The sequence below is a fragment of the Patella vulgata genome, chromosome 4 (assembly GCF_932274485.2).
Source record: "Patella vulgata chromosome 4, xgPatVulg1.2, whole genome shotgun sequence".
NCBI lineage: Eukaryota > Metazoa > Mollusca > Gastropoda > Patellidae > Patella > Patella vulgata.
The window spans coordinates 12,509,523-12,653,701 of NC_065882.2; the positions used below are offsets into that span (position 1 = coordinate 12,509,523).

At 38.6% G+C, this 144,179-nt stretch overlaps 2 protein-coding genes across 2 annotated transcripts; one reads left to right on the forward strand and one right to left on the reverse strand.

Annotated features, from left to right (window-relative positions):
* Nucleotides 1-971: 971 nt before the first annotated feature.
* Nucleotides 972-105,311, forward strand: LOC126819517 (allatostatin-A receptor). Its single transcript, XM_050547644.2, has 6 exons — nucleotides 972-1,341; nucleotides 48,852-48,973; nucleotides 96,155-96,278; nucleotides 98,006-98,208; nucleotides 101,907-102,036; nucleotides 103,697-105,311. Exons 1-6 carry the CDS (start codon nucleotides 1,006-1,008, stop codon nucleotides 104,084-104,086), a joined length of 1,305 nt encoding a protein of 434 aa, XP_050403601.1. The 5' UTR covers nucleotides 972-1,005; the 3' UTR covers nucleotides 104,087-105,311.
* Nucleotides 105,312-106,991: 1,680 nt separating this feature from the next.
* LOC126817796 (DC-STAMP domain-containing protein 2-like) lies at nucleotides 106,992-111,754 on the reverse strand. The gene is made up of 2 exons (XM_050544942.1): nucleotides 110,813-111,754; nucleotides 106,992-107,003 (listed from the first exon to the last, which is right to left on the reverse strand). The coding sequence occupies exons 1-2, from the start codon at nucleotides 111,752-111,754 to the stop codon at nucleotides 106,992-106,994; spliced, it is 954 nt and encodes a 317-aa protein (XP_050400899.1).
* Nucleotides 111,755-144,179: the final 32,425 nt, after the last annotated feature.

The window sequence follows — 144,179 nt, forward strand, 5'->3', positions numbered from 1 at the left end:
AATCAGAAGTGGTAACGAGTTCCCTAATGCCAGGATCCGACTGTCGTGCGATGCGTTACTATAGGATTGTTCCTATTGGGTCCACGATCTGGTAAGTGCAGATCATGTTGGTGTACGTTTCGATACGATCAATACGATTGTTACGACTGACCTCAATATATGATAAGGCCTTCTATGATCACCAGAATTACTCCACGATTAAAACCACGATTTCTATCGTACCACGAACTGTAATAGCGGGAACCCAGCATTACGGAGCGATGTTTGACCACCCCTGTTAACTAGGGTATTTTCGCTCTTCAAATAAAAAAAACGTATCGAGTGCTCTAATGGGGCAAAAATTTGGACCTGAATTTCGAAATTTTAAGATATTAGATCTATGATAACACAGTTTTGTTGAAATTAAATATTTTAACCATATAGTATTTCTTTCTAGTTCTTTTCTAAACCTGTCATCACCCTGGGATATCCCTAGGAACTTTAGGGTCTTTTCGCTCTTCAAATAAAAAAAACCGTATCGAGTGCTCTAATGGGGCAAAAATTTGGACCTGAATTTCGAAATTTTAAGATATTAGATCTATGATAACACAGTTTTGTTGAAATTAAAATATTTTAACCATATAGTATTTCTTTCTAGTTCTTTTCTAAACCTGTCATCACCCTGGGATATCCCTAGGAACTTTCTCGGCCTCATGGTTAGCTAGGATCAATAACGTCAGAGATTGTTGTATAATCCTTCTACTCCGTCGGTGCATCATCGCTTCTCCACCAACTGTAAATCACATTTACGACGGCAAATAATAGACTAGAGAGGGAGTGTTAAACAAACCAAACGGCATGTTTTATAAACCTGTATCATTTGTCAGATCTCGTACAAGCCATATCACGACAAAGTGGGCGGGTTTCCATTCCCTCTATCTTTCACTTTCGCGTCAGTGTATGATTGAGATCGAGAGAGAGAATAGAGAAGAACAATTATTGCTAGGAGCTTTCAATTGATCTGTCATGTCGCCGGGAACAGGTTGTCTCGACAATTGTGCTCAAAGTCAAAACTTTTCTGATTTTAACTTTAACAATTCTAGCAGTAGCAGTAGTAGTACTAGTAACGTAACCGATGATTATTACTACGACTACTCCGACTCCGTGTCGAGTATCGCCCTACAAGAAATTATACCTGGTGCCATAGTTTACGGACTAACTTTAATCATAGGAATTATAGGTAATACACTGGTGATTTTCTCTATAGCCAGATATCGACGTATGAAAAATATCACTAACACGTTTTTATTGAGTTTGGCTTCAGCTGATCTCCTGCTTGTTCTTATCTGTGTGCCGGTTAAGGTGAGTTCGAACTCTTTTATAGTTTAAACCAGGGCTTTGTTCACTTTATTCATCCGTTCCTTTTTGTTCTAGTCCAATACATTGGCTGTTTTGATATGTGCTCTCTGTTCGTCAATGGTTACAAATTGCAATTTCGCCTGTGGTCTAAAACTACTATATGGAAGGTCTTTATTTATTTCTTTTATATTCACTGTCCTTGTTACATCAAATGGGGCTTAACGTCCGACTGTTCTGCTCCGGCTGGGCCAATGAAGACGGGCAGACGCCATAAAGTGTGCTATGAGGGAAATTTTGGCCGGACAGCGGCACTATGGCCTACGCTTATATCGAATTCCAACTGCCAAGGGGTCTTTTACGTGCACGCCAATGTGTACACGGGGTCCTAGTTTTTCATTCAATCCGAACGACCTAGACAGCTGTTCTTGCCAGGCTCTCCGTTCTACATCACTGACAAGGGGAAACAACGTCGGAAAAACTCGAGGAATCATAATAATAAAGCTATAAGAGAGAGAGAAAGAGAGAGAGGGGGGGGGGTTGACGTCCACTCGACACAAACTAGGTCATTTTGGGACTAACACATGGTTCAATTCTATTTCTATAATTCGCTTGCGCGTAGGAGTCTTTAGCAGTGAGAGGAAACCGGAGGACCCGGAGAAAACCCACGAGGCTGGACAGGCGACCCTACTCCTTGTCACGTACAAGCCGGGGATTCGAAACCACACCAGTTGACTCAATGACAGGCCTTGTGATTCAGCACGCACATGCTAACCATTCGGCCATCCAACCCCCCAATAAAGCGACACACACTTATGGAAGAACAATTACTAATTTGATCGACGTGTCTATGTGAATTATTTCTATGTTATCAAACAGGTACATGTACAGTAACAATAACGATTGTTTGATATAATTATATATAATAGACAACATTATGATAACGCAACTGTGTAGGACATTTATATATAATAGTACCGAGGCATGAACAACAAGAATGTCAAAGGTGGGACGAGTAATCACAACCGTCACTAAAAACAAATATTGGTGTTAAAAATGAAGGATATTAAATATTAAACACCATTTGATTCTACGCCTTTCAAATACAAAATGAAATGAAATGGGGTTTGACGCCCTACTGTTCGGGGTAATGACGAAGGGCGTATGCCATGCAGTGTGCTATGAGGGAAATTTTTCCCGGACAGCGGCGCTACGGGCTACTCTTATATCGAATTCAAATGCCAAGGGGTCTTTTGCCCGGACCGCGACGCTACGTTCTACGATATATCGAATTCGAACTGTCAAGGGTTCGTTTACGTGTACGTCATTGTGTACACGGGAACTCGGATTTTCGCCCCATCCGAGCGACTAAACAGCTTTCAAATACTTCATTGACAAACAAATTATCTCTTATATATAAAACCTGGCTTAACGATCGAATATACCGGGGGTGAAATTGATACCAAAATGAAAAGGTAAACATTTGTTTTCTAGCTATACGATTTTATAGAAAGTTTAGTATGTTGGATTGGGAGTGAGCATAGATACAATATTTTATTTTTAGATTTTTATAGAGAGGGTGAAATTGCGATTTGTAATCCATGGTGCAGGGATTCCACATGTAACGTTGATTTGTATTTGATTTTCTGCAGTGACTTGTAGAGAGAGAGAGAGAGAGAGAGAGAGAGAGAGGGGGGGGGGGCACGGGTATCCGTTAAAAGCATTAAAAGAGTTAAATTAAAATTATTATATTTAAATTTTAAAATTACCACTATTTACTTCGCCCCACAGGTTGGTGTGAATGTGTACCAGTCTTTTAATAAACGAGACCAGGGTCGAGAAAATATAACTATTGAAGTAGTTCGATATTGTCTTTCAGAAGATCTCAATTGGGACACCGGACTTAATTAATGTTGCGGATTTATTGTTTAATTTGATTAAAGACACATTATGTAAGATTTAGATAAAGAGCTAGCCATTCTTGCTATTATAGTTCGAAAAAAGATAATGTAAAATGAATAATTTGAAAATTTCATTCAAATTTCTCTATTGCGAGCGAAGATATTAGCCTTTGAAGTTTTGACAAGACGTGTGCAATAATTTCAACCACCGTACTGGTTGTTCGAAGCTAAGTCTCGCTCCTCCATTTTTTAGCTTAAATCAAAATATGGCTGAACTGTTCTAATCTATTTAATATCGGAGAAATCCGATGCCATCGAGAGTTGATTATGACCTGGATAAGTTATTTAATGTCTAATTAATAATTTAGAAAACATTTCAGGCCTAAAGAAAGACCTGCAATAGGCAGATTTAGCTCTTGCATAATATATGTTTAAATAGTTTATATCATCTGGTTTTACATATTTAAGATGCTTTCCTTTCTAACATTGATGTGTACTAGGCCCTATACCCGAGTCTTGGGCCATTTTGATTATTATATAATTTTTATATAAGAGAATACGTAACATCAAATAAACACTGCTTGGATTAATTATTCGGAATAAATAATGATTTGAGATAGGTTTTATATATATATATATATATCATTGGCAATTACCAAACAACTGATCATTAACCCAAGACAATCGGTTAGTATTACTCATTAACACGATTATCACTGATTATCAGCGAGTCGATTAATTTATAGTATTCCGACAGGTGATCGACACTCAATGTAATGGTTAAATACCCCCGCCAGACCGGGGTGGCGTCCTTATTTCGCTGCCACGGCGACGGAAAATTGTTTAGATCGCCATAAGCGTGGTGGAAACGACAGCTATCGTGATGTGGTCACCATGGTCGCCAATGATCGCCGAAATGAAATGAAATGAAATGAAATGGGGTTTAACGTCCTACTGTTGTGCTCCTATCCTGGGCTAATGAAGACGGGCATACGCCATACAGTGTGCTATGAGGGAAATTTTGCCCGGACAGCGGCACTACGGCCTACTCTTATATCGAATTCCAACTGCCAAGGGATCTTTTACGTGCACGCCAATGTGTACACGGGACCTCGGTTTTTCGTCCCATCCGAACGACTAGACAGCTTTCCTTGTCAGCCCCTCCGTCCTGCATCACTGACAAGGGAGAACCACGCCGGAAAATCTGGATGAACTTTCTCGGCCAATGCAGGGATCGAACACCCGACCTCCAATGATCGCCGAGTCACGGCGTTTGTTTTAAGCATGTTCAAAACAAACGCCAAGGTTTTGCGATTTGAATTGGAAAGCTATGAGAATACGACTTGTTTCAAGTTTTGTAATTTTTTGGGACATTTTCGCGCGTTGTGTTCACGTTTGCCGGCGACCTTGTGCATTTTCTGGTCGCCGTACGGTCGCAGCAGCGCAGTAAGGACGCCACCCCGGTTTGATGGGGCATAATCTAGGAGGTAGTGATTAGGAATTTAAAAAAGAATCGACAGTACCGCAAAACGTTATCGCCAAAATCGAATTTTAATCGCCAATTTCATATTTAAATCGCAATCTGCGACTTTGAAGACCGACAGCGTGCTCCCTGCTTAGGGGCATACAATTACGGAGTTGTCCCTGGGCATACTACTGGTTAACGGCATTGATGTGATACCCCCGTAAGACCGGAGTGGCGTCCTTACTGCGCTGCTACGGCGACGGAAAATGGTCTCAGAGCGCGTCAAGATCGTCATTAGCGTGGTAAAAGCGTGATGGAAACGCCAGATATCGTGCTGTGGTCTTCGTGGTCGCCAATGATCGCCGAGTCAAGGCGCTTGTTTTGAGCTGCGATCTGACCTGGAAAGCTGTGAGAAGGCGACGTTTTTCAAGTTTGTAATTTTTGGGGACATTTTCTCGCGTTGTGTTCACGTTTGCCGGCGACCTTGTGCATTTTCTGGTCGCCGTCCGGTCGCAGCAGCGCAGTAAGGACGCCATCCAGGTCTGACGGGGGCTTGACCGTGTAGATTTCATTATCGTACTAAATGAAAGCCGCGGATCGTCATTTACAGTTTTCGGAAAATGTTGTTTAATTTTTTTCAGGGCTTTATCCACGATAAATTGTACTCAAATTGATTAGTCAAAGTCTATCATAACCCACCGTACGTGTCGTAGGTTTTGGTAGCTAGCAGACCAGCCGCAAGAGAAACCGGGTGAAAATTTTATATGCGCGGGGCTTAACAAAGATACATTACGTAAGATTTAGATAAAGAGCTTGCCATTCTTGCTATAATAGTTCGAAAATAGATAATGAAAAATGAATAATTTGAAAATTTCATTCAAATTCCTGTATTGCGAGCGAAGATGTTTGACAAGACTTGTGAAATAATTTCAACCATGGTACTGGTTGTTCGAAGCGAAGTCTCCCTCCTCCATTTTTAGATTAAATCAAAATATGGCCGAACTGTTCTAATCTATTTAATATTGGAGAAATCTGATGCCATCAAGACTTGATTATGGTCTGGATAAATTAATTAATGTCTAATTAATAATTTAGATAACATTTCAGGCCTAAAGAAAGACCTGCAATAGGCAGATTTAGCTTTTGCATATAATGTATGTTTATAAGAACGAAATCAAATATCAAAGGTAGATAATCTTCCGGCTTAGATTAAATCAAAAACTTACCGGTGGCTCTGATTAGCTTTGACCATGTCGCGTTTATATCGCCCTCAGAAGAATCAGAATCTTGTGAGTCCACGATCTAGTACGTGCTGATACGTTCGGATGAAACCTCGTGGGTTTTCTCCGGGCCCCCCGGTTTCCTCCCACTGCTAAAGACCCAGGAAATGACCTAGTGGACGTTAAACCCCATTTCTCTTTCTCTCTCACGTTCGGATACGATTCGATACGATCAACACGATTGCTACGAATGACCTCCATATATGATAAGACCTGATAGGATCGCCACGATTACTCCACGATTAAAACCACGATTTCAATCGTAGTGTGCGAATCGTAATAGTAGGAACCTAAAAGGAACTAAACCATGTTTGAACTGGTATTCCTTTTCGATATCCAACTTTCATAATATTGTGAAATGACAACCAGGGATTATAGATAGCGAAATACAAGTGCAGATTCATAAATAATGAAATAAAGGATTTGTTTTTGTCTCATTATTAAGGCGAATATGACACTATTCATTACGCTAATAAGACGGTTGAACGACATTGCCTCGAAGATGAAATATCAGTATAAACTGTTTAAATGTTGGTCTGCAAGGGAAAGCGTTTCCGAGGACAAACTGCAAGAACAGGAACAATAATATCTAGGTACTACGAAACACTTTTAGCAGTTTATCTGAAGTGGGATGATAACTCTATTTTACACTGGTTTAGCCCTTTCTTTCCAGTTGAAAAGTAGTCATAATCGATTATAACCGTAGCCGAGAAGCAAACCATTACAGGGGCAATTGGACAGATTTCAAAACCCTGGATTGTGGATGGTAACTGGATTAGCCCTTTCATTTCAGATGAAAAGTAGTCCTAATGGATTCTAACCATAGTCGTGAAGCAACCCATTGCGGCCTTTGGGAGGGCAGGTCTTTTAAACCCTGTGTTGTGGACTGTGGATGGTAACTCGATTAGCCCTTTCTTTCCAGTTGAAAAGTAGTCCTAATGGATTCTAACCATAGTCGGGAAGCAACCCATTGGGGTCTATGGGGCTATTGGATAGCGACAAGATCTTTTAAAACCCAGGGTTGTGGATTGTGGATGGTAACTGGATTAGCCTTTCCGGTTGAAAAGTAGTTCTAATGGATTCTAACTATAGCCAAGAAGCAGCCTATTAGGGTCCGTGGGGCTATTTGATAGTGGCAAGATCTTTTAAAACCCCGGACTGTGGATTGTGGATGGTAACTGGATAGTGGCAAGTTTTTTAAAACCCTGGGTTCTGAGTCTGGGCCCTGTTTCTCGAAATTTTAACTAAAGATAAAATCCAATTTAAGTAGATACTTCAATTTTGATTGGCTAAGCACTAAAATCAATCTAATATTATCCAATCAAATTACTAAAATTTGGATTTTATCTTAGTTAAAATTTCGTGAAACAGGTCCCCGGTGATATTAGATAACTGGAATCGCGACTAGAATACTCAAATCGCCCTGGAAAAGAGCTCTGGGTAATTGTGAAGCTATGTTCGTTGGGGAGGGGCGGGGGGGGGGGGGTTATAATATTTTGGATGGTATTAAAAAATCCAGACCCGTTCTTTAGATAGTTACATGCATGTGTAAAATCCATTTCAGGTTGAAATACGAAAAATTGAGAGAGAGAGAGAGAGAGAGAGAGAGAGAAGTAGGGTTTAACGTCCACTGGGTCATTTCGGGACTAACATATGGTTTCAATTTTATTTCAATAATTTGATTGCGCGTAGGGGTCTTTAGCAGTGGGGGGAAACCGGAGGACCCGGAGAAAACCCACGAGGTTGGACAGGCGACCCTACTCCTTGTCACGTACAAACGGGGATTCGAAACAACGCCAGTTGACTCAATGACAGGCCTTATGATACAGCGCGCGCGTGCTAACCACTCGGCCATCCAAGAAAAATTGAACATGAATCGCGTAAATAAAATATGATCCGCGAGGACAAACTTCACTTAGAGATAATGGAAACTAGTTTTTATTGTTTTGTTTTATTTTAAATTTATGTCAAATCTCTGTAGGGTACTTTATATAAATCAAATATAATTTATGGACTCTTTGGGTCATTTTCGATTTACTTTCCGGATGTGCATCACTGCTGTTGCGTCAAATGTTTCTATTATTTCTCAGCAAGAGCGTCAAGATGTCGTTTACATCAATGAACATAAATAGAAAATTTTAATGGTTATTATTCCGATCCTTCATATCACAGACAAGAACCGACGACCGCCCAATGTGTTGCAAAAAGTGACCGACAATAAATATAGAGATAGTTCAAACGAAATGAAATGATTTTTTACGCCCTACTTTTCTGTACCTACTAGCCTAATGAAGACGGGCATATGCCACGCAGTGTGCTATGAGGGAACTTTTTCCCAGACCGCGACGCTACATTCTACGCTATATATGGAATTCCAACTGTCAAGGGTTCTTTTACGTGAACGCTAACGTGAACACGGAACGTTGGCTTATCGTTCCATCCGAACGACTAGTCCCCTCTGTCCTGCACCACCGACAGGGGGGAACCACACCAGAAAATCCCGAAGAATTTTCCCGGCCAACACCCGTAGTGAATTCGAGACTTCCAGGCTAGCGAGTCGGCGTTACTCACCACGCCACCGCGACCCCCTACCAGGTTCAAAATGCGATCTGTAGTAAAAGGTATAAAATCAATTCCTTGTTTAATAGAAGCGAGAGAAACCTTGTCGAAGCGTCGCCAGAAATAAAACTTCTAAAATAACTTTTAGTCCACATAAGTGTGCCATGTGTTAAGAGTAAAAGAGGAAATTTTTATCTAAAAGGGATCTTTTCGCATTGGAATCCTATGGAAGACCAAACAGCTCTTTATTCAGTGTTCCTAGTCCTGAATTTTTAATTCATAGTCCTTAATTCTTATTTCTTCATTTGTTGTCGTATTTCGACATTTGTATACTAAAATTAACATTTTTATCTTCAAATCAATAGTTGTTTTACAAATCAGACATTGGCCACATCAGATTTGCAAAATTTATTTCAACTGTATTTCAAAATAAAGATAAAATTTATTTTAGAAAATCAAAAATTAACCTACATTTACAATTCATCAGAGAAATACAACAAAAAACAAATCTGGAACAACAAATTTCTAAATACAAATCTCCAAGACATGATTTTTGAGAAATGTTTTACAAGATTTGTATTTCGAGATTTGCACTTAGAAATTTGTTGCTCGAGATTTGTTTTTCGTTGTATGTCTATGATGAAATGTAAATGTAGATCATTTTTTTGATTTACTAAAATGAATTTTATCTTTATAGTAAAATAAAGTTAAATTAAACATAAATACATTTTACAAATCGGATATGACTAATGTCTGATTTGTAAAACAAATATGGTTTTCAAGATACAAATGCCAATTTTAGTGTACAAATGTCGAAATACGACAACAAATATAGAAATAAGAATTAAGGACTATGAATTGAGAACTAAGAATTATGAACACTGAATAAGGAGCTGTTTGGTTTTCCATGGAATTTTATGCATTTAACCTGAAAATGGCCATTCATCTTTCAACTTTAAATCATCCGAATTCTACTTTAATCGATAGGATTTCTACTTTCTAACACCATCTTTCGACATTCTACTCATGATTTTCCTGCACATATGTTCTCCAGTGGAATGTCTTCCAGCGATTGGCATATTATGAAAATAGGACCAGACCAATAGTCGTCTGTGGTTTGAGAAGAGAAAGCCAAGATTAGCAGATTCTGGATTTATTTCCGTATTATGCCAATCGGTAAGTCTGAAGTCAAACGTCAAAATTTGATGCGTAGAAAGAAGAAATTATGTCAATGAAAGTAGAATACGGTTACACTTTTAGATTCTTTGAATCGGATCTGTATCTCAACACTGGTTTAACTTATTCTTTGAATGGCATTTAGTAATTGGAACATAATCAAAAACACACTTTTATGGATAACAATTACTATGGTTTATTTCACTGCGACGTTTCAACAAGGTTTCACAAGTCGTTATCAAGCATATATACAAATAGATAAAAAAAATGAGAAAGATATGAATATAAATACAAACATCAGTCCGAACTATCCAATGGAATGCAAGGTGAGTGAGCATGATTAGCTATAACAAGCTATTGATGTAACAAAGGTGCATAATCGTATATATTAGAGTTGGCTTATTGTACAATTAAAAGATGAAACAGGGCATTAACCAAGATTAACAAATATTGAAACCATACACAGTGTACCATAACTGAAGCCAGTATATACTAAGATTACTAAATAAACACACATAAAGATCAAACTGGGGGTTTATAGAATTATATCAAACCATAATGTTTACATTGATTATAACAGTTAGGAAATATGGAATTTTACGGTTATGTTTTAAAGTTAAGTAATAAGTTGCATATATGTATTTACCAGGTGAATATATATCAAAGGGTTGAATAAAATATAAACAAATAATGATAAATTAAGCAGAAGGCCCCATGATGAAACCTTTTTATAATTATAAATATGAGAGGTATAACATAACATAAAATACTGTGAATAGCTAAATAAATTATAGAAATTAATTGAAACATACAAATTTTACATATTGTTAACAGAGGATTATAAAATGTGAGGGTTGTGGGTATGGAATATACAATAAATTCGGTATTGGAAAATGCCAGTAGCTAAATATGGTTTTGCATGGGGAATTACTTAGGGGGACTGTGTTACAATTTGATAATGCGGTCATATGCTCTGGGGATATAGACGCCTGGGTCTCGATTCAGTTTCGGTTCATGTCTTCTGATATTGATCGCCTCATGTATTCTTCTGATTCTTTTGCTGTGGTGGTTCACAGCCAACGTTTTAACTTTGGTCCAATCGACACGGTGTCGTGGGTTGTCATTCAGATGTTCAGCAACTGCAGATTGGTTGGTGGGGGCTTTTGACATGTGTTCTTTCAGTCGGATATCTAATGGTCTTTTAGATTCTCCAATGTAACTTTGCTGGCAACTGCAGTTGATTTTGTAGACACAGCCTTTTGGTGAGAAGGGTTTGGTGGGGTTCAACTTTCCATTCGCTTTTGCTATGTCTTTGGTTGTTGTGCCCTTCAAGAAAGTGGTTTCAATATCTGCTTCCCTTTTCAATAATCTTCTGATTTGGTGAGAGATGTTGCCGTGGAAAGGTATGAAGATTCTAATTGGATGTTTATCGTTTTGGGGTTTATCAGGTTTTGGTAGGTCGGCAAGTGTGGCATTGATGAGCTTGTTGACCATTTGTTCTGGGTATCCGTTGTGCTGGGTGAATACTTTTTTCAAGTGTTGAATTTCTGCGGGAAGGGATTCAGGGTCACAAATATTCTTGGCTCTTTTGGTTAAAGTGGTGATAATGCCTGCTTTAGTGCTGATGGGGTGATTAGATTGGTAGTGGTTTAACTTCATATGATACTCTTATTGTTCTTCAAACATATCATGTACAAAACTTAAGACTCCGTAATTAGCTTGTGTTGAGGGGGTCATTGTCCTAGCTTGGATTGACACCCTTGGGTGCCAACTCCCAACTAACTTACATGGCACTTGTTCTAGCCTTAACCCATGGCACCCATGGCATTTTCTCTTTCCTATCTACTCTTGATTCCTGCTTTTAAAACTCTTTCTAGACAAAGGATCATCGAAGAGATTAGACAGATGGCTATATTGCAGATTAAACGTTCAGTTCAGATTGCTTTACAAGACAAAGGACATTACATAATCGGGCCAGCTATAAGTTTATATTATGGGAAGACTAATGAGTGCAATCTGGACAACCATGTATGTCTATAGCCGACATAAAGATATTTTTTTAATCAATTCTACTTTCATGTTTCAAGATGGCACAATAAGTATCAATAACAACTGCCATTACGTAACACTTCTGAGGATTCAATTTTTGATTTTCTACTTTTTTAAACCCGATGTTCCTCTATTGCATTTTCTATTTATCCAAATTTAAATGATTTCATCAAAGATTGACAAAATTATTGATAAATGAACTGTCAATGATTCTTTTACGGGGAACCTCTAAGTGCAAACGGGATCTAGGGTTTTTCGTCCCGCCCGAACGACTAGACTCCCCGTACTGCACAACTGACAAGATAAAACCAGGTTGGACACATCCCGAGGAAGTCCTTGGCCAAAACTAGGTTAATGGTCCACCACCATGGCTCATTCGTTTTATTACGAATGTAGATCGATTCGCTGTTTGACACCAGAGAAATGAAATAGAACCCTTTTTATGAAACTAGATTAGAAAACAACTTGAATACACAGAGACAATTCCGTTATACTCGGAGATGAAATAAATCTATATCCGTCAGTGATAAATAAATGTTATTTACAGTATCGATTTATTCTTGAAAGAAATGTAATTGAGAGAGAAAGAGAGAGAGAGAGACAGAGAGAGGGAGAGGGAGGACAGAGAGATAGGGGCACACCTGATGCTTTGTATGAAAACAGCAAGTTACTGAACCGTTTAGATACTAAAGCACAAAAAACGTTTGTTTGTTTTTTATTAAAGTCCCAGAACACTCCTCGGTATTTTCCGGCGAGGTTTCCTCTTGCGAGTGGTGCAGGACGGATGGTCTGACAAGGACAGCTGTCTAGTCGTCCGGATGTGACGAAAGCCCAAGGTCCCGTGTACACATTAGTGCACGTAAAAGGATCCCTGACAGTTGGAAATCGATATAGCATAGGCCGTAGCGCCGCTGCCCGGGCAAAATATCTCTCATAGCGCACTGTTTGCCCGTCTTCATTAGCCCAGTCGGAGCTGAACAGTAGGACGTTGAACTCCATTTCATTTCATTTAATGTCCCTGAACATTACTTGATTGGGGAATTCAGTGCAAACTACAATATTGTGAAAGTTGAATAACTAAAAGAAATATCCTTTCAACGATGTTAAATTATGTTCCCACTCGGCAAACCTCGGCAGATTCCGTTACTCTACATCTAGCGGCAAACCTCGGCAGATTCCGTTACTCTACATCTAGCCTCGGCTGTATGAAATGAAATGAAATGGGGTTTAACGTCCTACTGTTCTGCTCCTAACCTGCACGTCAATGTGTACACGGGACCTCGGTTTTTCGTCCCATCCGAACGACTAGACAGCTGTCCTTGTCAGGCCCTCCATCCTGCATCACTGACAAGTGGAAACCACGCCGGAAAATCTGGATGAACTTTCTCGGCCAATGCAGGGATCGAACACCCGACCTCCAGACTAGCGAGCCAGCGTCTTACCCACTTAGCCACGTGATCCCCAGCCTCGGCTGTATGACGGTAAGTAATATGTATCTACGCCTATACAATTGCGATGCGGCACCGGTTTACGTATTAGGAAAACTTGCCCCTTTTAAAAAGAAGTTATCAAAATTGCGTCGTTCGAAGCGTGATTAGAATTTTCAGTGCAAAGTTGTCATTGTTTGAAGTAAATCGTATAAACTTAAAAGAAAAACAGCTTCAGACTTTGAAATATTTGTATGATAAAACATTCTTCAAAGGCGTCGTCATGGGCAACGCCATTGGTAATCCGGGAACTAGAAAGTAGTTCCAATAGCGGACTTCGTCATACAGCCGAGGCTAGATGTAGGGTACTGGAATCTGCTGAGGTTTGCCGAGTGATTGTGTTCAGTCTTTACAAAGATATGATGAATTGTCAACATTCTGATTCTTCTGCTAAAGATATAAACGGGATATGGCCAAAGCTAATCAGAGCCACCTACAGTCGGGGGGGGGGGGTGGAAGGGTCTACAGGTCTAGAGTGTCCAGCTTCAACCTCCAGCTGGCCGGTCTGATCCCTGGTTTTGATGCATCAAGTGAGTATGTGGCTTGGAGATAGGGGACGCCTTCGCAACCTCGTGGGTTTACCCCGGATACTCCCGTTTTCTGCCACAGGAAACACTCCTGCGCGTGCGCTAAGATAGTAAAAATAAGACTTGTCTGCGATATCACACTCTGTAGCAGCGGACGTTAAAAACTAACAGAAGAAGAAGAAGAACCACCTACAGTCTTCTGATAGATTTCTTCTTATTTCGATAAAATCTTTGCCGAAATATTTTAACGGGGTCTTTTTTTAATCCGATTAAATCCTATCAGGAATATCATTTACCCTTAATATTTTGAATCCGATTATATCCTATCAGGAATATCATTTACCCATAATATTTTGAATCCGATTCAATCCTATCAGACAGAGAGAGAGAGAGAGAGAGAGAGAGAGAGAGAGAGAGAGAGAAATGGGGTTTAACGTCCACTCGACACAAACTAGGTCATTTCGGGACTAACATATGGTTTAATTTTTATTTTAATAATTCGCTTGCGCATAGGGGTCTTTAGCAGTGGGAAGAAACCGGAGGACCCGGCGAAAACCCACGAGGTTGGACAGGCGACCCTACTCGTTGTCACGTACAACCGGGGATTCGAAACCACGCCAGTCGACTCAATGACAGATCGTATGATACAGCGCGCGCACGTGAATCCTATCAGGAATATTTCTTAGTTAAATTTGAAATAATCAAACTGCATACAATTTTGCGTGTATTAAATCGTGGAAAATTTGATATTTTCGGAAAAATGAACATGACGCACAGATAAATTAGCTATTTGAATTTTATAAAGAAATGAAAAGTTCTGTTTGGCCAGGATCAGATGAAAGAAATCCGGGGCTTAAGGCAAACCACTATAAAGGGGATAGTCTCTTTGATCATCCAGACGAATATTCTACGAATATTGAATACCTGTGAGTTCTGGGTGACTGAGACTACGATAGAACTAGCCTATTCGATCATACAGACGAAAATTCTACGAAGATCGAAGACCTGTGAGTTCCGGGTGACTGAGACTACGATAGAACTTGTCTCGATGATCATTCAGACGAATATTCTATGAAGATCGAAGACTATGGGGTTCTGGGTGATCGAGACTACGATGGGACGCCATCAAAGCGAGACAAATCCGCCTATGAACTGACGAGTATCTAATTGTCCTAATAGATTTATTACTGAGCGACGTATAGACTGGGATTTTCATCATTTGCTTGATAAAGAAGACTAATCGAAACGTCGTCCAGTAATTGTATTTCATAGAATTATGTTCCATCATATTCCCAGTTCAATTAGTAAATGACATTGAAACATTTCACAAACAATTTATTAATCAAATTAAACCTTAAGCCATAAGCTTTGAAAAAGACAATCCCTGTGTTGTTGGTATTTCCATGTCTGGCATATAATCTCGCCTGTCACGGATTAAATAATTTACGTATACGCGTTCATTAAATCTAAATTTAACCACATTTAGGTTATCAACAAATTGGCGGCCATCTTGAATTGATGCTTATTAGACCCTTTCCAGGTGTCCGATTTTTTCAGATTTTTGTTTTTACATAAAGAATACCCCACTGGGTGATAATCGCAATTTGTTTTGGGTTATGACTTTATTCAAAACTTTATTTAAAACTTTTGTTTTTAAACGAAGAATGCCCTACTGGGTGATAATCGAAAGATAACTTTGCGACGCAATTTGGTTTGAGTTATTTATTTAAAACTTTATTTAAAACTTTTGTTTTTCATGCAGAATACCCTACTGGGTGATAATCGAGAGACAACGTTGCGGCGCATTATTTAAAACTTTATTTAAAACTTTTGTTTTTTCATGCAGAATACCCTACTGGGTGATCATCGAAAGATAACTTTTGCGGTGCAATTTGTTTTGGATTATGGCTTTATTTAAACTAATTTACTTGCCTGGAACCCAGACATTCAAAAGCTGGAGTATCACCTTAGGCGAAAGTGGGCGTTAAGCCCAATGAACGATCGAAATAGAGGCATCATCATCATTACCTCTTGAAGTATTAAAGACAGCATGTGTTAATACCTGTATTCGCTATGACATATTATTTAAGACAAATAACCCAAGGGTAGCCGTCACTTCGCCCAAGTCTGTGCACCGTCTCGGCATGTTTAGTATCCATGTTATTTTCGATGCAAAATGGAAAACTTTTTAGACTAGTTTGATGTGAAAATATATTGTTGTTACTGCGGAACACATTATATAATAAACTTGTTCTTGTTGCGAGCCACATTATATAATAAACTTGTTCTTGTTGCCAGCCACATTATATAATAAACTTGTTCTTCCTGCAGGACACATTATATAATAAACTTGTTCTTGTTGCGAGCCACATTATGTAATAAACCGGTTCTTGCCACGGTACACATTATGTAATAAACTTGGTCTAGCTGCGGGACATCTTACGAGCGATAACAGAAACACGGATGAATTTCTGCCCACTGATAATTCCGTTGAAGAGGGAAAGTTGTTATATAAGACTGTGAGAGGATATCTGACAATTCAAAAATATAATTGAATGTCACTATAGATAAGAGAATACGAGAAAAATAGAAATAACCCGTACATTCCCTTGTTTTTATTCATTCTATACTTAATAAAAACATGGTAACGCCCGGACATTTTCTATTTTTGTTCATTTTCTCATATCTAGTGACAATCAATTATTCTTATAAATTGTCAGATATCCTCTCCAAGTCTTATATAACAACTTTTCAATCTGATTAAAATACAGATCTATATTAGTTTTCGTTTTTTTATACTTTCTATGGCCTACACTACATGAAGATCTGACATGTTATAGCGATAGATCACGTCAGGGGTCAAAAGACCGACTTATGACCCTTTTGACGTCAGACATTTGATTAACCAATCAGCATTGATGTTACTAGTGGATAACCCACAGTTCCGTGAAAAACATGCCTAAAGCTCGCCGTAACAGACCGTTTCATTGGTTTATCCCTGACACCATTCAGAACACGAGTTAAATAACAACTCTTCCAGATCCAAGTGTAGTAAAGACAAGTAAAACGAAATTTTGAACTATAACAACGAAACGAAATAGGATCTGTGTTTTAACCAGATTGACAACTTTTGGTCTGTGAAGGAATTATTTGTGAGCAGAAATTCGCCCGTGTATCTGTCATCGCTCTTTACTTCAGTCAGTTATACAGAAGGAAAACTTTTGTTTTTCATTTTTTGCGTCACTCCCCCTTTCTTCAAATCTTCGTTACGCATCTGTCGTAGCAATGATCTCTGTGTTATATTTGGAACGTGTTAACCGTTCTATCACATAATAATATGTGGTAATGGCTGACACCAATATTGCCATTTAAGTGTGGTCCGGCTGCGGTCCTGCTGTACCTGCTATTATATAACAATCTTCTTCTTGATGATGTGACGGGGGGGGGGGGGGTATGCTTAGCGCATGCCCGTTGTATTATAAGGTCTGTCATGGAGTCAACTGGCGTGGTTTCAATTTCCCGGTTGTACGTGACCAGGAGTCGGGTCGCCTGTACATCGTCGTGGGTTTTCTCTGGGTCCGCCGGTTTCTTCCCACTACAGTTAGTCCTGAAATGACCTGTGTCGAGTGGACGTTAAACCCCATTTCTCTCTCGCTCTCTCTCTTGATGATGGGCACATTATATAACAAACTAATTATCCCAGGACCCCCTGTTTAAATTCCGGATATTGATTGAAAGCATGACGGGGGATTATGCCTGTATCTCAGACTGCGAAGATCTATTAGAATCAATACATCATATATATTGTCTGTGTTCTCTCTAGACACAAGAAACCATTTGTTTATATTGTAGATAATTGTACTAATCGTATTACCTGCCAAACAAAATGTCTCCAACGCACGGGAAAGAAATAAATAATCCCCCGGAACCTTTATTTCTTCTTGTTAGGATGGAATAGAAAACCGCGGTTCACCCCGGTTACTTGTTGACACGGGTGACGGTTGAATTCGAATAAAACCACTATACGGCAACATTTCCCGCATAACACAAAACAGGAAGGAAATAAATATTCTCCCGGAATCCCTATTTCTTCTTGTTCGGATGGAATGAAAACCGCGGTTCACCCCGGTTACTTGTTGACACGCGTGGCGGTGGAATTAGATTAAAACCACTATACGGCAACATTTCCCTTATAACACAAAATAGGAAGGAAATAAATATTCTCCCGGAATCCTTATTTCTTATTGTTGGGATGGAAAGATAACCACGGTTCACCCCGGGGACTTGTTGACACGCGTGGCGGTTGAATTCGAATAAAACCACTATACGTCAACATTACACTTATAACACAAAACGGGAAGGGAATAAATATTCTCCCGGAATCCCTATTTCTTCTTGTTCGGATGGAATGAAAACAGCGGTTCACCCCGGTTACTCGTTGACACGCGTGACGGTTGAATTCGAATAAAACCACTATACGGCAACATTTCCCTCATAGCTCAAAACAAGAAGAAAATAAATATTCTACCGGGTTACTTATTGTTGGGATGGAAAGATAACCACGGTTGACCCGGGTTATTTGTTCACACGCTTGTAAACTAACACCTTGACGGTTGAATTCTTCCTGTGAAAACACTGTACGCGTAACATTTTCCTCATAACACACAATATGGCGTTTGCCCGTCTCCATAATCCCTTTTTTTTTTTAAAAGCAACACTTTTATTTACGTCATTATTTACAAGTATATGTTACAACATTTATTTATATTGTGCTTTATAAACGCTTAATTACAAGGGTCCCTTCTGTACACAGATCTAAGTACATAAATCCATCAATGAGGAATCAGTATGGAGGGTGTCTTAAAAAGATATTTCCATTTATTTATGTATAGTTCCGGAGATATCTCAATCTCCAATTTAGCATGTTCTACTAAAAAGCTTTCATACTTATTAATATTCAGTATTTCGTTTCGTAGTTTAGTCCGATATATATATAGAACTTAGTTGAAATAATTACATGATTAATGATTTATATAATCTGGTTTGTTAGTTAAACCAAGATGTTTGATATGTGTTTTTATATCTATCTTTATATTGCTGCGATCTAAAATGGTATGAAAATGATTCCATATTATTTGTGAAAATGGGCAGAAAACAAAGAGATGTTCTACATTTTCTATATTAGATTCACAGAAAGTGCAGAGTGTGTTATCTACTTTTCTAGTTTTGAATAATTTATCATTTGTGAATATAATCCTATGGAGATATTTGTATTCAAAGCTTCTCAGTTTTGTACTAAGACATACAGTGTTTATTATTTTAAATGTGTTTTCTACGTCTAGATCGCTTAACTCGGTATTTAGAATGTATTCCCATTCTGCAATGGCTTTTGGCCTGCTGAACTTTGCTTTTATCCGGCTATCATAAATATCTTTTGAATCCACGTTGTGAAAATCGGTATTATATATTTTGTAAAAATTAGTATTTATATCTTCCAAAGGAGTTATATTACAATTAAAATTGGTATGTATCGCACTTTCAAATTCGTTCGGTTCCTGTACATACCTCAAAATACATTTTTCTATTCCATTTAAGATAAATTGATATTTTTCTAAATATTGAGCATCGATCTTATTTATTTTATCAAAATATTCACTAATCCCTTTTGGTGTAGAAATGTAGGGCGTTAAACCTGATTTAATTTAATTATTTCTTACTCATTGGGTCACGGCGGCTCCCCCAGTGGCCTGTAGAGTAGTTTGTTGATATATAATAAGATTAAAGCAGCATTATAGAAAATTAGATAAAGCGCTGACAGTTCACGCCGTTAAATTACTTCACTCAGAGCCGAAAAGAACGAAATTCAAAAACACTGAAATCTCGATTGTCATTGTTACCGTTGTTACGATAACAAAGTCTCGATTGTCCATTTTTACGGTTAATCACGAACAGCCTTTGAATCGCATATCGAATTTAAATCTGTTAAAAATCGTACCCATCAGATGATATCGAGAATTGATTAAGGTATTGTCCATCTTCAACTCCGTACATCTTAGCAAGCCCTTCACGTAATATCCTGCATATTTCGGCACTAATTTCAATGGGTACAAGCCCAGCTTGTGAGCCTATCAGTTTTCTCGATCGTCGCGAATACCAAGTCTCGCGCTTTCAAGCTAACCTGTCTACCTGTGATAATCGAGTTGCAAAGTTCAAGGTTCGTTCAATGTCAAGGTTTCCGTGGAGGCCGCGATGTCACAACCTCTGATTGGGCGCTACTGTTCATGTGTCTGTAGATAACGTAGCTATAAGTTCGGGAATTGTGAAGTAATCTAGCAACGTCCAGGGGCCTGTTTCACGAAATTTTAACTAAAATAAAATCCAAATTTTAGTAATTTGATTGGATAATGTTAGGTTGATTTTAGTGCTTAGCCAATCAAAATTAAAGTATCTACTAAAATTTGGATTTTATCTTTAGTTAAGATTTCGTGAAACAGGGTCCTGATGTTGTAAAACTCAGGAACATGGGTCTTGTCATGTTAAACAATGTCTAATTTATAATTTATTAAGGGCTAAAGAAAGACCTGCAGTAGGCTGCTTTACCTCTTACAGAATGTTAATGTATGTTTAATGGTGATTGGCATGTTGTGAATCAACTAGCTCTTCCTCATTTTTGCTCTCAGTGAGTAAGACGTTGGCTCGCCAGCCTGGAGGTCCCGTGTTCGATCCCGATGATGGCCTAAGACCCTTGGCAGTTGGAGTACGAGATAAGAATAGGCCGTAGCGCCGTGGTCCAGGCAAAGTTTCCCTCACAGCACACTGCATTGCGTATGTCCGTTTCCATTAGCCCAATCGGATCAGAAAAGTAGGAATTTAAACCCCATTTCATTTCATTTTGTGCTCTTTATTGCTTTCCTATAGCGAGGCATACTCTCGTCACAAGGTTCTCCTCAACCCACGCCGGGAATCCAACCCTAAACACTCTGGTTCATCATTTCTTGCCCTGAATGGCCGCCATGCTGGTAAATTTACTGTGATGTTTTGTTATGTGGTTCTAATCCGTTTTTATACACACGAAGCCTAAATAAACATTATCAATTTTATTACATATGCAAATGCAAGCGGGATAAATACTTCTCAAAATTCTCGAAGTAAATTTAACGTTAAAAGGAGCTAGATCGCTAATATTTGGGACCTAGAAATTTACACAAATGGGTCGCAACGCATACAATAATGTAATATGAATGTGTATAAATTGATTTACATTCAATCTTTTCTGTTTTTACTGCAATTTCTAATCAGTTATGTTTGGCGAAATACGCCAGAAGTCTCAATTGAATGACAATCTTTAGCGTCTGGTTATTCCAGTCTACACCGATGGTATTTATTGCGTATGCTCTCCAGATAAGAATATAGCGTCACCATTTGACATGACGTGTGGAATATTGTCTAGCCTTTTCTTTGTTTGACTCCCTTGTTCCAAATGGCGCTGAAACGGATTGTGGTACACGATTCGTGTACCAATGGTAAAATGTTTAATTTGTCTTGAATATTTGGTATCAGAAGCCCAATCTGTCCCCCTGTAAGATCACAAGACCAATGTTTATTTGTATTGACAAATAATTCGTGTTTTCAATGTCGACGATTTTTGATCATATTGAGTTAGAGACTTAGCTACTTTAATTTCCTTCTGACTGTCAGTCTTGTGTCTTAGATACACGGTGGTAGTCGCGCAGCTGGATCACTGGACTTGGACTATAATGACCCGGGTTCAAATCCCGACATAGGCGGAGAAAAACCTCTGGCCTTCACTGATCAAGTTTTATCTCAAAATGACAGAAGTATTGTGTCGACGAGACCTTAAGGACCATTAATTACCACTGCTAACCACCGTCGGCGATAAAACTTCTATAGTTAAATTTTACCTCTCAATTATCTCCATTACATTTCTTTCAATCCTGGGGATCACGTGGCTAAGAGGGTAAGACGCTGGCTCGCTAGCCTGGAGGTCGGGTGTTCGATCCCTGCATTGGCCGAGAAAGTTCATTCAGGACGGAGGGGGTGACAAGGAAAGCTGTCTAGTCGTTCGGATGGGACGAAAAACCGAGGTCCTGTGTACACATTGGCGTGCACGTAAAAGATCCCTTGGCAGTTGGAATTCGATATAAGAGTAAGCCGTAGTGCCGCTGTCCGGACAAAATTCCCCTCATAGCACACTGTATGGCGTATGCCCGTCTTCATTAGCCCAGTTCGGAGCAAAACAGTAGGACGTTAAACCCCATTTCATTTCATTTCTTTCAATCCTTCTATGTCTCAAAAATATGTACAACAATTATTACATGTTTATTAATCTTGATGAATAGGATTTTACTATTTGCGTACAGTAATTGACTTAGTGATTACCACGTATCTATAACCAATAATTATGTTAACCCTAATATATTCCTCTCCAATAATCAGCTTATAAATTGTTATCATGCAAAACTAACAACAGCTAAAAGGTTTAAAAATGTACATTTAATCCTTAATTTAGAGGGCTTCACGAAATTGTGTACATTAATTGTTTAATTATGTGACTCCTCACACTTTGATCATATGTTAACGCCCTATCAATTACCCTATTACATGTAATACACAAAAAACACATACTTGTGGAAAAACAGCTACTTATTTATTTGGGCGACGTTTCGAAGAGTATTCTCTCAACGTTATCAAGCTAATACAGTAATACAAGAATTATGAGATCAATATATACAGAAAACTGTAACAACAATTCATGAAACCATACAGGACAACAACAAGATCAAAGGGGTTTATTCTACAAAAAACTAATTTAGTGCAGAAAATCATCAAAGCCACCAACAATCCTCCTACAGATATAAGCAAACCTAAACCAGATAAACCACCAGTGAGAATAACAATACCTTTTCAAGGCAAACTATCGTACCACCTCAGAAGACTCCTAACCCCAACAGGCATCCAGGTAACATTTTCCAAAGGAAGAACTCTCAAAGATCTCCTGAAGGCCAGTGGCAAACTTCCCCCAACCAAACAACTGAACCCAAAAGAATGTGTTTATGAAATAACCTGCACGTGTGACAAAAAATACATCGGAGAAACTAGACAGCCTTTAGACAAGAGAATCAGTTAGCATAAATCTAAATCCTCTACTACCAATTCAGCTGTGGCCCAACACACACAATCCAACCCAGGACACAGAATTAAAACGTATAGAACCCTGGCGGCCAACCTACCTATAGAAAAAAACCCGCAAAATTATTGAGGCCATACACATTAAAAGAAACAGTCCAGACCTCAACCGCGACACAGGGATATTCCTGCCTAGTGCTTATGATGAACTTATTAAATATACCTAAATTATGTGTTTTCCATCACCCCCACTCATTCTACAGTACAGTGGATAAGAAACCTTTGTGAATTTTTATGAGTTTTATTATTTTTCATTTTTCTAATATTATTATCAATTTATCAGTTATATCCACTCTATTTCTTAGATTTATTACAACATATGGGTTACTCTAGTCTAATTGTACATTTAATCACACAGACATATAAAGTTAATTACCATTATCTAAACAAACCATGGTATATCATAATTGTATTGTAGGTACTATCCCATTCTGTCGGTAGTATTGTATCTATCATCATAGCTACCTAATTGCTTAACTATACTCAATGGCTACTCTTCACACTTAATTAGTTTTTTGTAGAATAAACCCCTTTGATCTTGTTGTTGTCCTGTATGGTTTCATGAATTGTTGTTACAGTTTTCTGTATATATTGATCTCATAATTCTTGTATTACTGTATTAGCTTGATAACGTTGAGAGAATACTCTTCGAAACGTCGCCCAAATAAATAAGTAGCTGTTTTTCCATAAGTATGTGTTTTTTGTGTATTGCTCTACCCAGTTACTAAATGCCTCTTAAAGATTACTATTACATGTAGTTGTTTATGTGTTAAAAGTTATGTTTCCAATCTGAACTAATCACTTTGTATTGTAACAACATAGGTCTTATGGCTTCTTTTTTTTTTATAAAACTATAAATATTACCTTTTACCGCCCTTTCTTCTCACGACAGCGAATTTATAAGTGTGCTTTAAGAAACTTTTGGTATCCGAGGACCTTTTTATTTTGTGTTTTTAGTAATTTTCAAGTGTAAATAATTTAATTAAATCAACCTGTCTATAATATTATATTCATTGTATTGGATGTTAAATCTTTAATAAACAACAACAACAACTTTTACTTTGCTAATCTATCATTTGTACTTGATAACGATAAGAGAATACTTGTCGAAACGTCGTGCTATATGTGTATAAACCAGTGATTGTATTCTATATAAATTGCGTTGTGTTTTTTGATATCACTTCTGTGGAAGCAGACGTTAAAGGGCAATATTGGTGTCAGTCATAATTACATATGTGATAGAACTGGTTAAATACATTCCAAATATAATTTTAACATAGAGATCATTGCTACGGGAGATGTGTAACAAGCACGTGAAGAAACGGGAAGTGACGCCAAACATGACAAACACGAGTTATCCTTTTATATATCTGACTGAAGTAGCGAGCGATAACAGACAAACGATCGAATTTCATTTCACTGATAATTCCGTTGAAGTTGAAAAGTTATTATATGGGACGGTGAGAGGGTATCTCACAATTCAAAAATAGAATTGGCTGTCACTAGATAAGGGAAAACGAGAAAAATGGAAAAGTTCCGTGCATTCCCCCGTTTTTATTCATTCTGTTCTTAATAAAAACATGGTAATGCACGGACTTTTTCTAATTTGTTCGTTATCGTTTATCTAATGACAGCCAATTCTTTTTTTGAATGATCAGATATCCTCTCACTGTCTCATATAATAACTTTTCGTCTTCAACTGAATTATCAGTGAAATGAAATTCGATCGCGTGTCTGTTATCGCTCGGTACTTCAGTCAGTTATATATATAGTAGGATAACTCGTGTTTGTCATGTTTGTCGTCACTTCCCGTTTCTTCACGTGCCTGTTACACATCTCTCGTAGCAATGATCTCTGTGTTAAAATTATATTTGGGATGTATTTAACCAGTTCTATCACATATTTTATAATGACTGACACCAATATTGTCCTTTAAACCACCAGTCACGACGACGACAGCTAAACTCGCAGCCCCCACATTTCTATAAACGGCATACATTTTTATCGATGTGTTAAAAGACTAAACGCTGACTCAGATATTAAATTGTAATTTTATCCATCACAGAAAAACTATTGTTTCTCAACTATTCTATTTTCACCATCATAATTTGAAACACGATTAGATCGTTCATCATTCAATACAATAATACAATATGTCTCCCGTCTATCTACGTCAGACCTGTATATTTTTATTATTTTTTTTTATTTGTGGAGAATACACTTTAATGAGAGAGAGAGAGAGAGAGAGAGAGAGAGAGGGGGGCCTTTTGGTCTATGCAATGCACGTTCAATCGATACAAACTAGGTTATGTCGGGACTAACATGGTACAAATTTATACAAAATATTCGCTTGTGTAACAAAGTACTGTTTAACTTTCATCAAATTGAACGGTCATCTAGGTGCTTAGAACTTTATGACCTCAGCTGCTTGATAATATATATAATATTGACATTTTAACTCTGTATGCACTGTTCTGTAGTCACGATTGTCTGTGTTGTAGTTAAATATGTAATTAATTCAATATGTCATTTACGGGCTGCACACGATCTGTGTGCAACACTCGGCTGTACTCCAAAGGAATATGCACTGGTCAGTAAGCATGCCATGACGAGATAAAAGAGACAATTGCATGTATGACCATGAGCTTATCTATGATCAGAAGGTATATAACTGAAGACAACTAGAAGCGATGACAGACCGAGCAGAAGAGACGCAGAGACAGGCGTATGGACTCACCCGAGTTTAGCCGCTGCCTTTGCAGAGTGGCAGAATGTTGGATTTAATATTGTTAGATGTGTTCCTGTCGTAGTTTAGATCTTATATAGCTTAAGTACCTGTATTGCTGTTGTAATTATGTAGATGTGTGATATTATGTTCTCGTTGTAAATAAATGCTGTATTTACTAAACTGATCTCTGTTTTCACAAAGACAGTCTTACACTTGTGTTTAGGGACGAAACGGGAGGACTCTGGGGAATAATCTTAAGGTGTGTTCAGAACCCACACACATGGAAAATCCCGGGAAACTTTCTCGGTGGATCCCCTGGTTAGTAAACCAGCGCCTTATTCACGGACCAAACCACCGTTGCTATCGGTAATAATTATTACAATAAAAGAATGTCCAACAGATGTGCACAAGATCTTTTTATTTTCGAGCTGTCAGGGTGAACATTAGTTTGTCGAATATTAAGACCCAGACAATAAAATTTAGTTATGTGTTGGAGAAATTGAGCAAGATGCATCCCTTCCAGGAGTTTCTCAGCGTTAAACAGTTGATACGTTGTTACCGAGGCTAACAGTGTTGTATTATATCATTGCGTTTTGGCATACTCCTAGCAGAGTTTCTATTGATTAGACCTAATACCACTCAAACACTGCTCTAACGAAAGCAAATTTCTGTTCCAAATTATGACTAGTCAATAGTCTGATTAACAACCAATACCTAACTGCGTAACAAAATCATTCGGGTTTAAACAGAGCTCCAGATATGTTTACATAACTTTACGACAAGACTCGTGCAATCTATTACGCCCAATTAATTAGTGCATAGCAGAATATTGCCAAAAAGAAAATTGCGTGAGAAACGAGGCTATCAACACAGATACAATGTAAACAATACTGCTTGGAGACGAACAATACTTTCGCCGTTTTAACACCTTAAATCCCTGTCAAAAGTTTTAGGGAAGATCCCAGATTAAACGAAGGGCTGTAATGTTGATTATACGGGAAAAACAAACACACTCAAGTATCAGAAGTCAATCCAGCAATGGCCAGAGAGGGATTTCTCAGGCCATTGCTTTAGGAATATGCGTTTTTGTGACTGTGTACATCTGTGTATATTGCCCGTTTGTTTGTCTTATGTAATTGTTTACATGTGGTGCGACCCTCCTGCACTTATTAATGTCATATTTAATTCCAAATGTTCTTATTTAATCAAATTTGATATACTCTACGGGCTGTTTTGATGATTATATTATATCAATTTATTTTGAGTATGATTCTAATGTGTATAGAATAATTCTCAATATGGAAGTCTTTTATTCTCTAATTAGCAACACACGCAGCGTAGCAGCTATACTTTAAATCACTCATTCCAATATTATTACCTCCTAGAAGGGTTATAATTACTCTTCAAAAAAAAGTAGGGAATATTCAGAAACAATACAAAACTCCGGAAATGCACTACTGCTTTTATTAGAGGTAACCAGTGTTTGTTAATAACAGACCAATTGTCTACACATGAACATAAACCGTTCATATGGGCGGCTTATTTGACGGCCCCATTTCACTCGCAAATAGATACACTGTCTGACTGTGAAAAGTGAAAATGGACGTTTTTGATTTTTGTCTTAATAATGAGTAATTGCTCCACCAATCCTCAGACATTCAGCAATTCGTCGTGGCATGGTCCTAATCAACCGTCCAATCACGATTTGGGGCAATCTGACCCACTCCTCTTGCAGTGACACGGCCAATTCTTGCAGTGTTGTCGGTTGACGTTGACGTCGACGAACACGTCTCCCGATCAAATTAAACGTAACCCACTAAAGCAAAGATACACTAAACAGTAAATCTTATGCAAGAACCGATAGAAAAGCAAACATGGATAGGATAAACCAGCAAGCGACAGTTTTCATACACACTACTACAGTACATGTACTTTGTCTTGGGTTTAAACATTCAAATCCTTGTCCAATTAAACTACATAATAAATGTTCTGTTTTAAGAAAAAAAATAATTATAATTATAAATAGCTCACCTTTATTGAAAGATGTCAATTCTTCAATTCGGACAAACAATAGTATTCTTTTTAATGATAAAACTTGGTTTTGGGAAGAAATTATACCAATTATAATAAAGAGCTTTTTATTTTATAAATCAAAATGTTGTCATGTAATACTCCCAACAGCAGGCAGGTTTATAGTTGTCAACGTTTAACATTTATATCAGGGTAATAATGCTATCAAGTCGGACATGCTGTTTAGATTAGCATACCAGCCAATTAAATGTCAGTGAACTGGACACAACACAAACATCCAAAATTTAACCTCTTTTCTGGAGCTAGTCCTAGCAGTGTATAGGTCTTATGTCTTCTTTGAATAGGACTATAAATATTACCTTTTAGTTTTCTAATTTATCATTTGTACTTGATAACGGTAAGAGAATACTTGTCGAAACGTCGTGCTATATGTGTATAAACCAGTGATTGTATTCTATATAAATTGTGTTTATTGATATCACTACTGTGGAAGCAATTAAAATCAGTGAACCAGACCAAACCCAAACATCCAAAATTTAGCACTTTTCCGAATTAGTCCTAGCACTATACCACTGCTAACCATTGTCGGCGATATCACTACTGTGGAAGCAGACGTTAAACCACCAGTCACGACGACGACAGCTAACCTCGCAGCCCCCACATTTCTATAAACGGCATACATTTTCATCGATATATTAAAAGACTAAACGCTGACTTAGATATTTAATTGTAATTTTATCCGTCACAGAAAAACTATTGTTTCCCAACTATTCTATTTTCGCCTTCATAATTTGAAACACGATTAGACCGTTCCTAATTCAATACACGAATACAATATGTCTCCCGTCTATCTACGTCAGACCTGTATATTTTTATATTTTTTGTTTGTTTTGTTTTGAGGAGAATACACTTTAATGAGAGAGAGAGAGAGAGAGAGAGAGGGGGGGCCTTTTGGTCTATGCAATGTACGTTCAATCGATACAAACTAGGTTATGTCGGGACTAACATGGTACAAATTTATACAAAATATTCGCTTGTTTAACAAAGTACTGTTTAACTTTCATCAAATTGAACGGTCATCTAGGTGCTTAGAACTTTATGACCTCAGCTGCTTGATAATATATATAATATTGACCTTTTAACTCTGTATGCACTGTTCTTAAGTCACGGTTGTCTGTGTTGTAGTTAAACATGTAATTAATTCAATATTTCATTTACGGGCTGTACATGATCTGTGTGCAACACTCGGCAGGACTTCAAAGGAATATGCACTGGTCAGTAAGCATGTCATGACGAGATAAAAGAGACAATTGCATGTATGACCATGAGCTTATCTATGATCAGAAGGTATAACTGAAGACAACTAGAAACGATGACAGACCGAGCAGAAGAGACGCAGAGACAGGCGCATGGACTCACCCGAGTTCAGCCGCTGCCTTGACAGAGTGGCAAAATGGTGGATTTAATATTGTTAGATGTGTTCCTTTCGTAGATTAGTTCTTATACAGTTTAAAGCGAGAATTTCATATTTTCTAAGAAAGTCAAAACATAATTATTTCTATGTCTTTTGCTCAATAGGTTATCAACTCACTATTATACGATCATAGGTGTCATTGTCACACTTAAAACTCATTTACACAGGAAATAACAACATAATTACCTCCCTTGTTTTCCTATTGAAAACAATGGTCAGCCATTTCCTCAACGTTGGAATTTGAAATTGAAAATTATATTTTTGCCAATTTCTCAGCTGGCAATAGTGAATTATAGGATTAATAGGATTATCCTTTAACAAGGTGTGACTGTTTATGGATACCATCTATTTTATGGCTTTATTTTAATAAATTTTAAAAATATAACTTAAAAATTTGAAATTTCCGCTTTAAGTAACATCATTACTGTTGTAATTATGTAGATGTGTGATATTATGTTCTCGTTGTAAATAAAGGCTGTATTTACTAAACTGATCTCTGTTTTCACAAAGACAGTGTTACACTTGTGTTTAGGGACAAAACAGGAGGACTCTGGAGAATACTCTTAAAGTGTGTTAAACGACACTGCTCTTTGACAGGTACAAGTGTAGGATCGAACCCACACACGTGGAAAATCTTATGAAAGGGGAGGGGGAGGGGGGGAGGAAAAAATGGGAAATTTTATCCGGACAGTAATTGAACTCACATGTGCACGCCAACGTGTACTCGGGAAGCTCGATTTTTCGCCCCTGTCCTGCAACTCTGACAATGAAAATCCATGCTGGAAAATCCCGGGAAACTTTCTCGGTGGATCCCCTGGTTAGTAAACCAGCGCCTTATTCACGGAGCAAACCACCGTTGCTCCCCGTAATAATTACGACAATAAAAATAGAAGACTGTCCAACAGATGTGCACATGATCTTTTTATTTTCGAGCTGTCAGGGTGAACATTAATTTGTCGAATATTAAGACCCAGACAATAAAATTTAGTTATGTGTTGGAGAAATTGAGCAAGATGCGTCCCTTCCAGGAGGTTCTCAATCTCAGCCTTAAACAGTTGTTACGTTGTTACTGAGGCTAACGGTGTTGTATTATATCATTGCGTTTTGGCATACTCCTCGCAGTGTTTCGTTTAATTAGACCTAATCCCACTCAAGCACTGCTGTAATGAAAGCACAGTTCTGTTCCAAATTATGACTGGCCAATAGTCTGATTAACAACCAATACCTAACTGCGTAACAAAATCATTCGGGTTTAAACAGAGCTCCAGATATGTTTACATAACTTTACGTCATGACTCACGAAATTTATTACGCCCAATTAACCAGTGCATAGCAGAATATTGCCGAAAAACTAATTGCGTGACAAACGAGGCTATCAACACGAATACAATATATACAATAATGCTTGGAGACGAACAATACTTTCGCCGTTTTTAATATCTTAAATCACTGTCCAAAGTTTTTGGGGATATCCCAGATTAAACGAAGTGCTATCATGTTGCTGTACCTAGGAGAGATTTGATTACACGGGAAGAACAGACACACTCAAGTATCAGAAGTCAATCCAGCAATGGCCAGAGAGGGATTTCTCAGGCCATTGCTTTAGGAATATGCGTTTTGGCGACTTTCAATTCATTTGATTGCATATTGTCTGTATGTTTATCTTGTGTAATTGTTTACATGTGGCACGACCCCCTGCACTTACTAATATCATATTTAATTCCAAATGTTCTTATTTAATCAAATTTGATATACTCTACGGGCTGTTTTGATGATTATATTATATCGACAATCTGATTAAAACACAGATCCAATTTCGTTTCGTTTTTATAGTTCAAAATTTCGATTTTACTTGTCTTTACTACACTTGGATCTGAAAGCTTTGTTGTTTAACTCTTGAAATGAGGGGTCAGCCAATCAAATGGTCTGTCGAATCGAGCGTTTGACCTTTTTTGCGCGGAACTGTGGGTAGACATTAGCGGCAATAGAAATCAAAACAAAGCAAAAGTAGATAAAAAAAAATTACATGCGGTCGCTAGGCTAATTGGTTAATCGAATGACTGACGTAATCGGGTCAAATGTCGCTCGCTTGGTACCTGACGTCATAGAACGTGAACTCCCACTATAACTTGTTAGATCTACATGTTGTGTAGGCTATCGAAAGTATAAAAAACGAAACGAAATATAGATCTATATTTTAATTAGATTGATTATATCGATTTATCGATTTACATTGAGTATGATTCTAATGTGTATAGAATAATTTTCAACATGGAGGTCCATTCTGAACATCTGAGACACGCTACCTGCGGAGAAGTATCTCAGACACAGTCGGTAGCCATGATATCCATATCACGTGATCGACACATCACAGGTCATGACATTGGCGTCAATGGGTCATGAGGTCAACATTGTAAACAATAGGTTTATCTTCAGCGTTGTGTCCGTTACACCCATAAAGACTATATAATTCGTACAGTCCCAACATGTTCTCTCTTCTTCCAATAATTTTTTCACAAAAATAACATCTACAACTCATAGAATTGACGTTGTCTTCAACGACAGCGTCTGCGAGGGTTGTTCACAGAGGCCGCCATATTGCACTATTTTGTGCGTCGGTCGGGTCTATTTCAGATATACACAATCAATTCTGTTGATGTTTTTAGCGTTGGGATTGACTAATAGTTAACGTGTTTCAGTTCTAAAACAAATATTTTAAACTTTAACACAAATTTAGAAAATAGCCAAATTCTGGCTGGGATTACTGAGCAAAATGGCCATTCACTGTATACGTGCGAAAAAAAAAAGCTAGCCACCAATTAATTTTCAACATTGAGGTCCTTTATTCTCTAATTAGCAATTTTAAATCACCAGAGAGAGAGAGAGGGGGGGGGGGGAGAGGAGTGGGGATTAACGTCCACCCGACATAAATCAGGTCATTTCGGTACTAACATATGGTTCAATTTTATTTCAATGATTCGCTTGCGCGTAGGGTTCTTTTAGTAATGGGAGGAAACCGGAGGACCCACGAGGTTGGACAGGTGACCCTACCCCTTGTCATGTACAATCCGGGAATCGAAACCACGCCAGTTGACTCAATGACAGACTTTATGATGCAGAGCAGACGCGCTAAGCATTCGGCCACTCGTTGGCCCGCCTAGAAGGGGATAATAATAACGAAATAAATCGGTCTATAAGGAGATAAACGACGACCCATTTTATTCTTCGGTAAATCATGGATGGAGGGTCTGACAAGGACAGCTGTCTAGTCCTTCAGATGGGACGAAAAACCAAGATCCCGTGTTCACACTGGCGTACTTGTAAAATATCCCTTTTGAAGATGGAATTCGATATAAGAGTAGGTTGTAGCGCCGTTTTCCGGGCAAAATGTCCCTCATAACACACTGTATGGCGTATGTCCGTCTTCATTAGCCTAGTCGGAGTAGACCAGTAGGACGTTAAACCCCATTTAATTTTTTTTCCAATCGTGTAGTATGCTAGTGATTGAAAGTCAGCGTCTTATATTTATTTTGGAATCACTCCGGCATTAGTTAAAGAGTTGGTCATTCTTGCTATAATAATTCAAAAATAGATGATTAAAAAAAAAATATATTGAAAATTTCATTCAAATTACTTCATTCTCAACCAAGTTATCATTTGTTTGTAATTTTGACAAGATGTGTACACACTGGTAACCAGGTTACTGGTATAATCGGGACTTAGCCTCGCTTTCCCATTTTTAAATTAAATTTTTAAATGGCGAACCGTTTTAATCTAGTTAAAATCTCGAGTATCCGATGCCATCGAGAGTCGATTATGGTCTTGTTGTGTTAAAAAATGTCTAATTAATAGTTTATATAACATTTCAGGCCTAAAGAAAGACATGTAATAGACAGATTTAGCTCTTGCATAATGTATGTTTAAAAGATTTGTCGTTTCTCAATGAATGTAATAATGGCTCATTGAGCTGGTGCCTAGTACTTTTAATATATTATTATCCAAGCGATTTCATTGGTTGAACAATAGATATATATTAATCCCTTTAGCTTCTCGGTGCCTTCAGGTCGACAGAAAAAAAGGCCGTATAAATTCATCAGGGTAATGAACCGTACGAAGGATTAGAGTCGAGCATCTGTATGACTGGAAGTAACTATGAATAAATTCACAAAGTTGACATTTTGCTTGAGTTGATCAGGGTGATGAATTATTAAGGATAAGTACTACTTTCAGTAGGAAATGAAATGAAATGGAGCTTAATCACCTACTTTTATGTGGCTGTCGGGCTAAAGAGGACAGGCATGCGCCACACAGTGTGCTATGGCGTATATTTTCCCGGACAGTGACGTCAAATTCCAACCGCCATTATTTGTTTTTTTTTACTTTTTACATACACGCCGATGTATGTACGGTACTTCGGTTTTTCGTATCAAACCCGAAGTCCACTGTTCAGGGTAAAATTTCCATCATTGTACACTACATAACGTATACCCATCTTCATTATCCAGGGTGGGGTGGGAGAATGGTCAACTGGCGTGGTGTCGATTCTCCGGTTATACGTGACAGGGTCGCCTGTCCATCCTCGTGGGTTTTCTCCGGGTCTCCCCCGGTTTCCTACCACTGCTAAAAAAAAACGTACGCGCAAGCGAATTATTGCAATCACAAGATCTGTCATTGAGTCAACTGGCGTGGTGTCGATTCTCCGGTTATACGTGACAGGGTCGCATGTCCAGCCTCGTGGGTTTTCTCCGGGTTTCCCCCAGTTTCCCACCACTGCTAAAAAAACCTACGCGCAACCGAATTATTGAAATAAAATAGAACCATATTTTTGTTCCGAAATGACCTATTCTGTGTCCCATGTACACATTGGCGTGTACGTAAAAGATCCCTTGGCAGCTGGAATTTGATATAAGAGTAGGCCATAGCGCCGCTGGCCGGGCAAAATTTCCCTCATAGCACACAATATGGCGTATGCCCGTCTTCATTAACCCAGTCTGAGCAGAACAGTAGGACAATAAACAAAGAGAGAGAAATGGTGTTTAACGTCCACTCGACACAAACTAGGTCATTTCGGGACTAACATATGGTTTAATTTTATTTACATAATTCGCTTGCGCGTAGGGCTCTTTAGCAGTAGAAGGAAACCGGAGGACCCGGAGAAAACCCACGAGGTTGGACAGGCGACCCTACTCCTTGTCACGTACAACCGGGGATTCGAAACCACGCCAGTCGACTCAATGACAGACTTTATGATACAGCGCGCGCACGCTAACCATTCAGCCATCCACCCCCCCCCCCCCCCGACAATAAACAAACTCCATTTCATTTCATTTAAGTGCGTGGGCCTTTATAGGTTTTAATCCGGCACTACATTATACACAGGAAACACTGGTTTATTTTAGGTCTAAAGACAAAACAATTATCGCCTCTTCTTAATAACATAGACAGTTGTCTCATAACGAATAAGATTACTTTTATCACGAAAAACTTAAAGTAGACAGTGTCGGATTTGGCGGGGGAATGACTCCAGCATGATGGTAATTCAGCTGGTAAATTCTTCAGGCTATGATCATATAACACGAATCTGTAACGCGTCATTAGAGAGGGGGCGGGGAGAGAGAGAGAGGGAGAGAGAGAGAGAGAGAGAGAGAGGGAGAGAGAGAGAGAGAGATGGGTTTAACGTCCACTCAACACAAACTAGGTCATTTCGGGACTAACATATGGTTTAATTTTATTTACATAATTCGCTTGCGCGTAGGGGTCTTTAGCAGTGGGAGGAAACCGAGGGACCCGGAGATAATCCAGGAGGTTGGACAGGCGACCCTACTCCTTGTCACGTACAACCGGGGAATCGAAACCACACCAGACTTTATGATACAGCGTGCACGTGCTAACCATTCAGCCATCCAACCCCCCTGTAACGGGTCATTAATAATTCCCAGCTTCTATGTGACAAGGATTAGGGTGGACTGTTCAACGTCGCGGGTTTTACAGCAGTAATCTGGTTTGCTCCCACGGCTAAAGACCCCTACGTGCAAGCGAATTATTGAAATAAAATTGTACCATAATTTCAGTCCAGAAATGACCTAGTTTTTGTCGAGTGGCGTTTTTTTCCGTACTGGGTTTAAGTCAGTCGATGTTGTTTTTTTTTATGTTTTACTCGGCTGTGTATCTAATTGGATTACTACACTAATACTGATGTGTACACATTTCTTTGTTGGTCCCGAAATGACCTAGTTGGTGTCGAGTAGACCTTAAACCCCATTTCATTTCCAAGACAGCGTAAGTTCCATATAGTTATCAAATCAAATCTTCTTGCAAACTCAAGTGTTTTAGTAGTTTTACCCCTCGTAGGCCTACCACTAGGCACCATACGTGGGTCTGATCGCCGCTCGTGTTCCTTTCTCCCCCCCCCCCCCCCACACACACACTCTTCTTGTGGACATTTCATTTGTCACCGAAATCAACCGTTAATGACCGAAAGCATCTGTTGTTAAACGCGCTCAACCGGTCGTGACCGTGACTTGCCGAAACCCACAGGAAATCACAGGTTTGTTTTAGACGAAGTGGAACTTGTTCAGCACAAAAGTGATAATTACGGTAAATACGGCGATAATTGAACATCGTCATTAATTCACCTTCAGACAAAATAGTTTGATTGATTTTTAGTGTTTTATTCCGTCATCATTCAATAATCTATTAACGTCGCGACAACAGGAACACGAATTAATTCCTCATACAATCATCGGTAAAGACGAGTTTCTACGCACACGTGGGTGATCGAATGATCTAATTCGATCCCAGGCTTGTAAATGACACGGAGTTACGTCCCCTGTCTAACCTCGTGGGTTTTATCCGGGTCTGTAAAGTCGAGTTTCTGCTCACGCGTCAAGAACACACGTTGTAGTCGTACAGAGCTTGTCCACCACTGACTAAAACATTACATTAGATCAGCTAAAATGTTTCATAGCGGTTATAGGAAATACTTTCGTTTACCACTGTTTACAAACAATGCAAGGTTACTTCTGTTGTATATTCAGGGGATGATACAGAGGTGGGTGCGGAGTTGCGCACCCCCCTTTTTATTGAATTTTTTTTTGTTTTTAACAAACTATCTCTACAATAAAAGTTTTCTCGGGATTATCACCGTTTACGATATTATCGTCATCTATTTCGATTCCCCGGTCGTTCGTGACAAAGAGTAGGACCTCCTGTCCAACCTCGTGGGTTTTCTCCGGATCTCCCGGTTTCTTCCCACTGTTAAAGAACCCTACGCGCAAGCGAATCATTGAAATAAAATTGAACCATGTGTTAGTCCCGAAATGACCTAGTTTGTGTCGAGTGGGCGTTAAACCCCATCTCTCTGTCTCTCTCTCTTTCTCTCTCTCTCTCGTGTGTGTATGACAGATGTAAAAAGGGTAGAACCACATTAGTAAATAGTATACTAATTTTTGGAAATGGCTGCCAATTACGACAGAGATCTATTGTCGAAGTAGAGTAGATAGTTCTCTGTTCAGAATGAGTTGGGTGGTGCTCAACACGTACTCGATACAACCGTCATCTATCCAAGTAACATATAAAAAAATGTCTAGTTATTTCTAAATTGTTTACGAAACGTCGAGCATTATCCAGTTCACTATCACCTCGTCTAGAAATTAATTGGATGACTTCGATTGATAAGTTCTTTCTGTCCATCTGTATAGAAATTCGGCCCCGGGCAGGAAGTTTCCTGTTTATTGGCGATGATGACTATAATCAGTTCGCGGCGAACTTCCGACCAGGTCTGGACAAAATCAACTTTTGAACTGTGAGAAGGAAATAAGTCGGTTGTGTTTGTATCACGCGTTTCGCCGATTGTTTCTTGGACACGGAGCATATACTTTAATGATCAAGCACAATTCGGGGAGAAAATCTTTTCTCGGAGGGCAGAAGATCTCTCGGGTTTTACACCAGATGAATACCGTATTCAACCGGTAATAATTCAACTGGAAACTCACATAATGAACTATATTTTTTATTGTCCGGAATATTCGATATTTGAATAATGATATTCGACATCACGGTATACCTTGCTCCTAATGAAGAATTTTTAAATTTCATTCCTTTGGCAATCGCACTCGTTCAGGATTATTTGTCGATGAATGATGTTTAGTATGTGGAGTTGACTGAATGGATGTCAGATTGCGTACTTCTAGAAATGAAGGTTAGACAGGCGACTTTACTCCTTGTCACGTACATCCGGGGAATCGAAACCACACCAGTTGACTCAATGACAGACTTATGATGCAACGCGCATGCGCTAACCATTCGGCCATCCAACTCCCAAATGAAGATGAAACGGGAAAACTTAGCCATTAACATCACGCGCCCTGTTTAACCAAAACTAAGCCAAATTACCATGGACACATATAAATTGCTAAGGTAATCAATGTTTCTGTCTCTCTAAGTCACCATTTCAAACGATCGAAGACCCATTAAAAGCCTTTTTATTTATTTCGTACGTCTTTAAATATGAAATATGACATTATACATTATTTAAGATGTTCACCCCTTTGTCTAGAAACATGAAATAGGAGACTTTTTTTTACATTCGGTTGTCTCCTGTTGCCATTCCTTGCTTGACGATATAGATATAAAGACATCATGTAAGAACTAATTGTATGAGTCCTTCTTCTGGTTTCAAATGTTATATAAAGTAGTATTTGGACAGTTATTCACATGGCAAGCCAATAACCAACTCTCTGGCTAAGACAGTGAGTGGATTATACAATGACCGCCATTTCTTCGTTAAACCTTAATGGTCCTAGTCGGACCCAAAATCACCCTCGTTGTCAAATAAATAATATTTGATATTATTGATACGGAATTATTTACATTTTGTATATGATGTGTAGAATATGCATATCTATAACATATCTTTCCATGTTGGTCACTTTTTACAGATATTAATAATGAATTAAAACCGAAGGTTTTTCTTACTCCAGAAGCATCCGATTTCCGTTTCATTTTGAGAGGCATATAGGGGAATGAAACCAAATAGGTCATTTCGGGACTAATATATAACTCAATTTGATTTTAAAAATTCATATGCGCCTAGCGGTCGTCAGCAGTGGGAGATCACCGTACAAGGAATCGAAAACGATGACAGAGTTTATGATCTATAGTGCGTGTGATTTAACATTCACCCCCACCCCCACCCTTGCACCCCCGCCCCAATGCCATAATATGAATAATATTATACACAAGAAGTTATGTTGTATTAATAAGATTCGCAGGATGAACCAAGAACGCTAGAACTCATTCATGAAAGACGTGGCTTTTATCCACCCGGAAGTAGTCGAATGAGAAAAACAGACCTGGACAATAACAAATCGTTTAAACACAATTTAACACGGTTACAATATTTATAATACGTTTACGTTTTACAAGAATTAATGCGTACTCGACGTTATGTTTTACTTCAATACGTCAACACGTTAAGTCTTCTGGACGGAAACCATCGGAAGGGTTCACCAAACCATCAAAGACCATTAAACAAATATGTCTACTCTAACTGACAAGTAGAAAACACGTGACCCCACTACTTTCTTTCAAATCATCATCGAAAATCAGGTTTTTCTCCTTTAGCTAAGAGAAATGATGACGTTCACCACCGATAACCCGGTTCTTTAAACGTACATTATGCAAGAGCTAAATCTGTCTATTGCTGGTCTTTCTTTAGGCTTGAAATGTTATCTCAATTATTTATTAGACATTAATTAACCTATTCAGAACATAATCAACTCTCGATGGCATCCCTAGCCTGCGATCTTTAGTGGATTATGAGCCGATTTACTGCATAACTTTCCTTCACGATTTAATGATTAAATGGATAATCGAGACTATGCCGTTTATCGTGCTAACTTTAGTAATGATGATCGTGGCTAGGCGGAAATTCCAATCGCTTAATTCTCGGTTCATAGTGGATCAATCTGAATGAAATTTTCAGCAAATTGCCTTTACATTATCTAGTTTTTAACTATTATAGTGAGAACTGCCAACTCGTTACCGAATCTTCCATAATGTATCGTTAACTTTGATTAATCATTCTGCTGCCGCCATTGACGAACCGATGTTTCAGAGGCCTTAATGGCTTACTGAATATATGGCGTTTGTGTAGGCTTTATATTTTTTTTAATATGACTTCCGATGTTTACCCTTTTATAATTTTAGATTTATTTGTTATAACAATGTAAAGCTGCAATCGAGTTAAAGTTAGATTATCACGCCATTATGCCTATTTTTTTTCTCTGAATTTTACGCTACTAATCTTATCAAAATTCTATGATAACCGGGTTCTGTAAGTGGTCGTAATGGGTATATGTCGCCTAATACACTTATGGGTTTTCTCCAAAGTCCTCCGATTTCTTCCCCGCTGTTAAAAACCCCTAAGGACAAGCGACAAGCGAATAATGTATATAAATCTGTTTTATCGAGCGTACGTGTATTAGATACACCAAAAGGAATCTTGAAATAATCGTGTTTTTGTGATGGTCGAAAGTATCTAGGGCAATTACATGTTTCCAGTAGCAAACATTAATTTCCAGACAGAGAAAGCGATCTCGGAACTTTTGACAGGTTGCGATTTTAATTTGTCTTATATTAGTTGTGTTTCAAAAGATTGCTCGAGATATCGAAGATGACTTTAGATAAAGCGGCGACTTCAACTTAAATCTGAAGCCTTGTCGACAAATTCTAAGCTTTTATATTTGATTTTACTGTCCGGCTAATCACAACGTGATGGATTAAATTTTAAAACTAAAAAATGAAAATCCTGAGAATTTAATAAAAAGGTGGTGAATTAATATTTTACAAAGTGGTTGATATAAAAACAAATACTTCAGTTTTTTTAACGGAACGGATAAAGAAACTTGGTAAAGTTCATTTTTAATCTTTCACCAAAATGTCTAGATTTTGGCGAATTACATTTTACAAAGTGGTTGGTGTAAAAACAAAGCCACTTCACTTTTTGTATGGAAGGAATAATCAAACTTGTTAAAAGTTAATTTTGATATTTCACGAATATGTCTAGATTTTGACACTTTAAAAAGGGATGAAGCGTTTGTTTTAATTACGGTTATTTCTTATTCTGAGACAAAAAAGGAAAACTGACAGTTTGTTTGGCTTAGAATTTAGTTTACTACTTTCCTAGGCTACCTGGTTATCATCTTCGGGGACTTCAAAGGAAGAAAGGTACATATTTACAGACTCTTATAACAGGCTTAAGAACTTAGTGAGACTATATATCACAATTTATTCTTTTCAAAGTTTGTACCAGTTTTTAGGTAAATAATTATCAAAATAGTTTATGGGATGTCTGGGTATCATCTTACCGGGGGAAACGGCCCAGATCGGACGGAGAGGGGGTGGTGGCGGGGACTGGTGTAAATGTATATAATTAAAGAATTTCAAAATATGTTAAAGGACAATATTGGTGCCAGTCATTATCACATATGTGATAGAGCTGATTAAAAACATTCCAAATATATTTTTATCTCAGAGATCATTGCTACGATAGCTGAGTAATACAGTTTTTCTGAATCGGAAGTGACGAACGCCAAAGGAAAACACGAGTCGCCTCTCTATATAACTGTCTGATGTGACGAATGATAACGGATATACGGGCGAATTTCTATCTTACTAATAATTCCTTCGGAGACCAAAAGTTGTTATATGGGACTGTAGGAGGATACCTGACAATTCAATAAAGTAATTGAATGTCATTAGATAAGGAAACACGAGAAAAATAGAAATAGTATGTACATTCCCTTGTTTATATTCATTCTATACCTTATAAAAACATGGTAATGCACGGACTTTTTCTGTTTTTCTTTCGTGTTCACTTATCTAGTGACAGTCAATTCTTTTTATGAATTGTCAGATATCCTTTCACAGTCTCACACAACAACTTTTGGTCTTCAAAGGAATTATTAGTGAGCAGAAATTCGCCCGTATAACCGTTATCATTCATCACATCAGTCAGTTATATAGAGAGGCGACTCGTGTTTTCCTTTGGCGTTCGTCACTTCCGATTCAGAAAAACTGTATTACTCAGCTATCGTAGCAATGATCTCTGACATAAAATTATATTTGGAATGTGTTTAACCAGCTCTATCACATATGTGATAATGACTGGCACCAATATTGTCCTTTAAAGGAGCCAAGTCGCTAATATTTGGGACCTAGAAATTGACCTAAATGATTGTATATAAACTGATTTACATTCGATTGTTTCCATTTTGACTCTAATTTCAAAACAGTTATGTCCAGCGAAATACGGCATAAGTCTCAACTGAATGCCAATTTCTAGCGTCTGGTTATTCCAGTCTATTGCGCATGCTCTCCAGATAAGATATGGCGTCACCGTTTGACATGAGTTGTTGAATATGTCTAGCCTCGTTCCTTCTGGTCACTTGTTACAAATGACACTGAAACGCACTATGGTACACGATTCGCGTACCAATGGTAAAATGTTTATTTTGTCTTAAATATTGGATATCAGAAGCCTACCTTTTCCCGGGAAGATTACAACATCAATGTTGATTTGAAATGACAAATAATTCGTGTTGTCAACGTGTAAGACTTTGGATGATATTGAGTTAGAGACTTAGCTACTTTAAAGGCAGCTAATCGTTATTTCGGACAATATCTATTCCTGTTATTGCTTTATTTACACTAACATTTACTCGGATTAATTATCTAAAGGGACATTATGGGAGAATCGCTAAAGTGCTGACAGGCCTCGCTATAATAGTTAAAGAATCGATGACGTAAAGAGTATTTGCTAAAACGTTCAGTCAAATTGCTTCACTCTGAACAGAAATATTAGGGAATAAATTTTTAGATAGGCCCGATCTATATTAATAACGTACGATAATAGACAAATAACCATTTTTACGTTAAATTATCCTTCACAAAATGTATTCAAATCCACCAAATATCGCGGGCTAACGATGGCACCGAGAGTTGATTATGGTCTGGATAAGTTTATTATTGTCTAATTAATAATTTAGATAACATTTCAGACCTACAGAAAGACCTACAATAGGAAGATTTAGCGCTTGCATATTGTATGTTTAACATATAAAGAACAAGGTTAAAAATACAAAACAAAAAAACAAAAAACAAAAAAAACAACATAAACCGTAGCTAGTCTCCCGGCTTGGATTCAATTGAATGAAAGGGGGGGGGGAGAGAAATGGGATTCAACGTCCACTCGACACAAACTAGGTCATTTCGGGACTAACGTATGGTTTACTTTTATTTCAATAATTCGCTTGTGCGTAGGGGTCTTTAGCAGTGGGAGGAAACCGGAGGACCCAGAGAAAACCCACGAGGTTGAACAGGCGACCTTACTCCTTGTCACGTACAACCGGGGAATCGAAACCACGCCTGTTGACTCAATGACAGACGCTAACCATTCAGCCATCACCCCCCCCCCCCTTGAATGAAAGGAAGATCATCAAAAGATTTTACCCAAACATTATAGATGGCGCTTGCTTGTTTTGGCCATTTGAATGATTTTAAAGTCCTTGTAAATACCAAATGGAATTCCATTTAGACATTCTGCTCTCACAATATTGTATTTTGCAAGGTATTAAAAGAGAGTGGACTTCATGCTTTGTCTGTTCACCAATCCCTATACTGATATAAACCTGGATAAAAATATTGTTTCAAAAAAAAAGATAAAGATTAAACAATATCAAAGACTTTGGTCGTCATTAGTGAGATTTGTTCCAACTACTTATCAAGATTAACAACAAATTTCTCATATTTCTTCAAAGAGTGTGTTCATTTTTCCATCAATTCCCCGACATAAAATACATATTGGTCGACACCAGTGGGCTGAATCCGTCAGACCGGAAACTAATGTTAAAAGTCGAAGTTTCCAGGGAATATGTGTAGTTTTACTGTTCGTGTGCTTTCAGATCAAATGAAATGAAATGAAATGGGGTTCTGCTCCTATACTGGGCTAATGAAGACGGGCATACGCCATACAATGTGCTATGAGGGAAATTTTGCCCGGGCAGCCGGCACTATCACCTACTTTTATATCGAATTCCAACTCCCAAGGGATCTTTTACGTGCATTCCAATGTGTACACGGGACCTCGGGTTTTTGTATCATCCGAAGGACTAGACAGCTGTCCTTGTCAGACCCTCCGTTCTGCACCACTGACAAGGGGAAACCACGTCGGAAAATCCAGATGAACTTTCTCGGCCAATGCAGGGATCGAACACCAGACCTCCAGGCTAGCGAGCTAGCGTCTTAACCACCTAGCCACCGTGGCTCCCTTTTCAGATGGGGGGTTGGATGGCTGAATGGTTAGCACGTGCGTGCTGTATCATAAAGTCTGTCATTGTACGCGCAAGTGATTTATGTAAATAAAATTGAACCATATGTTAGTCCCGAAATGACCTGATTTGTGTCGAGTGGACGTTAAGCTCCATTTCTTTTACTCTCTCTCCCTTTTCAGATCAAAATAACATTTTATTAGTGTGTTGTATTGGAAAGGAAATGGAATGAAATGTGCTTCAATGTCTTTCTACTGGGCTGATGAAGACGGGCAAACGCCACACAGTATGTCCGGGCAGCGGCTCTGTGATCTATTCTTATTTCGAATTCCAACTGTCAGGGTTTTTTTTTACGTGCATGTGAATGTTTACACGGGACCTGGGGTTTTCGTTCCATCCGAACGACTATTCGATGTCCCTTGTCAAAGTTGTTCGCCCTGCACTATTGACAATCTCGATGAACTTTGTCAACCGACACCGGGATCCAGGTTAGCGAGCCAGCGTCTTACTCACTTAGAAACCGTGGCTCCAGATTTCATAAAAGTCCCACTGCTCCGACTGGGCTAATGAAGACGGACATGTGCCATACAGTGTGCTATGGGGGACATTTTGCCCAACTGCCAAGGGATCTTTTACGTGTATGCCAATGTACACAAGTGACCTCGGTTTTTCGTCCCATCCGAACAACTAGACAACCGCCCTTGTAAGGCCATCCATCCTGCACCACTGACAAGGGGAAACCACGTCGGAAAATCCCGATGAACGTTCTCGGCCAATGCAGGGATCAAACACCCAGCGAGCCAGCTATCCCCGAGGGATGTTGCTCGTCGATTCGCCAGTCGGAGCGGAACAGTAGGAAGTTAAGCAAGATTTCCTTTCATTTCATTTCGTCGATTCGCGTACGACGTTCGATGCCGTTATCTGTAGCACTCTGTTTCAAACCCAATCATAAACCAAATTAATCTTCGTGTAGAAACAGAGGATCGGTCTTTAATAATTGCGCATCCCAGATTCATTATGTGATTAATCTTAGAAAATGATCTCAGTTACTGTGGCGGACCTAATCCCCTAATGACTGCACATCCGGTATAAGTAATCTGTTCTCCATAGCAACTGTGCGTTAACTAGGGAGGTATTTTCACACATGACGTACCATGGTAATCACAAATTTAATCAACTTAATAACTCACCAAAGATAGAATAATTTACTAGTTAATTTCATTATTAATATGAATAACCAATTCAATAATTCTGTGCAAAAAAACAAAAAATCACAAAACAGTTTTGTGCGAAACTAGACGCCCTCTTCCGGTTGTATCTAGTTTGATAATCCGAACTTAAAATAGAAACGATGTACAATCAAAAGCAATTTTCTTTTCCAGGTAAATGAAGCGTGCTTCATCAATTATTTCCGTTCTAAGAGAAACAGATTTAAAGAGGCGGCTAGCAAATGATGTTAAATTTTTACATACATGCATGATTTCAAACTCCTCCACCTAATCATGGTTATGTACGTGATGGACTTCTGTGGGAGAACGCTAGATCGGAGACGGTCTAGCACATATGGCGTCATATGTGGATTGTAGTTAGGGTTAGGGTAAGGGTTGGCCTGGTTCATGTTGTACAATATGGATGTGTGACGAGTAATAAATGAAATGGGGTTTAACATCCTACTGTTTTGCTTCGACTGGGCTAATGAGAGAGACAGGATGGGGGGGGGGGGTAACGTCCACTCGACACAAACTAGCTCATGTTGGGACTAACATATGGTTCAATTTAAGTTCAATAATTCGCTTGCGCGTAGGCGCCTTTAGCTGTGGGAATGAGTTTTAAAAAAAGAATGTCAAATTGTATTTTTTTGGTCTGACTGAGAAGTCACAGGAAACTCGTTTTACATAAACAAATGGTCAACGTGTCCCCACTGAGCGTAGTCATTACGACAAAAGCTGGTTCAACAATGAATATTTAAATTACAAACGACCTGTCTTCCAGCTCTCATATCAAATTTTCCACGTCTAATCATTCTTCAACGGCTTCGTCAGATCAAGATCTAAATTTTTCATTTATTTTTTTCAACTTTTCTAATTATAAACGTCTTTTGTGACGTTATTATACGGTTTACTTGAAATCAAACCAATATTAAAGATATATTGTGCAAGAGCTCAAAAATCTGCCCATTGTAGGTCGTTTTTGGCTTCATATTGAATATAATTTGTTATTTAGACATTAAGTTTACATGACAAGATTAAATTCGACTCCCTAGACCATCGGATCACCGAGATTTAAACGGATTTGAACACCCACTAAATTTAAAAATTTAACGATAAACTGGATAATCGAGACTTATTCTCGGTTGTCAAGTACCGTTGCAACGATAATCAACCAATTACGCTACGTTTTCAAACAGTCATAACTTCACTCAGAATAAAGTAATTTGACTAAAAAAAATTTCAATATATTTATTTATCATCATCTATTTTGGTACTATTATAGCAAGACCGACCAACTTTTTATCTAAATATTACATTATGCATCTTTAACGTAATTGTGAGAATCATATTTGTTTTTGTTGTTTTTGTTAGGTTTGAAGCTAGGTGTTGCGGAGAGGGGTTTAGAGTTTCATCAATACAATACTTCAGTCATTTGAGACCAATCTGATTAAAACACAGATCCTATTTCGTTTCGTATTTTATAATTCAGAATTTCGTTTTACTTGTCTTTACTACACTAGGATTTGGAAGAGTTGTTATCCTTGACGTGTTCTGCATGATGTGAGGGATTAGCCAATGAAACGGCCCGTTACGACGAGCTTTTGGCGTAAGATGCACGGAACTGTGGGTAATCCACTAGAAACACGAATGCTGATTGGTTAATCAAATGTCTGACGTCATAGGTCAAAAGCCGCTCGTATGAACTCTGACGCAACCTTCCAGTACAACTGTTCGGATCTTTATTTAGTAGAGGCCATCGAAAGTATAAAAAAGCGAAACGAAATATAGATCTGTATTTTAAACGGATTGATTTTAGACTAACGTATTGTAATTGTAGGGGTTGCCGGGCAGCTGTGTTCTTGGACCATAAATTAATGTTTGTTGAGTTTTTGTGTTTATTTGGTAGCTTGTACTAGGGTGAAAAATTGGGCTCCTCTTCCTTGAACTAAAACTACGAAGGAGTCTTATTATTAGTTTGACCACCATGACCTGGATAATTTGTCTTGACCAAACGATTACCTTTGTTAGCACTCGGGATTCGTCGTTTTTTACGAATGATCTTAAGCATTATACTTAAAAGAACGAAATAAATTTCTGGTAAACTAACGAGCCAAATAATATAGTCCCAGTATACGTCATAAAAAGCTGAGGAAGCCACGGTGGCTCAGTGAGTAAGACGTTGTCTCGCTAACCTGAATGTCCCATGTTCCATCCCTGCGTTGGCAGAGAAAGTTTATCTGGATTTTCGGGCGTGATCCCCATTTGTCGGTGATGTAGAACTGAGGGCCTGTCAAGGAGCAAAGCATAACCGTTCGGATGGGACGAAAACCCGAGATCCCGTGTACACATTGGCGTGCACGTAAAAGAACCCTTGACTGTTGGAATTCTATATGATAACATAGCACACTGCATGCCGGATGACCGTCTTAATCGGCTAAATCGGTGCAGAAAAGTCGGACGCTAGACCCATTTCATTTTATTTCACAAGAAGCTGTGGTGAAGTTTAACACGACATCTTTTCCATTAAGTCGGTGGAGAACAGAAGGACGTTAAAGCGAGAATTTCATATTTTCTAAGAAAGTCAAAACATAATTATTTATATGTCTTTTGCTCAATAGGTTAACAACTCACAATTATACGATCATAGGCATTATTTCCCACACTTAAAAATCATTGACACGGGAAATAATAACACAATTACCTCTCTTGTCCCCCCCCCCCTCATGGAATAGCTATCTTCAAACGTTTGAATTTGAAGTTGAAAATGATATTTTTGCCAATTTCTCAACTGGCAATAGTGAATTATAGGATTAATAGGATTATTCTTTAACAAGGCAGGACTGTTTATAGATACCATCTATTTTAAGGCTTTATTTTAATAAATTTTAAAAATATAACTTAAAAATATGGAATTGTTAACTTTAAACTTTTCTTATCGCCAATAACGTTATTTCCCCGCTTAATGTTATGAATCGGCCGATTGACTAGGTAGGGTCAATTTTGTTCGACCTTTTATTCCACTGCATTAGCAACACAACGTTTATTTTATTATTACGCACATCCAATTTATTGGGAAATGCGTATGTCCCGGTAGTCGGCCTATTGCACGTTCAAAATCTAATAAAAGTGCCAGACAATGTTTCGCCTCCAGGCACCGACCTAAGTGATATAAACACTTCATATATGTTAGAAATTATTGCGTCTCGCTGCGAATAATCTAGTTTGAAAGGCCAACATGACAGCATAAATTGAAATGAACTGAAACTGGGTTCAACATCTTACTTTTTTGCACTAACTGGACTAATGAAGTGTGCAATGATAGAAATGTTCCTCCTGTCTCACGATGAGGGGCAACGTCGACTCGACACAAACTAGGTAATTTCGGGACTAACATATGGTTCAATTTTTATATCAATAATTCGCTTGCGAGTAGGGGGCTTTAGCAATGGAATTAAACCGGAGGACCCGGAGAAAACCCGCGAAATTGGACAGGCGACCTAGTCATTGTCACGAACAATCACACCACTTGACTCAATGACAGACCTTATGATGCAACACGCACGCTTTAACCGCCCCGACTCAGTGATTAAGGTGATGGCTGAATGGGTAGCGTGCGCGCGCTGTATCATAAAGTCTGTCATTGAGTCGACTGGCGTGGTTTCGAATCCCCGGTTGTACGTGACAAGGAGTAGGGCCGCCTGTCCGACCTCGTGGGTTTTCTCCGGGTCCTCCGGTTTCCTCCCACTTCTAAAGACCCCTACGCGCAAGCGAATTATTGAAATAAAATTAAACCATTTGTTAGTCTCGAAATGACCTAGTTTGTGTCGAGTGGACGTTAACCCCCTCTCTCTCTCTCTCTCTTTCTCTCTCTCCCTCTCATTTACCAGGAGGTGTTGGCCAAGACAGTTCTCAGGGATTTTCCAACGCGGTTTCCTCTTGTCTGTGGTGCGATGTCGAGGGCCTGATAGGAACAGTGACTAAGGCCCCTTGTTCACGTCGGCGTGCACGTAAAAGAATCATTGGTAAAACTTCCGATAGATATACGGCAAGAAATAATTATTCATTAATGAACTCGTTTATTTATTTTTCAGTTTGCCGCTTTCTTCTCCTTTACGTGGACGTTTGGCGAGTTTCTGTGTAAAGCTGTGGTGTATTTACAGAATGTGTCGGCCATTTGTTCAGTTTTTACCTTGACCGCCATTAGTTTAGAAAGGTGAGTTTTAAAATTATAACATCTTCTACGACAATATACAATATACACCCTACTCGGAAAACAGCAAAACCACATCCGTTGAGAAGCAGTGTTGTTTCGTTTGCTTTATTTTATTTATTTTTTTTGTTGGGGGGGGGGGGGGCAAAGGTGGGTTTTTTTTTAAATATTTAAAGATATATTATGTAAGATTCAGAAAAGGAGTTGGCGGTTCATTCTATAATAGCTCAAAAATAAATAATGTAAAACGAATATATTGAAAATTTCATTCAAATTACTTCATTCTGAGCCAAGTTATCACTGTTTTTAGTTTTGACAAGATGTGTGCATAGTGGTAACCACTGCACTGGTATATTCGAGACTTAGCCTCGCTTTAAATTAAATTTTTAAATTGTGAACCACTCTAATCTAGTTAAAATCTCGAGTATCCGATGCCATCGAGAGTTAATTATGGTCTTGTTTTGTTTATAAATGTCTAATTAATAATTTAGATAACAAATTCAGACCTAAAGAAAGACCTACAATAGACAGAAGATTTAACTCTTGCATTAAGAGTAGGCGATAGTGCGACTGTCCGGGCAAAATTTCCCTCATAGCACACTGTATGGCGTATGCCCGTCTTCATTAGCCCAGTATAGGAGCAGAACAGTAGGACGTTAAACCCCATTTCATTTCATTTCATTTCATTTCATAACTCTTGCATAATGTATGTTTAAAAAGAATCTTTAAATGTAAAACACTGTAAAATCAGCTAAGCCTGAAAAACACAAAACTTGCGCCCCCAAACACCTTTGCAACCCCAAATAACGGTGTTAAATTGTCATTGTCGTACATAATGCCTCTATAACTATTGCCCTCCAGAGCCACTTCTTTAATTATAAGTTGAACATGTGTGGTTGCTCCTCTGTGGCTCTGTGTATTATGTATTTTGGGAACAATCATTTTTGGACACAGTGCTATGTATTGTGAATCTGTAAAGAAGTTTCTTTTGAAAGAAAAATACATAATTCTGAAGTTATTTGCATCTAAAATTACATATAACTCTTGAAGCATTACTGAACCATGAAGTTTTATTTGTGGGTGGGATCTGTTTTTCTTATTAATCTGGGAACCACGGTGGCTAAGTGAGTAAGATGCTGGCTCGCAAATGAAAGCATTAGATTATAAAGTTGTACACAACATTATTTGGACAAAATTAAAATTATTCAAGATAAATAAAACAGTAGATGACATTTGCCCAGTATGTAAAGAAGAAACTAAAGATTTAATACATATGTTTTTTAAAGGACAATATTGGTGCCAGTCATCATCACACATGTGATAGAGCTGGTTAAACACATTCCAAATATAATTTTAACACAGAGATCATTGCTACGGTAGCTGAGTAATACAGGTTTCCTGAATCGGAAGTGACGAACGCCAAAGGAAAACACGAGTCATGCCTCTATATAACTGACTGATGTGACGAGTGATAACAGATACACGGGCGAATTTCTGCTCACTAATAATTCCTTCGAAGACCAAAAGTTGTTATATGAGGCTGTAAGAGGATAACTGACAATTCAATAAAGTAATTGAATGTCATTAGATAAGAGAACACGAGAAAAATAGAAATAGTCCGTACATTCCCTTGTTTATATTCATTCTATACCTTATAAAAACATGGTAATGCACGGACTTTTCCTGTTTTTCTTTCGTGTTCTCTTATCTAGTGGCAGTCAATTCTTTTTATGAATTGTCAGATATCCTCTCACAGTCTCATATAACAACTTTTGGTCTTCGAAGGAATTATTAGTGAGCAGAAATTCGCCCGTGTATCTGTTATCACTCGTCACATCAGTCAGTTATATAGAGGCATGACTCGTGTTTTCCTTTGGCGTTCGTCACTTCCGATTCAGGAAACCTGTATTACTCAGCTACCGTAGCAATGATCTCTGTGTTAAAATTAAATTTGGTATGTGTTTAACCAGCTCTATCACATATGTGATAATGACTGGCACCAATATTGTCCTTTAATACTAAGCTGTACCGGAATCTCTGTGTATAAAAGGAGAATGAAATCCCTCGACAGTACTACTACTATAGAAATTGATGTAAAAAAAATTAAAAATGTATTAAAGAGCTCCTTTAATAATGTAAGAGAGTACTACCATAAGAAAAATAATATTAATTTTATTAAAAAGTTTATTTTGCCGTCATTATTTATTTCTTATGAAAGTAATGGATCTATATGTATCGATATATAATAAGTATTTTAAAATATTGAAACTTTTAAACTCGAAATGGTTTCGCACTTTCGCCAAGTTTCGAGATTGAAAGCTGTAGATAAATAAAGCCCACTGTGTTTATATTGTAAATATCTTGATGCTGTTAATGGTACTATACTTTTTATATATTTTAAATGTGTGTGTCTGGAGTGTGATTGTTAGCGTGCATCTGTATATTTGATATATTTGAATGAGTGAATGTTTTTAACATGTAATCGGATGTACTGTCTATATTTATGTTGTATTAGCACCTGAATAAAAAAAAGATGCTGGCTCGTTAGCCAGGACGTCGCGGGTTCGCTCCCAGTGTTGGCCGAGAAAGCTCATCGAGATTTTCTGGCGTAGTTTTCCCTTGTCAGTGGTGCAGGATGGATGGCATAACAAGGGCAGCTGTCTAGTCACGTGCACGTAAAAGATCCATTGGCAGTTGGAATTCGATAAAAGAGTAGGCCGTAGCGTCGCTGCCCGGGCAAAATTTCCCTCATAGCACACTGTATGGCGTATGCCCGCCTTCATTAGCCCCGTCCGTCGGAGCAGAACAATAGGACGTTAAAACCAATTTTATTCCATTTCATGGTGGAATTGCCATTTGTCCCAAGAGGTCCATCGACGTAAAAGCCGTCAATGTGTCAACTTCACGAGTTTGGAAGTACTTGAGACACGTGTAAAATGTCATAGCCATGTGATTCATCTGATCAATATATACTGTCCTCTGCCATCTCCCAAAAACACAATAACCACTGACACTTTCTTAACTGAGACCTGAGAATTTCTGCATCACCTGCAGACGTCCAAAGGACGACTGTTCATTGTTGATGATTTAAACGTCCATTTAAACAAATCCAAGGACTTAAAATCCAACCAGTTCTGCGATCTTCTGAATTCATGTAATCTTTAACAGCACATTAAGGTACCGACACACCACAAGAGACACAACCTTGATATACTTATCACCAGACTTAATGATGATCTTTCTCTGCAGCCAGGAAGTCCTTGATCATCCAATCTCGGGTCATTATAGTATTTTCGCAACCTTATCATTGGTAAATCCCGAGGCTGTTAAAGAAACCATTATTTTCTGGGAAACTAAAGACATTGACGTAAATGGGTTAAATCAAGACATTCCGTCACTATATTTACAACCCCAGATTTTAAATTCACATAATACTCAAACAAGCATTTCCTCCGGACACCTGTTACCACTGCTTGTCGTGTATTTTGTACACGGTGAACAGTCCATTTGCTAATTACACTATTTTGCCTATACCGTTTTTTCAGGACTTCGAATTTTGTCTAATGGTTTGGATTGTTCGTACTTGGTTTTATTTTATTTGCAACGAACATGCGCCTTTTAAATCAGAAACTGACTATTCGACCAAATAAGAAGTTGCTTACCACTGAGATATTAATTTCAAACCAGACACAACAATCTGCTGGAAAACAATGTAGGAAAACCAACTCGGAAATACACAGGGAGATATATACCCATCATATAACTGAAACAAATAAACCGATAAAACAGGCTAAACTATAGTTTTTAAAGATAAAATCGATCTGAACAAGGGAAATCACAAACAAATCGTTAAAATAATTGATTGTATTTCCAAATCAAATAGTGACGTTTTAAATCTAGCAAAGAGAGAGAGAGAGAGAGACAGACAGACAGACAGACAGACAGAAATGGGGTTTAACATCCACTCGACACAAACTAGGTAATTTCGGGACTAACATATGGTTTAATTTTTTTATTTCGGTAATTCGCTTGCGCGTAGGTGTCTTTAGCAGTGGGAGGAAACCGGATGACCCTGAGAAAACCCACGAGGTTGGACAGGCGACCCTACTCCTTGTCACGTACAACCGGGGAATCGAAACCCCGCCAGTTGACTCAATGACAGATCGTATGATACAGCGCGCGCGTGCTAACCATTCGGCCATCCCCGCAAGATCTAGCAAAGTACGAGTCCATAATGACACCATCTGTCGGACGGACAACAGGGACTGTGTTTTCCTGGTTACGCTTGACCTCAGTGCCACTTTCGACATCATAAACACTTCGAAATTGTTATTCTGATTAAAACTTCGTTTAGGGATTGAAGGCATACACCAGCTTTACGCCGACGATACACAACTGTATATCGCGCTGAATGAGATGAACGAGACCGAAAACAAATAAACTAGAGGCCTGTATTGTGGATGTAAGATCCAGGATGAAACTAAATCTTTTAAAATTGAACCATGATAAAACGGAAGTGATACGGCTTTATAAACCCAAATGTAATACAAATTTTAAGTTAACACATACTTTTGTGAAAATTGGAGATGCCAATATCAGTCTGCCATCGTCTGTCCGAAATCTGGGTGTAAATGTCGATTCCGCACTGGACATGAATTGCCATATCTCATCCATTCATCCATTTGTAAATCGTGCAATGTTCACGACCAAATGTAATTTTAAAGGGGCACTATGGAAGATTAGATAAAGAGCTAGCGGTTCTCACTATAACAGTTACAAACTAGATAATGTAAAGAGAATGTTCTGAAATTTTCGGTCAAATTGCTCCACTCTGAGCCGAGATATTAGTGACTGAACTTTAGGCCTAGCCTCGATCATCATTACTAAAATCGTTACGATAAAATTCATAGTCTCGATAATCCATTTTTGAATTTGATCATCAATGACCGCTGAGTAGCAAATAGGATTCAAATTTAGTAAATATCGCAGGCTAGCGATGAATTCGAGATTTGATTAAGGTCTGGATTAATTAATGTCTAATTAATATTTAGATAACATTTCAGGCCTAAAGAAAGACCTGCAATATGCAGATTTAGCTCTTGCATAATGTATGTTTAATTAGATTACCTTTTTCCATTTTGGGACCAGTGGGCCCGAATCGCGACACATCTTTTTGAAACTATGCATACTTGTTCCTTGGACAGTTGCTCATCGATTGACCGACTTATTCTATTTTTGGACCAGGGTCAGGGCTCACAGCGTTACTCATCTTGTTCATGTTCTGGTCGTTCTTATTCTTGGAGGGCGACTTTCTTCGAAACTTTGAATGCTAGTTCCTTGGAATGTCACGCATCGATTGTCGGACGTTTTCTATTGTTGGACCATCGAAACTTTGCATGCCTTTTCGTTTAATAATCGCGCTTCGATTGACGAATTCCGATTTCTGATATGGTGACACAATTCCAAGATGGCGGCGATGACGCCAGTCTCGGTTCCTGGTCCACATGCTGTATTCGTTACCGCATGGAAATATGGTGTTTCCCACTAGGCAATAGTAAATACCATATTTGACGTGTTGGTAAAATCAACATGCTGTCATTATCTCTTCAAGGTTTATTAAAACCCGTAATTACCATTTGTGAAATTTAAATCGCTAAAAGGAACATCAGTCCAAAGACGTTTCAGTTCTGTACATTAGGCTATTTACAAAGATATGATGAATTGAAAATTTATGATCGTTCGGCATCAAATGCAAACGATAAAACAATGCAGTGTAGCCCTTAAAGTTACAATTTCATATTTTTAAAATGTATTAAAATAAAGCCCTAAAATAGATGGTATCTATAAACAGTCCTACCTTGTTAAAGAATAATCCTATTAATCCTATAATTCACTATTGCCAGTTGAGAAATTGGCAAAATATCATTTTCAACTTCAAATTCAAACATTTGAAGATAGCTATTCCATGGTGGGGAATAGGAAAACAAGGGAGGTAATTGGCGGGGTAATTGTGTTATTATTTCCGGTGTGAAGATGTTTAAGCGTGAGAATAACCTATGATCGTATAATAGTGAGTTGACAACCTATTGAGCAATTGTCTGCGATATCACTTATGTGGAAGCAGACGTTAAACACCAAGAACTACTACTATTGAGCAAAAGACATTGAAATAATTATGTTTTGACTTTCTTAGAAAATATGAAATTGTAACTTTAAGTATTGGTAAATCTTTTGATGGGCCTCTTTTAAATCCAATTGAATTCAAGCTAGGAATTATCGACATATGGCCTATATTGGTTTTGTTTCCTTATCAAATGTTAAATAATCAATCTAAGAACATTTTATCGTACATTAAACCGTGTAAAAACAGATAGGGCCTATTGTCTTAAAAATGCAAATGTCGATGAGCGGCACGGTCAATTATTAGCTTAGCATAGACCTACTGGTAATATCTAATTAATTGTTTCGGCATGTAGACATTTTAAATTCAAAGAAACGTACTTAATTTGAACCGAGTGGGCGTTAAACCACAGATCTCTAACGTAACTGGAACATTTTTGTTTATATATACTCTTCAAAAAAAAGTAGGGGATATTGAAATGCAAATACCTATGCAGGTTGCGGTATGATAAATAGTCATGGACATTTGACATGCTTTAAGAGTATGTTCACAAATGAAGAAATTAACGCCCCAACAGAACCACTGAGCTGCACATGCGACACGCAGTAGCGCCATACACGTGGGAGGGGTTCATTGTCAATTTTGACACTTCAAGGAAGAGTTGATGAAAACTGCCGCGTGCTGGTTTATCTATCCATGTTTGCTTTCCTATCGGTTCTTGCATGAGCTTTACTGTTTAGCGTATCTTTGCTTTAGTGTGTTGCGTTTAATTTGATCGGGAGACGTGTTCGTCGACGTCAACATCAACCGACAACACTGCAAGAATTGGCCATGGCACTGCTAGAGGAGTGGGCCAGATTGCCCGAAATCGTGATTGAACGGTTGATTAGGAGCATGCCACGACCAATTGCTGAATGTCTGAGTATTGGTGGAGCATTTTCACTTTTGACAGTGTATCTCTTTGCGAGTGAAATGGGGCCGTCAGATAAGCCGCCCATATGAACTGTTTGGTTACCTCTAATAAAAACAGCAGTACATTTCCACAGTTTTGTATTGTTTCTGAATATCCCCTACTTTTTTTGAAGAATAGATCATATCGTCCTAAAACCTGAACTGCCGTACAATAACAAGTTAGAATAAAATAGAAAGTCGGGTATTTTTCTAGTTTTTTGTTTAATGTGATTCTTGTTATTGTTCCGAAAATATATCCCAACATGTACAAACCTATAAATCACGTTTTCAAATCGATGTGCACATCCACAACACACATTTAACTACAAAAATAGTATAATTAGTTTGCCTGCCATCATGTTACTTCATATATCATGAACTCGGTATAGTTTTAGCTACCCGAGTTTTCAGGTAGAAATCACGACTTCCGAGCTAATTTTTGTAGTTACGAACGCTACTTTCCATTTCGTTAGTCGTATTTCCCATAAAGCCGAGGAGTAACGAATACAGCAACACTATCAGCGAGAGGGAGAGAAATGGGGTTTAACGTCCACTTAACACAAACTAGGTCATTTCGGGACTAACACATGATTCAATTTTATTTCAATAATTCGTTTGTACGTAGTTGGTCTTTAGCAGTGGGAGGAAACCGGAGGACCGGGAGAAAGCCCACGAGGTTGGACAGGCGACCCTACTCCTTGTCACGTACAACCGGAGAATTAAACCACGCCAGTTGACCCAATGACAGACCTTATGATACAGCGCGCACGTGCTAACCATTCGACCATCCACCCCCACCCTCTTCCAAACAACACTATCAGACTTGTCTGTATAATCTTAGTGCTATAACAGATTCTTAAACTGTTCCTGTCCCTGAGCCACTTTCTCCTATACAGATTGATCATTCCGCTCGTTTGCACCAATCCTCGGGGGCCACGGTGGGTCAGACGATCCTCATTTTTTTTATATTGATTGTGTTTCTAATGATGATCTATTAAACGTGGGGATTGAGTAACAATAATGGTGACCATGCCGCAGGTGACCAGACTTTCATAAATATGACTGTACGTCCAGTACATGTTAGGACTGGCGACAAGAAGTCTTTTTCTCGTACCGTAGTTAGACTATGTATGCCTTTAAAAACCACACATTAATCAAGCTGCACAAGCCTATTTACACGGTTGTGACGGTTACCAGACATGGTTCCCGTGAACACACACATATTAAAATATTTATATGAGAAAGTTTTATTGTTTGTTCACATGTGTTCGTTTATTTCTTTGTTCGTTCAGGGGGGTTGGGTGACCGAATGGTTAATGCGTGTGCGTTGCATCGTAAGGTCTGTCATTGAGTCAAGTGCCGTGGTTTCGATTCCCAGCTTGTACGTGACAAGGAGAAGAGTCGACTGTCCAACATCGTGGGTTTTCTCCTGGTCCTCCGGTTTCCACCCATTGCTAAAGACCGCCATGCACAAGCGAATTATTGAAATAAAATTGAACCAAATATTGATCCCAAAATGACTTATGGTTCAATTTTATTTCAATAATTCGCTTGCGCCTAGGAATCTTAAGCTTAACCTGTGGAAGGCAACCCAGCAGGGACATGGTTGAACAGGCCACTAAACTACTTGCCGCCTTTAAGTGTGTGATCTGCGCGCTGAGTCTACTGGTGTGGTTTCGATACCCCGGTTGGACGTGACAAGGAGTAGGGTCGCCTGTCCAACCTGGTGGGTTTTCTCCGGGTTCTCCGGTTTCCTCCCACTGCTAAAGACCCCTACGCGCAAGCGAATTATTGAAATAAAATTAAATCCATATGCTAGTCCCGAAATGACCTAGTTTGTGTCGAGTGGACGTTAAACCTCATTTCTCTCTCTCTCTCTCTCTCTCTCTTTAAGTGTGTGATCGAAACCATGCCACTTCAATCAATGACAGCTATGATTATCAACGGCGTAATGGTCGACAAGATAATGACCATCTGAAGTTATTCCATTATGTCACTCACAATAGCGAGAACCAACCTGCCATGTTACATTAAAGTCAATTTATTTGCCAGGCTTTCAAGCGTAATATTTATCAAAAAGTTGTCATAATGTTTACACAACGAAACATGACACCGAACATTTTTCTTTTATCAGATATCGGTTTTCAATTCAACGAGTATAGTCTTCATTGTTAATGTCGACTTTCGGATAGGACAAAAAAGCCGAAACAATTGGCATGTAGGTAAAAGATCTCTTGGCAGAGGGAATTTAATGAAGAATGGTCATTTCGCACGTAGCCATTGATTTGAAAAATACCATATTTTAGTCACATCAAGAGAGGAGTAGTGTGTGGAAATTAAATGAAATGGGGTTTAACGTCCTACTGTTCTGCTCCGAGTCGGCTCATGAAGACGTACCAAAGAAATGAAAAATGAAATGAAATGGTGTTTAACGTCCTACTGTTCAGCGCTGACTGGGATATTGAAGACTTGCATACGCCATACAGTGTGCTATGAGGGAAATTTTGCCTGGGCAGCGACACTATGACCTACTCTTATATCGAATTAAAACTGTCAATGCACGCCAATGTATAAACGGGTCCTCGGTTTATTGTCCCATCTAAACGACTAGACAGCTGTCCTCGTCAGGTCCTCCGTCCTGCACCATTGGCAAGGGGAAACCACCCCGGAAAATCACGATAAACTTTCTCGACCAATGCAGGGATCGAATACGCGACCTCCAGGCTAGGGAGCCAGAGTCTCACCCCCTTGGCCACCGTGGTATCGGGTGTTTTATAAACTCTAAACTTACGCTGCACTTTATTTATTTGTGATTGGTCGACACCAGATCAACTTCCCAATCAAAATCTGTGATACCGAAAATTCTTTTGACTATCGGAGAATTTAATTGGCTACCTAAACAAAATCATTATGCCTATTTTATTTTTAAAAAGACTTTTCTGTTTCTATTTAAAGATACATTATGTGAGATTAGATAAAGAGCTGGCAGTTCTCACTATAATAGTTTAAAACTAGATAATGTAAAGGGAATTTGCTGAAAACTTCAGTCAAATTGATCCACCCTGAACCGATTGAATTTTGAGCTTAGCTTCGATCATCATTACTAAAGTCGGTACGATAAAAAAAAAATATTCTCGATTATCCATTTTTTGATTTAATCAGAAGCAGCCGACTGGGTTTTAATCCAGTAAATATCGCAGACTAGCGATGCCATCAAGAGTTGATTATGGTCTGGATAAATTAATTAATGTCTATTTAATAATTTAGATAACATTTCACGCCTAAAGAAAGACCAGGAATTGGCAGATTTAGCTCTTGCGTAATGTATGTTTAATCGTTATGTGTGTTGGTCTTTCTGTGCTCGCGCTCCTGAACCCCAACATAACCCTATTGACCCGTCTGTGTCTGAGAATGGATCATATAAATTGCTTCAATGGCATTTAGTAATTAAACTATAAATACACAAGACAGACTACTTCTATTACTGACTGTTATTGAGTAGGGATGGTGGGTGTTCGAGTGGTGTAAAGCTTTAGATCATAGGATTTGCCACAGATCTATCTTTCGTTTCGTTTTGTTTTTTTATACTTTCGATAGACTACAGTACATGAAGATCTGACAAGTTTTACTCGAAGGTCGTGTTACGGGTCGTACGAGTGGCTTTTGACTTATAACGTCAGACATTGATTAATCAATCAGCGTTGACGTTTCTGGTGCTTTGCCCGCAGTTCCGTGCATGGCACGCCAAGAAGTCGCCGTAACAGACCGTTTCATTGGCTTATCACTCACTTCATCCAAAACGCCGGTAATATAACAACTCTTCCAGATCCTAGTGTAGTAAAGACAAGTAAAATGAAATTTTAACCTATAAAAAACGAAACGAAATAGGATCTCTCTCTCTCTCTCTTTCTCTCTCCCTTAGATCAATAGTTTCTTCCCACTTCTAAAGACGCATACGCGCAAGCACATTTTTGGAATAGAATCGAACCATATGTTAGTCTCGAAATGATCTAGTGTGTGTCGAGTGGGCGTTAAACTCTCTCTCTCCCCTCTCTCTCTCTCTCCCTCTCTCTTTCTCTCTCTCTCTAATCAATATTGATTATTGATTAAACCTTGATTTGTCATTGAGTCAACTAGCGTGGTTTTGATTCCCAGCTTGTACGTGACAAGGAGTAGATCCCGCGGTTTCCTCCCACCGCAAAAGATCCCTACGCGCAAGCGAATTATTGAAATAAAATCGAACCATATGTTAGTCTCGAAATGATCTAGTGTGTGTCGAGTGGGCGTTAAACCTCATCTCTCCCCTCCCCCTCTCTCTCTCTGTCTCTCTCTCTCTGTGATCAATATTGATTATTGATTAAACCTTGATTTGTCTATTTATCTCAGTTATAATCTAATTTATTTAATTAATCACGGGAAGGATGTCAGTGGACCTCCTGGCATTTTGTAAAATGTAAAATCCATGTAAATCAACTTTATAATGATGATTTACTGGATCTGCTGGCCTCTCAGTATTTCTTTTAAAGTATTTTGGAAAGGAAGTTTTAATACAAGATCGATTATAAATCTTCTGTTCATTTAGGGTCTATCAAGATTAACATGTATTAAATTAGAGGGGGATTTCTGCACGCCATTAACTCAATTCTATTAGTTTTAGAACCACCACGATGGAATTGAAACTTGTCATGATTGTTTTTTTGGTCAATCCTTCATGTTATCTAATTCTTGTATAATGTATCTTTAATAGATAGAATTACAGTGTATGTTTATGTGTATAAATTAAACAGTCGAGGCTTCATCGCGGTTGTCAAGCACCGTTGCTACGATAACAAACGATCTACGTTACATCTTCAAACCGTCATAACTTCCCCAGGATAAACAAATTTGAATGAAATTTTTAACATGTTCATGGTTCTTTCATTATCTATTTGTTTAATAGATAACGTCCAGAGAGAGAGAGAGAGGGGGGGAGAGAGTAAAAGAGAGAAGAGAGGGAGAGAGAGAGAGAGAGAGAGAGAGAGAGAGAGAGAAATGGGGTTTAACGTCCACTCGACACAAACCAGGTCATTTCGGGACTAACATATGATTCTGTTTTATTTCAATAAATCGCTTAAGCGTAGGGGTCTTTACCGGTGGGAGGAACCGGAGAAAACCTACGTGGTTGGACTGGGGACCCTACTCCTCGTCACGTACAACCGGGGAATCGAAACCACGCGAGTTGACTCAATGACAGACCTTATGATGCAACTAGCACGCGCTAACCATTCGGCCACCCAACCTCCCATCTTATGACGGAGTTTAAAGTCCTACTTTTCTGTATCTTAAGCCATTCAATGTGCTATAAGAACAATTTTTCGAACAGGGTTCCTTAACGTGCGCACCAACGTCTACTCGGGAACTCGGTTTATCGTCGAGTCCGCACGAATCGACGCGGTCAGGCTTTGAAGACAAGGGAAACGGCGATGAAATATTTTAGAATAAAATTGCAAACGGTATAGCCTATATTTTTGCCCGTTCCACAAGAGATTTAATACAGTAGAAGAATCTATTTCATTTCATTGCAGCCTTTTAAATAAATCCAATCGCGTGCTGACGTATCGGTATATGGAATCGTCGTATGCTGTTCATCATAACTGATATAAATTGACAGGTATGTCCACGGGGAGACTTTCTCATCTACACGTAATTTACTTTTGTGTTGCTTTTTGGAATAGGTTTGCTGCACAATTATAATTATTTAGAAAATGTAATGGATTCCGGGGTTAATCAGAAAAAAGAAAAGTTATAAAGCTACGTATTCCTCGTCCTAAATCCAATTATTTCTATGATATTAGATTTACTCTTAATTATTATTACTTGATATCCGCTTCCATACATTATATCAAAAGGTACATTTAATTCGTTGGAATATCTTTTTTTTTTAAATCCGCGATTTAATTCGTGGGGATCATTTTTATAAATCCATGAGGAACATTTGGAAACAAAGACGAGTCAGTCATCAAAAATTAGAAGTAAGGTTCATTTGACAACAAAGACGACTCAGTCATCAAAAATTAAAAGTACAAAAATGATTAATATGATCATTTTACCCAATTTAATTCGTGGGGATCATTTTTTTAAAATTTATGAGGTTCATTTAAAAACAAAGACGACGCAGTCATCAAAAACTAGAAGTACAAATATGATTAATATGATCATTTTACCCAATTTAATTCGTTGGGATATTTTTTTCTAAAAATCCATAAGGTTCATTTGACAACAAAGACGACGCAGTCATCAAAAACTAGAAGTACAAATATGATTAATATGATCATTTTACCCAATTTAATTCGTTGGGATATTTTTTTCTAAAAATCCATAAGGTTCATTTGACAACAAAGACGACGCAGTCATCAAAAACTAGAAGTACAAATATGATTAATATGATCATTTTACCCAATTTAATTCGTTGGGATATTTTTTTCTAAAAATCCATAAGGTTCATTTAAAAACAAAGACGACGCAGTCATCAAAATCTAGAAGTACAAAAATGATTAATATGATCATTTTACCCGATTTAATTCGTTGGGATATTTTTTTTTAAATCCGCGAGGTTCATTTGAAAACAAAGACGACTCAATCATCAAAATCTAGAAGTACAAAAATGATTAATATGATCATTTTACCCGATTTAATTCGTGGGGATCATTTTTTTTAAATTAATGAGGTTCATTTAAAAACAAAGACGACGCAGTCATCAAAAACTAGAAGTACAAAAATTTTAATTCGTTGGGATTTTTTTTTTAAATCCGCGAGGTTCATTTGACAACAAAGACGACACAGTCATCAAAAATTAAAAGTACAAAAATGATTAATATGATCATTTTACCCATTTTAATTCGTGGGGATCATTTTTTTTAAATTTATGAGGTTCATTTAAAAACAAAGACGACGCAGTCATCAAAAACTAGAAGTACAAATATGATTAATATGATCATTTTACCCAATTTAATTCGTTGGGATATTTTTTTCTAAAAATCCATAAGGTTCATTTGACAACAAAGACGACGCAGTCATCAAAAACTAGAAGTACAAATATGATTAATATGATCATTTTACCCAATTTAATTCGTTGGGATATTTTTTTCTAAAAATCCATAAGGTTCATTTGACAACAAAGACGACGCAGTCATCAAAAACTAGAAGTACAAATATGATTAATATGATCATTTTACCCAATTTAATTCGTTGGGATATTTTTTTCTAAAAATCCATAAGGTTCATTTAAAAACAAAGACGACGCAGTCATCACAAACTAGAAGTACAAATATGATTAATATGATCATTTTACCCAATTTAATTCGTTGGGATATTTTTTTCTAAAAATCCATAAGGTTCATTTGACAACAAAGACGACGCAGTCATCAAAATCTAGAACTACAAAAATGATTAATATGATCATTTTACCCGATTTAATTCGTTGGGATATTTTTTTTTAAATCCGCGAGGTTCATTTGAAAACAAAGACGACTCAATCATCAAAATCTAGAAGTACAAAAATGATTAATATGATCATTTTACCCGATTTAATTCGTGGGGATCATTTTTTTTAAATTAATGAGGTTCATTTAAAAACAAAGACGACGCAGTCATCAAAAACTAGAAGTACAAAAATTTTAATTCGTTGGGATTTTTTTTTTAAATCCGCGAGGTTCATTTGACAACAAAGACGACACAGTCATCAAAAATTAAAAGTACAAAAATGATTAATATGATCATTTTACCCATTTTAATTCGTGGGGATCATTTTTTTTAAATTTATGAGGTTCATTTAAAAACAAAGACGACGCAGTCATCAAAAACTAGAAGTACAAAAATGATTAATATGATCATTTTACCCGGATATTTGACAATCTATTTTTGAAATCTGACTCTCTGGTCATATTTCTACACAAAACCAGAGAACAGATTAAACTATTTTAATTTCAAATATCGCCAGAGATCCCTAAAATACCAGAATAAATTTGAAGGCCCAATGCAAAGCAGGGTTCCAAAAACGAACTGAATTTACCACTGAATCATCAGTGTCATTTGCATTTATCTGTAAGGACAACTTTACTCTGTAAGGACTATTCACTGAGTTACCGGCCCTTGCCGTAAGAGACAAGTGTCCCAACTGTTACTTTGTCTGAAACACTTGAGTAGTCAAGTCAAGTTCGCGCACAAGTTCACGATCTGTTGAAATGTCGCAAACAGCGTTGAACGGGAAAGTAAACCCTTTGCAAATAAATTTCTGAAGGCGTTAAGAGGAAATGGTTCACCCCGAAGAAATTGACCAATATTGTACGGGGTGTAAATATCGAAACTTTTAATGCAATACATGTAGATCGAAAAAGGTTTGCGACTGAAATAAACTTTGATAATGAAAGGGCCAGAGAAAATCTTGGATGCTAGAATAGAGGATTATCTGGCATTAGTTCTCGGCTATTAAAGTGTTCGACATGAAAGTATCTGAATCTGAATCTAGAAGGTATAGTAATAGCATAATAATATTATATGTATATCAGTATTTGAAGAAAAACGTTGATATGGGTCACGTATGTGCATGCGTCACGCGTCACTTGTGTTTAGCTGTGGTCGATTGATTAGGATGTATTAAATGTCTGTTTGTCTTTATTAATAATTTTGGGTGAGCCTGTTCGGCTTTGTTGTTCCGCAATATAATTATAACATAGAGCATCCACCAAAGGTTGTCTTATTTATTTCTACTGTGTAGACAAAGTAATGAATGTTTTCTTCAATAATTTTGGCGAGTTTTGCTCAACCTTGTTGTTTCGCGATCTAACATGGAGCACAAAATAAGGTTATCTTAATTTATTTCAACTGTGTCGGCAAGAAGTAAAGCAAATGTTTTCTTTAATAATTTAGGGTGAAACTGTTCAGCCTTGTTGTTCCGCAGTCTAACATGGGACATACAATAAGTTTCTTTTAATTTATTTCTACTGTAAGAAGTAAACTGAATGTTTTTCTTTAATAATTTTAGGAGAGACTGTTCAGCCTTGTTGTTCCTCAATCTAACATGGAACATACGCTACGGTTGACCTCTTTTTTAGTATATAAAAGGGCTTTACCTGTGTGCAGGCAAGTAGTAAAGCTAATGTTTTCTTTAATAATTTTGGGTGAACCTGTTCAGCCTTGTTGTTCCGCAATCTAACATGGGACAAAGACTAAGGTTGTTTTAATTTAATTTAGAGTGAAACTGTTCAGCCTTGTTGTTCCGCAATCTAACATGGGACATACACTAAGGTGGTTTTAATTTATTTATTCTGTGTCGGCAAGTAGTAAAGTGAATGTTTTTCTTTAATAACTTTGAGTGAGACTGTTCAGCCTTATTATTCCACAACCTAACATGGAACATACACTAAGAGGGCTTATCTCTGCGCAAGCAAAGTTAAGGGGGCTTACCTGTGTGGAAGCAAATTATGGGGCTTACCTGTGTGGAAGCAAATTAAAGGGGGCTTACCTGTGTGAACGTTGTGGAAACAAAGTTTAGATGGCTTGAGTGGAAACAATTTAAGGGGAGCATAGTTTAGATGGCTGACCTGTGTGGAAGCAAATTAAATGGGGCTTACCTGTGTGGAAGCGAATTAAGAGGCTTACCTGTGTGGAAGCATAGTTTAGATGGCTTCTCTGTCACGTTGAAGCAAAGTAAGTGAGCTTACCTGTGTGGAATCATAGTTTAGTTGTTTTACCTGTGTGGAAGCAAAAGGAGGCTTACCTGTGTGGAAGCAAAGGGAGGCTTACCTGTGTGGAAGTAGATTTAGAGGCTTACCTGTGTGGAAGCATAGATTAGTTGGCTTACTTGTGTGGAAGGGGGCTTACCTGTGTAGAAGCAGATTAAGGGGCTTACCTGTGTGGAAGCATAGTTTTTAAGGCGGCTTACCTGTGTGAAATCAAAGAAAGGTTGCAAAGCAATTTGGGATTTGGGTAGTCATCTATAATAGCCATTATGACCTTTTTAATCTGGGGCATTAAAATTTAGCTAGAATCATAGTGGTTAAATTATCGGGACTGAAACCACGAAGATATTCAAAAATGGGAACAGAATGTATAAAAGTTCAAAGTCTTATGTACGGAATAATTGACCGAGATTACCAAAAATGGGTTAAACGGGAAAAATATGTGGTGGGATGAAGTGTGTTATGGGGCGAAGTGTGTTGTGGGGCGAAGTGTGTTATGGGGCGAAGTGAGTTGTGAGTTGAGATAGTATTGGATGTTAATAAAGTTCATATTGTTGTCATTGTCTTAGTTTTGATATTCGTAAAATGATTCCGGAGCAGAAGCACTGTGCCTGCAATACTTAAATCTATAGGCAAGACGGTAATTCAGTGGAAAGTATACTATTCACGGAGTTACCGGCCCTTGCCGTAAGAGACAAGTGTCCCAACTGTTACTTTGTCTGAAACACTGGGGGACAGTATATGTGAAGGGCACGAGTAGTCATATGAGGTCGTCCGCATGCCTCTTAAGTAGAATACAGTGGGTTAAAGCCGTGTTTAAGAATTATCATAACCCCCCCTTCCAGGCAGCCTACATGGTAGTTAGTAAGATAATGCCAAATAGGGATCGCGGTCTGTCATTTGTCAGTAGTGTACCCCTCATAAGTAAGGTATTAAAAAATAATTAGGGAGTTGCGTTTTGCCTATAGGAGTCCTCACAGTAGAAGCACTGTGCCTGCAATACTTAAATCTATAGGCAAGACGGTAATTCAGTGGAAAGTATACTATACCCTGTATATCGTCGACAGTGGATGCTGAATTTTCGATTCATCATATCGTTTGATCATATCTTTGTAATTTCTGAAAGGGAGAGAGAGAGAGAGAGAGAAATTGGGTTTAACGTCCACTGGACAGAAATTAGGTCATTTCTGGACTAACACACGGTACATTTTTATTTCAATAATTCGCTTGCACGTAGGGGTCTTTAGCAGTGGGAGGAAACCGGAGAAAACCCATGAGATTGGACAGGCGACTCGACGCCTTGTCACGTACAACCGGGGAATCGAAACCCCGCCAGTTGACTCAATGACAGACCGTACGATACAGCGCGCGCTTGCTAACCATTCGCCCCCCTCCCCCAATTCTGAAAGGAATTGGACCACTGTTTGATTGATTGTAGTTTATACTGAGATTTAGAGATTACTATATTAAAACACACTACATGTACTTTGAAGGAAGGTACGTTGATTTTATTTATCATTTCTTATTTAAAGATGCATTATGTAAGATTTAAATAAAGAGCTGGTATCTTTTGCTATAATATGTGGTTCCAAATAGATAATTCAAAATTAATATACTGAAAATTTCATTCAAATTAATATATTTCTGAAGGAAATCCCTAAATATTTGAGCTACAATATCGATAAACACGTTCTCTTGTTTCGTATTTATCGGGGGTTTATTGTCTATTTAACCATCCTTGAATTATCCATTAGAACAACTCGACGCCGTCGCGTCTCGTATTCTAATATTTAAGCATGGTTAAACGGACAATAAACCCCTTCTAAATATGAAACAGGAAGTGTTTATCTCCTAAATAACTGCTGTAAAGGAAGAAACAATGACTTTATTTTATGTAATAAACCCAATTGATCTGTCAACTGTATTATCAATTTATTATATCGATCACGTCTATATCGAAATACAATAATTTGAATACTCCTAACAAATGTACTTTCGGCTTGTTTTTCATTCAAGATCTCCGTCTTGTTTATCACCTAGCCCACGTTTTTGATTATTTCAAGACTAGGAAATTAAAAAAAAATTGAAGCGTATGTTAGTCTCTCATTCATAAAAATAGAACACTAAACTTCATTTCCTTTCATTGTTTCATTCATAAATTATTTCTAAACTTTAATGAACAAGTGACATCTCGGCTTATGTTTTTTCCAAACGTTTATAACACTTCGTCTATTCTTTTATTTGGGGCAAATTATCTTTGCAATTATCAACGTTTGATTAGGTTTGTATTGATAGATAGAGATCGGGTTTCATTTTAGCAGGATATGATCTAAAAAAACGCCATTATAATTTGGGAAATGCTGTTGTAATGACATTATTTGCTATCTCCGGTCCATTATGAACGTATTCATTCCGTCTAATAGTTCATGTAACATTAGGTAATGAAGGAAGAAAATACGCCATTAAATTTGATATGAGGGAAAATTAGCCCTACCTAATTAAACACAAGCGAATTATTGTAATAAAATTATCCAGAAATGACCTAGTTTGTGTCGAGTAGACGTTAACCCCTTTTTTCTTTCTCTTTCTCGCATTGTAGTAAACCAAGAAACTCCAAAGTGCAATTATCGCTCAAACAAAAGGCATATCCTCTTGCCCCCCCCCTCTCTCTCTCTCTCTCTCTCTCTCTCTCTCTCTCTCTCTCTCTCGCTCTCTATCCGTTATTGACAAGGTATCAATGTGGTTTTCTCTTGTCATTGGTAAAGGACAAGGAGCAACGAAAGAACGGATAACCCATGTATACACCGACGTGCACGTAAAATAAGTATGGCGCAGCACTGCAGCTGTCAGCGCAAAAGTTCCGTCTTAGCACCCTGTATACATGTCATCAATGTCCCGGTTGGTACAGAAACTCGTGGGAACCCCATTTCATTTTATTTTATGTTAAAACGTTCAGCGAATATCCTTCCAAACGTCGACCAACAAATTAGTAATAAGCATGCTCCACCCAGTTATTTACGGAACCCCGTTTTCATTAGCTCAATCGATCGGAGCAGAACAGTAGGACGTTAAACCCTATTTCATTTCATTTTTATTAACGGAAATTTGGCAATAAGTAGTGACGCGTGGTGTCATACACGAGGCAGGATATACTTACTATGCTCAGTCTCCGTGTGTCTCATTTCATTCGAAGAGTTCATATCAAGTTTGTGTTCAATCTGATTAAAACACAGATGCTATTTCGTTCCGTTTTTTATAGTTCAAAATTTTGTTTTACTTGTCTTTACTACACTAAGATCTGGGATATTTGTTATATAATCCGCGTTCTGGATAGTCAATAAAACGGTCTGTTACGGCGAGCTTTTGGCGTGAGGTGCACGGAACTGTGGGTAAGCCACTAGAAACATCAATGTTGATTGGGTAATCAAATGTCTGACATCATAGGGTCAAAAGCCTCTCGTATGCCCTCTGAAGCAATCTCCCAGTACAGCTGGTGAGATCTTCATTTAGTAGAGGCCATCGAAAATATAAAAAACGAAACGAAATGCAGATCTGTATTTTTATCAGATTGTGTTTGTGTTTTAATTTTATTTTTATACTTAATCAATCATGTACTTCAGAAAATAATATTTATAAATATTTTATGATGTGTGTAAACTGCTGCATCGACGTGCAATACATATTGAAAAGTCGATAACATCTTCCTGGAGCGACATGCATTGACGAAACTCTAAACCGTGTTCAACCAGATACAATCGACAATCGCTGACAGCAAAGGTTTATCAATATTTCCTACTTTACATGTGATTTAGAGTCACGGTGGCTCAGTAAATAAAATTAAAAACCATATGTTAGTCCCGAAATGACCTAGTTTGTGTCGAGTGGGCGTTAAACCCCATCTCTCTCTCTCTATCTCTCTCTCTCTCATTCACAGATATATATTATTATCGAAATGAAATGAAATGGGTTTAACGTCCTACTGTTCTGCTCCAACTGGCATAATGAAGAAGGGCATACGCCATGCAGTGTGCTGAGTGAAATTTTGCCCGGGCTGCAGCACTATGGCCTACTCTTATGTCGAATGCCAACTGCCAAAGGGTCGTCTACGTGCACGCCAATGTATATACGGGACATCGGTTTTTCGTGTCACCCGATTGACTAGACAGCTGTCCTTGTCAGGCCCCCGTCCTGCGCTACTGAGAACGGGATCGAAAAAGCGACCTCCAGACTAGCGAGCCAGCATCTTACCCACATAGCCATCGTGGCTCCCTTATTATCATCGAGAATCTAACTAAAATTTAAAAAAAAAACCAGACCATAACATGTCAAAACGCAATCCAAATATCAGGGCGAATCAAGCCATTACTAACAACCTGTAACCATTGACTGTGCCATAGTTCATCTGGTGCGCACCAACCGGTTTTGTTGAAGTCCTAAAGATTGTTTTATATTATTACGATGTTAATTTAGATCAGGAAGATGTGGAATATTACTTTCTGGCATAATGGGTTTATAATATTTTTTTAAATTCGTCTTGACATTTATGGACAATGATTTCCTTAATTTGATAATATAGATAACAAAAAAAAAAATCAAAAAAAAAAAATCTAGATGGTTTCTTGGCGCCATCTTGTGTTATTGTTAGATTTTTCAATTGTTGGAAATTGTTATTGATGGCAATTTTTAAGTGTGTTTTCCTGTATTTGATTTGATTTCGTTCAACAGTTGGGAATTAATATAACCACGTGATATTTGATGTTCATAAAGATTGTGTAGGCCACATGTAAAGTTTATCCAATATATCAAATTAAAAACAGTTATTTACACAATGTTTCTACTTTGTTGAGTTGAAAGGCAAAGAACACAGATCACGACTATGTACTTTTAGCTGTGGCTCCCCACTTTATATGAATACAGTTTTTTGTTTTGTGTCTGAACTGGTATTGTATTTTGTCAGTTTTTCAATTGAAAGGCAACGAATGTTTACAGACTGTTCTTTAGATCTTTAGGTTTGAATCGCTGTACACTCCTTAGATCCGTTCCACTTCTATTCTTCTATTTAAATTAAAGTCGATCGGTGTAGACACTGGTAACAAGGCTAACTACTTTAGATTTACATCGTGTCTCACTAAAATCTGATCAAAGACCAGTACCGGATTTAGACGAAGAGAGGTTCTGATTTAAGACATAGGCATATTCGTCTCTTTAAGCATCAAATTATCTACCATTCTTCCATTAACAATTTGAAGTTGTATGGTGCATTGCTGAGGCCATATGGGATCGTCGTTCAAAGTATACTGATCCCATCATTCCATTCTAATTCTATGAATACTGATACAAAACCCCTCAACCTTGTATTGAGGGAAACACATTCTACTCGGGAATCCCATGCACTAATCATAGCCCGGTAGCCACGCTAACTTGATGAGTAGGATGCTGGCTCTAACCCAGAAATACCGGGTTCGAATCCGTGTAGAGAAAGAGAGAGTGGGAGAGAAAAGAGAAAGATAGAGAGAGAGAATCTGGTGCAATTTGCTGGATTCACAACCACGAGGTCGAGATTTCCCGTCGGTTTTCCAGTTGTCAGTGGTGCATGTTGACCTGGACGTAAAAGAACCATGGGCATGTGGAATTAGATGCAGGATATGCAGGTGTCCGTCTTTATTGTCCCGGTTGGTGTAGAATATGGGACGTTAAACTACAATTTTCATTTCAATGCTCGACTTCCACGACGCTATAGAAACATGGACTAAAGATGCATATAGTACTTTTAGATTCGTAGGCGCCCACAGATAGTACCGCAATGACGGAAACCTATCTTAAGTTTTTATTTTCTCGAGAATATTGCGAGCGATTAATGGTAGATGTCCGCCAGAATTACACATTTACCGATTGTGAAATCTCTTGGGCAAAAGGTACAGGTCAGGTTGTCCTTTCCACAAGAGAACAAACAGGAATACAGAATCTGTTCCATTACATCGTAGTCTCTTAAATAATTTGTTCGACAGCTAAATCAGAATTGATCGCAATCCGACCTGAAGTTCAGGCAAAATAAATTATCATTTACTATTCCACGTGAAGGATCTAGAGTGACAGGTCTGTCCCCATGGGATCCCCTTGCGTCTGCTCCATTTATGATTTGTTGCTTTGGATGTTTTTAGAATAGATTTAAAGTACAATTATAATTATTTAAAAAATGTAATAGATGCTGAGATAATAATACTAATTTAAAAAAGAAAAATGTATTCGCATGCCAAAAAAAAGTAATGCTTTCAGAGAAGATTTCGTCATTTTCCCTCCGTAAAGATACTCTGGGACAAAATGCAAATGCGAACCGCGTTTCATTCTATTTATTACTAGATCCGCTTTGATACAGTTTATAGCTTGTAGATTGTAGGAAAGGCGTAGGTAGCTTGTAAATTGTAGGAAAGGTGTAGCTAGCTTGTAGATTGTAGGAAAGACGTAGCTAGCATGTAGATTGTAGAAAAGATGTAGCTAGCATGTAGATTGTAGGAAAGACGTAGCTATAGCTTGTAGATTGTAGGAAAGCTGTAGCTAGCTTGTAGATTGTAGGAAAGGTGTAGCTAGCTTGTAGATTGTAGGAAAGTAGCTTTTGCTTGTAGATTGTAGGAAAGGTGTAGCTAGCTTGTAGATTGTAGGAAAGGTGTAGCTAGCTTGTAGATTGTAGGAAAGACGTAGCTAGTTCAGCTGGAACATATGTACAGAAGGGTGGTTCCTAGTAGAGTACATATAACTAAGGTGTGTTCTTACTACCATGAATAGATTATCTAGTTCAGCTGGAACATATGTACAGAAGGGTGGTTCCTAGTAGAGTACATATAACTAAGATGTGTTCTTACTACCATGAATAGATTATCTAGTTCAGCTGGAACATATGTACAGAAGGGTGTTTCCTAGTAGAGTACATAACTAAGATGTGTTCTTACTACCTTGAATGGGTTATCTAGTTCAGCTGGACGTATAAGGTCACTCATGTTACTAAATTATCTTGTTCAGTTTGACGAACAGGAGATCGACCGACGAGTAAACACCCATTACAAGGGTTTTGTTTATAATACTGTTGTGCGGATACCAATATAAGCGAGGATCTCTCCTTCATTCGGGGAATCTGATACGTGTAATGCGATGGACACACTGTCATTCAGTCGAATTTCTTTTCGGCCGAATGATTCGCCCGAATCAAACATGTTTGATATATTCGGGGTAATTTTCGTTCGGCTAGTGTGTAGAATTAATTAGCCAATCACCACTCATGACGCCGCCATGCTTAATCATGTGACGTGAAAGGTGATGTAATCGACTGGTGAATCGGGCGAGGCATTCGCCTGTATCCACCCATTCGGCCGAATTAAATTCGGCGCCGATTGATTCGGCCGAATGATTCGGCTAATGTGTCCACCGCTTTAGACGTAGTATCTGTTTCTATAAGGTAAACGGAGTATATCTACTGGGAGCCTCCTCGACTGTTTCAACGTAATATCCAAAAAAGTCATATAGAAGGATATATTGTGTTAGTCTTACGAAAACAACGTGAGGTCAGAACAGCGTAGAAGATCACAAGTCACAAACTGAGAGGAGGAACTGACGAGCATGTCCTACAAGATGGAATATCCTGGGCGTGAGCGGTGGGATAGCCTGCGCTTGATAAATGCGGTTTCCTTGGCATAGTCGATGGAATATCCTTCCTGGTCGTGGTAGAATGCCATTTTGTATCACAAATGGGCTTTATAGAATAAAATTTGTATTTACACGAAAATATATTATGATTTTAATAATTAATTGACTTTCACAAAATGACTCTAGGGGTAAAAAAAATAGTTATTTCATATAATGATATTGAAAATTGAAAATATCGAAAATTTCACATTTTCACGCTCAAATTTCGAAACGTGGGGTCACATAGATTTCGACGAAAATCGCATGGTAGTAAGAACCATCCAGGGCCATGTTTATGTGAAAGTATGAACTTTGATATTTTTCTCCTTCATACATATTTTTGACAATAAAAATACATAAAATAACTTGATTTCACGATTTCTGTTTTGGAGCGAAGTGTACGTTTGATGCATGTTTTCTCACTCAATGAGGCAGAAATGATGTATTCCGGCCTCAACTAAGCTGTCGCTCCCAGTATTCTTCCAGAAAGTGTCGCCAAAATGGTGTTAAAAGTTTCGAAATTTGAGCGTGAAAATGTGAAATTTTCGATATTTTCAATTTTCAGGTGCGAAAATTTCTGCGAACCCGGGGCCGGAGAACCTAATTTTTTTGTTTGGCCATAAGACCTGTCCAAGAGCTCATGAATATCCAGAGATGACATTAGCCGCACTCGTAGTTTGGTTGTGAACGCGTCACAAAGTTTCGATTTTCAGTCGTTTTTATACCAAATTCAGTACAAGTTAGACCCCAGGGTTTAGGCGTAGGTCAAAAATAATGCCAGATTCGGAAAATTTGGCCAGAGTTCCATTAGAAAAGCAAGTTAAAATAAGTCTATTGGCTTTTGAACCTACCTAATTTGTTGCTTGAAATTAGCAAATTTGCGGTTGGATGTGACTCAATTTTCCGACATAGAACTCTTCTGGGCGCCATAACTTCGCGAAAAATTGTTCGATAGGCCTGTAATTTGGCATATGGTCATCTCAAAGGATCCATAACAAAATATAAAAAAATTGGAAAAATCTGGAGGGGTCGGGTTAAAACGTTGCATCAGTTGATATGGAATGACCCAGTAATTAGTCAATTTGTTTATTAGTTTTTATACCTTGTACCGAAATAAAGTCAACTTTGATACCAAACAGAATAAAAATTATATTAAAGTAGATATTACTATAGTAATTTCACTAATGTTATTCATCAAAGACATGTATTTCATTTACTCAAATAGCAAGGTAGATATTACTATGATAATTTCAGTAATGCTATTCATCAAAGATACGTATTTCATTTACTCAAATATATGATTATTTTACAGTTTCTCAAGGGGGATAAATATAAACATGATAATAAATATCAAAATTAATTAATTAATTAGTTGGAACTGAAAGAATCAAACGTTTTTCATATAGGAACAATATAGGTCGTTATAATGCTACTTTCATTTGTAATTTACTTTATCACAACTTTTAGTTAGTGAAACATTAATTTTACTAATGGAGAGAGAGAGAGAGAGAGTTTCATTAATTCGCTTGCACTCAGGGGTCTTTGGTATTTGAAGCAAACCGGAGGACCAGGAGAAAACCCACGAGGTTGGACAGGCGATCCTACGCCTTGTCACGTACACGCGGGGTATCGAAACTGCACCACTTGACTCAATGACAGACCTTATGATACAAGCCCCAACCCACCCTTACACACGGCTTAATACATTTTTATATTACAACAAACCGCTGTGAATGGAGCATGGAGTTGTTTTTATTTCATGTAATAAAACCAATTGATCTGTGTATTGTATTATTAATTTATTGGATCGAACACGTCTACGTAGAAATACAATAATTTGATTTTCCCATGCAAATTTAGTTTCTTTCAAGATCCCTGTCTCTTTCTTCACTTAGCCCAAGCTTTTGATTCTTTCAAGACTCACAAACTTTTATTGTATTTTCTTTCCAGACTTTCAGATCTTTCAGAACATTATTCTTTGATATTTCAAAAGGAAATTCCGATGACGCTATTTTATTCAAAATAATTTCTGTCATGCAGAAAATTTGCACAGGATATATGGAGACAGGGAACAATTATTTTGTATTGGGAGACGGATGGGTGAAATATTTATGATTAAAATCGATACTTAATAAAGCTATTTTAACATCAATATCATTTATTTTATTCACAATTTACGTTGGCGGGAAATATTTCCTATCAGACTGTATTCACCAATAGCCACTGACTAACTTAATTGATTTTGAATTTATTTATTTACCCAAACGACTTCCATTTGTCTGCAAATATATTGAAAATTAACAAATGTCGATCAATACAATCTATGACCTCACCAAGAGAAGGCGTGTCATAAGTTTCGTATTTTAAATCTTAGGAAGTTTCGTATTTTAAATCTTAGGAAGTTTCGTATTTTAAATCTTAGGCAGTTAAACGTAATAGTTAATTTATGGATTTGTTTAATAATTTGTCTAGTGGTTTAAAGAGTGTGCGTTCTATCATAAGGTCTGTCATTGAATCAACTGGCGTGGTTTCGATTCCCCGATTCCCCGATTCCCCGATTGTACGTAACAAGGGTGGCCTGTCCAACCTCGTGGGTTTTCTCCGGATCTTCCGATTTCCTTCCACTGCTAAAGACCCCTACACGCAAGCGAATTAATGAAATAAAATTGAACCATATGTTAGTCCCAAAATGACCTAGATTCTCCCTCCCTCTCTCTCTCTCAGACAACCTCAAAACAAATCAAATCAAAACAAATCCAATAACCAAATCAAAGAATTTTATTTATTCTAATATGGTACTCGCTGGTTGCGGAACTAATGCCCTATATATCTGATCAGTGACATGTTTATTCATTATAAAAAATCAGTCAAAACCCATTGATCTTTCAAGCTCAATAAAAATGGCCTTTATTCGACGTAACAACACTTTGCAGTTTGTTTTAGGGTTTTGATTTTATAGTGGCTAATGCTTTAATGTACGATATATTAAAGAAAGTCTCTGAGTTTGTCTTGGATCTGGTTCATAATTCGGTTATTCAAGATCCAAATCACATCAAACCCCCTATGAATAATATATGAAAAACTTCAAAAAAGTCATAGACGATTTTATTTCTTCTAGTTTGTCTTTCATGATATCCCTCTTAACTTATAGTTGGACATGATTCAGATGGCGGCCATCTTGTGTTATTGTTCGTTAGCTGGCTGGTTCAAGTGTTATTGATGGTAAATTTCTAAGTGTATTTTCCTGTATTTGATTTGATTACGTTCAGCAGTTGGGGCTAATGTAATCACGTGATCGTTGATGTTGATGAAGATTGTGTAAAGTTTATCCAATATATCAACCTAAACACAGTTATTTATACAATGGTTTTAATTTGATGTCCAATTCTTTGTTCGGAACGTCTCCAGAAATAAACTTCTAAGTAACTTGTATTCCATATAATTGGATCGTGTGTTTTTTCTCCGTTACTAAATGCCGTTTAAACAATTTAGTTCAATTGAAAGGCAAATGATGTGGATGCAGACCACGGTTACAGACATTAGTAGGGTTATTTATACAATGGTTTAAATTTTTATGTCGGCTAACCACTTTATTTAATTTTAAAAGTCCCGTTCACACGGTCGTACTTTTGGAACTTGTGGTGGATTTCCGTCCACACGGTCCATCATTCTTTGCATTTCCGCGTCTTCATTAGCATAGTCGGAGTGGAAGAGTAGCACGTTAAACCCCATCCCATTTTATTTCTTTGTCATTCGCATGATGACGTATGAATATTAAATCAAATTGGAGAGACATGTTAACGACTCCCTTTTCAGTGGTGCAGAACGGAGGGCCTGACAAGGACAGCTGTCTAGTCCTTCGGATGAGACGAAAAACCGAGGCCCCGTGTATACATTGGAATGCAGGTAAAAGATCCCTTGGCAGTTGGAATTCGATATAAGAGTAGGCGATAGTGCCGCTGCCTGGGCAACATTTCCCTCATAGCACTCTGTATGGCGTATGCCCGTCTTCATTAGCCCAGTATAGGAGCAGAACAGTAGGACGTTAAACCTCATTTCATTTCATTTCATTTCGTTAACGACTCAATGTTTTATAATGGATCTCTTGATAAATAGTTTCGTATTTTACCAATATTTTGAATATTAAAATAACAAACTTTAGATATATGTACTTCCATATTCATAAAATTATCAAACATCGCACAAATATTTCGACTAAAAACAGTAGTTTTTGCCTATTTCTAAGCCCAAAGTGTGTCAGTAAGTTAGATCATCGGAAAAGTTTCGTAATGTTTCTAAATAATGCAAGGAATTATGTCAACACATCCGTTCCAGAATTATAACACGATCTCGAATGTCACTGTTACCTGCCACAGGTAAATTTCAACGTTAGCGACTTCCGATGTTCTTCGTGAGTAGTAACTTTCCGCCAATAAAACACCCGTGACGTTATTTTAGACCTTCGGCTGATTCTAGTCTATATATTTTTATGAGCAGAATGACTGAAATTACGTCACGGCATGTTTATTGACGGAAAATTACCTGTTGACTGTTGAAATTTACTTGTGGCAGGTAACATTGACATTCTTGATAGCACGTGTTACACTTATGGAAAAGATATATTGACATAAGTACTTGCATTATTAAAAAAAAAACATTTATAAAACTTTTCCTGTTGACTGTTGAAATTTACTTGTGGCAGGTAACATTGACATTCTTGATAGCACGTGTTACACTTATGGAAAAGATATATTGACATAAGTACTTGCATTATTAAAAAAAAAACATTTATAAAACTTTTCCTGTTGACTGTTGAAATTTACTTGTGGCAGGTAACATTGACATTCTTGATAGCACGTGTTACACTTATGGAAAAGATATATTGACATAAGTACTTGCATTATTAAAAAAAAAACATTTATAAAACTTTTCCGGTTACATTTAATTTACTTCGTTCCCTAAACACACATATCTTTTAATATTAAATCTTTTGATTAAACACTCTGGAAACATTATTTTATTTATTATTTGGATTTCCCCGATAAATGTAAGCTTTATTATTCCTAGTATTAAAGGGTTACTTTTCTCATTCTATTTTGATATTATAATTCTTCAGCGGGTTTTGTGTATTTATATATACAAATTTTAATATAAAAACTCAAAATCGTTAATTCCTGACTAAATATATAGCGCTATTATAATGCCTTAAAAAACATGTCATATCTTCAACAAATCAATGTTCAAACTATGACATTCAAATCGTGGCACAACAAACTAGAATGCTATTGATTCGGTAGATACTCGAAAACTTATCGAACTGAAATGAAATGAAATGAAATGGAGTTTAACGTCCTACTGTTCTGCTTCTAACCTGGGCTAATGAAGACGGGCATACGCCATACAGTGTGCTATGAGGGAAATTTTGCCCGGACAGCGGCACTACGGCCTACTCTTATATCGAATTCCAACTGCCAAAGGATCTTTTACGTGCACGCCAATGTGTACACGGGATCTCGGTTTTTCGTCCCATCCGAACGACTAGACAGCTTTCCTTGTCAGCCCCTCCGTCCTGCATCACTGACAAGGGAGAACCACGCCGGAAAATCTGGATGAACTTTCTCGGCCAATGCAGGGATCGAACACCCGACCTCCAGGCTAGCGAGCTAGCGTCTTACCCACTTAGCCACGTGATCCCCACTTATCGAACTACTTAACAGATTAGTTTTCCCCCGATACAAAAACCTAGTACCCATACATCTGAACAGGCCGAAATGGGTCCTATCGACAGAAACTATGTCATTTCGTGACTAACGTATGGTACAATTTCATTGCAATAATTCGCTTGCACGGTAGGGGTCGTTTACCGTGGGGGAAAACTGGAGGTACCAGGGGAAAACGCACGAGGTTTGGAAGGCGACCCTATTCCTTGCAAAGTACAGGTATGGGATTGAAACCACGCCACGTGACTCAATGACATACCTTATGACCAAACGTGCACGCGTTAACCATTCGGCCAGTTAACCAACGTATTCTTCCCGACGACTAGACGCTGTTCCGTGCCAGGCCTCCGTTATACACCGCTGACAAGGAGGAGCAACGCTTGTAAATCCCGGGGAACTTTCTCGTCCTACACCGGGATCGAATCTCAGATCTCTTGGTTAGTCAATCTGGTTAAAACACAGATCCTATTTTGTTTCGTTTTTATAGTTCAAAATTTTGTTTTACTTGTCTTTACTACACTTGGATCTGGAAGAGTTATTTTTTAACTCGTGTTCTGATTGGTGTCAGGGATAAGCCAATGAAACGGTCTGTTACAGCGAGCTTTAGGCGTGTTTTTCATGGAACTGTGGGTAATCCACTAGTAACATCAATGCTGATTGGTTAATCAAATGTCTGACGTCAAAAGGGTCATAAGTCGGTCTTTTGACCCCTGACGTGACCTATCGCTATAACTTGTCAGATCTTCATGTAGTGTATAAAAAAAACGAAACGAAATATAGATCTATATTTTAATCAGATTGTTGGTTAGTGAACTTGTAACACGATGCCTATGCGTCGCTGGTTAGGCGTGAAAAGGCACTCAAACAACGTGTGACGCACATTCTCTTCACTGCTACATATCATAATAGCCCTGTGATCGTCTAGTATTGTCTCTGGTTATTTTTGTAATTCTTTACTCTAGGACTCCATTTTAAACGTTGTGTATATATCCTTATCTCAGCCGTTAAAACGTTTCTTTAACTTCGATTATTAACGGGGCGGTCTAATCCAAGTGGTGTCTTAACGTTACCTGTCTTGTAGCGTCAGAATGGCATATAGGCGAAATATAACTCGCTTACGATTAAACAATTACCACTAGCGACCAATCATCGTCGTTTACGTGTTAATAATTCATCACTATGTCCAATGTGTAAGATGGTTGACGAAGATACTTACCAAGTTTTATTTGATTGTACAGCTTATGAGTCATTAAGTAATCAGTATAATGCCTGTTAAATTTGCTAATTGGTATTATCATCAAAATCGATTTTACAAGTTATGCACAACTAAGAATAGAGATTTCATTATTGCCATTGCTTCGTATATAGAGAAGGCTTTATTGTTAAGTAACTCCGTCATTGAAAAAACTTGAACATTATTAATGTATATATTATGTTCTTCGTATTGCAAATTTATTCAAATGCCATAATAAATGTCACTGTGTTATGGGTCAGTGACCTGATATACTGAATAAAGATTTATTATTATTATCTAAATGATGTCCGAATGGTGTCCATTTGCCAGTCTCTCAGCGAGGAGGCTGTGGAAAAGTCTTTCTGAGAATACGAAATGATGTCCTCACCCTAGCCCCTAAGCCGAGAATGCTGCGGGTATGATGTTCCCCTGGTAACTCCGAATGATATCTTTTCTAGGATCTCTCAATGATGTATGCAGAGATAGTTAACCCTGCTCTTCTTATATAAAGAGGATACGTGCATGAATCATGTATTGAGCCCCGGGAAATGGACCAGGTACTTTCTTTATCGGATTGGTCAGCTGCACAGACGCTCCCCTGGATTTAAACCCATTGTACTAATATGGGCACAAGGAGGACAGTTGCCCGCGTTTCTAAAGCATGGGATTACCATATTTGACTTATCAGACTATGATGTCATTGCCCGATTTTAAACTACCAAAATTATTCTTATTAACCTAGTTCTCGCTGTCACTGGTAGTAGCTAATAACTTCAATACATTAACCAGAGTATCTTTTATAGAGAACTCAGATATCATCTACTGTATATAGGCACTATAGTATTATAAACTTACGACCAATTATGTGCTTAAACGTTTTGTCAAAACGTCATTGTAGTGTGGTATAACAAGTCATCCCGTAGGATTTGTATGCTAAAATTGATTTTTTTTTGTTGTTTTGGGTTGGTGTTGGACCAAGCTATTCAAAAATGTTGGGGTTCAAATTTTCCGACCCCTTTTCCCCCCTGGGAGAGGCATTTTTGAAATGGGGACCCCTATGAATGAGGCCATGGCTATCTCCGCCAATAATGGTTGGATTTTCATGATCTGAAGTTCATTCTCGTGTTTTTTCATCATGACGATCCCATCTATGATACACTTAAAGCGATTGGAAGTAATTTTCATTGGGGAATACCAATTTCCGGTGACAAATTTGGATTGATTTCAGCCAATAATTTGTAGATTTTCATGATCTGAAGTTTATTCTGTTTTTTTTTTTATTTTTCATCAGGCCGACCCCATCTATGATACACTTAAAGCGAATAGAAGTAGTTTCTATTGACTTCCGGTGGGGAATGCCAATTTCCGGTGTCAAACTGGGATTGATTTCAGCCGATAATCATGGGATTTTCATGATCTGAAGTTCATTCTGGGGTTTGTTCATCATGCTGACCCCATTCTAGGGTTCCAATTTTGACCGCTCTGGGAGGAGGGGGGGGGCCTTTGTGAAATCCGGACCCCTCTGACCGAGTCCATGGCAATTTCTACCAACAATGGTTGGATTTTCATAATCTGAAGTTCATTCTGGGGTTTTGCCATCTATGATACACTTAAAGCAAATTGGAGGAGTTTTCATTGAATTCCGGTGGGGAATACCAATTTACGGTGTCTCAGTCTACCACTTTTTGTGGATTTTGAAGCATGGTAAAATGATTAATATGGTCACTTTTGGGTGACTGGAATGTTCTGTCATGAGATTCAAGACACTTTGACATTTGTAATAAGTAAACAAGTCTAATATCAAAAACAAAAAGAATCTTAACAAGCAAGATCCTATCTTAGAAATAAATATATATCAATTATTCATCATCCTCGTCCTCCTGTACACACCTATATTATTGGTACGGTCCCTATCAAAACACACACAGAAAGATGTATAAGGCAGACTGCATCGCCCTGTGAGTTCAATTACAGCACGATGGGCAGGCAGTTTAAGATTCGGCACAGGAACATAAATGCCCTTGTCCAACTGCTTTTGTTAAATGGCAGGAAGATTCAGGGATCGGGTTAGGTACGACTTGTCGCGTATCGCGGTGTACTTTGTTCCTGTGATATGGGGCGAAAATGCAGCACGAGTCAGTGGAAGCATCTCTCTCTCAACCATGTTTCCTGAACTGAGCAATTGCCATCTAAGTGCCGGTAGGTTTAATGGAACAGATGAAGAGTAGACTTGGCAGGCAAATCTCTCCAATTCCTTGACCTGCGAAGGCAAGTCACCCTTCTCCAAACTTCTTGAAACAGATGATAATGGGGTCATCACCATCAGGCTTCATGTATGCACCAGCCCTTGAGACTTATGATTTCCAATGACACCCACTCGCTCGATCACATCTATCTCTAGATCTCTGTGTTTTGTGGCCTTCTCGGTTACAAACTTGAGATGACTGCTAATACCGAGACGACCTGGGAGACAAGGTCCATGAGAATTGCGAGGGCATCGGCGTCACGTGACCAAACACATGCTTCCTGCCAGTAACTCTCAGTTACAGATGCAAGATCTAAGAGTTTCTCAATGATGAGAACCCTGTGTGATGTAGCCTGCTGTATCAAACAGGCTAGGATATGCTGTTGAAGGACCAAAGGCTCAACCAGTGTCATATGCTAGCCTGGTTGATACAGCACAGGCTACACCACCCAAAGTTCTTATCATTTATGCTATGGCTGTACGTCAGAGTATGAAGACAACATCAAGCATGTAGAAACTCCCTGGCCTACAAGTGACATTCACCATGCGAATTGACTCAGAAGCCACAAAAAGTGGTACTGCTTGATAGATTTCTCTAAACTGAAATCGATCCGAGTTTGACACCGGAATACTTCCATTCGCTTGAAGTGTATCATACAAGGGGGCGGTATGATGAAGAAAAACACCAAGAATGAACTTCAGATCATAAAAATCCAAAGATTATTGGCTGAAATCAATCAGAATTTGACACCGGAAATTGGTATTCCCCACCGCAAGTCAATGGAATCTACTTAAGTGTATCATAGATGGGGTCGGCCTGATGAAATAAAAACCAGAATAAACTTCAGATCATGAAAATCCAAAGATTATTGGCTGAAATCAATCTGAGTTTGACACCAGAAATTGGTATTCCCCACCGGAAGTCAATGAAAACTACTTCCAGTCGCTTAAGTGTACCATAGATGGGATCGGCATGATGAAAAACCATGATAATGGACTTCAAATCATGAAAATCCAACCATTATTGGCAGAGATAGCCATGTTCTCGTTCAGAGGGGTCCCGATTTCAAAAATGCCCCTCCCAGAGGGGTCAGAAAATTTGAACCCCAACATTTTTGGATAGCTTGGTCCCTAATCAACCCAAAACAACAAACAAATCAATTTTAGCATAAAAATCCTACGGGAGCTGTTTTGATGACATGTCATACCACACTATTGCATTGTTATGATGCGCCAGTTAATTCCCTTTACTATGACAAAAGAAATACAGTGCACGAAGCCCCGTCCTTTTGTTAAAAAAATGTCTAACTAATCATTTTAAAACATTTTTTTTTCAAATGAATAAAAATGGATCAAGAAATAGGCTATACCACCTCTCCTCATACAAGGAATATGAAATATAATTACAAACAGATTTAACACATTTATGAAATAATGGAAGATAAATTAAATCAAATAATTTTTATTAGATTAGAGAAAAAGAAGTGCCGGTATTTTATAACAGAAATGAAAACTGACAAGAAAAGAGAACATCTCAAATATTGAAACCAATGGCGACATCAAAGTATTCATATTACAGATGTGAATTTTTTTTCGTGTCTGATTATCCATTCCGAATAGAAGCGATTTGGTTGAAAAACTATTAATTACAGCTGTTATTACCATGTATCTGTTAAACAGCGTAACAGTCATATAAAAAAAGGAGCACGGTGGCTAAGTGGGCAAGACGTTGGCTCGCTAGCCCAAATATCGCCGGTTCGATCCCGGTGTTGGCCGAGAAAGTTCATCGAGATTTTCCGGCGTGGTTTCCCCTTGTCAGTGGTGCAGGACGGAAGGCCTGGCAAGCACAGCTGTCTAGTCTTTCTGATGGTACGAAAAACCGAGAACCCGTGTACACTTTGGCGTGCACGTAAAAGATCCTCTGGCGGTTGGAATTCGATATAAGAGTAGGCCGTAGCGCCACTGTCTGGACAAACGTTACCTCATAGCACACTGTATGGCATTAGCCCACTAAACCCCATTTCATTCATTTCATAAAAAAAAGGTTAACAATCGGAATATATTCCTTTGTAGTCCAATAACATTAACACCAATCCTTTAAATAAAACATTAGTCTTTATAAGATGGAAACAAAAGACAACGAGAAATGAATATTATACAGTAGGATGCACATATATTTTGTGTGTGGGGGGGTGTGTGTAAATTGATATTCACGTTTCTCTTAACTTAATGCTTACTAGTTTTGTATACATTTTACGGCATGTAATTTAATCACGCTAACATAAACTCTCACACACAATCAAATATTAATAACCAAATACCACGAGTTTAACGCCCACTCGACAAACACTCGGCCATTAGGTCTACAGGACCATTTGGTATCTGCAATAAGTTTATCGGCTTTGGTCTTTTTCATTTCCATAGACTGAACATGTATGCCATTTGGTCTCTCCAATGCCGCCTGAAATATGTGAACAATTAGCAGTATATATAGGGCAATATATAGAATCTTTGTATGCTATGAATATGTATGCCATTTGGTCTCTCCAATGCATCTTGTATTTCATTGTTTGCTTGAAAGAGTTAAAACAAATATTACATATGAAAACATATTTTATCGGAGGTAGAACCTGGTTTAAATTGTTGTCAGAATATGCTCTTTCACTTAAATATGTGAAAAATTAACAGTAAGGCAATATATAGTACCTTTGTTGGAAGTATTTTCTGAAATTCGCGACATTCAGAATCCACCTTTGGTCGAGGTACTTTCTCTTGTTGCTTCTGACAGCTGGAGTGACTTCGTCTGATGAATCTTTTTTTTCTCATAAAAGCTGAAGTGGCCTATAAAAAACGTTAAGAAATATATATGAACAATTTTTTTTTCAAATCTGAAGATCTATTCTACCATTCTGATTAAAACACAGATCCTATTTCGTTTCGTTTTTATAGTTCGTTTTACTTGTCTTTACTACACTTGGATCTGGAAGAGTTGTTATTTAACTCGTGTTCTGAATGGTGTCTCGCATAAGCCAATGAAACGATTTGTTACGGCGAGCTTTAGGCGTGTTTTTCACGGAACTGTGGGTAATCCACTAGTAACATCAATGCTGATTGGTTAATCAAAAGGGTCATAAGTCGGTCTTTTGACCCCTGACATGACCTATCGCTATAACTTGTCAGATCTTCATGTAGTGTAGGCCATCGAAAGTATAAAAAACGAAACGAAATATAGATCTGTATTTTAATCAGCTTGTCTATTCTACCGTAGAGTATCCCGACGACATTCGCTGTGTTTTAGTTTATTGAAACATTTAGTACGAAGTGGTCAAAAGGGCGACGTCGCAATATAATTATATCACTGTTGAAAAAATCGACATTTTCAGAAATCGACAAGTTGACGACAAAAAATCCTATAAAATTAATCAAGTCAAACATTTGTACCACGAGATCATGGCTCGTAATAAATGTAGCCTAATGGGAAAGATTTCATGCAAACATAAAAATATGTTAAATGAAATAAACAACATAGATATATATCGACAGAACGTCACCAATTACAGAATATTTCAATCTTCCTTCTCGAATACGATAAAAACTGTTTGCGGTTTTCTGTTTCCATCAAATCATTTACAACAACAAATTGATTGTAAATTCCCAAACAAAATTAGCCGCAAAGATTAAATTTCCAAGCTAATCAAATTAGCCATTTGTTATACGTCCAAATTCATAAAGTAGACGTATATTGCAGTCACCCCATGTGTGTGTGTGTGTAGGAGGGGGGGGGGGTCGTCTACAGACGCAAACATTAAATTTCCAAGCTAATCAAATTAGCCATTTGTTATACGTCCAAATTCATAAAGTAGACGTATATTGCAGTCACCCCATGTGTGTGTGAGTGTTGGAGGGGGGGGGGGGTCGTCTACAGACCTCTCAATTCTTAATCGATCATCTTGAAAACTTTTCATACGTATTCCTTATATCCTAAGGATTACCTCTATTTTTGGTGGGTGTCTGTGTTTCGCCTACAGGACTTTATTGTTTTTTGATGATTGTCCGACTCCCAGGGGCAGAGCCACACCCATTATTTCATTGTGTGTCTGTGTGTTGTCTACAAGCCACAATTCTCAATGGGTCGTCTTGGAACTAGTCTTGGGCAGAGCCACGCCCAACTTTTGTATTTAGCGCCCAAAGGCCACAATTCTGAATGGATTATCTTGGAACATGGTATATTTATTCCTTATACCCTAAGGACAACAACTACTGATTTTGGTGTAGGACCCCCCCCCCCCCCACACACACACACACACACACCCCATTTGGGCGTGTCACACCCACTTTTTGTTAATATTTTGTCTGTAAATGATATACAGGTTGCGATTATTAAAAGATTTGGATCCAATTCGTAATCATCCATCACAGGGTTGTACCTATTTATATTGGTCCATGTCAAACTCCCAGGGGCAGAGTCGCGCCCACTTTTTGTGTTTTTTGTCTACACTCTGAAATTCTGAATGGATCATCTTGGAACTTGGCATATTTATTCCTTATACTGTTATTTATTTTGGTGCATGTCTCGACCCCAACCACTTTTTAGTCTGTAAATACTCTACAGGTTGCAATAATTAACAGATTTTGTTCAAATTCAGCATATCAATCATTTCTATAACAGGTTGGTATACTTATTTATATTATTCCATATTCAACCCCCAGGGGCAGAGCCACGCCCAAATTTGGTATTTATCGTCTACAGACTGCAATTCTGAATAGATAATCTTGGAACTTTGCATATGTATTTCTTATACCGTAAAGATAGCATGCCCCGACCCCCTGAGAGAGAGGTTATTTTGGGACTAACATATGGTTCAATTTTACTTCTATAATTCGCTTGCACATACGGGTTCTTTGCTTGAATGCCACTGACAAAAAACAGGAGCACAACTCACATCAAGCCAATCGAAACTGACAAAAAACTGCTTATTCGTGGGCAAATAAAATTGTCCCGACAAAATCTATTTCTTCAACAGAGTAGACTAAAGGTGCTACCCACACTAAGAGCCCGATTTCTATTAAATATCAAAATTAATGTTTTGAATTAAAATAAACGACCTATGGTATGGTTGAAACAGTCAATAAACACTGGTTAATCTAAGTGAGGAAAGAGACAGACAGAGATCTTGAATGAAAAACGAGTCGAAACTAAACGTGTAAGAGGTGATCAAATTATTGTATTTTGATATAGACGTGATCGATATAATAAATTGATTATACTGTAGACAGATCAATTTGGGTCTATCACATAAAATAAAGTCAACGTTTCTTTCTTGACCTTAGTGCTTTGATATAGTAATCTCTTAATCAGAGAGAGAAAGGTGGGGGTGGGGGGTCTGTAACATCCACTTAACTTGAAGTCTAAAAAAATTGTTTATTTTCATTCCATTGATTTAATTGGGAGAGAGAGAGAGGGAGAGAGAGAGGGGGTAACGTTCACTCGACACAAACTAGGTCATTTCGGTACTAACACATGGTTCAATTTTATTTTTATAATTCGCTTGCGTGTAGGGGTCTTTAGCTGTGGGAGGAAACCGGAGGACCCGGAGAAACCCCACGAGGTTGAACAGGCGATCCTACTCCTGGGTATAAAAGAGGACCCGGAGAAAGCGATCAGGATTAAAGAGGCGATCGTGGCATTAAAATCAAATCAAATCAACCGTTCCTTCTATACAACCGTTTGTTTTAACGCAATGGCCTTTTTTTTCATTTCCTCTTTCTAATCCGACTGAATCCAAGCCGGTAGATTATCTACTGTGGCACAGGCTGGTTTAAAAGAATTAATCGTCAATCGTCAGTTGTAAATTTTGTTTCTTTTTGGAATCATACCCTCCACATACCATCGCTCTTTAAATTTATTCAGTTATTTTAGACATCTCGGACAATATTGAAATCAAAATAATTTAATCTGTTCTCTGATGGTGTGTAGAAGTGCGTGCAGACACCATTTAGAATATGACCAGAGAGTCCGTTTCCAAATATAGGTTGTTAAATTTCCGGGTAAAATTACCAAATCATCATTTTTCTGTTTCCTAAATTGTGATGACCGAGTCTTCTTTGTTTTCAAATAAATTTCAGCTCGACTATAGAAACCAATATATTCTAAACAAATTAAATGAAAATATCTATAATAGAAAATCAATCATCCGTCAGACTTCTATAAAATCCCCCACCAGGTCTCGCAAAGCTTCATCGGAATCCTTTATTGGAAGTTTCTTCTCCTGTATAGGGTGATGATCTCAAAGTCTACTCCTATCTATATGGCGATAACCATAACCTCTACGTCTGTATAGGGTAATGATCTCAATGTCTACTTCTGTATAGGGTGATGATCTCAAAGTCTACTCCTATCTATATGGCGATAACCACAACCTCTACGTCTGTATAGGGTGATGATCGCAATGTCTACTTCTGTATAGGGTGATGATCTCAATGTCTACTTATGTATAGGGTGATGATCTCAAAGTCTACTCCTATCTATATGGCGATAACCACAACCTCTACGTCTGTATAGGGTAATGATCTCAATGTCTACTTCTGTATAGGGTGATGATCTCAATGTCTACTTCTGTATAGGGTGGTGATCACAATGTCTTCTCCTGTATAAGGTGGTGATCACAATGTCTACACCTGTATAGGGTAATGATCACAATGTCTTATCCTGTATAGGGTAATGATCTCAATATCGTCTCCCATATAGAGTAGTGGGTGATCAGACCATTATGGAAAAATAATTATACCTGACGACTGGATAAATCATTGCCCACGCCCAGGATATTGACACCATGTTTCCACCACCACATCCTGGTCCTGGATACCCCATCCCCTTCACTCCAGGGATAGAAGATATACCACATCACTCATGCCGGGGTTATAAGATGTATTCATGCCCGGTCTTTAGCAGGGGAGAAACAGAAGCCGGGGAGAATCCATGGAAGTAAGGAGAGACGATCCTATTTCTTGACACATTGGATCCATCGTGTCATGTTCAGTATGACACTGGCTCCCTAACCAAAACGGGGTTTTTGGTGGTCTAGTGGTTTAATGCGTGCGCGTGAAATCATAAGGTCTGTCACTGAATCAAGTGTTGTGGTTTCGATTGCCCGCTTGTATGTGGCAAGGACTAGGGTCGTCTGTCCAACCCCGTAGTTTTTCTCCGGGTCCTCCGGTTTCCTCCCACTATTAAAGACCCCTACGCGCAAGCGAATTATCATTATTATAACACCACTTATGACTTGCGGAGTTCAAATATTTAACCATATATGTCTCTACCTTATATTCACAATTTTCTTCACATATGTTTTAAATGAGAGAGAGAGAGAGAAAGAGAGAGAGAGAGATGGGGTCTAACGTCCACTCGACACAAACTAGGTCATTTCGGGACTAACATAAGGTTTAATTTTGTTTCAATAATTCGCTTGCGCGTAGGGGTCTTTAGCAGTGGGAGGACCCGGAGAAAACCCACGAGGTTGGACAGGCGACCCTAATCCTTGTCACGTATAACCGGGGATTCGAAACCACGCCAGTTGACTCAATGATAGGCCTTATGATACAGCGCACATGCTAACCATTCGGCCATCCAACCCCCCCATGTTTTAAATGAATATATGATTGGAGTGTACTGATATTATAATCGCAGTTTTATGCCATTTTCTTTTAACTGGACCTTGCTGGGTGTAAGACCATTAAGTCGGTTTTGATTTATGAGTACTAGGTTATTGACATTTTGTATCGATTTCAAAGTCCGGGGTAAAGTTAAACTGTTAAGTAGTTCGATAAGTTTTCAAGTATCTGGCGAATCAATAACATGCTAGTTTGTTGTGCTACGATTTAAATGTCATAGTTTGTACATTTGTCACATGAAGACGACAGGTTGCAGGACTCAGGTACCGGTATCGGTACTTCATATAGAGCTTTCCATGACACTTATCAATACAACCCAGTTGATTGTGGTCTAAAACAGCTAGTACGTACGTACTATGGACCAGGGACCGGCCATGAGGTCACCGCAGTCATATTTGAATTCTGACGTTATATGAAAAATTAAAGTCCGTCAATCGATGCGCGGGGGGGGGGGGGGGGTTGGATGGCTGAATGGTTAGCGTGCGCGCGCTGTATCATAAAGTCTGTCATTGAGTCGACTGGCGTGGTTTCGAATCCCCGGTTGTACGTGGCAAGGAGTAGGGTCGCCTGTCCAACCTCGAGGGTTTTCTCCGGGGCCTCCGGTTTCCTCCCACTGCTAAAGACCCCTACGCGCAAGCGAATTATGTAAATAAAATTAAACCATGTTAGTCCCGAAATGACCTAGATTGTGTCGAGTGGACGTTAAACCCCATTTCTCTCTCTCTCAATCGATGCGAATTTAATTGTCTAAAGAACAAGTATGTCAAGTGGAGCATACGGGAATTGGCGAAGCCTTACGCTTTTTAAGAGCAACGTACCAAGAAGGAAAACAACAACAACAACAAGTTTACCAAGTGTATGAATACAGTTCCGGTTTAAAAATACACTACCTCTTTAAGCTGAACCTGTATGGAAACAGTTCCTGGTTTTAAAAACATACCCTGCTTCTTTAAGTCGAACCTATTATAAAATACCCTGGAAGTTTAAACCGAACCTGTATGGAAACAGTTCCTGGTTCAAAAATATCCTGCTTCTTTAAGTCGAACCTGTTATAAAATACCCTGCTCCTTTAAGCCGAACCTGTTATAAAATACCCTCTCCTTTAAGCCGAACCTGTTATAAAATACCCCGCTCCTTTAAGCCGAACCTGTTATAAAATACCCTGCTTCTTAAAGCCGAACCCGAATTAATACGACGTAAATCAACTGTTAACAAATGATACAATCTTTCACAATTAACCGGAATCAACTGATATGTTAAGAGATTTGTGTAGAGCTTTATAATGGCCTGTCGACTATCGTACAATCATTACACCACGAATTCGATATACTAATATTCTCTTTCTCACTTAAAGCGCGTATGGCTCTATTCTTTGGAACCTTGGAATAGTCGGAAATGGTTCTAGAAGCACATATTTATTTTAATATTAATGGCATATGAATGTATATGAAGTGCGGTGGCTGATGAGGGACATGAAAAATAATTTTCATTTATTTCATTTACTTTGCACTAAAGTCAATTTTAATATAATTTGTTTTTTTTGCCATTTTCACCGAAGTCTATTATAATTTTCACCTAAGTGATTTTTAATATAATTTGTTTTTCTTAATTTTCAACCCAGTCAATTTTAATATAATTTGTTTTCGATAATTTTTACCCCAGTCAATTTTAATTTTCGCCCGAACCATTTATTCATTTATTTTATGTTTTATAATATTTATAATTATCACCCAAGGATTCAATTCTCTCAATCCAATCCCAAAATTAGTGATAATCTTTGAAAAATTTCCAACTGACAAGGGATCTTTTGTGAGTTTGTGTTGTTAAATTTATAAATTTTAAGATAACTTTTAATAATAATCATTTACAAGACATTTACTTTATATTTGGCGCAGTCAGTAATATGGATTATAGAAACAATCTCAACTCTTCGGGAAATTTTTTTATTGTGTTCGCAAATTCTTGACTCAAAATCAAAACTATATAAGATACACAACTAAGGTTTTTCTAGCACTTCGCCCGCGGTGTTGGCTGAGGAAGTTTCTCGCCTCCATCGAATGTAATATCGCAGACAAGTTGTCTTAGTTTAGTATGCGCAGGATCCTTGCACAGTACCCGGAGTCAACTCAGGAGGTTCAGAAGACCTACGAGCCACATACGCTCACACCAGGGTTCGAAACCACGTCCTCAATACCGAGGCGATCGGTCAGCTAGACCACAAAGCACGATACTCTAGACCACTAGAGAGAGAGAAAAATGGGGTTTAATGTCCACTCGACACAAACTAGGTCATTTCGGGACGAACATATGGTTTTAATTTTATTTCAATAATTCGCTTCCGCGTAGGGGTCTTTAGTAGTGGGAGGAAACCGGAGGACCCGGAGAAAACCCACGAGGATTAGATAGGCGACCCTACTCCTTGTCACGTACAACCGGGGATTAGAAACCACGCCAGTTGACCCAATGACAGGCTTTATGATACAGCGAGCACGTGCAAACCATTCGGCCATCCAACCCCCCACTCTAGACCACTAGAACATCCCCCAACCCGAGCCCCGCCAGTTGAACCCCATTTGATTTCCCTTGAAATACCCCCTTTAGACAGTTAGTTAGATAACAACACCATTTACTCGACAAATTGTTCCTACTCTAGATGTTCGGTGATGATCTCGTTATCAACGTCATTGTTCAACCGTTGATATAATTGGTGAACACGCACAACATAAATACAGTATCTATTTCTGACAATAAAACATCGATTTAGAAATCGAAAGTAGTAATTACATGACAACAGAACTTACACCCAGTAAATTATTCAGATAACAATAGAAATAAATATAGATATTAAATTGTTCTATAATTACTGTGTATGACATTCAAGCAAAGTTACGCATCATGAACATTGATGGTAATTATGCCACCATCACATAAACGTAACGTTTACATGAGAGAGAGATAGATAGAGAGAGAGAGAGAGAGCATTTGCTGGACTCACAAACCAGGAAATTAGGGGTTCGAGAGTTGAACGTCCACTCGGCACAAACTAGGTCATTTTGGAACTAAAATATGGTTTAATGTCATTTCAATAATTCGCATGCGCGTAGGGGTCTTTAGCAGTGGGAGGAAACCGTAGAACCCGGAGAAAACCCACGAGGTTGGACAGGCGACCCTACTCCTCCTCGTCACGCACAATCGGGGAATCGAAACTACGCCAGTTGACTCAATGAGAGACCTTATGATACAACGCGCACGCACGAGCAGTAAGTGAGAGGGGGGAGGGGGGATATGCCCTTTGGACTAATAATTACACTTTGGTGTTTCTTTGTTTACTACAATGTGAGAAAGAGAAATAAAAAGGGGTTAACGTCTACGCGACACAAACTAGGTCATTTCTGGATAACATATGGGTTAATTTTATTACAATAATTCGCTCGTGTTTAATTAGGTAGGGCAAAATTTCCCTCATGTCAAATTTAATGGCGTATTTTATTCCTTCATTACCTAATGTTACATGAACTATTAGACAGAATGAATAAAAACCAAATTACGTTATATAATGGACCGGAGATAGCAAATAATGTCATTACAACAGCATTTCCCTAATTGTAATGACGTTTTTTTAGATCATATCCTGCTAAAATGAATCCCGATCTCTATCATAAATACAAACCTAATCAAACGCTGATGGGGTGATTTACGAATGAGAAAAGAACGAAAATAATTGCAAAAGATAATTTGTCTCAAAAAAAAAGAATAGACGAAGTGTTATAAACGTTTGGAAAAAAACATGGGCCGAGATGTCACTTGTTTATAAAAAAAATAGCTGTAAAAGTTGAACGCGACTTTTCGTACAATCGGGGGCCATAATATAAAATGTAACGATCTGATATGCGTGAATATCAACAGGAACCATGATCTTTGGGTTATAAACATGCATTTCAAGTTTCATCAAAATCGGGTGAAAATTGTGACCTCTAGAGAGTCCACAACTTTGATATACCATATTTTTAAACTATTAGCGCACGAGTGGCGGCCATTTTGTCCGTCAGTTTTGGTCCGATTACGGTGTAACGGTGATATATTCACATGGGTTTTTTAATCGGATAATAATTGTGACCTCTAGAGGTACCACAAGCTAAAAACGCGATTTTCCGTACAGTCAAAGGCCATAATTCAGGAAGTTACGATCCGATATGCGCAAATATCGAAAGGAACCAAGATCTTTGGGTTATAAACTTGTATTTCAGGTTTCATCAAAATCGGATCAAAACTGTGAGCTCTAGAGGGTCCACAACCTTGATATACCATATTTTGTATACTGTTTGCGTACGAGGGACGGCCATTTTGTCCGGCAGTTCTGGTCCGATTTTCACGAAATTCGAACTCAAATGTCATTAAGGTGTAACTGTGATATATTCAAACGGTTTTGTAAATCTGAATAAAATTGTGACCTCCATAGGGTCCACAAGCTAAAAACGTGATTTTTAGTACAATCAGGGACCATAATTCAGGAAGTTACGGTCCGATATGCGCGAATAAGGAAGGGAACCAAGGTCTTTGGGTTATAAACTTACATTTCAAATGTCAACAAAATCAGATAAAAATTGTGACTTCTATAGGTTCCACAAGCTAAAAACGCGATTTTTCGTACAATCAGGGGCCATAATCCTTGACGTTACGATACATGCCAATATCGAAAGGAACCGAGATCTTAGGGAGATAAACCTATATTTCACGTTCCGTTGAAATCGGATAAAAAATGTGACCTGTAGAGTGTCCACAAACAATTGTCGACGGACGTCCGGACGGACTGACAGGGGGGGGGGGGCGACAATATACGTCCCCATAAAAATGTGGGCGTATTAAAATCATAAAGTACAAAAAAAGGCATGGTATTCAACCAAATACATGTTTCTAAGTTTTTTATCTGATTAAATTCGATTAATATGTTGACTTATAGATTACAGCACGAACAAGACATTAATCAAGAATACACGTTATAGAGGCTTTACAATGCCATGTGATAATTATAAAATAATGACTTGTCAATTTACTGACTCTCAAAGAATTACTTCAGTCTATTTCATCAGTCGCCTAATTGTTCCCATGACGTATGCCCTTCATTGTTAATGAAGACGGGCGTACGCTATGCGGGACATCGGTGATACGTCCTGCTCTTATATCGAAATCCAACTGTCAATAGATCTTTTACGTGCACGCCAATGTGTACACGGGACTTCGGTTTTTCGTTCCATCCGAACGACTAGTCAGCTGTACTTCTCATGTCCTGCACCACTGACAAGGGGAAACCATACTGGAAAATCTCGATGAACTTTCTCCCCAGCACCTACTAGCGAGGTAGCGTCTTGCTCACCGAGGCGGGTCTTTCAATGAGTCAAGTGGCGTGGATTCGATTCCCCTCTTGTACGTGGTGAAAAGGAAGAGGGTCGCCTGTCCAACCTCGTGGGTTTTTTCCCTACTCACAAACGAATTATTACAATAAAAATTGAAGCATATCTTAGTCCCGAAATCACCTAGTCTCTCTCTCTCTCTCTCTCTTTCTCTCTCTCGCATCATTATCATCACTATTATTATTATTATTCTTATAGGTATTATCATTACTATTATTACAGATATTATCATTATTATCATTATTACAAATATTTTCATTATTATTATTATTATTATTATATGTATTATCATTATTATTATTATATGTATTATCATTATTATTATTACAAATATTTTCATTATTATTATTATTATTATTATATGTATTATCATTATTATTATTATATGTATTATCATTATTATTATTACAAATATTTTCATTATTATTATCACAGGTATTATGCCATCCTGCATCCTTTACGAGCCAAGTATGTGTGTACGGTTGGAAGAGCGAGGAAAGCAATAATTGTTCTATGGTTTATCTCTATAGTACTGGCAATACCAATACCCTTCTTACAGGTACGTCATTCTCTTATTTGATCGGACGTGGGGGGGGGGGCTGTCCTCCCTGGCAAATGTCCTGGACTAGAAGCTCGGCGTGTACCGAGAAGCTTCGAATGGATGGCAGGGGGAGGGGGGGGGCTGTCCTTTCAACTAACATGTTCAGCATTAGTCTCTATCATCCAGAAAAATATTCTACGAATATTAGCCTCGATGCGTTGTCAACATTTGAGAATAATAGGTCATTGGCTAGATTATCCGGTCTTTTACATTATCATAAACAAAGTCTAAGGGAGGTAACTGGTCCTAAAATACAATATTGACGCCTATGAAATTAATTTAAGAATGCCATTTCAAAAAAGCCATTTGGTTGCATTGTCAGTTCATTATTTAACAATCTCGATAATCAACCACATTAAAAACCAAACTCCCGGTTATGCATTGGCAATGGACTCTTTGTCATATATTGACAACGTTTCCAGACCCTCCGTACATTGCAGACTAGTTGGTTCTGGGTGACCGAGACTATTTCAGAAATCGAAAAATGCCGTGTGCCGAGAAGAGGCTTTGGGAGTTTTCAAGCCCATTTTTCACTTTTCAAGGGTTGCGCCTGCTGGGCTGGCAAGGGTTCTGCGCCTAGTTGTTCGGGTGGTCCTAAGAAAAAGTAGGTTTATCCGTTGTCTAGCCAAATTCTCTCTCTCCCATTGCACACGTAACAACTCCAGTCAATTCCGTGATCTGGGTCACTTTGAAAGGAGAGGGACAGAGAGAGAAATGGGGTTTTACGTCCAGTCGACACAGACTAGGTCATTTCGGGACTAACATATGTTTTAATTATATTTCAATAATTCTCTTGCGCGTAGGGGTCTTTAGCAGTGGGAGTAAACCGGAGGACCCGGAGAAAACCCACGAGGTTGGACAGGCGACCCTACTCCTTGTCACGTACAAGCGGGGAATAGAAACCTCACCACTTGATTCAGTGACAGACCTTATGATTTCACGCGCACGCATTAAACCACTAGACCACCAAAACCCCCGTTTTGGTTAGGGAGCCAGTTGACTTAATCACAGACTTTATGATACAGCATGCACGTGCTAACCATTCGGCCATCCAACCCCACTTGAAAGGAGAGAATACTAATACAATTACCCCCACATAAGAATGCAGACCACAATTAATTCCCCCATTAACTTCAATGTTAATTCTGTCTCTTTGCCCGACTCCAATTGTTTCGTAAATTTTCATTGGGCTGAACATATCTTTGCTACAAAAAGTGTATGAGGTTGACGAATGAAATTTAGAGATACACGAACTTGAAGTAGGATACTAACCCATGTAACTATCCGCGGTACATGTCACCGTAATCAACCTCTTTACCCTGTTATCCTTCCGCCTTTAAACCGTGAATATTTACAACAACCTGGCACAAAATGTTTGATTCTAGACCAAACAATCAACAACAATGGCCATACAAAAGGGAAAAAGTGGGGAAAGTGAGAATTGCTATATTTTGACGAACTGAAAATTTAATTGTGATCTGCCTCCATAACGTTCAGATTTAACAGAACTGCAATCAATTGACGCGGAATTCGAAATAAGAGCAACATATCCCTCATTGCACACTGTATGGCGTATGCCGGTGCAGAAATGTACAGTATAGGACGCTAAATCCCCATTTTTTCGTCCTTTTGTCTTGTTCTTGTTTTCTGACTACACTAACTAGAATATTGTTATTTGCTCACAGGTTCATAAAATGGTTGGATATATTCGGATTGGTTATTGGTGTGTGAAAGACTGGGAGCAGACATTGTTCAGTAAAATCTATGAAGTCTACATGTTTTGTATCATGCTAATTCTACCAATCCTAATCATGATATTTGCCTATGCTAGCATCTGTATAGAGCTCTGGATGGTGACACATAATCGACAAATTTTACAAAACGGAAGGTAGGTACCAGTGCCCCCCCCCCCCCCCGTCCCTTTGTTCTGTGAAATGCCTATTCAACAAATACAAATATATATCAGGCTCCACGGAAGGTAGGTACCGTGACCCTCCCCGTTTTGGGGTTTGATTGTTTTGGTATGGCACTGACTCACTAAGCAGGAGGTCTGGGGTTCGATCATGGTGTTGATTGAGAAAGTTGCCGGGTGCATGGCGAGGCCCCTGGCAAGACACAGTGTCTAGTAGTTCGGGTGGTACGAAAAACCATGGTCATGTACGTGAAAACCCCTTGTAAGTTCGGAATACGAGTAGGCCGCATCCCGGTTGATGCAGAAACGTAGGACATTAATCCCCATTTTTATTCATTTCATTTGTAACTAGAAAAAGTAAGGAGCCGATTCAAACTGGGCACCGTGGCAAACAGCCACACACGTTTATATAATGGAAATGTGCGCGTGGCCGTAATGTATTAAGCGAGAGTCCCGTGTGGCCCCGTTACAAAATAACCTTGTAAACTAGTTTCCATATAACTCAACGTTTACTGCCTTTTCAGTTACATTGGCTAAACATCATTGATTTGGATCAAAACCACAATTGTCGATTTCATTTGGCCAAAAATAAAAGAGGATCTATCGGTTGGAGAATCTTTTTGTTTTTCTCGTGGGGTTTGTGGGTGTAATATTGGACTAGAACTGACTAAAGTAAAAAATAAATCTTTATGTTTTCCACGATTAATCACTCGAAATGAAATGAAATGAAATGGGGTTTAACGCCCTACTGTTCTGCTCCTATACTGGGATAATGAAGACGGGCATACGCCATACAGTGTGATATGAGATAAATTATGCCCGGGGAGTGGCGCTACGGCCTACTCTTATATCGAATTCCAACTGCCAAGGGATCTTTTACGTGCACGCGAATATATACACGGGACCTCGGTTTTTCGTCCCATCCGAACGACTAGACAGCTGTCCTTGTCAGGCCCTCCATCCTGCATCACTGACAAGGGGGAACCAGGGTTGTGGGCTAGACTTAAGCTGTATAACTCTTAGTCACCAAGATCAATCACGTCACAATTTTTATCTACCCAGAGAAAGAGAGAGAGAGAGAGAGAGACGGGGAGGGGGTAACGTCCACTCAACACAACTAGGTTATTTAGGGTTTAACATGTGGTTCCGTTTTATTTCAAAAATTCGCTTACGGGTAGGTGACAGGCGACCCTACACCTTGTCAAATACATGTGTGGCCGCTGGTTATTTAAATTTACATAATGATATATCTTTAATAAGCTTGTCGATTTTATTTTTCTACGTCGCCAGAAATCGAATTATGTACCCCTCGGCGTTCCGCTTCATACAAAACGTGCGCCCAAGAATATAACTGAAACAGAAAAAAAATAAAATGAAATGGGGTTTAACGTCCTATTTTTCTGCAACTACATGACTAATGAAGACGGACACACGTCATACAGTGAGTGTGCTGTGGGGGAAATAAGAAACATATTTCCAAACAGGAAGCCGTGGTTTGTCGGAGTTTTTTGGTTGTTGATTTGTATCGTTGTGTTCTGGAAACGGGAATATAAAGCTTCAACAACCTTAGTTTGGTATTGAAGCCACCATCAATATTCTGCAGATTCGCAAAAACTTCCCATGAAACAGAAACCATATAAGTGTGAATTACGTGGTTATGACATATAGAAATTTGTCAACACTTGCAGTTCTATATTTTTTATTGTTATGTTGGTTTTAGAAATAGAAGTTATAAAACTACCTTGCTCCAGATAATGTCAGGACACCAATACGTTTTACTTCCTTCGTGAAAGACTAGTTTCTTCCAGAACTAACTAAAGTCGGTCTTACATGGCGTGGTTTCCTAATTGTCAGTGGTGCAGGACGGAGGGTAGGGCAAGGATAATTCGTAGTCGTTCGGATGTTACGTAACAGAACCCTTGACAATTGAAATTCGAAATAAGAGTAGACAACGGCGCCGCTGTCCGGGTAAAATTTGCCTCAGAACCCTGCATTGCGTATGCCCGTCTCCATTAGCCCAGTCGGTGCAAAAAAATATTATGTAATTAAACCCCTCACACACTGCGATTTCCGCTATGATTACCAATAACAACCTGTCAGACATGAGTATATTATGGACCGGGTACCGAGTATGACGTCATTGATGCCATTATATTGGAATTGTGACGTTATTTCGAAGCGTAAAACTGCATTTCCTTTAGTACGGATCCGGACGGGCTCCGGTCCGGTTGAGGATACGGAATAAACACTTTCATAGAATTTTAGTAAGAGTGTTTCCTTATGTGCGGGTGCGGATACGGTTCTGTATGCGGCGTCCGGTACGGTTTTTCGAAACGGACCATGTAGCGTTTGGTACGGAAACGCATGCGGAACCGTGTCCGTAAACGCACATAAGGAAACACAGTTTGTATGCTGCAGCCAATATCATCAATGTTTTTTCTTCTTTTACGAACCTTGACAATGCCGGTGCCATGTTGAAAAGAGGGCCCTTCCGCTTGAATAACCGCATATAATGATACACAATCTGCCGTGTGCTATGTCTACTCCCGGACCAGAGCCGGGCCGGAGCCGGACCGGATCCGTACTAAGGGAAATGCAGCTTAATTCTCCAATTAAATTGACGGAGCTTAAAGTTTAGCTTACAACCTACCGTACGTGTTTTAACCCGCACGTGTCATAGGACTTGGTATAGCTCGGAGACCAGCCGCAAGAAACCGGGTGAACATTTTCTATGTGCTGGACCAAAAGTTTCTACGGCCAGTCTGCGATCTTCTACGGTGAAGAACACACGCAAATGCCGCGTAAGTCTCCAGCACGGCTTTACTAAAAAAAATTCCCCGTAGACTGTTCGTAGAAGCACGTAAGGCGGGTTCTGGACTAGGCTTTGGGCTTTCTGAGAGAGAGAGAGAGAGAGAGAGAGAGAGGTGGGGTTTAACGTCCACTCGACACAAACTAGGTCATTTCGGGACTAACATACGGTTTAATTTTATTTACCTAATTCGCTTGAGCGTAGGGGTCTTTAGCAGTGGGAGGAAACCGGAGGACCCGGAGAAAACCCACGAGGTTGGACAGGCGACCCTACTCCTTGCCACGTACAACCGGGAATTCGAAACCACGCCAGTCGACTCAATGACAGACTGTATGATACAGCGCGCGCACGCTCACCATTCAGCCATCCAACCCCCCTGGGCTTTCTTCGAAGAGTTGCTCCCCAATAGGGGAGAAGAACAACAATAGGATAAGTAGCGCTTGGAAACCACTTTTTGGTTATTCTAGGTTCCCACTGTCGTTCGATGCTTTACGATCGGATTGACCCGATCTGGTACGTGCAGATACGTTCGGATACGTTTCGATACGATCAACACGATTGCTACGAATGACCACAATATATGATAAGACCTGAAAGGATCACCACGATTACTCCACGATTAAAACCACGATTTCACTCGTAGCGCGAATCGTGATGGTGGGAACCTGCTAGGTTCAACCTAGCATTAAAGAAAAAAGTCATAGCGTGTGAGAATGCCTGCGATGGGTTTTGTACTTGGATACGATATTTTAACGTAGACAAACGTATCCTATTTTTAAACATAGATACGGGGAGTGTCGTAAAGCATGGAAGATAGGGGAGTGTGATGTCGGATTAAGTACATTTTCTGGTTTATTTTTTTCAGAGACTGTTACACTCAACGACTTGCATCCCCTAAACCAAGCCCCTTTAAAGTGACGTCAGATAAATGTCCAGTGATGAGAAAACAGACTACAATAAAAAAAACATCTGAGGACGATTCAACCAGAAAACAGGTAAATTCCAAATGGTGGACACAGTGGCGTGCAGAGGGGAGGAGTTGGAGAGGATTGACGGCGGTCATCAAAGCTCCTCAGGACACTGGGTGGTCATTGTCTTGCCCCCGGGTGTCGATATAAATCTGCAGACAACTGGTATAAATAATATGATGGACACAGTGGCATGCAGAAAGGGGGTGGGGGACGGCATAGGGGGAGTCGACCACCGCGCGTCACCAAAGCTCTGCACGCCACATTGTCTTACACAGTACCTCGTGTGTCGGTAAAAATCGGCTGTGAACGGGGGGGGGGGGCGATAGGCTCAGTAAGCTTTCTGACCACAGTGAATATTTTACAATAATTATTATATTTTGAAACATTTGCACGACAGGACAACACCCATGCTAAACTTAAGTCCTAAATCAACGATTTTAGCCGAAAACACTAAGCATATTTCGAGAATTTTGAGAAATATATTTTCGGCTTTCATTTAATAAATTTGAAACGGTTTAATCAGTTTTTTGTGTATAACAGGTGTGAACCGCAGTGCGATCGAATTACAAAACAGTATGCTGTAGATATGGCAGAGATCTATTCTCGAAATAGAGAAAATAGCTCTCTGTGTGCAGAATGCACAATACCCGGTCTCACGGGAGTTATCTCCCTTATTACAATTTCAAAGCAAGCAAGGAACTTTCTTGGTCAATTATATCGTTTAAAATTACATCCCTAGCCTATTCATTTTGTACACTAAACCCCGATCCCCCACCCCCACCTGGATAACAAGATGAACCTATAGTTTGGCGATGATCAAACTAAAATATTGTGAAAGTTGGATCTCGTGGTAGCCTAATATCAGCCCAAACATTGTTCAAAGATATAAACAAGATTGAGCCACCTATAAATATTGGGCAAAATCTTTTGATGGTTCTCGTTTTGATCACATTGAAACCAAGCCGAGAGAGAGGCGGCGTTTAAAGTCCACTCAACACAAACTATGATATTTCGAGACTAACATATAGTATACGTTGATTTCCATAATTCCATTTCGATCTGGGATCTCTAGAAAAAAAATCCAAGAGATGAGGCTGGCGACTCTACTCCGTAACACGCACAATCAGGGGATCTAAATGACCGCACTTGGCTCAATGGCTGACCCTATGATCTAAAGCACCGGCGTTAGACAATTCGGCCACCAAACCTCCTTGAATGTTGGGATCGAATGTCTAGGGACTTCGGCCGCCGTCATTTGATGTGACGGGAGACACGATAACAACAAGATCCCGTTTTCGATCCCAGTATTGCCCGAGAAAGTTCTTAGGGAGTTTTCAAGGTAGTGTTCCCTTGTCAGGTTACAGGACGTCACCTAATCCTTCGGATGGTCCAATAAACCGAGCACCCGTTTTCACTTTGGCATGCACGTAAAATAATCCTTGACAGTTTGAATTCAATGAAGAGTAGGTTGTAGCGCCGTTGTCCAGACAAATATTTCCTCACAACACACAGCATGGCGTATACCCGTCAACATTAGCCCAAGATTCAGTGCAGAGCAGTAGGTCATTAAACTCCATTTCATTTTATTTCATGTCAAAGGGTGTTTAACGAACATGAAACAGCTGGGCCGCCCATCTCCACCACCTCGGCTAAATTCCTTTATATCTCTGTTTATATTTTTCAGGTAATTAAGATGTTGGTAGCCGTCATCATCATCTTCATCGTTTGCTGGGCACCGATACTGACCAATAACTTACTTACGTCCTTCAACGTTCTGCATCCTTTAAACTATGGGTACCTAAAGCCCATGAGATTAGCGTTTTATCTTTTATCGTACGCCAACAGTTGTGTTAATCCTATCATTTACGGATTTATGTCCAAAAAATTCCGGCAGACATTTTATCATTCACTGTGTACCTGTATCCGAGGAAAGGAATATGTCCGGAGGAAATACTTTATGCGTCAGAACTCCATGCAGACCCGTTCCACCATGTATGCTTATGGCCGCAGTCACACGGAACTTGAAATGTCCAGAACATGTGATCCACAATACGGGTCCTTCCAAGACGTGTAACTTTTAAACACCCAAACCGATTTAATGGTTGGAGCTGTAGACAGGGGCAATAACTCCTGAATTAATAACCAAATCTTGTGGAAACTTTCTATGGTGACAGGATCTTGTGTTGACTCTGTCGTCCGATTTCTTGTTGCATTGTTGCTGTATTATCACCATCGCACTAATAATCCTGCGATTTATTTCGCTTGATAAATGGTTTAGATATGGCGTTAATCTTATGTGAGCTGAAATATTATTCATAAACAAATGACTTTGACTGCTCAGAGAGTTAGGAGTTGGTTTACTAATCCGGAGATCATTGTAGCATATTTGAGCCACGGCCAATGTGAGTTGACCAAGTGCTTCACTTCTGGACATCCGCGGAGGCTCAGAGACTAAAGCACTGACTCAATCCCGCTGATTCTCTAGACCTTCCAGCATGGTTTCTTCTTGCCTTTGGTGCAGGACGGAATGTAGGTAGAAACGCCACTCCCTGGGCAAGTTTTGTCGCGCATGCCTGTCTTTATTATCCCGGTTGATGTAGAGAAGTGGGACGTAAAACCCCATTTCATATTTCACCCAGTCTCAGTAAATCGCATATTTGGATTGTCTCTTAGAAACTCCTCAGAGTGAATAAAAAACGCCTAGTAACAGCTGCGATTATTTTGTGATCATTGACGTTCGTGTAGAATTATATGTTTAATTGCATGAAAGCGTTCATAAAATTGAACAACTAACAATAACCAATCGTTATTTTCAATAAACGAGTAATGGTCTTTGTCTCAATTATTGTCGGCTAAATCACTGCCCTGTTCTTAACGAATGGAGTAGACGCAATTAGGCAACAATTTTATTGTCTTGGGACAAGCAAATTGTTTGGAGAAAAGGGGACCGCCGGAATTGTTAGTTCACGGACCGGAGCAGCTTGTTGTTGGAATTGGAACATGAAACAACCGTCGATTGTAACCTGTGACTGCAGCGTAGAGAAACTAATAAAGTTATAGAATTGAAAAAGTGCTCAGTTATTGACAATAGATGTAATATTAGAAATACAAGATGTTGTTGATATTTCGTTTCGTTTCGTTTTGTTTTCATTCTATTTTTAATTTGTAACTTGATCATATCGTTTTATGGAGCTAACCTTTAACGCAGTGGTGGGATTGACTGCCCATATGGGGACCACGTGGCTAAGTGGGTAAGACGCTGGCTCGCTAGCCTGGAGGTCGGGTGTTCGATCCCTGCATTGGCCGAGAAAGTTCATCCAGATTTTCCGGCGTGGTTTTCCCTTGTCAGTGATGCAGGACGGAGGGCCTGACAAGGACAGCTGTCTAGTCCTTCGGATGAGACGAAAAACCGAGGTCCCGTGTATACATTGTAATGCACGTAAAAGATCCCTTGGCAGTTGGAAATCGATATAAGAGTCGGCGATAGCGATAGTACCGCTGCCTGGGCAAAATTTCCCTCATAGCACACTGTATGGCGTATGCCCGTCTTCATTAGCCCAGTATAGGAGCAGAACAGTAGGACGTTAAACCCCATTTCATTTCATTTTCATTTCATTTGACTGACCATATCTGGTCGAAAGTATGCCATTGGTTGAAAATGGTATTACTGAAAGAAAGCGGACCTAGGTTTCAATTATTGTTGTTGCTAAGGCATTAACTGGAATCTGTGACCATGTTATTGACGAGATATATGGCCACAGATCACTAAAGATTTCCCCATTGACTTTAATGTTAATTCTCGTATCTTAGACCGGTTCTAACCTTTTCCCAAATTTTCGTTGGGTAGAACGCTTTCTACCACAGATGGAGCAACATGTGGCAACTTTTGCCCAAAAGCACGTATGAGGTTCTTCATGAAAAACTTGAAATACAAAAGCTGGAAGTAGAGACTAGTAAACATGCATTTTTAGGCCCTACATTTCAACCTAACCAACCTCTCAACTCTAGTATCCTTCCGCATCAAAATTATGAATATTCACCAAAACCTGGTAGAAAATGTATTTTCAAACCCTTTTCCTCAATTCTACACCAAAAAGTCAACAAAAATCGACATGCAAAAGGGGGAAAAGGAAAAGGGAGAGGAAGACTAAAAATAGCTTTGGCCCTTGTTTCGTAGGAATATTTGGTGATCTGTGTCATATATATGCCAGTCATTAAGGTCAGATTTCTTCTCGGTCCACTCAATGTGGACGGTAACCATCGTGACGAAGAATACGTTGAAAATGAAACTAGCCTGATTCACCTGTCCGGCACCCCAACTAAAGATCATTTTTCAGTGGATGCGAAGATGAATTTTTATTTCATTTTAAACAAACATACTGTATGTCAATATTGTTTTCCAATCGAGGCCGATGGGCCCCTGATCCCTCTGCTCCCAGTTCGCCCCTGGAATAGTTCATTATGATGAAATAGACTGGAGTATAATAACGGTATAAGATAACTAGTATTCCCATGGACAGGAGGCAAGTCAGATATTGGTATAGAAAAATGTGTTCTTCGAGAACCTAATTTAACGTCATAAATGTTAGTGGGATTGGATGGCCGAATGGTTAGCGCATGCGCGTTGTATCATAAGGTCTGTCATTGAATCAACTGGTGTGGTTTCATTTCCCCGGTTATACGTGACAAGGAGCAAGGTCGCCTGTCCAACCTCGTTTATTTTCACCGGGTCTTCCGGTTTCCTCCTACTGCTAAACACCTCAACGCACAAGCGAATTACTGAAATAAAATTCGAACCATATGTTAGTGCCGAAATGACCCAGTTTGTTTCCAATAGACGTTAAACATACAAGCTACACCTTTAAGTACATGGGTGCATGTTTTCCATCTGGATGTTGAACCCTTGAATAAAAGACTTTATTTCTGTGTTACAGTTTGTCCAGATATAAATATAGTGGTATAATATTGAATATTACACCTCACGGGGATGGCTGTAAACATAAGTAAAAAATATACTGTCATTAGTGCCCCTCCCCCTTATAAATGTTTACTCCGGCCAAGTTGGTCGTTTACATTTTACGGGATATGGCGTCGGGTCAGTCGTCCCCAAAACCTACGTCATATTTTCTTGTGAAGTTAGGGTATAATAATGTATGAACCTTCGTGAACGCCCCTCCAAAACCCACCCCACCGCCTTTATGAAGCTGTGCGGGCAAAAATTTCTCTGTATGACGTATACCCATCTTCAGTAGAAAAGTCAGTGCAGGAAAGCAGGACGTCAAAGCCAATTTAATTTATTTCATTTCTCTCTGTGTGTATATCTACTCGAATCACCTTTATGAAGCTGTCCGGGCAAAATTTTCTCTCTGTGGGTATATCTACTCGAATCGCCTTTGTTATTTTTTGCTTGGCTGTATTTAATTGTTTTAAAATGAAATTATCCGGGATAGCTATATGTATGTATATAAATTATTAAATAATTAAATCTGATTCAAATTCACTAAAATGTTTTTATCATTTTTATCATTTATAATTGTATATATAAATATAGAGAGAGATAGAAAGAGAGATAGAGAGAGAGAGAGAGAGAGAGAGAGATAGAGAAGGGAGAGAGAGAGAGAGAGAGAGAGAGAGAGAGAGAGAGAGAGAGAGAGAGAGGAGGTTAACGTCCACTCGACACAAACTAGGTCATTTAGGGACTAACATATGGTTCTTTTATTTCAATAATTCGCTTTCGCGTAAGGGTTTTTAGCAGTGGGGGTGCACGCTGCATCATAAGGTCTGTCATTGAGTCAACTGGCATCGTTTCGATTCCCCGGTTGTGCGTGACAAGGAGAAGGGTCGCCTGTCCAACCTCGTGGGTTTTCTCCGGGTCCATCGGTTTATTCCCACAGCTAAAGACCTCTACGCGTAAGCGAACTATTGAAATAAAATTGAACCATATGTTAGTCCCGAAATGATCCTCTTTGTGTCGAGTGGACGTTAAGCCCCCCCCTCTCTCTCTCCCTTCTCTCTCTCTCTCTCTCTCTTTCTCTCTCTCTCTCTCTCTCTCTCTCTCTCGGTAGACATAGAATATTATCACCTCTCTTTACTCGGCATACATGAAGTGTACCCACCCCTTCCCACATACACACACATGCGCGCACAATCATGTCTATAAACTTTCGGGATCCGCGGTGGCAAATGCAGATTGTTAGTTGTTATGTCTGGTCGGATCTTTTTGACTGGCTAAGACTAAGTCCTGCCATTGATTTCATGCCCTTTGGTGTAGAATTCAATAAGGTTTTGGAAAATTTTTATGAATTTGAGGTGGAGGGGTCAGGACATAAACAGACATTGATATTTAGATCAGACACAAAAATAACACCAGGGCCTATAACCCCTTTGACAAGGTCTAGTAAAAAAAATGAGGTGGTCAACCCCTTTCAATGTTTTTATCAGATGATTGTGACATGTTGACCTCTTTTTGGTTATAAAGATTAAAATCATCGGAATGTTCAAAAATATGTCATAAGCCAAGGAAGTTAACGTGAATGGGATTACTAGTCTGAAACCTGACCAAATTGGAGGGTATTCTCCCTTTACCCACCGAAAGTCATATACATATCATAATTTGATAAGTTTAGCAAATAAATCCCATGATCATTTTTGGACTCCAAGCTCTACCCACTTGTTTTTTCTTCTTGGGGTCAACGATCGATTGACATGAAACATGTAGGTCTATGTTCATAAATATGGCTGTGATGACGTGTTGTTCAGTTACTGGTCCACATAGTAGCCTACGCTCGTGTATGTCCTTGAATGATCGTCACAGTAAACAGAAGTTCGAAGACATCAATAACAAGACAATTAGATAAGTTCACAGTTACTCGGTTAACCAGTCATTATATAGTCCAGAACAACAATTAGTCTGGATCCCGTCTACACATACAATTAAGCATTATCTTTAAATTCTATTTAGGCCTATAATATTGATGGTGACCATCTTTCTAACATCCGAGTAAAAGATTACGTTTCTCGTCTAATTTCTCTCACTATTAAATTTGCTAGAATTCCATTTTGAAAGAGAAACAGTGTAGTCGTGCGGATGGGACGAAAACCCGAAGTCCCGCGTACACGTCGGCATGTACGTAAAAGAACTCGAAATAAGAGTTGGCCGTAGCGCCGCTGCCCGAGCAAATGTCCCCCATAGCATACTGCATGGTGTATGCCCGTTTTCATTAGTCCGGATGGAGAAAATAAAGTAGGACGGTAAACCCCATTTTATTCTCCATTTTAAACTTCTCGCCAACAGAATACGCCGGTCAGAGGGTTTTTTTGTACGTCTAAATGTGTTGACATTGGTTTTTCGTCCCAGTCGAAGGACTAGACAGGACATTAAATATGAAAATGGAAGCAGAATAAATTCTCAAAGTATACTTAGTCGATGTAGGAATTGAAATGGCCGAATGGCTAGTACGTGCGCGCTATATCATAAGGTCTGTCATTGAGTCAGCTGGCGTGGTTTCGATTCCCCGATTGTACATGACATGGAGTAGGGTCGCCTGTCCAACCTCGTGGCTTTTCTCCGGGTCCCCCCCCCACTGCTAAAGACCCCCAGGTGCAAGCGAATTATAGAAATAAAATTGAACCATATGTTAATCCCGAAATGACATAGTTTGTGTCGAGTGGACGTTAAACCCCATCTATCTATCTCTCTCTCTCTCTTTCTCTCTCTCTCTCTCTCTCTGGTGAACAAGTATGTAGGCCAGTAGGCTATATTGCACCTTGTACACGATACTCACAATAGCTGCTTATAACCCGTTTAATGCAACTGTTACTTAATAATTCAACGAAGCTCTGTCAACTTTCCCAATAATTCAATTGATACATGGCGGAAGTGAATTATTAAAATACAAGTGTAACATATGTTAGTCCCGAAATCCTGGTTTGTGTTGATGGACGTTAAACCCCATTTCTCTCTCTCTCTCCCTCTCCCACTCTCTCTCTCTCTCTCTTGAAATTTCAGCCGTGATATTGAGGGGTAAGATAACTGGGGTTTAACGTCCATTCGACACAAACTAGGTCATTTCCGGACTAAAACATGGTTCAATTTTATTTCAATAATTCGCTTGCGCGTAGGGTCTTTAGCAGTGGGAGGAAACCGGAGGACCCAGAGAAAACCCACGAGGTTGGTCAGGCGGACCTACTCCTAGTAACGTACAACCGGGGAATCGAAACCACGCCAGTTGAATCAATGACAGACCTTATGATACAGCGCGCACGTGCTAAACATTCGGCCACCCCCCCTGAAATTTCAAACATATTTTCAAAATACTTGGTGCCTTTAATATCACAGTTCTCATAATGAAAATTATAAATTATAACCACATACGTTACAGAAAGAATGTACATAATTGTTTTTGTTGATTAAGAAAATTTTAAAAGAATAACCGTTAAATAATAGATTCTAGTTGTCAGAACTGAAACCAGAACCAGAATCAGAACACGTTTCTGTTTCGGCGTCGGACAAATCAAAAACATCCATGTCAACTCTGTCCGCCTTTTTCCCCTTCGGTCTGTTTCCAATTTCTGGTTCAGAATCAGATGATTGGGCTGTTGATGATTTAGGTTTGTCCTGATAACTGTAATCAAGTTCGTCGGAGTCGGTACCGTAGTCGGTACTTGAATCACTGTTAACGTCTATTTGAACGTCTTGATTACCGGAATGATTAGCTACAGTCGTGCTAGTGGTACCACTCGAACCACTTGATCCACTTGATTCACTGGTGGCACTAAAAATACTGGCGGGTTTGTTCACATCAAGTTCCATCATATCGGTAGCTGTAGCGTCTTTAGCAATACCCATGAATCCTTTAAAAGCCAACATGGTGTTGCTGTAGCGCTTGGCCTTTCGAATCTCGTCCAATCTCTCTTGTCTCTCCCGCGCTTTTATCTGCATGCCCAAGATGTAAAACTCGTCGTCGCTTGAGTCTCTCTCCTCGCTAATATCCGAGTTATCACCATAATCGATAGGGTTCATACAAACTGTACATATGTTATTCAAGTCCGCAAAACATTCTAAACAATACACAGCGTCACAACCAGGACTGTCACAATGCTGGAAGTTATCATAATCCTGTAGACGACCTTCCTTAGCACAGCTTAAACACATCTTTTTCTCATATCCGAAGAACTTCATAACTTTACCCAAAAATGGAAATTGAAGAGCTAAACGTGCTTTTAGACTGATTTTATGACTTTCTTTGTCTTTTTTGTATTTTCTACGGACTTGGCGCCTCGCCATCACCAAGAATTTCCCACGCATTTTAACGATGCGATTGTATAACCAAACTGCTCGAGCTTGCTCTCGTCTGGGATAATAACAACCAGCAATAATATGACGTAATCGAAGTCCGTACGACTCAAAAATAGTCATGAACAGACAGATAATAAACATGGCTAGAACCATCTTATAGACTTTAAAATTAGGAATTCCTGGATTTGGTAGACACGGTGTGGTATCAATACTCAATCGTTCAGCAGATACTGGATCCAGCAATCCAATCATAGCTCGATACATATCCGCCATCGCTCCACCACCCTGCACATGGAGCTTGAGATGAGCAGGTACTTCCGGGTTCACCTTCAATTCGAAATGTTTCTCAATTAATTTCAGTATCCAATACAAACTGTAGTCGCAGGCGATGTAAAACATAGCATGACACGCACTAAACGCAAGCATCAACACTCCCTTGATCATTTTCTTTCGTTCTTTTTTCGCTAATCGGATGCTAAACGTGCTTATGTATTTGCTAGTTTCCTTACCAGTCAGAGGAAAGATGGTTTCCATGCCCTTTTCAGCGCGTTTCTCATCAATGAAATTAAGAATGTCATTTAAATAGATATTATCAAATTTATCGGCTGTGAGGTATTTATGTCTGTAAAGCGCAGCGCGAATAAATACAGTTGCGAATGTAAATACGAGAATTACTTCAGCAAGGGTGATAACTTTGGTCACAACTGACATCCGCCCTTTGATTTCCTGCATAATCTCCTTTTTGATGTCACCGTAAGATTTTGACTGTTCCATGGTCAGGTTGTAATGGTAGGTCAGTGTTACATTAAAATAAAACATATTGTAGATGTTTCTGATCGCTTTGTTAACCGGGGCGCCAATTGAATTCGTGACAAAATTAGCCACAGCTTCGATCACAATACACAACAACTCTCCAACACGGGCTATGTGGCAGACATTTTGAATAAGATCAACGATGTTGCATATAAAATCCATAAATCCCAATTTGGATCTACAATCAGCCGCAGCTTTGTCGAAAGCCGATTTACACTTTTTATAAGGCGCGCCCATATTCTCATTACAGATCCCTGTTATGCCTTTGAGCCACGAAAAAATCCGACTAATCGCAGCACAAATTTCAGTTATAGCCCGTTTCATAGCCATAAACGCCCGTCTCATAGCGTTAGCAAAACGACTGATCGATCTTAGCATTTCTTGTAAACCATCAATAATGGACGCAACGGGCGATGCCGCTGCCTTAATGAGTTCCTTAGTTTCGTTCAACGCCATATTTTGACCACACGTAGCGCTTTCAGACATCACCATTATATTGTGTGTGAAGTTCTGTACTGGATGGGTCATCACCAGAATCATGGCCGACATCAGAATAAACGATCTCCCTTTGCTAGAGAAGAAGTTTGGTAGCGTTAGGAATACCATGCACCGTACAGCATCAGAGAAAGCCAAGCCGAGAGAAAACACTGTTCCAAATAAGGATCCAAGGCCAACACACACCATCATGTTAAACTCCAACTGAAACGCCATCATGAGATAGAGCATGAAAGATAACACTATTCCACCGAAAAATCCCGTAATATTTTTAAACACTTCATTATGGTACGTACCCACAGTCATAGTCAACCCACAACAAGACAACGGTTGGCAGCAACAAAACTTTAACTTCTTCCGACGCATATGAATAACACAAGGACAAAAGGCTTGCAGGAGCGTCTGTTTCACACATTTCATACAGTTAATATACATGTTTTCATAAAACGGCCGTAATGGCGGCAAACCAGCAAGCCCACGAATAGCATTTATTTTCGCTTTCTCTAACCTGTTAACCGCCATCTTAAGCTTGATAGCACTTATAACCATCTTAGCTTGCGCCATCTTGATTTCTTGTTATGTTATCAGACCCAATATAAAATTAATATCAGGAAATTTGGCATTAATTCTAAACGTGTCCTTCTTTCTGATGCTATCATACAGTATCCACCTGCCACTACGTCTGCTATGTAGAATATGACCTCACAGTGACGTCATGGAGCCGATGACGTCATTTAATGGCGAGTCCATCTCGTTGTCTTCCCCGGCAAAAACTGGTATACAAAAACCGCATGTATCTTACATACAACTGTCGTATTAGTATTTATCTTGTTTAATACAATGAATACAACATGGGACCTCGGTTTTCCGCCCCCTCCGCGCGACTAGACTGTTTTCCTTGCGAGAGGTCTCCGTCCCCTGACCAAGGGAAATCACACTCCCTTACTCACTAAGCCACTGTGACTCCCTTGTGTAATATAGTAAAAATGCAGTAGACTATGCATCGATCAGGAAGGGCGATCAAATTGAAAATTCATAAATACAAATACCCCAAAACAAATGTTCTAACAAATTAATAATCGATATTAGGATTGTGGCAATTTTATTTGTGCCAGGATAGAATCCACCAAAGTTTAAAGGAGCTAAGTCGCTAATATTTGGGACCTAGAAATTGACACAAATGGGTCGCAGCGCATACAATAATGTAATATGAATGTATATAAATTGATTTACATTCAAACGTTTCTGTTTTTACTGTAATTTTTAATCAGTTAGGTTCGGCGAGATACGCCAGCATTTTCAATCGAATTTCAATCTCTAGCGCCTGGTTATTCCAATCTACGCCGATATTATTTATTGGGCTTGCTCTCCAGATAAGAATATAGCGTCACCGTTTGACATGACTTGTGGAATATGCCTAGCCTCGTTTTTCGAGTCCCTTATTACAAATAGCGCCGAAACGCATTATGGTACACGATTCGTGTACCAATTGTAAAATGTTTATTTTGTCTTAAATATTGGATATCAGAAGGCCATCTTTTCCCGGTAAGATCACGACATCAATGTTGATTTAAACCGACAAATAAATCGTGTTTTCAATGTCGAAGATTTTGAATGATATTGAGTTAGAGACTTAGCTACTTTAACGAAATATTAGAAATACACAAAACACATACTTATGGAAAAACAGCTACTTATTTATTTGGGCGATATTTCGAAGAGTATTCTCTCAACGTTATCAAGCTAATACAGTGATACAAAAAAAAATATGAGTTCAATATATTGTAGCAGTGCAGGGGCGCCGGAACTCGTGTACCAGGGTATGCAAATGGTACCCTGCCCCTTTCTGGGGTATACATGTATACCCATGCCCTAATGATGAAAGTTTTCAACCTTGCGACATCTGAAAACCTGGACAAGGTCCACGATGTCTCAGAATTCTCTAAACAATCGACTATTTGCCAAAATTCACAAGTTGAGAATGGACGAAACAGATATTGTAAAAAATTACCTGAATTTATTGAGAAATCTGATCAGCGCATCAATTATTTTGGTCGATTATAGTCTCATTATAGTGTCTCGTCAACACTTGCTCCTGAATATGAGCTCTTGCAAGAATCGTGTCTCTAAATCTACTGTAACGTTCAATAAGCTTATTCTATTTTCTCGATGAAGATTGGTGTATTGAATGTCAAATTAAAAAGAATATTTTTTATGAGATGAATTGCTCATGATACGAGAATTGTGAATAAACAGGCTTTTTTCTCTTTCATTATCATGTATTTTAAAGGGTTTTATGTTGGAATTTGGAATGCTAGAGGCGCTCTAAACAACGTTCTCGGAATTGACAAATTTCAAAATTTTCTAGAGGCAGGGGGGACAGACCTCCCTATCTTTTGGTACCCTGGCCCTCGCGCCGTTCCAGCGCCCCTGTAGCAGTGTAAATCTTCGGTAATAAATACACACTAGAATTATCCTTTAAACTGTTTAATACCGGAAAACATAACATATCATATACACAGAACAGCACTTTCTACAGACAGAGTGACTGTCCTTTTTTTATATTTATATATTAATGTTTATTGATGATCATGGCTTTTTTTTTATACATGATTAGATTGCTTTATTATATTTTCATCTAAAGCATTTCAGTATATATATGGCTTCTTCTATCAATATTAAAACTTAAAAAAAAACATTCTTTCAAAGTCAGTTCAAAATGATTTCAACTCAAATAAGTTAAGATTATTCCTTTGCTTTCAGTATATAGCTTGTTCTATCAATGTTAAAACTTAAAAAAAACATTCTTTCAAAGTGATTAGTTCAAAATGATTAAGATTATACCTTTGCTTTCAGTATATGGCTTGTTCTATCAATATCACAACTTAAAAAAAAAACATTCTTTCAAAGTCAGTTCAAAATGATTTCAACTCAAATAAGTTAAGATTCTTCCTCTGCTTCTAAATTAATATTGGTACCAAATTTGGCATAAAGTTGAACTTTTATATCTGCTAATATCCGTTTATGTGTACCAACATTTTCTCCTAAGTTTTTGATGTCTTGCAATGTCTGTTCTTTGCCGTTTTCTATCATTCTTGTAGCATCATCTATATTACAACTTATAAATATTTCACCTATTTGATATGGAATTAATTCGACTGAATCTAACAATACCAGTTCATCTGTAGCATCTTCTAAATTCTGTACTTCTTTCTTTTTTGCAACAATTTCTTCCTTAATATCTTGTAATCTGGCATTGTATCTGGCAAATCTATTTATTTTTTGTTGATCTTCAAATGTCACCTGAACATCATTTTCCGTATCTGGTGAAAGGGTTGCCATTGTTTTTGCTTGAAACTATTATCCAGTAGCCTAGTTTCTGTTCTGAAAAACACAAAAATAGCATGCACTTATCTAATCGACAAGATGGCGTAGTCCTGGAAACGGGGATAAGACTTAGAATCTTGAATGAATATACAATTCGGTATTTAAAGAATGGTATGTTTAGATAACACAGAGAGAGAGATAGAGAGAGAGAAATGGGGTTTAACGTCCAATCGTCACAAACTAGGTCATTTGGGGACTAACATATGGTTTAATTTTATTTCAGTAATTCGCTTGCGCGTAGGGGTCTTTAGCAGTGGGAGGAAACCGGAGGACCCGGAGAAAACCCACGAGGTTGGACAGGCGACCCTACTCCCTGTCACGTACAACCTGGGATTCGAAACCAAACCGGATGACTCAATGACAGGCCTTATGATACAGCGCGCACGTGCTAACCATTCGGCCATCCACCCTCCCCCACCCTTTAGATAACAGTAATTAACTAGACTAAAATAAACCATATTGTTGTAATAAATCTTAAAATGGATCGAGTTGATATTACAAAAAATACTTAGGAAAATGAAAATAATCATGAAAGGTTTAACAAAGGCCGTCTTTCCACCAGTACTGAATAGAGAGAGTTGGGATGATGAAAAACACAATATTTAAATCCATCATAAGCACTAGGTAGGAATATCCCTGTGTCGCGGTTAAAGGGTCAATCCCGATAATATTTTGGAGAATAAAACTTCTTAATTTTGTATTAAAATCCCTTAAATCCTCAATCTCAGGGTCAAGCAACTAACTCAATGTATGTTATATGTTTACGTTACGTAATATGGGTTACGTGTCCGGATAAGAAGTTTTGACGTTCACGTCCAAACGACTCAGTGTTTTGAACTGAAAGTTTGAGACAAGGTAAATACACAATTCCTCTATATTTGGGCGCTTAAATTTCATATTTTTCCGGACTTTATTTTTGAGACTGTTCAAATCGGGATAGTCCCTTTAAGGTCTTGTCTGTTTGCTGTGTGTAGGGCCGATTGTTGGAATCATTAGCAACTGGCTTGACAAGGACGAATTCAGAGAGAGAGAGAGAAAAAGGGTGTTGGGGTGGGGGTGGGGGTAACGTCCACCCGACACAAAATAGGTCATTTCGAGACTATCACATGGTCCAGAGAAACCCACAAATGTTGGACAGGCGACCCTACTCCTTGTTACGTACAAGCGGAAAATCGACACCACACCACTTGACTGAATAACAGACCCATGATCTAAAGCACACGCGTTGAACCATTCGGACACCCAAGCTCCCACACGGATTCAGAAATTGAGTATCCCTTCAATAAATAACAATAATAAGAGAATGCTTGCTTGTAGAAACATCGTGCCGTATGTCTATAAACCAGTGATTGTATGTATTCCATATAAATTGTGTTGTGTTTTTTAATGTGCTTTTAAAATCACTAAATGCTACTAAATGATAAACTATTGCTATTAGGATAATCGGACTGATGTGTGTGTGAGTGAGAGAGAGGGGGAGAGAGAGAGGGGGGGGGGGTATCGTCCACTTGACACGAGGTTGGACATGCGACCCTACTCCTTGTCACGTACAACCGGGGAACCGAAATCAGTCCAGTTGACTCAATGACAGACCTAATGATACAACGTACACGCTCTAACCATTCGGCCATCCAAGCCCCTAATGTGTAAGAGCGTGGTGTGGTTAACACATGACCTAAATATGCATTATGAAAGACCTAAATCTGCCTATTACAGGTCTTTATTATAATATAACAAATGTTATAGACATTTTATTCACATAAGCCTTTAACCAACTCTCTAGAAGCTTTAAACGGAGCTTTAAACGGATTTAATGCTTTAATTTAAAAATGGCGAATCGAGGCTAAGTCTCGAATAACAAGTACCGTTGTTACGATAATAAACAGTGATATCTTCGTCCAGAATAAATTAATTTGAATGATATTTTCAATATATTCATTTTGTATTATTTTGCATAATGAATCTTTAAAACAGGTGATTTCATGTCTGAACGTATGTATTTTAATACTTTAATAAATCTGTCATGATATGTAATTAATAAGGAAGTATACTAGTAAGTAATTTACACTGACAAAAGAAAACATAAAAAAAAAATCTAAAAGGTTTTATAAAAACGAAGGAATCAAACTGGACCAGTATACTTTCTGTCTATCTTTCTCCAAGGTATATGCCAAGGTGGGGGTTTGGATGGCCGAATGGTTAGCACGTGTACACTGTATCATAAAGTCTGTCATTGAGTCAACTGGCGTGGTTTCGAATCCCCGGTTGTACGTGACAAGGAGTAGGATCGCCTGTCCAACCTCGTGGGTTTTCTCCGGGTCCTCCGGTTTCCTCCCACTGCGAGCAAGCAAATTACTGAAATAAAATTAAACCATATGTTAGTCCCGATATGACCTAGTTTGTGTCGAGTGTACGTTAAAGCCCATCTCTCTCTCTCTCTCTCTCTCTCACTCTCTCTGAATGCAAGAGGATCAACACAACTTACATACCGTGGGTGGGATTGAGTGGGGAAAAATCGACTATAAAGAGGAACATAGTGTGGATATCTCATGTCCCCCCTCCCCCTCCACCCCCCACCCACCCGCCAAAAAATATTAGAGTAGGTCGGAAAATCATTTTATTCTTTTTCGTTCGGTGTGACTTAATTATTGAGTAAGCTTAAAATCAATACCGAAATTTTAGTGTTGGAATTTGGATTTAAAAGAATAAAGGTAGGTCATATTACCGTAAAAACAGGTATTTGGACACATTCGCGTGCGTAATTGAGTTCCATTACCACGCGAGGCGTCTCTCCGTGTTGGGTACTTTCTCGTAAGTAATTCTGCTAACATTATAGTGAGAATGTAAGCCTGTCGAGGTTTATGGGCAAACCACTTGTCAGTGATGCAGGACGGAGGGCCTGACAAGGACAGCTGTCTAGTCGTTCGGATAAGACGAAAAACCGAGGTCCCGTGTACACATTGGCGTGCACGTAAAAGATCCTTTGACAGTTAGAATTCGATATAAGAGTAGGACGTAGTGCCGCTGTCCGGGCAAAATTTCCATCATAGCACACTGTATGGCGTATGCCCGTCTTCATTAGCCCAATTCGGAGCAGAACAGTAGGACGTTAAACCCCATTTCATTTCGTTTATGGGTAAGGGATTAATCCGCCAGTCTAGTCTTCTCTTGCTCGCCGAAATGTTACCATATTTTCTCTGGGATAACACCGCCCGACCCCCACGCGCTCTTCCACGTCTTTACCAACTTCCAATAATCGTGTCCCATTCTATTACAACTGAATCCAATCTCAAATCACGATTTTCAAGACTGAGATCTGAGAATGGAGGGGGCGGGGTTGATTCCTCGTATAGAGGGGTCAAACTATCGGGGGTATATAATTACAAATTCTGTTGTGATTATAAATAATCTGATTAAAGCTGTCTGAGCTAAGGCTTAAAGAAAAGAAGCGCATGATGAATATATCAAAAGTCTTTAACTTGTAGGGACGAATTAAATGAACTAAATAGATGTGAATTACTCGGGGCTAATTATCCGAATCCAATAGACCCGGATCAACGGTTGACGCTCACATTTGACAGAATTTAAATTAGGGTAGTAGACGTTTGGTAACGCTGTTTCATGTCAAATGATCTCGTACGAGACTAATTCATGGACAAATTTGGGTTTAAAAGTTGATTAAGGAATCGCTGCCAGAGGTGGTTGATCGCTGATTTTACACGATCAGACACAAGTTCCAAGGGGGACACACAAGACCACGGAATTTATAATGTAGGATGAAATACGCTAGAGATAAAATGTGGCATACCTGAGCCACAGTGTGAGTTTACATCTGTTATGCCCCCGTCCTTACTGCGCTACAGCGACCGTACGGCGACCAGAAAATGCACAAGGTCGCCGACAAACGTAAATACAACGCGCAAAAATTCCCAAAATATTACAAACTTTAAAAAGTCGCGTTTTCACATCTTTCCAGGGCAGATCACAGAACCTTGGCGTTTGTTTTGAACATGCTAAAAACAAACGCCGTGACTCGGCGATCATTTGAGACTATGGAGACCACTTCGTGATATCTGGCGTTTCCACCACGCTTTTACCACGCTTATGGCGACCTTGGCGCGCCCTGGAACCATTTTCCGCATTAAGGGCGCCACCCCGGTCTGTACACTTTTAGACGCGCGTTTTCGTTGTTGATAAATGCAAATGTAATGGGACCGTTTCCACAAACCGGCGAAAACGAGCGCGGAAACGCGTGCAAGGAAAATAGGCTTAAGGCTAGAATAGGTGACAATTGCATGTCAATAGCTTTCAAAACCATAGAATCTAACGTGGTCTTTTCCATTTCAGACAGACGTAAACCAACAGTTTTTTTGCCGCCGATGAAGTTAATTTTTGATTATCATTATTTGGCTCTGGTCCCTTTAAATGACCAAACTATCTTCAATGGCGTCCTCGGTGCTAACAAATTATGTCTAGTCCTTCGGAGAGAGAAAGATAAATGGGGGTTTAACGTCCACTCGACACAAACTAGGACATTTCGGGGCTAACACATGGTTCAATTTTATTTAAATAATTCGTTTGCGCGTAGGGGTCTTTAGTAGTGGAAGGAAACCGGAGGACCCGGAGAAAACCCACGAGGTTGGACAGGAAACCGGAGGACCCGGAGAAAACCCACCAACCGGGGAATCGACTCAATGACAGACCGTATGATGCAGCGCACAGGTGCTAACCATTCGGCCACCCAACCTAGTCCTTCGGTCTCGTGTACAAATTTATATTATGCTTTAGCCAAATGAAATTGGGCATAACGTCCTACTTTTCTGTATCAACCAGGCTGGTGAAGACGTGCATACTGTGTGCTATTTGGGAAATTTTGCCAGGGCAGCGCCGTTTCCGAATACACCGTGTGACCGTGGGACCTTAATCTTTTAAACCACACGTACGCCTAAACAATAGAGACTTTTGGCAAGCGGAATTTTCCCATCCGTATCACGTATCCGTATCGTATACGTGATACGTTGCGTCAATGTAGTTTTAGAGTTTTGGCATATTTTCGCGTCGCGTAGGTGTGCGTCGATCAGTTGAGCTTAGTTCTATTACAGCATGATGGCAGATATCTACCAAGATCACCACCAGTACTAATCAAGTGTCTATTAGAGCCTACAATTTCCCGGAGGGAATGAAGTCGCTCGACAGTCGCTGAGCTATTAAAAAAAATGTCGAATTTTATTAAAAATGTTCGACTTCGACTCGACTGCAATTTTTGGTTTCACTAATGTATCACTTCAGAAAGGTTATACCCATTTACCACAGAATAAAATCATTTACAGATTTGCAAGGTTCCGCCTCCCTAAATTTAGTATGTAGATCAACCATCATGGTTAAAATCACATCAAATATACACAAAGATTCATAAAAACGCTATGATACCATTTCAGCGTCTAAAAGTAGCAAAAAAAACCTAAAAGTAGCAAAAAAGACGGTAAAACGACACGAAAAAGTTATACGGACCTTTTCCGTATGAAAGCTGTTCGATTCATAAAAACGCTATGATACCATTTCAGCGTCTAAAAGTAGCAAAAAAAACTAAAAGTAGCAAAAAAGACGGTAAAACGACACGAAAAAGTTATACGGACCTTTTCCGTATGAAAGCTGTTCGATACGTGCTGCCGTATCCGTGTGCCGTATCACGTATGAGAAATGCACACACATTGATGAAGTAGCAAAAAAGACTAAAAGTAGCAAAAAAGACGGTAAAAGGACACGAAAATGTTATACAGACCTTTTCCGTATGAAAGCTGTTCGATACATGCTGCCGTATCCGTGTGCCGTATCACGTATGAGAAATGCACACACATTGATGACGTCACACACAAAGTCCATACGGATACGCGATACGGACCAGAAATATACGCTTGCCAAAAGTCTCTAATGTGTCTTGCCAGGCACTCCGTACAGCACCACTGACAAGGTGGAAACGACGCAGGAAAATCACGAGGAACTTCCTCGGCCAACGCTAGAAACATGACGTAAAACAGATCATTTCATGTCTAAACAAAAGTAGTTGTATAAATCTTCAAGATAGAGAGAGAGAGAGATAGAGAGAGAGAGAGAAACGAGGGTTTAACGTCCACTCGACACAAAACAGGTCATTTCGGAATTCGTTAACGCGTAGGTGTCTTTAGCAGTGGGAGGAAACCGGAGGACCCGGAGAAAATCCACGAAGTTGGACAGGCGACCCTACTCCTTGTCACGTACAACGGTGAATCGAAACCACGCCAGTCGACTCAATGACAGACCTTATGATACACCGCGCACGCGCTAACCGTTCGGCCATCCAACCCCTCGAGATCAGGTAAAAAAAACTTCGTACCAGTATAATGTCGTATTGTTCTTAGTGGAAAACCTCGATTTTCTAGTTTATCGTTAAATTTTTAAACCATTAAAATCTCATCCATCCGATGGTCTAGAGAGTTTATTATGACCTTGTCATGTGAATAATTGTCTAAATAATAGTTTATATAACTTTTGAAGCCAAAATAAAGACCTGCAATTGGCAGATTTAGCTTACATGATTCGGTTGTTCTGTATTATTAAATTGTATTGTTCTTTATTGTAAAATTGGGCTGTTCTGTGTTATTAAATTGTAATGTTCTTTATTATAAAATTGGGCTGTTCTGTATTATTAAATTGTGATGTTCTTTATTATAAAATTGGGCTGTTCTGTATTTTTTAATTTGGCTTTTCTGTATTATTAAATTGTAATGTTCTTTATTATAGAATTGCGCTGTTCTGTGTTGATAAATTGAGTTGTTCCGAGCTATTGAATTATGTTGTATTGTTCTTTACTATTAAATTAGGTTGTATAAGTAAAATAAAACCAAATACGAACAATCCAAACCATTAGACAAAATTCGAAGTCCTAAACAAACGGTATAGACAAAATAGTGTAATCAGTTCACCGTGCACAAAATAAACGATAAACAGTGGTAACAGGTGCCCGGAAGTTAAACTTGAGTGTTCTGTACTATTAAACTTGAGTGTTCTCTACTATTAAACTTGAGTGTTCTCTACTTTTAAATTAGGTAGTTCTATACTATTAAACTTGAGTGTTCTGTACTATTAAATTAGGTAGTTCTATACTATTAAACTTGAGTGCTCTGTACTATTAAATTAGGCTGTTCTGTACTATTAAACTTGATTGTTCTGGACTATTAAATTAGGTTGTTCTGTACTATGCTGTAGATTAGGGTGCTCTGTACTATTAAAGCAAGTTTTTCTGTACTATTAAAGATAACTTCCCTCATACAAACTGGTTGATTTTGATGATATATTTGGACTAAAAACATATTCAATCTAATTAATCTGTCAAAAATCTGCTTCAAATTCCTCTCAATCTATACTAATATTTGTGACTGTCTGTTTGTTTGTTTGTCTGTCTGTCTGTCTGTCTGTCTGTTCGGGGTTGGCGGCTACAATAGGTCTGCCCCGAGTCTGAAATTTGGGGTATAGGGGTAGCTCGGACCGGGGAGTAACATAGGCCAGGTGGCGTTAGTCTACCACTTCCGGTTTCGGAGTTATGACCCCCGAGCGAAGCCGGGCATTCTGCTAGTGCATTATATTCACGAGGAAATGCCCAGAGCTATAAAAAAATCTATTTAAAGAAATCGTGTGTATCAGGTAACTTGGCTGTCGCGGTACCTAGCAGTAGCAACGGGTGCGAAGCCGGAGGAGAATCCATTTATCATAAATATCGGATTATCCCCCTGCCCACGCCTTATTCCGTGGTTTTTATCTCGGAAACTATTATACGTTTACGTCTCTCACCTTTTCCACTTCCGCTCACCATCTCAAGTTTAGCGTGCAACCTTTGACGTCACTCAAGCCGACGGTCCTTAATCGCCAGGCTGCCCTTTCATTTTTGTCCTGTGCTCGCTCCGTGGATGTTTTCGAAAACATCCAGTATTTTTCTAGTAAAATTGTGTGTCTCTACTTACTATATATACCAAAATTGCCATACATTTATTATAAATAACCACCCGATAAATACTTTTGGGGGAAAGTATCTTTAAATTAAGATGTTCTGTAATATTAAATTAAGATGTTCTCAAATATTAAATTAAGTTGTTCTCTAATATCAAATTAAGTTGTTCTGTCATATTAAATTAAGTTGTTCTGTAATATTAAATTAAGTTGTTCTAAGATGTTCTGTAATATTAAATTAAGTTGTTCTGTAATATTAAATTAAGTTGTTCTGTAATATTAATTAAGTTGTTCTAAGTTGTTCTGTAATATGAAATTAAGTTGTTCTGTAAATATTAAATTAAGTTGATCCGTGCTGTTAAATTGGATTAAACGCCGAAGTCAACCCGTTTACACTGCACGTAAAAAAAAACAAAAAAACCTTGAAGGTTAGAATTCGACGAACAGTAGGTGGAAATACGGCTGTCCGTCTATACTTTCCCTAACAGTACACAACATGCCCGTCTGCATTAGCATTTCAAATGTATCTTTTGTATTCCAATCAGAAAGGCCGTTAATCGACATGTTTTTACGCAGAGCAGAAAGTTCGTGTCCTTTTAGAGAGAACTCGCCAAATTGACGCACGAAGATAATACCATCTAGACTCCTGGAGCGACTACAAAAAAAACTTACATTTCATTACAGCCTGCTAAGGAGATCGAAGCTGTCTTTGAACATGATTATACCCGAACGTCTAACTCCACAAACAAGTAACTTAATAATAACCAAATAAATTGCTTAAAAGCCCTCTAAAAGAAAACTATCCTAAAACTCATCAATGGCAACTATCGTCGAAGAGGTTGTTCACCGGAATAAACTGATTATTACCAGCTAATTGCGCCCTAGGCTAAAACATTTTCAATGGTGTTGATTCCTGGTACAATTCGGTCAAATACTAGAGTAGGAAATGTTTCATATAACTACTTCCGATATTGCTAAACGTCTCGGAATGGTCCAGAATGGTTTCCCCTTAGGGTCAGTGGGGGCCGCAGAGGCTCACTGAGTAAGATGCTGGCTTGCTAATCAGGAGTTCTCGGATTCGCTGCCGGTGATGGCCGAGAAATTTCCTTGGTTTTTTTTTCGGCGCGGTCCCCCCCCCCCTCCTAGACAGCGTCTAGTCGTTTGGATGCGATGAAAAAAAGAGGTCCCCACGTACACACATATAAGAACGCTGCCAAAACAAAATGTAAACAAACTACATGGCTCGTCTCCAATAGCAGAAAAGATAGACAAAATGAAATGAAATGAAATGGGGTTTAACGAGCCAGCGTCTTACCCACTTAGCCACGTGATCCCCGAAAAGATAGACCTTACATGGAAATTTGGCTAAGAGGGAAGTGAGGGTTTAACGTCCATTCAACACAATCTAGGTCATTTCGGGACTAACATATAGTTCAATTTTATTTCATTAATTCGCTTGCGCGTAGGTGTCTTTAGCAGTGGGAGGAAACCAGAGAACCCGGAGAAAACCAACGAGGTTGGACAGGTGACCCTACTCGTTGTTACGCACAAGCAGGAAATCGAAATCACACCACATGGCTCAATGACAGACCCCCAAATATGGCGTATGCTCGTCTTCATTAACCCAGACCTAAAATCACTTTTCAATTTATTTCGTTTACTGAATGACTATGGCTGCGTTCATATTGACTAGATCATTCAGAATCGAATAATTTCACAAATCTCTGAAGAATAATCCGGAATATAAATCAATTGTAATGATCGGTGATGGACCGATAAACATTAGATTGCCAATCCAAAGTCAATGATTGTATCTTAGCAAATTAAGACGCATCAAGGAAACTGTCAGTCACTATTTATAAAACAAACCATATGTAGCTTCTCGTCTTATAGCACAGGGAGCTACGGTGGCTAAGTGAGTAGGAAGTTGGCTCGCTTGCCCGGGATTCGAGGGTTCGATCACGGTGTTGGCTGAGAAGGCTTATGGGTTTTTTCCCTTGTCAGTGGTGCAGGATGGAGGGCCTGGCAAGGACGAAAACCCGAGGTGCCTTGTAAACATTGGCGTGCACGTTTAGGATCTCTTGATAGTTGGAATTCGATATAAGAGTAGGCCGTAGTGCCGCTGTCCGGGCAACATTTCCCTCATAGCACACTGTATGGCGTATGCCCGTCTTCATTAGCCCAGCATAGGAGCAGAACAGTAGGACGTTAAACCCCATTTGAATCCATTTAAATCCCAGCCATCCGATGGTCTAGCGAGTTGATTATAGGCTTGGCATGCGCGTATATGTCTAAATAATAGTTTATATAACATTTAAAGGCAAAATGAGCTCTTACATAATGCATCTTTACCAATTAGAGTTTATGAACTTTATATATAAGAAATATGTGAGTTTATATGTTTTAATTCCATGTAAAGACTTGACATGTTCGGATTAGATAAATTAATAACGGTATTTTATTGTCACACTAAACGTATGCTATATTCACTTTCTACACACAATAATAACTTTTAAATAGTAAATACACATGTTCCAATATGGTTCATGCGCTTGGTAACAGTTATAAACATGTACTTTTGGTCCAATGTATTGAAAACACAATTCACAGATTTTGTTCTGGTCCATTGTATTGATAACAAAAACAATTCACAGATTTTTAAGATCTGCTATAGTTCGTTTTCAACTTGGTTACATATCTCATCCGGTACAAGCCCAGGGAGATGAAAACCTGAACTACACCAATGTTCAGTGGTATCACATTTTGTAATCATATAAATATCCCTTTTGTAATCATATTAATCCCTTTTGTAATCACATTTATATATTTTGTAATTAACATCCCTTTTGATTCACATTAATATCTCTTTTGTTCCCACATTACTATTCCTTCCATTTTGTAATCACATTAATATATTTTGTAATTAATAATATCTATTTTGAAATCACATTAATATCCCTTTCCATTTTGTAATTGACATCCCTTTTGTAATCACATTAATATCCCCTTTTGTTATCAAATTAATATATTTTGTAATTAATATCTATTTTGAAATCATGTTAATATCCTCATATTTTGTAATTAATATCCATTCTGTAATCACATTAATATTCCTTTCCATTTTGTAATTAACATCCCTTTTGTAATCACATTAATATCCCTTTCCATGTTGTAATTAATATCCCTTTTGTAATCACAATAATATCCCCTTTTGTTATCAAATTAATATATTTTGTAATTAATATCCTTTTGTAATCCCATTAATATCTATTTTGTAATCACATTAATATCCATTTTGTAATCACATTAATATCAATTTTGCTGACCGCGATGATTTCAGTCAATTGGTTAACGTTCTAATGCAACCGCGTTTGCCCTTCTTGTCGAAATTATTGATGCCCGGTTTCCCATAATTGTCAACGAATAAAGCCTGCTAGTCTGGACAGGAAAGTGCATTTGGTCGTTCGAAATTGCCATATCACGATAAGTAAGCCTGTTCGCTGCCCGGCCCAAATTATCTCCAGTAAATGAACCACAGAACCATAACATAAATTACCATACGTCCAGCTATGACGTAATTTATGTGATTTGACAAACAATTTCAAAACGAAGGGGCCATCCAAGCTCCCGCTGGCAGATGTAGACTACGGCCCGTTTGGTCTTAATCGTTCAGAGTTGTCTCATGCGTCGCCGCGAACATTTTAGGTAGTTCAGCAATTACTATCGCTTGAGAATTTGAACTCGAGCGAGAATTTTGTTCTTTCATCAAATGTTTGTTTTTAAGTAAAGGAGTCGGGTATTGTCTGGTACTGTTTTCGTCATTTTTGACCGGACAGACAAGAGGTCCCAGCAACAATTCCTTGAAATGCTTCAAGAATCGGCGACTCGTCGCACAATAGATAAATATATTACACACGTGATGTGACATACAGATTTCACGAATAACAACACGTGCTGTATAATAATTAAAATAGGATCTCCACACAGAGTTATCTCTCATTTTTGAAATAGGCATGGCTGGGCCTAGCATTATGTTGTTTTGGATGGCGAAGGTAATCGTAACTGGTAAGGTTGTCACAATCAAATAAAACGAAACCCACAATAAGGTTATTGTCGTAGTGACCAGGTTATAGCGAACTTGACTTCTCCGCGAATCTTTAATATTCAAATTTCCAACCGTTTTTATTTTCAGCAAAACACACAAATTGAGCGAGAGCACAAACAGGGGGATAACTCCAAACATCGCCATTTCTGATGCCCAGGTGTAAATAGAATAAAACGAATCGTCAGCGACTCGCTCGGAAAATCTCACAAAACACTCTGTCTCTGCCACTTCCCAAAAATACGCCTGGGGCAATCCAAATAATAAGGCGATGACGGTAAGCAAGATAATAACTTTCGTGGATCGCGTTTTGCGACTGAAACGTTCGGATTTGAAAGGGTGGCACACGGAGAGAAATCGTTCCGTCGTGAACGCGAACACAAGTAGAACACATAGATACTGGACGGCCATATAAAGCACGTTCCAAAGTTCGCACCAAACTGGTATATCTAACGTTCCCACCAACCAGGGATTTTCTAATTCATAAAACACGTGCAGAAGCAGATATATAAAGTCCGCTATAGCCAGAGCAGCCAGATAATTAGCTGATATGTTACACGCCTTCATTCTGGGATGAAGCCATATTCTTGCTGAGACGATATTCCCTATGGCACCCACTAAGTACAAGACAGGGGTCATACACTTGTTGATGCCAATAGCAAAGGGGACGTGATATTCCATGACTTCTATGAATTTGTTGATATTGGTGACCTCTGTGAGGGCTTCTTTGGTAATATTGGAGCCACCGGGATCCATCGTTTCATTCATCATCTGAAAATATAAAATAATTCAATTATACGATTGCCCATTTTATGATGTAAAAACAGCGATCATTGCCCATTTCATGATGTAAAAACAGCGATGTGTTATTTGCATTTTCCACAACACATGCGTCAACTGCATATATCTAACCAACCCTGACAGCTGAGACATTCGTTGTGTTTAATTACGTCACCAGAGGCGGATCCAAGAGGGGGTGCCTTTTCTCAAACCCAAATATGTCTGTTCCAAACCCGTTGCAGGGATCCCAAATGACTCAAACCATCGACTCAAACACACCACTCTGGTCTAATTAATGCTTCCACTTTCAAACGAATTCTTGTTGTTTAGCTGACGGTGCCCTAATCCTATAGAGTGACTAGACAGACATCAATGATAGCATCTTGTGGAATCGGCGGCGTATACACTCATGCCCTTCACCGACGGGCATGAGTGCAACTTGATGTGGCATTGTTTCATGTGTGGACAGTACACAGTACAAGTTACAAGGCTTAAATAGTGAAGTGGCTAGCGAATAGAATCGTCTTTTTTCCCATCATAATGCCTCGCTCGCCTTGACAATTTTCGAGTCGCATGTTCAACTGTTTTTTTATGCTCGATTTTAAGGCTCTTTTTCAACGATTTCCGAACGTTTACTTAGACGAAAATCTTCGCCAAATAGTTCTTGGAATGGCTACAAATGCAAGGAAATGACGGATAATTTTCTTGCCCCCCCCCCCCCTCTCAGCGACGTGCCCTGTCTCCGCGGTCAGTGCCCTCATTTTGCAGCGCAACGCCCCCCCCCCCATTTTCAAAATTCCTAGATCCGCCCCTGGTCAGTGGTACGATTCTACTCACACCACCTTGGTTGTCGGGACCGACAGACCTGTGGCGGGAATGAATTCCACGCCCCTCGATTGCAATTCATCCATCCGGGATGTTACGGACTGACAATCGAGCACCCCCCAATGTAATTAATTAAGAGCAAACATGTCTATTATCAACATAATGTAAAACCCCAGATAAATGATCCAAAATTTAGAGACTCGTTACGCTGGGTGTATATGTTGCTTTTTTTTTTATCAATTACCCCTCTTCAATTGTAACCTATCCATCAGACAAGCCTAGACTAGTGACTTTGAAATCAGCATTCTAACGAACAAGATTGTATTATTTTCACGGTTGTCTGGGACCAGACAAAGATGTCTCAGAATTTTTCCATTAGCGGCCCGCCCATACTTAATCCGATCATGTCTAAGTGCATACACAGGAAAGGGGCGTGGTGACCCATAATTTTGCATGAGGAACAAGATCCCGTCCAGGCCCCCCAAAAAACTATAATTTATGTGTGTGCGGGGGAGGTAGTGGGGTGGCAGTCCCTACCAGTGCCACCGGGTAATATTAGGCTGTGTGGAATATGCTATAGAGTCGATTTGTAGCAGATCTGCCCAACATTATATTATATGTTTGACACTTGTTAAGCATTATGATTATGATGATAAGATCGCATTGAAACCACAATGAGACCACAAGCAATAAAATTTTAATGGAAAGATTATCAAACATATTTTAATTACACCTTAATAGAAAAAAATTCACCGAAATCCCCAAAAATGCTTGTCCATCTTGTGTGCGTGGACCCCTAGCTATAATCCGGCAGCAAAATCCAAGTAAAAGCCTTGACACAATATACTCAACCTAATGTTTTTTGATGGATTATATATCTTCCGCATATGAAGATTCAAAATCCGGATAATGCCACCCTGGTATCCATGGAGAAATTTAAATATTCAAGATGGCCCCGATGAGGCATTTTCTGGTTGGGTAAAATTCGTGACCAAATTCTCGAGGACCTTCGTTTGAAAGTGGTTTCCATAAGAGCTTGCGCGTATCCCTTCCAAAAGTGACGGCTAATTCCGCGCTCAAAATGTGGACGGAGCAATTATTAAATCACAACAGGTGTGCAAATATATTGAAATATTTTCTCAAATTCTCAAAACAGTTGGAATTCGAAATAAGAGTATAGGCCGTAGCAGTGCTGTCAAGACAAAGCTTCCCTCATAGCACACTCTATGGCGTATGTCCGTCTTTATTAGCCCAGCATAGGAGCAAAAAAGTAGGACGTTAAACCCCATTTCATTTCATTTTCGTCTTTGTTAGCTCAGTTGGTGCAGAAAAGTAGGATGTTAATCTCCGTTTCATTTCAGTTACTTTTAGAGCCAGCGAGTCAGCGTCTTACTCACTTAGCCACCGTGGCTCCCACTGACAAGGGTAAATTGTAAATTAGAAGATTAAAACCAAACAATCTAGAGCATTACAAAATGTCTCCATACACGTGCAGCGTCTTACTTACTTAGCCACTGACAAGGGGAATTTTAAGTTAGACGATTAAAACCAAACAGTCTATAGAGAATTACAAAATGTCTCCATATACGTGTAGCATTATCACGTGGACTTAGCATAGCATGTGAAGACAACTTGTCAACCTTCTTTTTACTAATAATTTCTTTTTTTTTCTGAATCTGTATTAAGATTATGTGTGTATTTTTATAATTTCTTTTTTTTTCTAAATCTATATACTGTAAATATGTTTTGTGTATTTTAATAATTTCCTTTTTTATTCTAAATCGATATGAATATTCTGTGTGTATTTTAAAGGCTCAATACCTTTAAAATACAAATCATCGACTTGTGAAGAAGGCGACAAGTCGACGAAATCAAATCGCCAACACGACAAAATGAAGGCGACGATCGTCGGGTTATTTTGTCGTGTCGGCGGGTTGATTTCGTCGACTTGTCGCCGATTTAGATGGCCGCTAACAGCCACCATAAATATTAGACTTCGAGAAGCTATATATTCCATACTAACAATTCATAAAAGAATTCACTGTCATGAGATTAGAAAAAGCGAGAAAAACAGAAAAAGTCCGTGCATTAACTTGTTTTTTATGAATTCTCTATACTTACAAATTTTGTATCAACTATAATTATCGTTTAAAATGTGTAAATAGGGAATTAATAAAAAACAAGTTAATGTGCGAACTTTATGTATTTTTCTCTCTTTTTCAAATCTCGTGACAGTCATTTCTTTTTATGAACTAATAGTTTCAAACAGATATCCTCTCACAATCTAAGAGTACAACTATTCGTATTTAAAGGAATTATCAATGAGCAGAACATTGACCGCGTATCTATTATCGCTCTTAAGTTCAGTTAGTTACATATAAGGATAACTCGAATTTCCTTTCGCTGGTGTCACTTCCGGTTTGATCAAATCGTCGTTACGCATATAATATTACATTTTAACATTATATTTGGAATGTGTTTAACCAGTTCTATCACATATGTTTGGCCGACACCAACATTGTCCTTTAAATAAAGACACGCTGCCTTTTGCAGGGAAGCGTCCAAGGTATATTTCACCCAGAGTCTTTCATGTGATGGGGGATCACTTGGGTAAGACGCTGGCTCGCTAGCCTGGAGGTCGGGTGTTCGATCCCTGCATGGCCGAGAAAGTTCTACCAGATTTTCCGGCGTGGTTTCCCCTTGTCAGTGATGGAGGATGGAGGTCCTGACAATGACAGCTGTCTAGTCGTTCGGATGGGACGAAAAACAGAGGTCCCGTGTACACATTGGCGTGCACGTAAAAGATCCCTTGGCAGTTGGAATTCGATATAAGAGTAGGCCGTAGCGCCGCTGCCCGATCAAAATTTCCCTCATAGCACACTGTATGGCGTATGCCCGTCTTCATTAACCCAGGTTAGGAGAGAGAGAGAGAAATGGGTTTAACGTTCACTCGACACAAGCTAGGTCATTTCGGGACTAACATATGGTTTTTAATTTTATTTCAATGATTCGCTTGCGCGTAGGGGTCTTTAGCAGTGGGATGAAACCGGGAGACCCGGAGAAAACCCACGAGGTTGGACAGGCGACCCTACTCCTTGTCACGTACAACCGGGATTCGACACCACGCCAGTTGATAAAGCGCGCACGTGCTAACGATTCAGCCATCCACCCCCACCCCCCCGGCCTATAGGAGCAGAACAGTAGGACGTTAAACTCCATTTCATTTCATTTCATTTCTTTCATGTGATGTAAGTGTCCATATTTATTTTTAAGACCCTGAAGAAGAAAAAAAATCAAATTGGCGTGACCTAAGGCTAGATCTATTTGTTAAGGCCAACTCAATTTTCGTCAAGGTCGCCGAGATGTAAATAAGGTTAGGGTACGAGATTGTTGGCGAGATTGTGGGATAGGGTTATGATAAGAGATAGGACAGGATCCAGGGTTAGGGTGGGGATTAACCCTGTTTACATCCCGTGACCTTTGACCAAACTTGAAGTTGGCCTTATCAAATAGATCTGACCTGTGACCTAAATATATAACCGTGTAGACGGCCATACTAGACACGTGCCCATTAAAAACGGTTTGAAGGAAGAGAATCTGTAATAATATTGATAACAACATGACAGAATAACGAGAAGATGGACGTTAGTGATATTAAATAAACTAAATCAATATCTTGAGCCGCAAACATGTTATTAAATTCGAGGATGTAAAGAGAAAGAAACCATTTTTTGGTTATTTATCTGACAGGCTTCAAGAGAACGCATCACAAATAAATGTTACCTATGTGAACGCCTCAAATGAGAAATAGATTGTGATTGGTCGATGACAGGCATGCGCGAATAGAAGCAATTCGCCCAAAGGGCTGTACAGGCAACCCTTCTTCTTGTCACTTACATGGTATGGATCGAAACCACGCCACTTGATTCGATGGCAGACTTTATGGTCTGAAGCGAACGCATTAAACCATTCGACCACTGTATTCCCCAAGCGTAAAAAATGAAATGGAGTTTAACGTCCTACTTTTCTGTTCCGACCCCATCTAATGAAGAAGGGCATGCGCCATACGATGTGCTATGTGGGAATTTTGGCCGGACCTCGGTGCTACGGTCTACTCTTATATCGAAATCCAACTTCCAAGGGATCTTTACGTTAAACATTACATTGAGTGTCAATCACCTGACGTCATGGTATAAATTACTTAACCGGCTGATAATCCGAATCGCGTCGATGAGTAATAATAATCAGTTGTCTTGGATTAATGATTAGTTGATTGGTAATTGCCAATGATATATACTGACGTCCAAAAGAAAGTATACACACTAAAAGTATGACTAAGTTTTGTTTAGATTAAAAACATTTGATAAAGCATTACTGAGTTTGTCTCTTGTGTCCAAACTCAACATTTGTAAGCAAAATAAAAATGTGAAACAAATTGACATTCTACCCTCATACCGTATACCATGGATAAACGACTTTGGTTGATGCAGCACAAAATGCACGGTGTATACTTTCTTTTGGACGTTAGTATATATAGTTATGTACTCCTAATGATTAATCCAAGCAGTGATTATTTGATGTTTCGTTTCGTCTTTTTAAAAAAATGGCCGACAGTTCGTTTCGAAGAGAATTAAAATTTTGATAGTTGAATACCGTTTACTGTGGAATCAAACGCCATTTAAAATACACAAGCATGCCTATCGGATATTATTATATCAAATTATATTATCACCTCTGGTTGGAAACGTAAGAACGAGTCGAAGAAAACAGTTTGCCATTTGTATCATATTACCGTCGCCAAATTGTAAGTATCTCGTACAAATATAGTTGAAATTTGTATCATTCTATCAGGTGCCTGAAAATAACAATAGGCCTATTGTACTCGCAAAACATAAATTCATAATTGGCAATCCTTGGATGAGATTAGACCTGTAAATACTGAAAATATATTGTGCAGTACGGTGTGCAAATAGACTAAAGTCTCTAGAAATAAAATCTGATCTTAGTAAATCAAAACTGTGCTAATGTATTATGTAAAGACATATTTTTTAAGTTGTTGTATATTGTACATATCGGTAATTGTTTTATAATAAGTCTACATGAGACAAAATTGTTACATGTCTTTTTTATCACATATTTTCTCAGATAAAATATTCCTGTTGGCGGAAAGAAAATTAAAAGCCAGTGTGAGCCCTGTAGCTGAACAATTACTGAGCTGAAATGACACATTGTTAACAATAAATACGATGTTGCGCAAGAAATTATGTTTTCGTTGTGCCATAACAGTTCCGTCTTTGACATCTTGCATTCATCAATTTTCTTAATGTTACAAATGTATAGACGCTCAGCTGAATTGCTTGACGTCTTCAAATTTGATGTGAATTGTTTTTCAACACGCAACCCGGTAAGTGACATACATAGGAAATGCTGAAGAACAACAGGCGCTTGAAACATGGAAAATCTCTTTCAAAAATAAAATTACACATGTCCGAAGTATCATACCTAAATTATGTTACGTTCATGCAGGGGCAGTACATTCGTCTTAGACCGCTTCTTTCACACTGATCAGCAGTGAATTTTCGCTGGCCGCTACAATCACTGATAAGGATGACATCGATGCGACTTAATGAGTCCCAAATATTAACTTTTTTCTTCCGTCAAATTAAATTCTAAAACATTTTTTTCATTTATTAGAAAAATAAATAAAGACGTTTGAATTGTTTGTAGGTAAAAATCATTTCATATTTAGTGTAAATGGGTATTAAAATAAGTAAAATTCACCATTTAGCACGAATCACTAACGTCTTATGTAAACAATGCACGCGCTATTGAGCCAATGATTGGCGCCGCGTGATGTGACGTCACGTGTCGAAACAATCATCTGTAACAGAGATCTTAAAAGATCTCTGTGAAACAGATTGCGCTTCTCTAGCACGGATTTAATAGCTTGTCAGTGGTGGATCCTGGTGGAGGGCCCTAGCTACCACCTTCCACTAAATAACAGTACGCCCTTATTATGAAACCTTTTAATTTAGACTATTTGTTGGTTTGGTAGCACGGATTTAATAATATGTCAGTGGTTGATCCTGGTGGAGGGCCATAGACACCCCCTCCACTAAATAACAATATAAAAAAAATGCCCGTAACTTTCTGTTTCTATAGGAAATGTGTAAATATGAACTATTTGTCGGTTGGTTTGATGAAATTGAATGTTATATTTCGGTCCAGATATGCGCTACAAATCACCATTGACACCTCGATTTTTCAAACTCCCGGAGGATGAAACACACACACCCTCTTCCCCGCCCCCTAAACAAATATTTCCAGCTTGTGTATCTCAAGTTTTCCACACATGCTTTTGAGCAAGAGGTTGCCATATGTTGCTCCATCTGTGTTAGAAAGCGTTCAACCCCACCAAAATTAAATCATTCAATGGCCGAACCGTTCTAATCTACTTAAACTCGGTCTTGTCATGTTAATAAATGTCTAATTAATAATTTATATAACATTTAAGACCTACAGAAAGAGCTGCAATAGGCAGATTTAGCTATTAAATAATGTATCTTTAAATCACGATCGTACCCGAAAGAGGCCGTTTATTGACATATCAAGAAGGATTTTATTAACTGGATATATAAGACTATGTACTCGTGACATTTCAAAGTCAAAGGAAAATACTTGTACTGGATGTTGCAAACGAAAGTGGACGAATTTTGACCTATCAGATCGATATCTACGAGTATATCCGACATCATCCGGATATCAATTATTAGATCGATGTCAAATTAATCTTCTCAGGCCCATTATCACTTGTCGACTTTCATGAATGTAGGCCTATTATTCTGTCAGGGGAGCCGCGGCGGCTCAGTGTGTGAAACGCTGGCTCGCTAACTACACTGGTAAGCTGATACCGTTGACTAATGAACCTGGGCCTTTAAGCAATGACAAGTTTTGTCATTAAATCAGATAAGTGGTCAATATTGTAAACTATAGGTGGTTAGTCAATCTGTTTCACAGAGAATTACGAGTCTTCTAATATCTCTGTAAAAGATGTCTGCCTTTAACACGTGCCGTCACAGCACGCGGCGTCAATCATTGGTTGAATGGCGCGTTCATTGTTTACATAAGACGTTACTGCTTCGGACAGAATGCTGCCTTTTAGTCATTTTAATACCCATTTACACTAAATAGGAAATAATTTTTACCTACAAATACGTCAAACGTCTTTATGTATTTTTCTAATACATCCAAAAAATGTTTTAGAATTTAATTTGTCGGTTGAAAAAAGTTAATATTTGAGACTCATTAAGTCGCATTGATGTCATCCTCATCAGTGATTGTAGCGGCCTAGCCAATATTCACTGCTTATCTGTGTGGTGGTTAGTATGTATAGAAAGTGGTTAGAAATTATACAGTTGTCATTAACTAGCAGGTGTGTAACTAGCTGTAAAATATGTCACTACTAGTGTAAAAGTGTGACTATTTATAACACCCATCACTATTGAATACAAAAACCAGGGCAGTAGTGCTGTATACCATTCAATAATCACGGTTTTAATACCTTAGTGACAAAACACCCACTTAATCACTGCTGCCTGATTACTGACAATTTTATAACTAACTAATACACATTATGTATATAAACTGACGACTTTGATCTATTAGTGTCGTATATTTTCATTTATAACAGTTATTTGTTGCTTAGTCAACAATATCAACGTTACAGTGCTACGTGCCGATATTTGAAAACCACCATAGACTAAATATTTTTGTCCACACGGACGTTTCAAAAGCTTGCCATAAATGAACTCGATGACTTCATGTAAATCTTAAGGTCGATATCAGTCATCAGGTCGATAATAATCATTCATGAGATTCAAAATCGTAGGTTCAATATAAATCATCAGCTATAGATATCAAGCATTTGATATATCAACTCGATATTAAACTTAGGGTCAATATCTATCATCGATATTAATCTGTAATTTACTTTGGGTAGGGTTCGAATGGTCTAACGCGTGCACTTTAGATCATAAGGTCTGTCACTGAAACACACGTGACAAGGAGTATGGTCGCCTGTCGGGCCTCCTGGGATTTCTCTGTGTCCTATCGTTTCCTCAACCGGCTAAAGACACATAAGTGCAAGCGAATTATTGATAAAATTGAACCATATGTCAGTCCGGAAATGACCCAGTTTGTGTTGAGTGGACGTAAACCCCCTCCCTCTCTCTCTCTCTCTCTCTCTCTCTCTCTCGCTCTCTCTCTCGCAAAAGTGATCAAAAATGAACCATTTTACAGATATTTCTTTCAGGGATTCAACTCGCAATCCTTTAAATGATAATCCGCGCGGCATTTGTATTTGAAATGGTAATTCAAAGGATGTATAGAATGGCGTGGGTTGGGACCACAGACCTGATCTACAATTTCTATTTAAGTTCATTATCACAGCTGTAGCGAAGACGTCAACATTGACGACCCAGTTGGCCTGGCTAATCGAAGCAGTTGGCCATCAATGCACCAATGAAGTCGGGTTAATCGAGTCAGAGAAAACTCGAACAAATGACCAATAATGTCGTGGGAAGCGAATTACCCTCCATTGATCAAAGTGCTGCCAATCTTAATTCCTCGCTAATTTGAGCTCTGTCCATTGGGTGGTGCGCGTACCAGATCGTCAATAGAGAGTCCACGTGCCTGGTTTAAGCTATTGGGGTTTTTTATTAATGATGATTAAAGTGACGCTCTTACACTGACATTCTATTTGGCTCGAGTGGCCAATTCAGTAAATAGCCCTTGTGACTCATTGCGTATGGTTGCTGGATTCAAGAGTATTATCCAGCGCGGTTTCCTCCACGGTGGCCACTTAAAGTGCCCTCGACAGTTTAAATTCAAATGTTGTCCGGGCAAAATTTTACTGATAGCACACAGCATGGTACATACCTGTCTTTATTAACCCGGTTGGAGCAGAAATGTAGGACGTTAAACCCCATTTCATTCATTGAGTAAATGTATACATAGTGCAGGATAACAATGCTTAATCTTCCAACGAACGTCAACTTAAAAACCTGATTTAAACATACATTATTCAGGGGCTAAATTTGCCTATTGCTGGTCTTTTTTTAGGACATAAATGTTATGTAAATTATTAGACATTTCTTAACACGACAAAAGCTTAAAGATACATTATGGGAGATAAGATAAAGAGATGGCAGTTCTCGTTATAATAGTTAAAAACTAGATAGTGTAAAGGTAATTTGCTGAAACTTTCAGTCAAATTGATCCACTATGAGCCGAGAAAGAAGCGGGTGAAATTTTTGCATAGTCTCGGTCATCATTACTAAAATCATTAATATAAACAGCATAGTCTCGATTATCCACTTTTTCTGATTTAATTATCGACGGCCGTTAGCGGCATATAGGAATCTAATCCAGCCAACATCGAAGGCTAGCCTTGACATCGAGAGTTTATTATGGTCTGGATAAGTTAATTAATGTCTAATTGATAATTTAGATAACATTTCAGGCCTAAAGAAAGACTTGTAATAAGCAGAGTTTGCTCTTGCATAATGCATGTTTGTTTAATCAACTCGCGATACCATGCTCGAGACTAGATTAGAACGGTTCAGCCATTTAATGAATAGTCGTTAAGTCAGCCAAACAATAGGCTATCCCTCCCTCACCCCCTCTTCCCCGGCCCCTTTCCTTTTACTAAAATCCCAGTTCCCTTTCCTCCTCCCTTTCGCCTGTGTTGAGCCCTGCCCCCTTTCCTCTCCATTTACCTTTCGCCTGACTCTAGCCCTACCCCTTTCCTCTCCCTCGTTCCTTTTACTCAAACCCCCTCCCCCTTTCCTTTTTCCCAAGCCCCACTCCCTTTCGCCTGACTCGAGTCCGGTCCCCTTTCCTCTCCCGCGAGTATTTAAACCAAACGATAACTAACGTACATGTACTACTTCAACAACCTTTTGTGGAACCACACGGTAACTAACTAAAGTGGTCTGTCATTGAGTCAAGTGGTGTTGTTTCGATTCCACGCTTGTTATACGTGACAAGTAGTAGGGTCCCCTCTCTGGTTTCCTCCCACTGCTAAAGACCCCTACGCGACAGAGAATTATTGAAATGAAATTGAACCATACGTTAGCCCCGAAATGACCTAGTTTGTGTCGAGTGGGTCCTAACAATAGATAAGGTAAATAGAATATGCTGAGAATTTCAGTCAAATGGCTTAACTCTAAACCGAGATATTAGCTTTTGAATTTTAGGCTAGCCTAGATCATCATTACTAAAGTCGGCACGATAAAAAAAAACAAAGTCTCGATAACCCATTTTTACGTTTAATTATTTGTCAAAAAATGTATTCCAATCCGCTAAATATCGCAGGCTAGCGATGTCATCGAGAGTTGATTATGGTCTTGATAAGTTAATTAATGTCTAATTAATAATTTAGATAACATTTCAGGCCTAAAGAAAGAGCTGTAATAGGCAGATTTAGCTCTTGCATAATGCATGGTTAAACTAATAATGTTATATACGACAATTAAATAAACATGGATAATATGTAAAAGTAGAATAATTACATTCAATAATGGTAACTTCAGACCAAAATAATCTTTTGAAAAACAACCACAAATAGTTTGCTTTTGTCTCATTTATTAGACTGATAATCACGTTGTTGATTATATTCTGGACTATAATGAGTTTCAGTTCTGACTTCTAAGGTATCTTATCACATTTCCTCAATTCATCAAAATGTCCGCTTTAGTGAGTGGGAGTCGGCTGAATCCCTCCCTGTGGAATTCAATGTCAATTTCTTTGTCAAAGGAACTTGACAGTGTTCACATCTTGTTTGACGCCGTGTGTTAAAATGGTTAGTGCTAAATGAAAAGGCCAGCTCAATTTTTCGTCATAGGTCTCGAGATGTAAACAGGGGGGCTAGCGCTAATCCCAACTCTGACCCTAACTTAGCCCCAATGCTTACCCTAACCCTAATCTACAATCTCGCGAACAATTACGTGCCCTAATGTACCTTATTTCCATCTCAGCGACCTTGAAACAAATTGAGCTGGCCTTAACAAATAGATTAAGCCGGGTTAAAATAGTATGACCAAAAAAACAAGTTAAGTTATCCGCCCTACATTATTACCAGTGTCCGCATCCGGCGAATTACACTCACCGGAAATTAAATTTTTTCTGATAACGCTGATTCTATTATGATTTTTGTAGTTTTATACTTAAATAAACAAATCAAATACTATGGAACTATACCACATTCATTTCATCTCATTACTCCTGTATTGTACTATTGTAAGATTATACCAGGAAGACTATGTAAATTAATGTCATACACCGGTTTCCTCCCACTGCTAAAGTCCCCTACGCGCAAGCGAATTATTAAAATGTAATTAAACCCATATGTTAGTCTCGAAATGACCTAGTTTGTGTCAAGTGGACGTTAAACCCCATTTCTCTCTAAATATTTATATATATGATATACTTTATAACCTTTAGTTGTTTTATGGCCTGATATTATTTATATTGGGGAATCTCGGTGGCTAAGTGAGTAAGACGCTGGCTCGCTAGTCTGGAGGTCGCGTAGCCTGTTTGATCTCTGCATTGGCCGAGAAAGTTCATCCAGATTTTCCGACGTGATTTCCCCTTGTCAGTGGTGCAAGACGGAGGCCCCGTGTTTACATTGGCGTGTACTAAAAGATCCCTTGGCAATTGGAATTCGGTGTAAGACTAGGCCATACTCCCCCCCCCCCTTGTATGGGGTATGTCCGTCTTCATTAGCCCAGTCGGAGCAGAACAGCAGGACGTTAAACCCCATTTCATTTATATACATTATAACACGAGAAGACGCTCGATAAAGAGCAGACAACTAGCTTATAATTTGATGTATATCAGAATGAAGAATCTTCTTTGATCGCATTTAGCAATTAATATACGTAATAAACACAAAAACATAATATGGAATACAATTACTATATATAGAGAGATAATCTCCTACGAGTCTTTCAAAAAAAACGAGTAGGAAATTTTATTTATCACCCAATCCCTTCTTACACGCACAAATATATAAATATAATTCTTTGCTGTAGATTTCACTTTTACTGAACCTGATTACATTACGGCGTAGTGATACATCATTTTTTGACAGCAATTCAACCATTGCAATGTCCTTTATATTGACCCAGCGTTTCCATCAAGGCCAGTTAAATAAAAATAGTTCCTTTTTAATAAGAAAGAAATTACTTTTAATAAAAAAAAATGCACGATTCTTTGAAAATAAAAAAAAATAGTTCCTTTTTGATTAACCAAACAAATTCATGTAAAGCGATATCTCCTGAGGAGATTTATGAGATTGTGATATCTACTGTAGAATGTATTATTGGGTGATAATAAACAAGTAACAGCTTTCCCTATTGATTAATGGTTAATTAGCTGTTACTTGTTTTTGTATATAAATCTTCTGTATATTATTTTCATTATCATTTGCTTGAAAACGTTGAGAAAACCCTCAACGAAACGTCGCTTTAATTAAAATAGTAATTGTGTTCCATATTATGTTTTTATGTTGATCAGATTGAAGAAGTAAAAGTGGTCGATTTGGTTTTTAACTGGACTTATTTTGTTATAGATAAAGTACACATTAGCGGAACAACTGAAGACCATAGCGGATAATCAAGCCAAACTTTTAAAGAAAATTTGACGTTTGTAGCCCCTGTAGTTATAACTTACATAACCTGTGTCTACAGGCGATTGGTTATTGCATTGATAGGTTCTCAGCTTCTAAATCGCATTCATCAATTTTCTTAATGTTACAAATGTATAGACGCTCTGCTGAATTGCTTGACGTCTTCAAATTTGATGTGAATTGTTTTTCAACACGCAACCCGGTAAGTGACATACATAGGAAATGCTAAAGAACAACAGGCGCTTGAAACATGGAAAATCTCTTTCAAAAATAAAATTACACATGTCCGAAGTATCATACCTAAATTATGTTACGTTCATGCAGGGGCAGTACATTTGTCTTAGACCGCTTCTTTCACACTGATCAGCAGTGAATTTTCGCTGGCCGCTACAATCACTGATAAGGATGACATCGATGCGACTTAATGAGTCCCAAATATTAACTTTTTTCTTCCGTCAAATTAAATTCTAAAACATTTTTTTCATTTATTAGAAAAATAAATAAAGACTTTTGAATTGTTTTTAGGTAAAAATCATTTCATATTTAGTGTAAATGGGTATTAAAATAAGTAAAATTCACCATTTAGCACGAATCACTAACGTCTTATGTAAACAATGCACGCGCTATTGAGCCAATGATTGGCGCCGCGTGATGTGACGTCACGTGTCGAAACAATCATCTGTAACAGAGATCTTAAAAGATCTCTGTGAAACAGATTGCGCTTCTCTAGCACGGATTTAATAGCTTGTCAGTAGTGGATCCTGGTGGAGGGCCCTAGCTACCACCTTCCACTAAATAACAGTACGCCCTTATTATGAAACCTGTAAATTTAGACTATTTGTTGGTTTGGTAGCACGGATTTAATAATATGTCAGTGGTTGATCCTGGTGGAGGGCCATAGACACCCCCTCCACTAAATAACAATATAAAAAAAATGCCCGTAACTTTCTGTTTCTATAGGAAATGTGTAAATATGAACTATTTGTCGGTTGGTTTGATGAAATTGAATGTTATATTTCGGTCCAGATATGCGCTACAAATCACCATTGACACCTCGATTTTTCAAACTCCCGGAGGATGAAACACACACCCCCTCTTCCCCGCCCCCTAAACAAATATTTCCAGCTTGTGTATCTCAAGTTTTCCACACATGCTTTTGAGCAAGAGGTTGCCATATGTTGCTCCATCTGTGTTAGAAAGCGTTCAACCCCACCAAAATTAAATCATTCAATGGCCGAACCGTTCTAATCTACTTAAACTCGGTCTTGTCATGTTAATAAATGTCTAATTAATAATTTATATAACATTTAAGACCTACAGAAAGAGCTGCAATAGGCAGATTTAGCTATTAAATAATGTATCTTTAAATCACGATCGTACCCGAAAGAGGCCGTTTATTGACATATCAAGAAGGATTTTCATAACTGGATATATAAGACTATGTACCCGTGACATTTCAAAGTCAAAGGAAAATACTTGTACTGGATGTTAGAAACGAAAGTGGACGAATTTTGACCTATCAGATCGATATCTACGAGTATATCCGACATCATCCGGATAACAATTATTAGATCGATGTCAAATTAATCTTCTCAGGCTCATTATCACTTTGATTGTCGACTTTCATGAATGTAGGCCTATTATTCTGTCAGGGGAGCCGCGGCGGCTCAGTGTGTGAAACGCTGGCTCGCTAACTACACTGGTAAGCTGATACCGTTGACTAATGAACCTGGGCCTTTTAGCAATGACAAGTTTTGTCATTAAATCAGATAAGTGGTCAATATTGTAAACTATAG

Bases quoted from the DNA above. Each gene is read 5' to 3' on its own strand.
- LOC126817796 (XM_050544942.1), bottom strand. From the start codon at position 111,754: ATGATCAAGGGAGTGTTGATGCTTGCGTTTAGTGCGTGTCATGCTATG.
- LOC126819517 (XM_050547644.2), top strand. From the start codon at position 1,006: ATGTCGCCGGGAACAGGTTGTCTCGACAATTGTGCTCAAAGTCAAAAC. The intron at 1,342-48,851 runs GTGAGTTCGAAC...TTTATTTTTCAG, and splicing joins TTATCTGTGTGCCGGTTAAG to TTTGCCGCTTTCTTCTCCTT. The intron at 98,209-101,906 runs GTAGGTACCAGT...TATTTTTTTCAG, and splicing joins CAAATTTTACAAAACGGAAG to AGACTGTTACACTCAACGAC.